At 41.7% G+C, this 107,944-nt stretch overlaps 2 protein-coding genes and 3 long non-coding RNA genes across 7 annotated transcripts; 3 read left to right on the top strand and 2 right to left on the bottom strand.

Moving 5' to 3' along the window:
- The first annotated feature begins 17,233 nt into the window (after positions 1–17,233).
- LOC117505051 lies at positions 17,234–23,244 on the top strand. Its single transcript, XR_004559012.1, has 2 exons — positions 17,234–17,503; positions 22,851–23,244. It is a non-coding gene; the product is annotated as an uncharacterized LOC117505051 (long non-coding RNA).
- Positions 23,245–30,883: 7,639 nt separating this feature from the next.
- LOC117505052 lies at positions 30,884–51,730 on the bottom strand. 2 transcript variants are annotated; one of them, XR_004559014.1, is made up of 3 exons: positions 51,720–51,730; positions 51,239–51,247; positions 30,884–31,114 (listed from the first exon to the last, which is right to left on the bottom strand). It is a non-coding gene; the product is annotated as an uncharacterized LOC117505052 (long non-coding RNA). The 2 variants fall into 2 exon arrangements; XR_004559013.1 differs by lacking the exon at positions 51,239–51,247 and adding an exon at positions 41,017–41,020.
- LOC117505045 (gastrula zinc finger protein XlCGF57.1-like) lies at positions 44,920–103,326 on the top strand. 2 transcript variants are annotated; one of them, XM_034164577.1, is made up of 4 exons: positions 44,920–45,020; positions 51,064–51,173; positions 51,258–51,441; positions 68,671–69,235. In XM_034164577.1, exons 2-4 carry the CDS (start codon positions 51,066–51,068, stop codon positions 69,207–69,209), a joined length of 831 nt encoding a protein of 276 aa, XP_034020468.1. In that variant the 5' UTR covers positions 44,920–45,020; positions 51,064–51,065; the 3' UTR covers positions 69,210–69,235. The 2 variants fall into 2 exon arrangements, with proteins under 2 accessions (XP_034020468.1, XP_034020467.1); XM_034164576.1 differs by lacking the exons at positions 44,920–45,020; positions 51,064–51,173; positions 51,258–51,441; positions 68,671–69,235 and adding exons at positions 93,301–93,560; positions 94,725–94,846; positions 94,932–95,127; positions 100,961–103,326.
- On the top strand, positions 69,203–70,217 carry LOC117505049 (gastrula zinc finger protein XlCGF8.2DB-like). Its single transcript, XM_034164581.1, has one exon. The coding sequence runs from the start codon at positions 69,233–69,235 to the stop codon at positions 70,016–70,018; it is 786 nt and encodes a 261-aa protein (XP_034020472.1). The 5' UTR covers positions 69,203–69,232; the 3' UTR covers positions 70,019–70,217.
- LOC117505054 lies at positions 85,204–92,087 on the bottom strand. The gene is made up of 3 exons (XR_004559016.1): positions 92,041–92,087; positions 86,864–86,867; positions 85,204–85,274 (listed from the first exon to the last, which is right to left on the bottom strand). It is a non-coding gene; the product is annotated as an uncharacterized LOC117505054 (long non-coding RNA).
- Positions 103,327–107,944: the final 4,618 nt, after the last annotated feature.

The following is a 107,944-nucleotide window of genomic DNA, read 5'->3' as shown; positions in this document are numbered from 1 at the left end:
AATATCAATAGACCATCTTTACTTTCCTGCTTAATCCTCATCTTCCTCTTCTCCGGTTTTTCCTCCTCTTCATCTGGTTTTTCTTCCTCGTCCTTCTTTGCCCATTTATATTTTGCTGTAGAGCTGATCTTTCTCAGCAGTTTCTTGTGGCTCAACACATACGTATGAAAGTCCTTGCAAGACATATTTTTGAAATTGTATTGCACAAATAGGATCCCTTTCAATGATTCAACAGAGCTGGTTCCTCTCCTTTGTCCACTGGCTCTGCATCAGTGAAAAAAACTCTCTCCACATTTGCATTGTGAGGAGGAAATGCAAAAACAAACTGTGCAATCTTCAGCAGTTCCGAGTAGCATCCAATGCTTTTGGCCTTCTCAAAGTATTTGGTCCACTTCTGGTGCACCTGCAGGCCCATGAATGCGTCATCATCACTACAGCTTTCTATGAATTTGTTCAGATTAGCAACTTGGTCAAAGCATTTAACATCATCAATTGGCACCCTCTTTTCTCCAAGGTACTTGATGCAGGCCTCCACATCATTCCACTTTGGTGGCTCACTCATGTCCATCAACATGAATGGTGAGAACTCTTCCATAGGTGTCATCCACTTCTCCAGATACTCCAAACATGAACTGTACATGCCGAACACATCAGCTATGAACTTGTCACAGCCCTCTTCAAGTCCTTCTCTGCCATTTTCGGCCAGCAGTCCCTTAACTTTGAGGGACATGAAACTGTTGTTCTTCCATTCAATAAGAATGTTGTGGATGCTGCTCAGTATTTTCTTAACCTCCATGATGGAGTTGTTCTCCCTTTCCATTTCTTGAATGTGATTGTGGAAGACGGACATGAGTGAGTGCATGTGCCACAAGTATATCTCACTAAATGGGTTTTCAAAAAAATCCCTTGATCATCATGGGTGGCTTTTCCTGAGATGAAAAGAATGCTTTTAAAGCAGGGAACATCTGCAGCATCCTGTCTATGCCTGGGAACAGAGAGAGCCACCTGGTCTTGCTGTGTGACAGCATCCTCCTGTATTCAACATCCACAAAATCACAGTACTCTTTGAGGGACTCTGTGCGCACAGTGCAAGTGTGGAAGTACTGGTAGATTTTAAAAATTATATTCTCAATGTCCACATCAAGTCTGTCTGCCCCGTGATGGACACAGTTGTTAAGAATATGCGCTGGGCAACCCACGCCAATCAATGTTTTGTAGCATTCTCTTCAAATTTGCAAATACATTATTTCCCCCTTTGTCACGCCGGGTTCCACCAAAATTAGTGTTGCAATTGTCGCCAGTAAATGCGATGCATTTGGAAGCCAAATTGTTTTTTGCCAATGTTTCCATTAGGTAATTGGCGATGGTGGTTGCAGTCTCGTTTGGTGTATCTTGCACTTGAATTAGTTTAACTGCATTTATATAGTGCTTTTCCATCTGCATCAGATGCTCAAAGCGCTTTACAATTATGCCTCACATTCACCCCGATGTCAGGGTGCTGCCATACATGGCGCTCACTACACACCGGGAGCAATAGGGGATTAAAGGCCTTGCCCAAGGGCCCTTAGTGATTTTCAAGTCAGGCGGGGATTTGAACCCATGATCTTCTGGACTCAAGCCCAACACCTTAACCACTAGACCATCACCTCCCCCGAGTTTACTCTGCACACCACCCTCCTTCCAATCAAAGTACTGAATAATTATGGGGAAGATTTTCACCGCACTGTGATTACTCCCATCAGTGCTTACACCACAAAATGGGATGTTTTTGAGTGCTTCGTGTGCCACTTCTACAGAATGACGTGCCAGAACACCGTCAACAATAGCCTCAGTCTTAGTTCGGGCACAACTAAACTTTTTGGCTGTGTCTGAACTGGGGAGGGTCTTTTTCAACAATGAACTTGTGCAGTCCATAGATCGATAACTGTTGTGATGTTTCACTGTGTGAAATGACCATGCAGCCTCCGCTGCATTCACTGCATCCTCGTTCCCTGGTTTGACAAAGTACTGTGTGATCGATCTAGCACTACTCTCGCCTCGGACAGCTGTTTTATGCTTCTCGGTGTCCAGGTGGCTTTTCAAATCCCTTGCACCTCCATTGGACACCGAGACATATGTGCCTGCTTTGCACACTGTGCACAAGGCTTCCCATTTGTCTTGACCCGGTCTGAAAGCGGGGAAACTCTTTTGTAAATCGTCGGTAAACATACACTTGCGCTTCGGCATGTTGCTTGCATACTGACAGTCACGCTGTCTACATTCTGATTAAGAACAGGGCTGCCCTCACTGACTTGGCTCAGGGATTACGTCACACGCAGCGCCGTGCGCAGTGCCCTAGTGCCTGTAAATTTAATGGGCCAATGAAGGTAATTTAAAAACCAGGACATTTCCTCACTTTTTAAAAAAAAACCCGGGACGCCCGGGACAGGACGTGAAATACAGACATGTCCTGGGAAATACGGACGTTTGGTCACCCTACATCAGCCACAGTGTTGAACTAAAGGTTACTTAAGGACTTCATTGTAATCGAAACTTAACTGCTTGCTTCCCCTTTTCGGTGAAAGGAACAAGCATGTTTACTGGAAACTGAACATCTGTGTCAGTAACTGCACTTGACTCACCGCAACCGAAACTGTTCTGCTTGTATTGTTGTTTGTGACTCTCAATAAAAGGGCAGCGCTCACAGAAGACTTCTGAGAAGCAGGGTTGTCTGTCTTAGGTTTGTACGCTCACTCTGAAGCTTCTCCCCTTTGCAGCAAAGCCTACTAAAAGTGATCTCTGACTGACGCTGTCTCTTTGTGTGACTGTGTGTGAGTGCTGAACATTTTCAGGTTACGGCTCGCACCACCAAGTGCCAGGTCTGGCCGGGCTCCAGACCTGACATTTGATGTAATCAAATTCATCTTCTTTTATTAAACAAAAGATATAAACTATAAACAGAACCATGAACAGAATCATCAGGATTCAAAAGACATTCAACAGTGAAATTTGATGTAATCAAATTCATCTTCTTTTATTAAACAAAAGCGATATAAACTATAAACAGAACCATGAACAGAATCATCAGGATTCAAAAGACATTCAACAGTGAAATTTGATGTAATCAAATTCATCTTCTTTTATTAAACAAAAGCTGTTGGGAAGGTGTCGTAGCACGGACCCACAACAGGGGGCGCAAATGAACGGACAATGAGTAAGCCAAAAGGTAACAATTTAATGTTGTGATATTACACAACGAAACGTGTCTTAATTTCACAGTCAATAAACACCAGGTGAAGTGTGGGCAGGCTCGAAGATAGAAGACGCCCGACGAGAGAGAAGCCGCGTCCCACACGGCCTCCACCACCAACGGCCTGAAGAACACCGGAGCCACCAAGTCCCGAGTCCCCAGGTGGCCTCTGTCTTCGACTGTCGACCCTGGTACTGCTGGCAGAAAGCAGAAATATGATGTGTGAGTGTGAGTCCGCACACTCAGTAATCTATAGTCCTGATACCGTTAGGAGGGAGCACCTCCACCTCCAAATCACACACACTCGTGCAGCTCCTGTTTGTCCCTCTTCTGGGTCTTCACAGGAATGCGACTGCACACAGAACAAAGTTAGACAGCGTATTAGTCAGCAGAGAAATTACCTTGGTTCTGGTAGTCGATTTCTCGGCGGGAAGGTGGAGTTGCAGTCCGGCTTTTATGGTAGTGATGATAACGAGTGACAGCTGGTGCAGAGGATGAGTGACAGCTGTCACTTCTTCTGGGTCTGGCGCCCTCTCGTGCTTGGAGCCCGCACTCCAAGCAGGGCGCCCTCTGGTGGTGGTGGGCCAGCAGTACCTCCTCTTCAGCAGCCCACACAACAAAAGCGATATAAACTATAAACAGAACGATGAACAGAATCAACAGGAGTCAAAAGATATTCAACAGAGAAATTTGATGTAATGAAATTCATCTTCTTTTATTAAACAAAAAATATATATAATCTATAAACAGAACCATGAACAGAATCATCAGGATTCAAAAGATATTCAACAGTGAAATTTGATGTCATCAAATTCATCTTTTTTTATTAAACAAGAGATATAAACTATAAACAGAACCATGAACAGAATCATCAGGATTCAAAAGATATTCAACAGTGAAATTTGATGTCATCAAATTCATCTTTTATAAACAAAAGAGATATAAACTATAAACAGAACCATGAACAGAATCATCAGGATTCAAAAGGCATTCAACAGTGAAATTTGATGTCATCAAATTCATCTTTTATAAACAAAAGAGATATAAACTATAAACAGAACCATGAACAGAATCAACGGGAGTCAAAAGATATTCAACAGAGAAATTTGATGTAATGAAATTCATCTTCTTTTATTAAACAAAAAATATATATAATCTATAAACAGAACCATGAACAGAATCATCAGGATTCAAAAGATATTCAACAGTGAAATTTGATGTCATCAAATTCATCTTTTTTTATTAAACAAGAGATATAAACTATAAACAGAACCATGAACAGAATCATCAGGATTCAAGATATTCAACAGTGAAATTTGATGTCATCAAATTCATCTTTTATAAACAAAAGAGATATAAACTATAAACAGAACCATGAACAGAATCATCAGGATTCAAAAGACATTCAACAGTGAAATTTGATGTCATCAAATTCATCTTTGATAAACAAAAGAGATATAAACTATAAACAGAACCATGAACAGAATCAACGGGAGTCAAAAGATATTCAACAGAGAAATTTGATGTAATGAAATTCATCTTCTTTTATTAAACAAAAGCGATATAAACTATAAACAGAACCATGAACAGAATCATCAGGATTCAAAAGACATTCAACAGTGAAATTTGATGTAATCAAATTCATCTTCTTTTATTAAACAAAAGCGATATAAACTATAAACAGAACCATGAACAGAATCAACAGGAGTCATAAGATATTCAACAGAGAAATTTGATGTAATGAAATTCATCTTCTTTTATTAAACAAAAAATATATATAATCTATAAACAGAACCATGAACAGAATCATCAGGATTCAAAAGATATTCAACAGTGAAATTTGATGTCATCAAATTAATCTTTTTTTATTAAACAAGAGATATAAACTATAAACAGAACCATGATCAGAATCATCAGGATTCAAAAGATATTCAACAGTGAAATTTGATGTCATCAAATTCATCTTTTATAAACAAAAGAGATATAAACTATAAACAGAACCATGAACAGAATCAACGGGAGTCAAAAGATATTCAACAGAGAAATTTGATGTAATGAAATTCATCTTCTTTTATTAAACAAAAGCGATATAAACTATAAACAGAACCATGAACAGAATCATCAGGATTCAAAAGACATTCAACAGTGAAATTTGATGTAATCAAATTCATCTTCTTTTATTAAACAAAAGCGATATAAACTATAAACAGAACCATGAATAGAATCAACAGGAGTCATAAGATATTCAACAGAGAAATTTGATGTAATGAAATTCATCTTCTTTTATTAAACAAAAAATATATATAATCTATAAACAGAACCATGAACAGAATCATCAGGATTCAAAAGATATTCAACAGTGAAATTTGATGTCATCAAATTCATCTTTTTTTATTAAACAAGAGATATAAACTATAAACAGAACCATGATCAGAATCATCAGGATTCAAAAGATATTCAACAGTGAAATTTGATGTCATCAAATTCATCTTTTATAAACAAAAGAGATATAAACTATAAACAGAACCATGAACAGAATCATCAGGATTCAAAAGACATTCAACAGTGAAATTTGATGTCATCAAATTCATCTTTTATAAACAAAAGAGATATAAACTATAAACAGAACCATGAACAGAATCAACGGGAGTCAAAAGATATTCAACAGAGAAATTTGATGTAATGAAATTCATCTTCTTTTATTAAACAAAAAATATATATAATCTATAAACAGAACCATGAACAGAATCATCAGGATTCAAAAGATATTCAACAGTGAAATTTGATGTCATCAAATTCATCTTTTATTAAACAAAAGAGATATAAACTATAAACAGAACCATGAACAGAATCATCAGGATTCAAAAGACATTCAACAGTGAAATTTGATGTCATCAAATTCATCTTTTATAAACAAAAGAGATATAAACTATAAACAGAACCATGAACAGAATCAACAGGAGTCAAAAGATATTCAACAGAGAAATTTGATGTAATGAAATTCATCATCTTTTATTAAACAAAAAATATATATAATCTATAAACAGAACCATGAACAGAATCATCAGGATTCAAAAGATATTCAACAGTGAAATTTGATGTCATCAAATTCATCTTTTATTAAACAAAAGAGATATAAACTATAAACAGAACCATGAACAGAATCATCAGGATTCAAAAGACATTCAACAGTGAAATTTGATGTCATCAAATTCATCTTTTATTAAACAAAAGAGATATAAACTATAAACAGAACCATGAACAGAATCATCAGGATTCAAAAGACATTCAACAGTGAAATTTGATGTCATCAAATTCATCTTTTATAAACAAGAGAGATATAAACTATAAACAGAACCATGAACAGAATCAACAGGAGTCAAAAGATATTCAACAGAGAAATTTGATGTAATGAAATTCATCTTCTTTTATTAAACAAAAAATATATATAATCTATAAACAGAACCATGAACAGAATCATCTGGATTCAAAAGACATTTAACAGTGAAATTTGATGTAATCAAATTCATCTTCTTTTATTAAACAAAAGAAATATAAAACTATAAACAGAACCATGAACAGAATCATCAGGATTCAAAACACATTCAACAGTGAAATTTGATGTAAACAAATTAATCTTTTATTAAACAAAAGAAATATAATGTATAAACAGAACCATGAACAGAATCATCAGGATTCAAAAGATATTCAACATTGAAATTTGATGTCATCAAATTCATCTTCTTTTATTAAAATAAATATAAACAGAACCACCAGGATTCAAAAATTCAATTTCCAAACAAATAGGAAAAAAGGCAAAAACAATAGACTTCCTATTGTTCAAGACACACTTTTTCTGGCCCACCCTGTAGTATCCAGAAAAACAAAGAACATGTATGTCACAGGTGGATAATTATAAACGCTGTAAAAACTTCACAGCAAAGACTGTGTAACCTATTGTTTACTGTGCGTCTTGCTGAGACTCTCATTCCTGCTAATACATTCAACAGTGAAATTTGATGTAATCAAATTCATCTTGAAGTGGTGGACATTGTGTGCTCACTGTTCGGCGCGTTAGTTCACCTTTCAGCACGTTTGTTCATCTTTCGGCACATGCGCATTGGCATGTTTTTTTTTTTTAAATATCAAAACAATTTTAATTTACAAAATGTTATAAGACACAGTTAACCGAATGAGTGTACCAATGAAATCCCCAGAAGGAATCAGGAAAACAACAGGCCATCCCGTGAATCAAAAGTACAACTGAACACTAATGGTAAATGCATTCTGAACAGTCAGGTGTGAACATTATGTTTGACTTCAGTTAATAGCAGATTGTTTATGCTTGCAAACTAAATTTTTGCACATGTAATTACTGTGGTGTTCTCAGTCTGTGTATATATTTTCACTTATTTCCCCTGTGACAGTAAGTAGATCATTTCCAGGTTCTGTTGTTGTTGTTGTGGTTCTGCTGCAATTTGAGTTTTATTGCTGTTCAAAACCCCATCCAACATCTGAGATAATCACTGTTTCAGTGAGATACTCTTCTTTGACCAAATTTTAATATTTATGAAGCTATATTGAAAAAAAACATTATGGGGGGATCCTTCTGACAGCTCTTTCACATTAAACTACTACATTGTTCAAAATACCTCTTATGCTACATTATTTTCAACATTCAACTTTAGCTGTAAAGAACAAATTACGAGAGTGCAGAGCCTTAAATGTCACACAGCTGTGTGCTTAATTATAAGCAGATCAATCAGTGTTTAAGATTGTAAATTAGGAAATGTCTGCACAAACACCAATACTGTCTCACCACATTAGAAACTGTATAACACACAGTTCGGTTTATATAAATTTCAACATTCCCAAGTTTGTTATTTTAGCTGCCTGTCACAAGATAACAGAGTTGACAGCAAGTAACATATCAGCTCATAGTGCAGACTTTCAGACGAATCACTTCCAAACCTAATACATTTTGCAGGAATCAAAACTTTTTTTACCTCTGCTAAGGTGGTAATATATTTTTACTGGTGTTTCGTGGTTGGACTGTTAACAGGATAATTTAAAAAAAGAGATTTTAATGGAATTTGGTGAGTACAGATACTCATCTTCAACCGCTCACTCCAATTAAGGGTCTGGGCTGAGAATTTACATACCAGGAGAAATATCCTACAAAATAAAATACTTGAAGCCTGACAACCGGCCCGACTATGATGGTGGACTCCATGTGCTTATTCCCCCCCCAACACTGCCATAACTAGTGAGTTGTTTTTTTTTTTTAATTGAACAAGGGAATTTTACACTACCCACTGCTCACAGCAATAGAAGTAGCTTGAATTCCAGCGTACAACATTTCTGTATCTGATACACAATGGGGGAAAACTATCAAACTTACACAAAGTAAATACTGGGGACCATAGGAGACCTGCAAGGGGTGGCACACAGATGGCGCGTCAATCACAGGGCCAGAGAACAGGATGAATGATTGGCCATAGCGTCCTTCAAATGTTGTCACACACTTACACTTGAGTAAAGGCACATCGTTCAAAATAGCTAAAAAGCAAGTAGGCTGTATAGAGAAAAAAAAAAAACGCAATTTGCAACACTAGGGCATTATCTTAAGTTGAGTCTTTCAATATACAATGCACAACTATTCCATATCAGCCTGTCACTCACTGTTACTCAGTGAAAAAGCATTGTAGACATTAATAGTTTTAAGGCCTATGGTTTTCAGAAGAGACAACTGAAAGTAGATATAATTCAAATTCTTTGTTGAACAATTGGAAGATTGGCTTTTGACTGGAGAATTTACATTTATGGATATAGAATTTTCCAAGAATAAGAATTATGTTAATGACAAATGCTTTTTTTCCATGATTTACATTACATTTAAACACACCAAATATAATATGTTTGTATTTCAAAACGGAAATCCCCATCTATTTTATTGCACAAAAATCTAGCACAATCTTGCCAAAACTTTTTTGTGTAGGTGCAGGACCAAAATAAGTGTGGAACCGTTTCAGGCTGATCAGAACAAAAGGAACAGTTAATGTCAATATCCTTTTTGAATTTAAGCACAAAATGTTTCACAGAATAAATTTTAAAGGAGATCGCTTTGATTTTATTTGTAAGCAAATATTTTGGGGGGAGTAACCAGATCTTTTCCCATGGAAGGTCAACAGTAAATTTATTCCAGTAAGAAATTACAGAAGGCTTTGTTGCCGTATCTATCTGAAACAATGCACGCATTGCTCTGTTGCCATTCCTGCAAGATGCAAAGCATATTTTCCCACAGTAAGTTTCACAAGGACTGACAACAGACACAATGGCTGCAGGAGAGACATTTCTGCATAACATCATCACTCCAGCTGTGATACCTTTAGTAATCTGATTAAATTCCTTTAAAGAGACAGAAAATGAAAATTTTCTAATGAGTTCTTGATTACTCAATAACTGTCCATTGGTAGTGATTAGTTGTGAAACTGAAAAGATATTTTTGTCAAACCAATTTTGTAGAAATAAACCTTTTCTGTTAGGCAGAATGTCTCCATTATTCCAGATGTAATAATGGTGAGGACAGAAGTTGTTTGTAGACCAGTTTCCATGACAACAATGCTTGTTTATGGTATTCTGGGGTCATTCATTCAGGGTTATTTTGTTTATTTGGTAGTTGCAGACTAGCAAGAATGGGAGTCCACCAATTTGATTGAAAAAATATTTGGGTATAAAATTCCATAAAGATGAATCATTTTTGAGAAAGTATTTTAACCAATTGATTTTAAAGACAGAATTTAATGTGGAGAACTCTAAAAAGTTAAGATCCCCATTCTTACAATTATTAATAACAACAGATTTATGAATGTAATATGCACTTTTTTCCATAAAAAATTAAAAACAATTTGATTTTTAACATTTTAGAGTCCAAGGCAAGTGAAGAAGCAGCATATACTAATCTGGAGATTCCTTCAGCTTTGGACAGAAGGGCCTGACCTTTAAAAGACAAGTTTCTTTGCAGCCAGAGATGAAACTTGTTTTGGGCTTTCTTAATTCTTGGTTTAAAGTTTAGAAGGCATCTCTCTTGCTGAATTTTTGTTATGACCACACCTAAATAATTGACCTTATTTTTTACCTGTATATTATCAATTGATATTACATGTATATCACAACTTTTTAAGTAACACTCCTTCTGTGTCTTCAACAAAAAACTTTGCGATGAGAGGTTATGTCCATAAGTATCATTTATTTGTAGAGTTTGGATTGTAAAGTGTTCTTTTCTACATATCGTCCTCATTTTGGCCGCAGACCAACGATATGAGAGGAGCCTGTTTAGAAGCTAACAAGTTTGCTAACGATGGCATGGCATCGCAACACAGGGTAACATTATAAATGAGCCATGACGCTAGCTATCGATAGGTCATGTTAACCGTAGTTTTAGGTCCAGCTAGCCAGAACGGAGGAATAGACCATTACAAAGAATGATTGTGCAGGAAGTTTAGCTAAATTGTTGTATGGCTGGGGGGGCCTGGCTGCCTTTTTGTTTCTGTCTTTTGTCCTGTCTTTTGTTTTTCCTTCCAGGTGGCTTGCATTTGGGACTGAGTGGCTGTGTAGCTGAGTTTATCAGGACCTCACCCTGATCACCTGAGGCTGATCACCTGCGGCTCGTCAGGACTCACAGCTGTGGTGCATCTACATGGATTGGAACATGGTGGCATTTAAGACTGGAGTACACAGTGTGTATTTGCCAGAGACTCGACCTTGTGACCAGACGGGTGAGATCGTCGTCTCGGGAGCCATCTCATCATCAGTGGATGCAGAGAACGTCCAGGTTTGATGCATGGTCTGTGAAAGAGGAGGGGGTGAGGTCTCACGCTCGTCAGCACACTTCCTGAGGTACGTTAGATTTTGTGACTAACATTTATACAGTCAGTAAATGTGGTGTCCCTCACACCTTATTATATTGAGCTGTATGTTGGTCATTTAATCAGCTTCTTCTGCAGTGGAGTTTTGTGAACTGGGTGTTCCATGCCTGCAGGGTGGGAAGCTGATTAGTAATTAAGCCAGGAAGTGTTTGCTGTTTGTGCACCTTTGAGCGTTCTCTCTGTGTGTTGAGTGTGGACTCACATAATGATTCCTTCTTTCACAGACTCGGTTTGTCGCGGCCACCTGGGGGGTGTCGGCGGGGTCCTTGGGTCCGGGTTGGTTCTGGCTCCGGACCGTTGGCGCTGCTGGGAGCGCACCGCAAAACCACCACGCCAGACCGCGCACTTTTATATTTTTTCACAGCACTGTTATGTTCATTAAACTCTGTTATCCTTTGTACCGTGCTCTGCTTATTTTATACTGGGTCCTTCAAATGCTGGTCGGTTCTCCGGGCTGCGTCCGACACATAACATAAATGCTAAAAAAAACTAGGCATTGTGTTTTGGTGGTAACGTTAAATACATATCAGAAACGGATGTTGTTCGTCTAAACACCATTCAAAGTAAAGCTGTAAAGAACATCATGCATTTGTGTTTCTCATTTGTTGAACATGTTAGTCAATGCAGGAAGTTCAAATAGCAGTTAACAGGATGGTTAAAAAAAAATTAGTTAGGTTAATGTTCTCCATATCTTTCTTCCTTTTACTGTAATTGCATCCTTCAATATTGCCTAGTGGTCAGAAGCCGCATATACAAAGATGTACAGACCCAGGATGCACACTTCTCCACTGCCCTTTTTGTCCACCCTACAAGGGTGTCTACACCAGAGTGGAAACTCATATGCCGAGTCATTTAAAGATGGTGGTTAGTCACGGAGATATGTTTTAGACACACAAATAAATAGGCTTGTTGTTGTTTCCAGAGTGGAGAAATTCGTCTTTGGAAAGCCATGGGTCTGGCATGCGTACACATAAAATCAAAATCCACAATATAAACACTACTCACACCCACTCACAGACATGTACTATACGACGCTGTGTTGATCCGGGACATCGTCTGCCTACCAGAGAAATGGCAGAAGATGTGGACATAGCACTTTTTCGGCACATTCCACTGTTACAGGAGTTTTTGTCATGGAAAGAGGAGCGGAGGAATTCTCCACGGAGCTGCTAATGGCGCGGGACAAAAGCACCTCCGTGTTGGTCTCACAGGACATGTTGTAATATGCCCAGCTCTTGCACCATTCGGAAGATTCAGACGGCTTTCGGTGGCTTTTCAGTCGTGTGACTATCCGAGAAATTGTGGACGAGCTGGACATGCCACAACATGTCCTGTGAGGCTTCATCACGGCATTGCTTTTTGTTCTGCGCCATGCGGCTCCGTCCCGACGTGCAAATTCCTCTGCACGTCTGTCTCATTGTGCCGAAAAAGTGCTATGTCCACCTCTTCTGCCATTTCTCTGGTAGTCAGATGATGTCCCAGATCAACACAGCGTTCACTTTGGAAATGATCTGGTCGTTTCAGCCTGTCGATCGCGGCGCACCCTCAGCCATTGTGCGCCGTCTTTAAACCGGCTGTAACACTCCTTAATCTGTGTGATCCCCATAGAATCGTCCCTAAAAGCTGTCTTAATCTTCCGAATGGTTTCCACCTGGCTGTCTGTCACAGTTTCTGGACAAATTTGACGCAGCAAAGCTCCAAATCGTTCAGACATTTTCCTCGCAATGAAAATCCAACGAGGGGGGTGGACCACTGCTCACTCAAAGCCTGCTCACAGGCGAATGACGCAACCGACAGGCATGAAAAAAGTCACGCATGCGCACGAAGGTTCAAGCTTGGCTGATGCAAGCACACGATTCAAATCCATAAGGTTGTTGCAAAAAATAAAAAGGTCGGATACTTTTCTAACAGACCTTGTACTCAAGTCTGAATAATTTTAAAAAGCTCTTTAAGAAGTATTCAAGTAAAGCATCACAGAATTACAACTGTGGATTTTTTTTGTACACTGCCTCACTACCTCATGCATTGCACAAAGCCTACGACATATATTGCATCCTACCCTATATCATGTCCTTCCCTTAAATAACTCTGGACTGTCCCATCAGTATAGTAAGTAAATGCACACACACACAAATACACCCCTCCACCAACTGTGCATACCATTCTCCCAATCTATGTTCTACACAGTCCACAAAACTACATCACTTTGTCTGAAGATCATGAAGCACTTCAGCACGTCATCCTCTGCAATGCCATTCTGAGAATTTACAGGGTTCAAACCAAAGGCCACAAAGCCTGCCCCAGGCTCACCGTGTGCAGAATGTAGACGTGACGCCACAAACAATAAAAACAGCTGGCAGGTGATCTGAAGTGAGACGTGTGCAGTCATTTTGAAGAAGAAAAATCTAAAACAACACATGAGAAGACGGCACCCGATTATCAAAGAGGATATAAGACTGGATCGCCATTTACCATGCGAGTGTCTGGACAGTGATATGGGCATATATGCTGTTTTAAAATCGTTTAATAGCAACAGTGGGCCTATTCACGTCCAGAAAAAACATCTAGCTCGAACCACCAAATTAGGTGCGCAGTGGATGACTATTCAAAACTCAGAAGTAATGCAGTGGTTTTGTTAGGTAATGACTGGGCCCACATACAGTCACTGAAGTACTGTCCACCTGCTCTTCTCTCTAAAATCCATCCGAAGGAAGATGTCCTTAAAGAAATTGGGAGTAGCAAGTGCTCAAATATACATGGCACTGCCATTGTGCGATAGGAAAGCAAGCGTGCATCCACAAGTGCATTGCTAAGTGGCACCGATTTCAAATCATGAGGGAGCATTTTGCAAATGCCAATGATGACGCTGAGGAGCGTGATGTTGGAGAAGAGAAGCCTGCAACGGAACCCTGCCTGCCTGAATACAGGTATCCCCCACAAAGAGAAATCTTGACAATAACAGTGAAGTACATACACAGCCACAAAGATTCCTGCAGACTTGCCTGCACATTTTTGTGGTTTGTCAAGCGAGGCTGGACTTCTGACACATTTCATCCCAGAGGAAAAGTATTGCCCAGACTGTCCTGGCAATATTCCTCTCGGGAAACCCTTAATTATAACAACATCAGCAAAAATAATTACATTGAAGGGAGTCACTGAGGGTAAGTGTAATGTAAAATTAACATTGAATTGTATTATTTATTGTTCCAAGTTTTAGGTGATACTACTGCAATGATTTCTTCATGTAATACTGGTGTGACAACTTATTGCAAACAATGCACTTCATGTGGCATGGTGGTTCGCTACCAGGAATGGGAGGATGGTGTACACAATTTTGATGACAGAGTCATTCTTACTCTTCATTTTTGCAGTCATCTTCACAACTGCCTTCAGGTAACTGTTCAATTTTCAGCATATTAAATTGGACATTGCATGCATTTCATATAATTTGTTATTGAAAATCTCTTATTCCAGACAAACACAGCTCTCACAGCTCTAAGAACCAAAACCACTTACTTATGGAAGGAAACATTGTCTCCCTTGTTCCTCCGTTTGTGGCTTTGCCAACATGTGCAGCTTTCCGGCATATTCCACCTGTTTCTTGAACTTCTATGCACGCAAATCACTAACTTGCCCGGAAGTAAAATGGCGACCACGCCTCCTTACTGACAGGATTTACTTAATGGTTTTCAATATGTTTTTGTTCTTATTTTCAAAGTTCAATAAGTGGACTGATATGTTAAACATGGTGCGAATTTACTGAACAAGGCTCACAATATGCTAATCTGTTATGAAAGTGTAACACAAAGGTCAATTTTTAAAGTTACCTGTTTTTATTGCAAACTAGTTTGAAATTGTAGTACACATGTATTTATTTCATAAACCACAAAGCTCAAGCTAACTCATTAACTATTAACTTTAAAAATTTCACTTTTCCATTATGGAAAAGTGAAATTAATAAGAGTATGGACCCTTGCAGATGTTATCTTTGATGGACAATTCTCAGGTTGTTTTCAACTTGTTATATTTCTTAAGACGCGTATCTTTTATACAAATTGATGATGTATATCGGAGAATACATATTTCAAAGTAGAATGCCCATCTAAGTGTAAATGTTAGCTATAGTTTATGTGACTTTTAACCATCTATATCTCCCACTTCGTTTTGACAGACGGCGTAACATCCGCAAGGGTCATTTTTAATTTAATTTTTTTGTACTTAAAATTGACTCAAGGGCCTTTTATTTATTTTTAATTTCATGGATTTTCTATTGACTAATGCACAATGCAATTGCCTTGAGGTTGGTTTGAAAAAAATATAACCTGGTTGAAAAAGTGAGGTCCAATCGTGTTATAATATGTGATGAAAAAAAAGTGGATTTTCCAAACTTCTTTTCAATTTTTTTTTTATTTTATGAGCAACGAAATACACTCAAAGTATGCATACTATATATACATTAGTTACATTAGTGTTAACAATAACAAATATTTCTATTCAGCAATCCATATTTATTAAACACATTCATGAAGTACCTCAGGTGTAATATAACGGTTTAGCATATTGTGAGCCACAAGTAGTAGACTTTTTTTGTTTTGTATATTGTTCTGCAAGCCACTTTTAATTACAAATTCATCCACACATGCCTGAGTTTTCATTATCCTTCATTTGTTTGGCATTTTTTGTTGAAAATTTAGCAGGTGAACACTGGGTGTGTTTAAAACAATATTGTGGTGCTCTTAATTCATAATGTGAAGTAAAACAGAGCATGCCATGTAAAAGAAACAGTTTTATTTTTGCTTAATAAACTGTACTATGTAGTCAAGACTATTTATATTTAGTTTCTTTTGTCTGTGTTAGCATATTTGATATTGGAGTAATCCAGAAGTAATTGAAAGTAATCAAATTACATTACTTTAATATTATGGTACTTGGATTACGTTACTGATTACATTTTTCAACAGGTAACTAGTAACTGTATCGGCATACATTTTTAAAGTAACCCTCCAAACCCTGTATATATATATATATATATATATATATATATATATATATATATATATATATATATATATATTTATTTTTATTTTTTTTTAACAGGTCCATGCCATCCGCAATGTCTGCAAGGAGTGCAGAAGTGATTCTAAAGGTTCCAAAATGGAACTCCTCTTGCGTCTGAGGGAAGAAATGTCAAATTGAAACAAATACAACAAAGTTTTTCAGAAAGTTTGGGGTGCATCTGGTAAGTTAAAATAACTGGCTCAACACAAGTGTTTATCACCACAGCGCTAATCATTTGTACTGTCTAATGATATTTTTTAGCTGGACATCAGAGTCGTTTCTTTCTACCTCAGGCGGCTGGGCTGTTGTAATGTGCCTATGTGGACAAGTTGTGTCGCAAAGTAAAGTTGTGTGAAATGCAGTAGTCTAAGTAGGCTATACGGTGGTAATGCTATAGTTTTTGTTATGATTGCAGTTTTTTGGTATCCAAATAATTAATACACCACCACACCAATTTTATTTATATAGCGCCAAATCACAACAAACAGTTGCCCCAAGGCGCTTTATATTGTAAGGCAAGGCCATACAATAATTACGTAAAAACCCCAATGGTCAAAACGACCCCCTGTGAGCAAGCACTTGGCGACAGTGGGAAGGAAAAACTCCCTTTTAACAGGAAGAAACCTCCAGCAGAACCAGGCTCAGGGAGGGGCAGTCTTCTGCTGGGACTGGTTGGGGCTGAGGGACAGAACCAAGAAAAAGACATGCTGTGGAGGGGAGCAGAGATCAATCACTAATGATTAAATGCAGAGTGGTGCATACAGAGCAAAAATAGACTAATAGACTACTGTTGTCAAAACTGCAGTTTTGATAATAAGGTACAACAGATTTTTTTTTTTTTTTTGCGGATATTAAGCTATTTGACAAGTACAACAGACAACCCTTATTTTGAAATTACATTACACAAATTACATTACAACCCTTATTTTGAAATATCTCTTAGACCGGACGTTAACGTGTAAGAAGGGGGTGTTCTCGTTTAGCAGTAAAAACGCCCATGTATGGGCTGCAGATCGATCTGAGAACAACTTTTTGTGCAGGAATTCATCAAGCATGTCGGCCGCGGGCGCGTAATAACACAATACCTAGAAAGTGGACAGTTGTTTGGCCATAACGAGAACGTCCACTTTTAGCTTACCATAAACTAAGCTAGTGGCGCTCGTGAGAGTGTGCTTCGCCCCCACACGGTGGGCAACATCCACGTTTTGGGCTATCTGGACCTTGAACTGTGGTACAACCTGCTGACAAACGATGATTTTCTCACGCACGTACTCCTGATCCGACCTCGGTAAGTTGATAAGGCTCAAGTTCATTCTTCTTAAATGTGACTACTGTTCTTAGCGCTGTCCTCAAACGGTGCTCTATGTGAGCGACCTCCTTCAACACAGCCACTTTGTTGTTTGCTACAATCAAGTCAGTAACTGCACTTTCAATTTTGACCTCAGTTAGAGCTTTTACAGCTTCAAATTGAGCGTGCGTCTGGTTTATCAAAGAAGGCCTCACCTCCAGCTCATGCGCCTTGTTTTTCATAGCCGGTGATTTAGACGGTGTGACCGGGAGCGCTGCAAACTCTTCTTCAAAACTTCAGAGCGTAGTCGTGTTCAGCCCCAGTTAGCTTCACGGTGCTAGCCGCTTCGTACCACCTCGTGTGGAAAACTTCCTCTGATCCAGCGTCGGCTCATTTGGACCCAAATTTGATTGAAAAGCAAGTTTTAAGAAAGTCCATCTTTAAGTTATATATCGACCTGTTGGCGCTCTACTCACTTTTAATTTGCCATAAGCTAAGCTAGTGGCGCTCGTGACAGTGAGCTACGTTTGGCTCAAGCCGCTATTTTTGCCCGCCACGCCACTCCGTGTGCTTTCTGGGGCCATACTAAAATACGAAATGGAGCAGAGTGAACCAGCCTGACAACAAATAATTACTTTTATTTAATTCAGTGATGTCCAAACTATTCCAGAAAGGGCTGAGAAGGTGCAGGTTTTCTTTGCAGCCGATTTCACTGATGAACTCATCCCACCTGTTCAAAGTAGAGATGGGCCGATCGATCCTAATATCGATACCAACGCTGGTATTGCCATTGAACGATCCTCGTGTAAAAAGATCGATACTCAAGCTTTTTTTCTCTTCCGCACACACTGACTGCTGCGCACGCAGATTCATCAAAGTCTACTCTCTGTCTGTAAGAGCAGCGCTGCGCCGTGTCACACAACACAGAGCAGCGCACCCTGTATTGTGGTTTTTCAGCCCTCTACCTCAGGAGATTTTGTTTTAAGTTGAGTAATTTTTTTTAAACAAATGTTGATTGTGATAATAAAGTATTTTGTTGTCACGTACAGTGTTTGGCGAAATTCTATCCTAGGTCTTTTGGATCCTTTGGATCTATGAAGCTTAAATATGAAAAAGTATCGGCATCGATATCAGTGATACTGGGCTTGTATTTACTTGGTATCAGATCAATACCAAAATTCTCGGTATCGCCCACCTCTAGTTCAAAGGGATGTTAATCAGTGACTCGCTGGTTACTATGTGCGTTGCTATGTGCGCACGCATCAAGGACCCGGATGTCCGACCGTACCTATTGATCACTTTGCCCAGTTCTAGATCACGACACTCTGTGTCACTTTGGGGTCATTCCTGGCATCTGGCTGGAGCCCTTCTAATGCAGAATGATACACACTGTGCCGGAGAATGTGTTTTGAACACAAAATGATATAAATTATACTTATTAAATGAGAATTTACTTCATTTCGAAAGGCACTGTTATACGTTTTTAGGAGCAAAAAATGAAGTGTTTTGAAATACCTTCAAACCTGCATTATTTGGTCCATATGTGGTCAGTAAAAAGTTGCTAAATTGAAATACTTTTGAGACTCCACATTATTTATGAAAAAAGCATAAATGTGCTGTGTTGCAAGAGCTCTCATAACAAAAGATCAACTTATTTCTGTATAGTACTACACTGTATATAACTGGAAACGGCGTGTATCCACCAGTCAACCTTCATGAACAAAATAATGCTTCTTTGAAAGGGTTATTAGCTCACTTCATGTTTATATATATTGTTAGAGATGGAGAGCAAAGGAGGGTTTTAAATGTGTGGAGGTGAAATTTCTCCTGAATTTAAAAAGTAAAAGCCCCCACATTCATGCCCATTTGTGATGTTGAGATGACCCCCAAAGTACACATGGCTCACAAGTACTGACACGAGGCTACTGCTTCAGTGATCCACAACCGGCAAATTTTCGCATCAGAGATAAATACGTGCAGCAATTAAACAGCAAGACATAACACACTGACATTGTCTACCCATGTAAGTAAGTATTTTCCCACTCTAGAACCAATGACACTGAATGGCTAATTCACATTTGCTACATCTTAAAGATCGTCATTTTCGCACTGGCACAAATGAGTGAGTCAGAAAACGCCCGCACACCACAGAGACCAGATGTTTTGATTCTTCTGCTGATCACAAACAAGGATGGCTGGATCCAGTCGAGCTTGTGGTCGTTTGTAGACAAAACATCCGTCTTTACATTTGTACCAAGTATTAGCTTATTCACAGTGATTACGAGAAACAGCGGCACAAATACTACAGCAGTGATCCGGAACCGGCAATGATCCAGAACTGGACAAGTGACTGTAGTAGGGGCAGGTGCGCTATCTGGCATTCGAGAGATGAAGCTTCAGTTAATGAGTCAGTCTGCTCCATTTTGTTACGTTTTACCCCCATTTCATCCCATTTATCTTAAAAAAAAAAGTAATAAAGTACTTAATTGAATCATATTTGGTGTCAATCTGCTCCATTTCACTACGTTAAACCTCCGTTTCGTTATTATCAGTCCCCATTTCGCTCAGTCGCTTAAAATAATTACATAAAAGTAATTAATTGAATCATATTTAATCATATTTGGAGTCAGTCTGCTCCATCCGTCTTTACATTTGTACCAAGTATTAGCTTATTCACAGTGATTACGAGAAACAGCGGCGCAAATACTACAGCAGTGATCCGGAACCGGCAATGATCCAGAACTGGACAAGTGACTGTAGTAGGGGCAGGTGCGCTATCTGGCATTCGAGAGATGAAGCTTCAGTTAATGAGTCAGTCTGCTCCATTTTGTTACGTTTTACCCCCATTTCATCCCATTTATCTTAAAAAAAAAAGTAATAAAGTACTTAATTGAATCATATTTGGTGTCAATCTGCTCCATTTCACTACGTTAAACCTCCGTTTTGTTATTATCAGTCCCCATTTCGCTCAGTCGCTTAAAATAATTACATAAAAGTAATTAATTGAATCATATTTAATCATATTTGGAGTCAGTCTGCTCCATTTCGTTACGTTTTACCCCCATTTCATCCCATTTATCTTAAAAAAAAAAAGTAATAAAGTACTTAATTGAATCATATTTGGTGTCAATCTGCTCCATTTCACTACGTTAAACCTCCGTTTCATTATTATCAGTCCCCATTTCGCTCAGTCGCTTAAAATAATTACATAAAAGTAATTAATTGAATCATATTTAATCATATTTGGAGTCAGTCTGTGCCATTTTGTTACGTTTTGCCCTGTTTTGTTATTATCAGTCCCCATTTTGCTCATTCGCTGAAAAATAATTAAAGTAATTAATTGAATCCTATTTGGAGTTACTCTGGGTCAGTCTGCTCCATTTTGTCCATTTTGTATTTTAGCATAGTATATGTTTACTGCTTTGTGCGACGGTCTGCTCTGTGTAAGCCTGATCCCGTCAGATCTTAGAAGCTAAGCAGTGCAGGATCTGGTTAGGACTTGGATGGGCGACCTCTTCGGAACACCAGCGGCTGTGTTTGTTTCTCCGGGTAAAACTGGAGTTGCGTCAAGAAGGGCGTCCGGCGTAAAACTGGTGCCAAATACTGATGCGGATCTGGCTGTATCCGCTGTGGTGACCCCGAATAATACGGGAGCAGCTGAATGGACAACAACATTTGCTTACTGCTCTGTGAGTTTTTAAGAGAAATCTGTTGGCGGCGACACGAAACACGCTTGAAAAGTACAGAAGACTTTGGGAATTCATACAATATGAAGACGAGAAGATACAAGCTACTAAAGAGACGAAGCATGACGGTAAGCTAATTGTTAGCTTCCTAAGTAGCTCGTACATAAGTAATAACTGCAGGCTGTGGCTATTAAGTATTAAAATTGTGGCTGTCAAAATAAAGCGTTAATTTAGATTAATTAATTGTAGCACCTATCACGCCTTTAGTCACACTTTGCTCTGTTTTGTTTTGATGTCAGTGACTTGGTCTGTAAATAAAGACTCATTTCTGAGAGCAATAACTTAGTTAGATGTCTGTACTTTTTATACCAAAGTAACTTGTTTTGATAACTTATTGTTAAATCTCTAATGTGGGAGTTTGCGCGTTTACTGACGCTCACGCACAAAATGTTGGTTCAGTTTTAATGACCGTGAATTAACGTCACACTCGAACGTTTGATTTATTTTTTTCATCCAGATTTTAATGTTCAATGGACAGATTTAAATATGAAATCTAATAAGATAATTATTCAAGGAGTCATATTGTGCAGAATCAACCTCCAAACTCCCACAATCCTGTTTTTATAATTATTCTATATAATATAGCCTTTTCTTGTCATTGTACACATTATACAATTAAATTTGTCTGCATTTAACCCATCCAAATTACAGTTAAATTGTTCTCCTGATTTAAGATCACAGCTGTGTGATTACATGACAGCTTGTTTAATACCTCCTTGAGGTGTAACAGAAATAACCCAGATCCTTTTTTTTTTTTACCAGATTATTAAATGCTCCAAACACACACAGATCTGAGTTTTTTTAATATACCTGCAATTAAATGATTAATTTAGATTAACTAATCACAAACCCTGTAATCAATTACATTATGTTTTTAATAACCTGACAGCACTAATTAAAATGTGTGTGTGTGTGTGTGTGTGTGTGTGTTTTTAGATGGTTTTCTCAGAGTCACCGCTGCAAAAGCTCATGCGACGGAATGGGACACCTTTGTAATCATTTGCCTACACGTTATGGTTCACTGTGAATTTTGAATAAATAATTGTAATTTTTGCTAAAATGTCTCCACTTTGTGTAACATCAATTTGATTTGTAAAAGTTACCAAGGTTTACTGATTTAAATGAAATGCTAACACTTTGAAAAGTTGTTTAAGCATAATCCAGTATTAAAATAAGTTTTACATTTAATGGGGTCATAAATGTAAATTGAAGGAAACAGACAGTAAAACTGGTTGTTCAAAATATCCGAATAAATTACTTCTGGTTTGGTATAAGTCATTGAAGGAATATATATCCCAGCAACAGACATATGCGCGGATGGTTATAAACTTTTGTCAGGATGTTTAGTTTTGGTTCTGTTTCAAATGTTAAGGCATTGTGCCATTTTAGAAATGTGTTGTGAAACTTGGTTAACCGCGGGCTTACTGTTCCAGCAAATGTCACACTGTAGCTTTCAGCTACAAGAAAAGGTGTTGCACTATCACCTAGAAACGGGTCAACACCCTGGTCTCAACAAATTTGGTGCCCCGATGCGATTAAAAGAAGGTAATAGTTTAAACAAATTTGAAACATTATTTAATTAAATTTTGTCTTCTTCCCAGTTCCTGAGGAGACCTCTGATGGATCAACACGGAGAATCGACGGCGGTAATTCAGCCATGGGAAAAGACATTGGATCCTTCCAGACATCAAGGTAAGCACAAACCTTTTTAATAAAATTGTGCATATTGGACATTCTAAAAAAACTGATGTCTGAAAGTGAGGCAAATGTGTCAGCATTAAAATAGAATGAGTGGGGTGACAAATTAAGAGAAGTTTAAGGATATAATAAGGAAAACCAGGGAGTAGTGAGTTCTGTTTACAAGTTCCACGGTGGTCTGGGACCACATCGCAAAGGCGGTATACTCCTAAAAACAGGAATAGTCAGTTTTGTTTAGACGTTGCACAGTGGTCTGGGACCGTAAGGTTTAAAAGTAAATCTTATATTCCTATTTAACGGTAAATAAAGACCAGGTCAAAGAGAAATAAAAAGTACAGCAATAAGGAATAGTGAGGGTATTTTGGCAAAATATCACACAGCGGCCCGGGGCCGTAAAGTCTGGGACTTCAACTCCTTCAGGTTAGAGCCTCCCAAATTGGAGAGGAAGATTAAGAATCTGCTCCATTAGGTTGTAAATACATGGTACATAAATATACATTGAGTAAGACTGTATATATACCTATCAAAGTACGCAGACAGACAACAAAATTGTGTAATTTACCGAAAATATTGATAATTTAGTGGTTTTACATTGTTTTCATTTCTCTGATTTTGATTGTCAAGAGTGGTTCCTTCCTGTCTGGTAAAGCCCCGGAATAAACTGAAGAGTTCCAGAGAATAAAAGGTTCAGACAAAATTGCCTGTCTGGATAGATAGTTTTGGTGTCAAACAGGAGTGGTGTTTAAAACTGGTTGGAGATACTACGATCTGTTCGCCAGGCCCTAAAAAGCTTGGAAGAAGGTAACAGAAGGATCTTTGTCCGGGGCATTGCGACCAATAAACTCCTTGTTTCACACGTGTTTGATTTTTGTTTAGTTGAACATGGCTGACCCCAGGTCATTTATTGATTTATGGAATGTGTTTACTTCCTTCTATATGAAGGGAGTGCCACAAACGGAACACAAAAAAGAACTTGAAGACATTAAAAAAGAAATGCATAAATCTGATAAATGGCCTAAAGATGGTGGTGCCTTTCTTAGAAGAGCAATAGCTGATTGGATAGACATGACAGGAGCAGACCCTGAGGCAGACGATAATCCTGGGAACCAGATGCTGTTTCGTCAAGCGGTAATGGCTGGTCTCCCTTTGTGGGTAAAAGATAAAATGGCAGAAACACCTGAAAATGCTACTATGGACATGGCACTCTGGAAAACACACATTGTTCATTTCCTGCAATTATATGAAAACAGGCAAAAAGATGAGGGAGATGAGGACACTAAAATGGAACTTAGACTGCTAAAAATGCAGCTGAAGGAGGTTGAGCAAAAATTAAATGAGCACGAAAACAAACAGGGTGCTAAGTCAAAGATGGACATGAATATGGTCCAAGAACCATGGGGATGTCCCTACCCCCCAGGTCTGGGTCCATACCCACAGCCACCTCCGTGGCCCGGCCAGCAGACCAGCTATGCCCCACCTACTGGACAACAGTATGGTCGAGGCAGAGGACAAATGATGCGTGGGGGTCCAGGAGGTAGAGGAAGGGAATGCAGGTTTGGTCCCAGGAGACCACCCAAACTGCCTCATGGAGCTTGCTATACTTGTGGTCAACTTGGACATTGGGCAAGGAACTGCCCACTGAAGCAAAGGGGACAGAGTGATCAACAGAGGCAACAACAGCCAACACCACTGCCTGCTTCCAGTCAGTTCTGCCTCCAGGGAGGGGGTGACCAGATACACTGATGAGGCCCAGAGAATCCTAGGCAGGGAGGAATGGCCACTCCCCTGCTCTCGATGACTGTGGATACTGTTACGATGCCATTAATGGTGGACACTGGTGCTGCTTAATCAACCATCAATTCTAAAGATGCTGCTTTTCATGTGTCATCTGAAACTGTTCCAGTTGTATTTTCTGGAAACAAAGAGTCGTTACCACTCACTGTACCCTTACCCACCATCCTGGGGGACCAGCGGTTCATGCATAAATTCCTGGTTGTGCCAAACTGTCCAGTGAAACTGTTGGGAAGAGACATTCTGTCAAAATGTGGAGCTGAAGTTTGCTGCCTCCCGGTGGGGACAAATGTCAGGTTCCCTTCTGGTAAACAACCGGTGTGTCAACCCACAGCTGCCAGCCTAAGACAACAGCGGGTAGTGCTTCAGCCTGATTCTTCTCCAACAGCCCCTACAGAACATGCTGAGATATATTGGGGATTGCCCGATCCTGAACCACAAGAGAAAGGGGGACTGCTGTCACTGTTCCTGCAATGGAAACCTTGGATCCATTCCCTGCAACCCTATTCTTCTCCTCCAGATCCTTTTCACGTGACCCTAAATTATACATGACAATCCCATTTCATGTATGATTATGCTTTTTCTGAGCACATAGAGGGGGTACATTGGCATATATCATCCCCTGGTCTCTGATTGGACCTGAAGGGGTTGTGGCAGTGGTGGACCTGACAGAGGGTCAAAAACAGTGGTTTGCATTGTCTGATAAATCACATCCTCATGTCTCCCTGGCCCTGCACCCTGGACATCAAGCGAAGGAATTAGGTCCTATGATGAAGCATTTGCTGGCAGCCACAGACTGGCAACAATCACACTACCTCAAATTCTCTTCTCTCCCTCCCAGAAAGCTTACAAAATTCCACATTGTACTTGCGATGTAATGCTGGAAAAACATTTTTTAAAGACATCGTAGGGCTGAACAAACTGATCATGAAGACACACCTCGTCTTTTGAATTCTCTGCACCATAGTTTATGGTTGGGTAGTCCAACAGATATAGGACGGTGTCCAGTCCCACCTGTCGAGTTTGAAATTTAACCTGGAGACCCTATATGGTCCCCACAGTGTCCTATGTCACAAGCACTCAATGATGGTATTATAGCCACTATTATGGGCCTACTAGGATCAGGAGTATTGGAGCCTTGCTCCTCACCTATATTACCTGTTCCAAAACCAAATTCGGATAAGTATCGGCTGGTTCATGATCTGAGAAAAATTAATGCTATCATCCGCACTACCTGTTTGTCCGTGCCAAATCCATATACTGCATTGAGTTTGACTCCACAGCACAAATTTTTCACTGTGGTTGATTTGCAAAAATGCATTTTTCTGCATCCCATTGGCTGAACACCTACATGACATCTTTGCTTTCACTTGTAATGGGAGACAGTACAGGTATACTTCTTTGCCACAGGGTTTTGTCCTCTCACCTGGTCTGTTCAATCATAACTGAGATCTGAACCTCTACTGGGAGGATCAGCAGGGACATTTTTCACCGATGGATGTTTTCGACATCCTACGGAGGGTCTGAAGGCTGGATGGACTGTAGTGGAGTTACTGGGAACTCCTGACCTAGGAGGAGATTATATAGTAATGGCTACAGGGAAAATCACGCATCACCCATCAGCACAAAAAGTGGAATTAGTGGCTGTGAGAGAAGCACTAGTTAAAGCAAAGGGTCAAAAAGCAAACATCTATACAGACTCAGCATATGCACACGGGGTAGTGCATTATGAATTGCCAAAATGGTATAGGCCAATTTTTTTTTTTTTTTTTTTTTTTTGACATCCTCTGGACAACCTGTAAACATTATGATGAGGTAACAGCCATTGCTGAAGCCCTAATGGGACCAGTGGAAATTGCGGTAATGAAATGTAAAGGACACAGTAGAAATCAACAGCGAGTAATCCATGCACGAAATGAAGCAGCAGATCAGGCAGCTAAACAAGCAGCAGCATATCAGGGAGAGCTTATGATGTCCCTAATGGAAGAAAAACAACTTGGACTTGTGTACTTTGACTAGAGCTAACCTGGAGACTCTACAAGACAAGGCAGGACCCTATGAACATAATGTGGAATGCCCATGGAGCATATGAGAAGGACGGCTTGTGGAGACCAGGTGAAGGTAGGCTAGTACTGCCCGTTGGTCTCTCACAAATAGTCATCCAGTAGGTCCACGGATTATCACGTTTCTAAACAGCAGATGCTGAAAAATTTGACAGTGGTGGCATGCATATCTAAAGGAAATGGTAAAAGAACATGTGGACACATGTTATGTGTCGGACGCAGCTCGGAGAACCGACCAGCGTTTGAAGGACCCAGTATGAAATAAGCAGAGCACGGTTCAAAGGCTAACTGAATTTAATACATAACAGTGATAATAACAAAAAGGTGCGGCCTGGCGTGGTGCGCTCCCAGCAGCGCTAACGGTCCGGAGCCAGAAGCTGTTTCGGACCCAAGGACCCCGCCGACACCCCCCAGGTGGCCGCAATAACCGAGTCTGTGAAAGAAGGAACCATTATGTGAGTCCACACTCTACACACAGAACACTTAAAGGTGTACAAACAGCAAACACTTCCTGGCTTGATTACTGATCAGCTTCCCAACCTGCAGGCATGGAACATCCACTTCACAAAACTCCACCGCAGTGGAAGCTGATACATGACTAACAAACAGCTCAATACAATAAGGTGTGAGGGACACCACATTTACTGACTGTATAACTGTTAGTCACAAAATCTAACGTACCTCAGGAAGTGTGCTGACGAGCGTGAGACCTCACCCCCTCCTCTTTCACAGACTGTGCATCAAACCTGGACGTTCTCAGCATCCGCTGTTGATGAGATGGCTCCCAAGACGACGATCTCACCCGTCTGGTCACAAGGTCGAGTCTCTGGCAAATACACACTGTGCACTCCAGTCTTAAATGCCAACATGCTCCAATCCATCCAGATGCACCTCAGCTGTGAGTCCTGACGAGTCGCAGGTGATCAGGGTGAGGTCCTGACAGCCTCAGCAACACAGCCACTCAGTCCCAAATGCACGCCACCTGGGAGGAAACCAAAAGACAAACAAACCGGCAGCCAGGCCCCCCCAGCCATATAACAGACACATGTGAGACATGTTTGATGTTTAACACCCGCCAGTCAATGAACCCCGACCATGGGCATCTACCCTGTGCCCATATCGCCATTTCCAGAACTGGTGATTGATTATACAGATATGGGACCAGAAAACCGAGTAAATGGATTCAGGTATCTATAGATAGTAATAGATGCCTATACAAAATGGGTAAATGCAATACCCACTAAAAAAGAAGATGCAGCTAGTGTGTGTAAATTCTTGATAAATCTGTTTATTCCTAGGCATGGATTTCCACAAAGAATAAGGTCTGATAAAGGGACCCATTTCAGGAATTTACATTTACAGTCAGAGAAAGCGTTGAGAGTAAAGCATTGTTTTGGTTCAGTTTATCATCCCTAATCTCAGGGACTTGTGGAAAGGACCAACAGAACATTGAAAAAGAAATTGGCAAGAATCTGTTCTGATTCCAAACTAGGGTTGGGTATCGAGAACCGACTCTTTTCGGGTATTATTAAGAAATGATTCGATCCACCAACATCAGTAGTCTTTTTGCTAATGATTCCCTTATCGATCCTTCAGAGTGGCCGTTGAAAATTATAATTTCTTTACATTGATTACAGACCCTGCAGCGGCTCTGTAATCAACCACTTGTATAGTGCGACCCCACTTTGAAGCATGAACCAGTGAAGCAGTGCTTCAATCTGCTGCTTCATTGGTTCTTTGATTCGCTGCTCTTCAGAAGCGGCAAGTCCGCTTCTTAGCCCCTTTTAAAGCCATTAAAATATGTCGATCGTGAGTCACTTTTGTGTGGATTAAAGTCACTAACTGGGATGCTTGTCTTGTTACAGTCAAGAAATGAGAATCCTCCTCTGTTCTGTTGGCACAGCTCCAAACACTCTGCTGCTCTCTGCTAAGACAGAGTCCAGTTGGAATTAATAACTTCAGAGTGAATTGCCTCTTTAAATGAATGACACCTCTTTCCAAACATTGTAATACAAACTACAATCGACTAAAACATTTTGTTTTTGTTTTGTTGTTTTTTTTTTTCCTGCCAAAATGAGACGTCCTGCATTCTTTATGAATTACATCCTGATGTGCAGCACAGCAGCTGCAAGAGCTCAGCTCAGATGTATGGAAAGACATTCATGCCAATAATGTACAACCCCTGGCAAAAATTATGGAATCACCGGCCTCGGAGGATGTTCATTCAGTTGTTTAATTTTGTAGAAAAAAAGCAGATCACAGACATGACACAAAACTAAAGTCATTTCAAATGGCAACTTTCTGGCTTTAAGAAACACTATAAGAAATCAAGAAAAAAAGATTGTGGCAGTCAGTAACGGTTACTTTTTTAGACCAAGCAGAGGAAAAAAATATGGACTCACTCAATTCTGAGGAATAAATTATGGAATCACCCTGTAAATTTTCATCCCCAAAACTAACACCTGCATCAAATCACATCTGCTTGTTAGTCTGCATCTAAAAAGGAGTGATCACACCTTGGAGAGCTGTTGCACCAAATGGACTGACATGAATCATGGCTCCAACACGAGAGATGTCAGTTGAAACAAAGGAGAGGATTATCAAACTCTTAAAAGAGGGTAAATCATCACGCAATGTTGCAAAAGATGTTGGTTGTTCACAGTCAGCTGTGTCTAAACTCTGGACCAAATACAAACAACATGGGAAGGTTGTTAAAGGCAAACATACTGGTAGACCAAGGAAGACATCAAAGCGTCAAGACAGAAAACTTAAAGAAATATGTCTCAAAAATTGAAAATGCACAACAAAACAAATGAGGAACGAATGGGAGGAAACTGGAGTTAACGTCTGTGACCGAACTGTAAGAAACCGCCTAAAGGAAATGGGATTTACATATAGAAAAGCTAAACGAAAGCCATCATTAACTCCTAAACAGAAAAAACAAGGTTACAATGGGCTAAAGAAAAGCAATCGTGGACTGTGGATGACTGGATGAAAGTCATATTCAGCGATGAATCTCGAATCTGCATTGGGCAAGGTGATGATGCTGGAACTTTTGTTTGGTGCCGTTCCAATGAGATTTATAAAGATGACTGCCTGAAGACAACATGTAAATTTCCACAGTCATTGATGATATGGGGCTGCATGTCATGTAAAGGCACTGGGTAGATGGCTGTCATTACATCATCAATAAATGCACAAGTTTACATTGATATTTTGGACACTTTTTTGATGTTTAAGGATGATGAAATCATTTTTCAAGAAGATAATGCATCTTGCCATAGAGCAAAAACTGTGAAAACATTCCTTGCAAAAAGACACATAGGGTCAATTTCATGACATAGGGTTAATATAGATAAGATAGTTAATAGATGTGATTTGATGCAGGTGTTAGTTTTGGGGATGGAAATTTACAGGGTGATTCCATAATTTATTCCTCAGAATTGAGTGAGTCCATATTTTTTTCCTCTGCTTGGTCTAAAAAAGTAACCGTTACTGACTGCCACAATCTTTTTTTCTTGATTTCTTATAGTGTTTCTTGAAGCCAGAAAGTTGCCATTTGAAATGACTTTAGTTTTGTGTCATGTCTGTGATCTGCTTTTTTTTCTACAAAATTAAACAACAGAATGAACATCCTCCGAGGCCGGTGATTCCATAATTTTTGCCAGGGGTTGTATGAAAAGAAGTGCTTTTGACAAAAACTATAGATTTTGTTTATTTCGCAGGGAGGTGATGGTCTAGTGGTTAAGGCATTGGGCTCGAGACCAGAAGATCCTCAGTTCATATTGCAGCCTGACTGGAAAATCACTATGGGCCCTTGGGCAAGGTCTTTACTCCCTTATTGCTCCCAGTGTGTAGTGAGCGCCTTGTATGGCAACACCCTCACATCGGGGTGACTGTGAGGCATTATTTGTAAAGCGCTTTAAGCGTCTGATGCAGATGGAAAAGTGCTATATAAATGCGGTTTATTTACCATTTCTATTTATGTCCAGAGATCAAGGATCCAACATGTCGAGTTTATTTATGTCCAGAGTTTAAGGATTCAGTGACCAATTTCATATTTATTTACTTTAAGGTTCAATAAAATGTTGCTGACATAGAAAACCTGTAAAGTCTACTTTTAGTACACAAAAAATTCACGAGGTATCGATAAGAGAATCGATAAGGAATCGGATTGATAAGCAGAATCGATAATTGTATCTGCCAATTAAAATCTTATCCTGTCCCAATTCCAAACTGACCTGGGTAGAAGCTTTGCCCATTGCCTTGATGGCTAGCAGGGCATCTGTAAATAGTAGTACTGGATTTACTCCCTACGAGTTATGTACAGGGAGACTTTTTCTGGCTCCTGGGACTGTAGGACTAAGGGGGACACCCCTGGATCTAAGCAAAATTGATCCAGGAATGTATTACGCTTTGCTAACTGCATTGGTAGCATCGCTATCTTCACCGATAGAGGAGCAAGCAGCAGACTCTCCACAGGGACCTGTGGGAAAACCAGTAACTCCTGGAGAGTGGGTGTGGTTGAAAGTCATCAATCGAAAGTGGACTGAACCACGGTGCGCAGGACCTTTTTAAGTTGGTCAAAGCAAACTCACTCTCCATCCAGGTGGAGACTAAGCAAGGGACTTGGTACCATTTGTCCTAGTGTGCCCCTGTTCGGGAACCCTCAAGGATGATGCAGGAGACAAAAGAATTTAGGTCAAAAAAGTAAAGGTAGTGAAAAGGAGTAAAAGTTTTCATTTCTTCCATAACCTTTGGTGTAAGGAAGTAGCATCCCTCGCTTGAGTTTGTTGTGAGGATGCTTGCAGGTCTTTATGGTTGTTTGCTGGCTGAGCTAATTATTTCTTTTTTTTTATTTGCTGTTGTATTCCCTGCATTAAGATGCTTTGCAGCAAAATGATTGCAGCGACCTTGTCAGGGTTAGATATTCAACAGATGCCACTTACAGAGGCAGGGGAGCAGGAACAGCTGCTCCTGAAATGGAAGATGATGAGAATGAAGGGGCTACTTGCGTGTTGAGGCCTTGCTTGCTAACCATGCTTTGTTATATTTCTTTCCAGGTGTTGACCTCTGGTAACAGAGGTCAAAAGGGGGAATTGAAGGAATATACAAGTATATCCTAAATGTGCTTAATTATGCATTAACCATTTGTGCTCTTTCCCATTTTTGTTATGTTTTATCTTGATCATTTACTCATTTATTAAGAGCTTGTTGCTGTGCAGATTATGAAGCAACAGACATATGCCCAGGTGGTTAGAAACTGTTGTCACGATGTTTAGTTTAGGTTCTGTTTCAGTTAGTTTATTGTGCCATTTTAGAAATGTGTTGTGAATCTGGTAGTCTCCCGCAGACATACTGAGAATTGCAGATGTTCTAGTAAGAGTCACCCTGTAGAAAAGGTGTTGCACTATCAGCTAGAAACGGGTCAAACAGCTCCTTATTAGGTAAAAACCCTGGAGTCAGATGGAGACAGCGCATGTCAAGCAAGAAGACAGCACAGCGCAGTGGGCAGGACTAAGCCCCGAAGCAGATGGGAGAAGACCAATCAAGATGAGGACAATGCCTAAGCATAGCATGACTTGTCTAGACTAGGTGGAGTGGATTCTTATTATAAAAATGGGATCCAGGGAAAGATAGTTTGTCTCTTCTGCTGATGACCTACTAAGGCTATGTCAGGGATAAGCAGCTGAAAGGACCCGCAGAATTCTGTACTTATCCTACTCGTTCCGTTATATTTAAATTCTGCTTAATAAATCTCTGTGTAGAGGTCTATCTACCAGGGCAATTGTGTGTAATTTTAAATACCTGGTCAAATCCTTCTTTCAATCACACGGGACAAGGTAACGGGGCGAGGCGAAATCGGGAGACACCCCAGTCCCAACATCATCAAGCAGAATTGTACACCACAGTACAATAGTTTGTGGGAAAATGTTACATCTCATTAAACCCTAACCCTTGTATAACCAGAATTCCTTGATGTAATGGTGCTATCACTGAAGTGTCTAAAGCTTTTTGTTTGTTAAATACCATTTGCTAAAATCTCAGTTTTGACATAATTCCAGAGTCTTTGTAAAGATTCAGCCTGATGTAGTGTCTTCTGGAGTGGCAAATCACAAATTAAAAATTCTTAGAAATGAACCATCATTGCACCAAAACATCAATGACAAAATGTTTTTTACTGTTGACTCGGCCTGAAATGACAAATTATGATACAATCACATAAGTCAAATTCTTTACTGCAGCTAAAAGAAGAGCAAATACAAAAAAAAAAAAAATCTGTAACACAAACTATTCAAAATTTCCATGTGTCTATAGTCCTGGGGTGGGGGCGCAGGTCACACGCCCTGGTCACGCATAGTGTGCACAAGCTCGCCCAGCACGCCAAGGAATGCCTGATTAAATGCAGCTTCCACCTCCGTTGCTTCATCGAGGACCAGTTGGATGTGTTGATCACACTGGGCCCAGTTCAGCTTCAGCCTCAACATCACTCAGGATGGAGAGATTCTCCTGCTGGAACAGGCTCCTTTTTCTCTTGCCTGGCCAATAATGAAGGTAGAAATGGGAAGTGATTAACAAAAGCAAGTTTAAAAAAATTATATATACACAAACATACAGAGTGACACAGTAATGGCACTAAATTAGTCAGATGTACATGTTTGTTGTCTTGCTGACTAGGTGTTTTTCTGTCCGAAGTTAACACTTTAAAGTGGAGCATGGAGTTGGCTAGCTCCCTAGTTAGCAATCAGCTAGCTCACTGTCAATATACATGACAACGATGTTACTTTAACACAAGTTTAGACTCAAAATCTTTGTTTGTTAAAGTGTACTTCCCACCAATGGGTTAAATAACAAACGGTGCTTTCAAGCAGACTACAGACTATAACGCAACGCTATAACACCACTGTGAGTATTTAAAAATGGCGGGTTTGATTCTCGTCTTGGACGGCGTGCTCATGACTCGTCCAGTGATGACATTATCTGACTAATCAGTGGCCGACAGCCTGTTGACATCACATTTTAGTATCAGCTGGGCTCGCTTGGAACCACTCCTGAGCAGGTGCCAAAAAAAACAAAACACCAGGTACCAGGTACTAACCCCAATGGAAAAGCAAAAAAAGAGTAGAGTCGAGCCGAGTAGTGCTACTTTTGTGTAGAGGAAAAGGGCCTAATGTTTGTGTCGCGTATAAAACAACGTCACTGCAGTTTGCTCTGATGACCCCGCCCGCATTGAGGAGGTTCTATTTGTAGTGGAAAAAGCCGCACCTGGAACCAAACCGAGTAGAGCTAGTTCTGTGTAGTGGAAAAGGGCCTAATTGGGCCCACTGATCTCTGTATAATACTCGATCGCTCATTGGCCAATGTTTTTTAACCAAACTGGCTGCCATATTACCACTCTGATGTCCTGCTCCTGAACGCTCTTTTCTATTGATCTTTAATGAGGCGCACGCAACTTTATTCTTTGTAATTTTGTTTTAAAAATACCTTCATGTGTAGCTCTGCGCAAATCGCCAGATCAAAGGCTGTGGATGAACATTTCACCTGTGAGTATGATTGAAATGAGAAGTAATAATACAATAACATGCAGTTGTCATGCAGTATGCATTTTCAGAGGCCCAACGTCCATGCCCAGATATTTTGGGTGACTGGGCATGGACGTTGGGCCTCTGAAAATGCATACTGCATGACAACTGCATGTTATTTGCATTATTATCACTTACTGAGATACACAACACGTGGAATCACATTAACAATATTTAATGTCATTTCAAAACGCACGACACCCAGCAAATGTGTACATAACTCACTTTACCTTTTGTCGTGTTGGCTGGTAACACGCTGCTCTCCAAATTCGCCAGGGCGTCCTCATCAAGCTGGCTGTTTTGGCTGCTGTTCATTGTCGGACTATCCATGAGAAAATCATCCGGAATATCCATATTGGGACCAACACACACTTCTCACTTTTTCATGTTATCATCTGTGGACAGTTCTTGGGTTGCGCATGATGTGACGTCATCACTTTATGCACAGCGGGCGGGTATGGACAGGTAGCATAAATGTAAATCTATGCTACTATCCCAGCAACGCCTCAGTAAGTGATAATAATGAGCAATAATTTTAAGCGTTCTATCCCTTATTCCAGCATATAGGCAAAAATAATAATATGTGGCTTATTAACTCAGCATGTAGCTACATGTGTTTTGTGTTGGACAAACTATTTTAAGACATTTATTAGGTCTACTTGTGCATAGTTTTGGAGCTTTAGGCGTTGTTGCTACGAGCTTTATTACTTATACAACCCCTGGCAAAAATTATGGAATCACCGGCCTCGGAGGATGTTCATTCAGTTGTTTAATTTTGTAGAAAAAAAGCAGATCACAGACATGACACAAAACTAAAGTCATTTCAAATGGCAACTTTCTGGCTTTAAGAAACACTATAAGAAATCAAGAAAAAAAGATTGTGGCAGTCAGTAACGGTTACTTTTTTAGACCAAGCAGAGGAAAAAAATATGGAATCACTCAATTCTGAGGAAAAAATTATGGAATCACCCTGTAAATTTTCATCCCCCAAATTAACACCTGCATCAAATCAGATCTGCTCATTGACATTGACCCTATGCCATGACATTGACCCTATGTGTCTTTTTGCAAGGAATGTTTTTGCAGTTTTTGCTCTATGGCAAGATGCATTATCATCTTGAAAAATGATTTCATCATCCCCAAACATCCTTTCAATTGTCCAAAATATCAACATAAACTTGTGCATTTATTGATGATGTAATGACAGCCATCTCCCCAGTGCCTTTACCTGACATGCAGCCCCATATCATCAATGACTGTGGAAATTTACATGTTCTCTTCAGGCAGTCATCTTTATAAATCTCATTGGAAAGGCACCAAACAAAAGTTCCAGCATCATCACCTTGCCAAATGCAGATTTGAGATTCATCACTGAATATGACTTTCATCCAGTCATCCACAGTCCACAATTGCTTTTCCTTAGCCCACTGTAACCTTGTTTTTTTCTGTTTAGGTGTTAATGATGCCTTTCGTTTAGCTTTTCTGTATGTAAATCCCATTTCCTTTAGGCGGTTTCTTACAGTTCGGTCACAGACGTTGACTCCAGTTTCCTCCCATTCGTTCCTCATTTGTTTTGGTGTACATTTTTCAATTTTTGAGACATATTGCTTTAAGTTTTCTGTCTTGACGCTTTGATGTCTTCCTTGGTCTACCAGTATGTTTGCCTTTAACAACCTTGCCATGTTGTTTGTATTTGGTCCAGAGTTTAGACACAGCTGACTGGGAACAACCAACATCTTTTGCAACATTGTGTGATGATTTACTCTCTTTTAAGAGTTTGATAATCCTCTCCTTTGTTTCAATTGACATCTCTCGTGTTGGAGCCATGATTCATGTCAGTCCACTTGGTGCAACAGCTCTCCAAGGTGTGTTCACTCCTTTTTAGATGCAGACTAACGAGCAGATCTGATATGATGCAGGTGTTAGTTTTGGGGATGAAAATTTACAGGGTGATTCCATAATTTTTTCCTCAGAATTGAGTGATTCCATATTTTTTTCCTCTGCTTGGTCTAAAAAAGTAACCGTTACTGACTGCCACAATCTTTTTTCTTGATTTCTTATAGTGTTTCTTAAAGCCAGAAAGTTGCCATTTGAAATGACTTTAGTTTTGTGTCATGTCTGTGATCTGCTTTTTTTCTACAAAATTAAACAACTGAATGAACATCCTCTGAGGCCGGTGATTCCATAATTTTTGCCAGGGGTTGTATTAGGCTGAAGTTCATAGAGCTGTGTGTAATAAATATTGTCATTGCAGGAAAACTAACTCTCCTGTAGCTAGTGAAGATATATTATGGTTATGATCATACTTGCTTGTGCTAAGGCTAGGTGTTTATTTTCATGATATGCTGTTTGAACTAATATTTTTTTATGTTTTTCCTCATTTTTCTATGTACCCATTGTTGAAGTGCTGTAACTTGATGTGACCTTTATGGCTGTTGCCATGCGGTTGCTATGCTGTTGCTAAGTAGATACGCTGAAAGAACAGTTTGTGTCACTGTATGTTTTTGTTACAGGAATGTGAAACTCAGGCGCGGGAGAGTAGATTAGAGAATTGTTGCTTTCAGTTAGCAAGGTCAGATAAAACCGCGAGTCATGTGAATATCTGCACACGTAACTTTTTTCTTAGGTAATGCCGGAGAGAGATGGGAAGACGGCGCTTGTCAATAAGATAGAAGACAAATCCAATCAGACAATAGGACAACGTCTAAGATAGTCACACAATGTCAGTTTAGGGAGGAATCAAGAATTGTACAAAAGAAAGGTAGAGGCAATAAGCGAGGCTCTTTACTGGGCTATAGATTTACTCTGTCAGGCCTGTATTGAACCAAGCAGAACTTCTATTACAATTTGACTCAGGCTGTTAATTAAAACTGTGATGAGGTCAAACTGAGCAATGGTCTCTTGTCATTAAACAAACGCTCAGGGGCGACCAAGATAAATTGATATTTACATGTTGATGTTTTGGGTTCACAGTTGTGTGATACTGTGGTAAAAAGGTCCACTCCAACACTAGTTAAGTGGTGTTTTATTCTTTTAGTGCGACTATTTAAAAATATACACTATTTCTGTACTATCCATCATGACTTTTGTTATCCATCCATTTATGTTCATGAAATGGTACCAACACACACACACACATATATATATATATATATAGGGTGTCCCAAAAAATACACATTTAAAACACTCGTTTGACCCTTAAATGCTACAAAAGTAATCACTTATGTTTCTTTTTTACTTGCAGAGACCCTGAAGTTTATGTTGATGCCTGACAAAATGTTGGGACACCCGAGATATATATATATATATATACGAGGGCTGGTTTTCAGTGAAAATTTTAACAGCTGATGAGAGATTTTGAGGTGATTCTGTTATGTGTCGACGCGGGTTGAGGAGCGGACCTGCGTCAGACAGGACCCAGCGCTAAAAATAACCAGAGAGCGGTTCCAAACAGAAACTATTTATTATTCACCTGTGCTTAAAAGTGTAAAAACATAAAAACAACGTCCCTCTGGTGGAGTGATCCGCGGCTCGCTCTCCAGCGCCCGCAAGGATTAAAGCCGGCGCTCCTGGACTTCCTACCACCGCCAAGCACCCCCCAGGTGGACACGACAAACTGATTCTCTGTGAAGCAAAGAGAAGGTGAGGTAAGGCAACAGATACAACTATATCTTCCAATAAACACACGCTATCAGCAACACACTCAGGTCAGTGTCCTTTTTTTTACTTTATGCAAATGAGCAGCTTCTCACAACAAGTGGAGGATCACTTATCCTTCACGCCACAGCAGTGAGAAGCAAACTGCACAATTCTTTTTACAATTCCAGTATACTGTGCAACAAAACACCAAGCCACTATCAACAACTACTCAAACACTCAATTACCTTTCGTGTGTGCTGACAGCATGTTTCCTCACCCCTCCCCGCTTCATGGGCTCGATGTGTCAAAACCCAGGCGCGGTCCTCAGCGTCTCACAAACGAACGTCACAAGGTCGAGTTCCCGGCAGCTCTGCTTGAATCACACATGACTTAAATGCAGAACGCCATCCAATTATCTGCTTCAGCTGCAAGTCGTCCAGGTTGCACGTGAGCACCACTCACAGGTGCTTTCCATGATGTTAATGAGGGTGAAGACTCTTCAGCCAGCACCTTCTTCACAGACAAATCAGCCCTCATGCCACCTGGAGAGCAAAGAAAAGAAAAGAACACCAAAACATCCAGCCACGCCCCCCCCAACACACAACATGATTCTGTCGCTTTAAGGACTTTTCACGGTGCGAGACGTAGCTCAGCGCTCTCAGGCGTCGTCGTCAGCCTGTTTCAAGCTTAAAACCTCCACATTTCAGGCTTTATTGATCCAGGACGTCGTGAGAGAACAGAGAAGTTTCAGAAGAAGTCGGTTTCAGCATTTTATCCGGATATTCCACTGTTAAAGGAGATTTTTTAATGAAAGATGTGCAGGCGGATTGCAGCGTCGGCTCGCAGCCGCCGCGACGCTCTGCCACAGGAAAAACACCTCTGTTGGAAGCCTTAAGGACAAGTTGGAACATCTCCAGCTGATAAACAATTTCTCATATACTCACTCCACTGAAAGCCATCAAAAGCCGCCTGGATTTTACAAAAAGTTATCAACACGGAGGTGTTTTTCCTGTGCCGCCGCGCCGCGCCGGCTGCGTCCCGACGCGCGGACCCGTCCGCACGTCTTTCATTAAAAAAATCTCCTTTAACAGTGGAATATCCGGATAAAATGCTGAAACCGACTTCTTCTGAAACTTCTCTGTTCTCTCACGACGTCCTGGATCAATAGAGCCTGAAATGTGGAGGTTTTAAGCTTGAAACAGGCTGATGACGCTGCCTGAGAGCGCTGCACGACGTCTCGCACCGTGAAAAGTCCTTAAAGCGACAGAATCACCTCAAAATCTCTCATCAGCTGTTAAAATTTTCACTGAAAACCAGCTTAATTTTTCTAACCATGTCCACTTCGATGTGTCTCACAGGTTTAGAAAAAATTTTGATCAAACAAAGCGCCAGTCTCTCAGCAACTTCTCAGACAAAGGAATTCCGACGAGGGGCTGGACGACTCCTCCCACAAGGAGTGCTCACAGGCGAATGACGTCACCGACAGGCATGGAAAAACTCACGCATGCGCACGAGGGTGCAAGCATGTCTGACGTAAAAACATATGAATGAAATCCATATAGTTTTTGAAAAAAATAAAAAGGACCTATACTTTACGGACAGCCCTCATATATATATATATATATATATATATATATATATATATATATATATATATATATACAAGGTCTATTAGATAAGAAACCGACACTTTTATTTTTTTTAACTATATGGATTGGAATGACGTGCGATTACACCAATCATGCTTGAGCCCTCGTGAGCATGCGTGAGTTTTTTCACGCGTGTCGGTGACGTCATTTCCCTGTGGGCAGGCCTTGAGTGAGATGTGGTTCAGCTCTCTCAGCTGAATTCCTTTGTTTCACACGCTGCTCGAGACGGCGCGCGTTGCTTTATCAAAATTTTTTCTGGACCTGTGAGGAATATCCGAGTGGACACTATTCGAGAAATTTAGCTGGTTTTCGGTGAAAAGTTTAACGGCTGATGAGAGATTATGGGGTGTTTCTGTCGCTGTAAGGACTTCCCACGGAGCAAGACGTCGCGCAGCGCTTCCAGGCGCCATCGTCGGCCTGTTTCGACCTGAAAACATCCTAATTTAAGGCTTAATTCACCCAGGACGTCGTGAGAGAACAGAGAAGATTCAGAAGAGGCTGGCATGAGGACTTTATGCGGACATTCCACTGTTTAAGGACATTTTTTAATGAAAGACGTGCGCGCAAATTCGCCGAGTCGTTTCCGTGACGACTCGGCAAATCTGTGTGCGCCGCGACAGGAAAAACACCTCCGTGTTGAAAACCATTTGTAAAATTCAGGCGGCTTTTGATGGCTTTCAACAAGTGAGTAACTGAGAAATTGTTTAACAGTTGGACATGTTCCAACTTGCCCGTTAAGGTTTCCAACGGAGGTGTTTTTCCTGTCGCGACCCCCCGCGGTCGGGTCCGGCCCGACATGCAACTCTGCCCGCACGTTCTTTCATTACAAAATGTCCGTTAACAATGGAATGTCCGAATAAACTCCTCATGCCGACTTCTTCTGAAAGTTCTCTGTTCTCTGACGACTTACTGGGTCAACAGAGCCTGAAATGTGGAAGTTTTCAACTTGAAACGGTGAGACGCTGCCGCCTCGAAGCGCAGATCGCCGTCAGGCGCCATGGGCTGTCCTTAAAGCGACACTACCAGACCAAAATCTCTCATCAGCCGTTAAAATTTTTACCGAAAACCAGCTAAATTTATCGAATGGTGTCCACTCAGTTGTGCCTTACAGTTTTTGAAAAACATTTTATCAAACAAAACAGCAGTCTCTGAGCCATTCCTAAACAATGAAAAAATCGACGAGAGGGTGGGCGACTCCTCACTCAAAGACTGCCCACAGGCGAATGACGTAACTGACAGGCGTGAAAAAACTCTTGCATGTCCACGAGGGTTCAAGCATGTCTGATGTAATCACACGTGATACAATTCTATATGGTTTTTGAAAAAAATAATAAGGTCGGATACTTTTCTAACAGACCTCGTGTGTGTGTGTGTATATATATATATATACACTCAACAAAAATATAAACGCAACACTTTTGGTTTTGCTCCCATTTTGTATGAGATGAACTCAAAGATCTAAAACTTTTTCCACATACACAATATCACCATTTCCCTCAAATATTGTTCACAAACCAGTCTAAATCTGTGATAGTGAGCACATCTCCTTTGCTGAGATAATCCATCCCACCTCACAGGTGTGCCATATCAAGATGCTGATTAGACACCATGATTAGTGCACAGGTGTGCCTTAGACTGCCCACAATAAAAGGCCACTCTGAAAGGTGCAGTTTTATCACACAGCACAATGCCACAGATGTCGCAAGATTTGAGGGAGCGTGCAATTGGCATGCTGACAGCAGGAATGTCAACCAGAGCCGTTGCTCGTGTATTGAATGTTCATTTCTCTACCATAAGCCGTCTCCAAAGGCGTTTCAGAGAATTTGGCAGTACATCCAACCAGCCTCACAACCGCAGACCACGTGTAACCACACCAGCCCAGGACCTCCACATCCAGCATGTTCACCTCCAAGATCATCTGAGACCAGCCACTCGGACAGCTGCTGAAACAATCGGTTTGCATAACCAAAGAATTTCTGCACAAACTGTCAGAAACTGTCTCAGGGAAGCTCATCTGCATGCTCGTCGTCCTCATCTGGGTCTCGACCTGACTCCAGTTCGTCGTCGTAACCGATTTGAGTGGGCAAATGCTCACATTCGCTGCCGTTTGGCACGTTGGAGAGGTGTTCTCTTCACGGATGATGCGAAGGAGATGTGTTGCACTGCATGAGGCAAATGGTGGTCACACCAGATACTGACTGGTTTCCCCCCCCCCCAGTAAAACAAAACTGCACCTTTCAGAGTGGCCTTTTATTGTGGGCAGTCTAAGGCACACCTGTGCACTAATCATGGTGTCTAATCAGCATCTTGATATGGCACACCTGTGAGGTGGGATGGATTATCTCAGCAAAGGAGAAGTGCTCACTATCACAGATTTAGACTGGTTTGTGAACAATATTTGAGGGAAATGGTGATATTGTGTATGTGGAAAAAGTTTTAGATCTTTGAGTTAATCTCATGCAAAATGGGAGCAAAACCAAAAGTGTTGCGTTTATATTTTTGTTGAGTATATATATATAAGCTTGCTGATGATTCCACAAGACTTTGATAAACTTTGTTTAAAGAATGATCATTTTTAGTAGTGAGTATTTGCCCCAGTGAGATATCAGTAAGTGAGAATATGTGACCGCATGACCTTTGTGGCGGGACCTTCATCCCGCTACAAATAGAAGGGAAGAAAGTGTAAAAGTAATAAAAGAAAGAAAGAAAATATCAAATAAAAATCAAAAAGTTAATCACGGCAGGCATAGATTAGGAGGGATCACTCTTACGTTATCCGAAAAACAAACATAAGTCAATGAGAGAATCACCTCAGTTTTTACTTGAAATTGCTGACGTTCGAATTAGCTGTTTGTATTGCGGTCCGCATAAGTTGGGAGTGGCAAAATGGCCGCCAGTTTGCTTCAGCGGAATTTCCTAAATGACCAATAGGAGAGCAGCGCTGCAATTCCCTCTTCTAAACGACCAATAGGAGAGCAGCGCTCGCGCCACATCAACGTGAGGCTGACGCATAGGCTGACCTCAGCGTCATGGCCGCCAACCAATCAAGGCCGGTTGTCGGGCTAGGAACGAGGTTTCGCATATGATTGATTGATTGATTGATTGATTGATTGATTGATTGATTGATTGATTGATTGATTGATTGATTGATTGATTGATTGATTGATTTATTTATTTATTTATTTGAGACAGGCAGAAAGTTACACAAATTTTACAATATACCCAAGACTAGAGGGAAAACAAAATAAGAAATTTGAAAAATCAGCAGTGATCTTAATAGCAGGTTTGCCCTTTTGTTTTGTTTTTTTAAAGATGAGGGGGAAAAAATTTAACTCCTTTGTGACAGCCAAAGGAGGGTTTTCTTTTCTTCAACTTAGGACTGTGGATATGGTATTTACACATAAGTAAAATAACATTTACCATGTCTGAGATTGAGGGGCTTAAAATATCCATACAGAAGAGAGTACTAATAGTATCAAAAGGAGGAATATAATTCATTTTTAGCTACAAATACGAATTTTAATATTGACCAAAAATCTTTGAGACACAGGACAGAATACAAGATTGAATCTTTTTTGAGAAAAGCAACAGTTGGATAAAGCTGATTTTTGAAAAGGGTCTCCTTCACTTAATATAATTGAAATATGCTTTGTTCAAAGCAGGATGCGCCAAAAACTCCGGAAACTTAGTACATATCTCTGTGGTACAATCTTGAATTCAGGATCATTTCTTATCACACAGCTTATGTAATCATGAATCACTAATTTTGATAATATAGCCTCAACATTTGCATATCTTAGGGTGTTTTGAATGAATTAAATTAATGATGATGGTATTGCTTCATAAACCTTTCTAAATTCACAGTAACTACAAGCAAGTTTACATTTGTAAAGAAAAGATGCATAATCTAATAGGTCTTTGTTAGAATCCAATAAATCATTAACAAACAATATTTTTTCAACCCAGTCAATCTTAAGATTTTACAAATGCTTTTACGGTTTCACCTGTTCACAGTTTAGGCCTTTTTTTTTTTTACGTGTGACATCAACTTGCTGGCTTCACCTGTCATTCAAAATAATAAACTCGCACTGTTGTTCGTTTGTGCCGTAAAGATTTTTGTTTGTGCTGTTAAAGCTTTTGAGTAATTCAAAAATACATTTTCTGACCTGTGATTTTCTGAGCGCAAACTAGTCTCTATCATTTGTGCCGGGTTTTTGCTGTTCAAATAATTCACTTAATAATTCACTGTTAGTCTGTTTAGACCTCCATGTGCGACCTACCCGCGTTGTGGGTTAAGCAGATGACACGCAACGGTCTCCGGTAATGGGGTTGCCTGCAGCCTCTCATGGGCATCCCCCTGCCGTGCTGCCCTCCTGAGAGCACCGTGAGCCACCTCGGTGGCCACACACAAAAGACCAACACCTTTTGGCAACTACCTCAGATGAGACGAGACGACCCGCTGAATTTAAGCATATTAATAATTAGACAATTTACCACCTGTTTTGGGCTACATTCCCAAGCAACCCGACTCCGGGAAGACCTGACCCTGGCGTAACGGGGGCCATTACCATCCTCACACCTTCTATGGGTTGAGCCTCAATTGGCGGCCTTTCGTGCGCCACATTTCTTGTGCAATCTTCCCTCTTCACTCACTACTACTGAGGGAATCCTGGTATTCCCTCAGTAGTGAAGAGGGAAGAACCCATCATCAAATCCCCGTCTCGTCTGATCTGTTGGTTTTGTTGTGCATTGCCTCAGAGGGGGCTCGCAGTGCTCTCAGGAGGGCAGTGCGGTAGGGCCAGGGGGGTGCGGGAGGCTGCAGGCAACCCCGCTGCCGGAGACTGTCGCACGTCGAGTGCTTAACCCAGGACGTGGGCAAGCGGCACATGGAGGTCTAAAAAGTAGGCTGTAGGCTAAGTCTTAACCAAATTATTTGAACAGCACAAAGCTGACACAAACGATAGAGACCAGTTTTGGAGTGATTTGGACGTGGGGGGGTGAGAGTCAGAAATGCATTTTTGATTTACGCAAAAGCTTTAACAGCACATACGAAAGTATTTACATTACAAACCAGCACAAATGAACAACAGTGCTATTTTAATGTTTTCAATGAGGGAGGGGAGCAGCTTCACGCGGGTTAATAATAATAATAATAATAATCATCATCCAGTCATTTTAATCTACTATTCCCACTCCAGTCAACAGGTGGCAGTAATCCACTTTAATAGCAAATGTCCTCCCAAAAAACAATACAGAACGAATGGATGTGCATTCCTGTTAGCTTCCGACGCGATAGCTAGTTAGCTGGATACTGAAAACTTTCCTCGGAACAAATTAAACTCCACCCTGTAAGTCTCTAATATGTTTCTTAAATAGCCCAAGAGCCACAAAACGGACAATAATTCAGAATAAGAGGAAAAGAGAAAGTTAGCGCAAAACGTCGGACAGCCGAGAAGATCGTTTTAAACAGCGGCTAACTGCTGCTAATGAGGAAAAAAAACTCAGCACCGAGAAGAAACTAGTGATTTAAAAGAAGAGAAGAAACAAGTCAAAGTGCTGAATGCTGTTTTTAAGGCTAAAGTTCTCTGATACAGAGTAGGTTTGTTCACTAAACTTTATTTTGAGCGTTATTACACAGTCGTCTCGTCATGTCAGAAAAAAAATAATACATCAAGGATAATTCAGCTGTTTTGAGTATAAATAAAGACACATGAAAAACCCACTTAGATTTTGTTAATCATAGGTGGCGTCCTGACTCGATCAACATCCAGCACCTTTCAAAAATCAAAGCACTGTATATTGTAGCTACATCACGATGTGTGCAGGCCTCTCAAGCAGTGGTAGTACAACATTTAATAAGTTTACATATGTACAGAAATAACAGCAATAAACAGGCTACAATAATAACCAACAATTGTGCAAATAATGCTGTGCAAATGGCATTTGTGCAATGTGGGGGCAGGCAGTTTGAGTAGTGAGTGAAGTCACCCCACTGTGAACTCGCCCCAGGTGAAGTCACCCCACTCCAGTAACACAATATTTAAATTTGAAATGTACATGTAATAAATTATTTATACACACCAGTGGCATAATACACTGTTCTTACTCAGGTTCTTTAAGTGAGATGATGTTTTAAGGCATGGGAATGTAATTATCAGGTAAAAAGCCCATTGATGGGAGAAGCAGGGAGCACTGCCCAGTTCGATAAATCACACTGGCAGGTCCCTAACTTTAAACTAGTCATTCTTTAATAAAGTTAATATTACGAAGTAGCTAAGGATACGGACATCCGTATCTTCTGCAGGAGTGCTAAAGGTACGGACAGAGGTTCACTGAAGATACGGACAATGTACAAGTTTTGAAGCCTTGCTGGACCTTTAGCCGCATATGGTAAGGGTATGGACATATTTGCGCATTCTGATTGGTCGGTAAGACACCCTCCGTATCTTTAGAAGGGTCTCTGTAGATACGGGTCTGTACCCATAGCCACGGCCTTAATATTAACTTTGGGGTCACCTGGGGTGAATTCAACTGGACTGGGGTGACTTTACCTGGGGTGAGTTTGCAGTGGGATGACTTCACTCACTACCGGTGAAGTCACCTCACTCAAGGTGAACTCACCCCAGTGTGTGCTTCTTATGTTTCAGTCATTTCTGTCACCCCACTTCATTTAAGGTGAGGTTACCTAATGTCGCCTAAGTGTGTGTTTCTTATATTTCTGTCACAGGACTGGAATTTTTTCCCTGATTGCAGGTACTGTTATAGTTAGCTATGATACATGTAAAAGTACCAAGTGATTGGCATTGTGTTGAACACCTATAATCCAAGTCATGTAAATTACTGGTGTATTTGTCACAATAGTTAATTATTACTCATCACAATTGGTACAAGATATATTGTGAACAATTTGACAGTTTTTGGTACCAAGATGTTGTTTTTGTACAACAATCGTATGAAAGCAGTGTCAAAAAGCAGCTTTTTACCTGACAATTACATTCCCCTACCTTAAAACATCATCTCCCTCACAAAAGTTGAGTAAGAGCAGTGTATTATGCCACTGGTGTGTATAAATAATTTATAATAATTTATGAAATATGAAGGAGTGGGGGGTGACTTCACTGTGAACCAAGCGTCATCAAATTGTCACTGGAATTTGCAAACCTGAGGTTCCTTGTGTAAACTCCGGTTTGCAAGCTATTAAAAAAGATGAATAAATGAATGAATATCAACTCAGGTAACCTAAAGATTTTAAAATTGTAAAAGATTTGAAATAGTAAATGGGCAGCCTTTAAATAGTGCTTTCCCCTCTAATATGCACACAAATTTGTCATGATGACGTTTGTCATATTTGGAATAAATTAATACTTTTGATTGCTCAATAAATACCCATCAATAATTAAAATATATAATACTACAATAAAAACCTAAGCCTAAACCGTCATCGTACAAACTGGATATTCACACTCATTCACCAGACAAAAACAAAAGTTCCAGTGCTTTTGTATAGTTTTCCATGTAATAAACACTGTATATGTCAGGATTCGTGGATGTGTAGCACAGATGGTGGAGGACACAAATGCAGACCCACAGGCAGAGATGGTGGAATAATCAAAAAGCTTTATCTGTTAGCAAGGCAGTGGTTCAGTACACAAGTTGGCAGGCAGCAATGCAGAGGTAACAGGCAGGCATTGGGCTGAGGCGCAGTCAAAAAATAAGCAGTGTTCAAAAACACGGTGAGGCAGAGTATCCGGGCAGAGACAAAAGCAGAGTCCAGTAAACAGGCAGGATCATGCACGGTAAGGCCTGTGGGTAAAGCAAACCGCTCAAAAACAAGACTATGGCGTGAAACAGAGTAAAAGCGCTGGGATGAGGGCAGAAGCACAAGGCATAGAGAACAATGAACTAGCAGTGGAGAACATGAAAGACAGGGTTTCAATACAGTTGGGGTAATCAGGATATGATAAGAGTTAGGTATGGTGAAGGTGAGGACGAGACAAAGATGAGGCCAGCAGGTGCAAGAGAGTGCAGGAAAATGAAACTAAGCAAACAGAAGCAGAGTGAAGGCTGGTGCAAGAGTGCAGTAAAATAAAACAAAGCAGACAGAAGTAGAGAATTCAGTGAAGCAGAGTGTTCAGTGACAGAAACTAGAAAATAAAATGAGATCAAAAAAGCTCAAGAAGAAAATAAAAGACGAAGACTAAAGTAGAACGGAACTACATGTGGCAACAGTATTATCAACAGACAGTACAATCAGTGACTAAAAAGGAAAAGAAAAGCAGAACAACAAAGTAAATAAAGGCCAGTGTCAAAACTAAAACAGCACTCACCATGAGGCTAAAGAAAACAACCAAACAGAAAATCACAGGGCAGGATCACAGAAGGGGGCAAAATCATAACAGTATATATACTGGATTTTGTCTAACAAATTTTTGCTGACTTCCAACAAACACCTTGCATGTACCAGACAGAGCAGTCTGGGCATGCCCAGTCGCAACAGAGGTACGAAATGAAGTTCAGCACTAACACTTGCCGAGTCTAAGAAGGTGGGTATTGTATTTCCTTGATTAAAAGCCCGGGCATTAATTTTTTTCAAACCATGCTCAGACCCAGCATCTAAATGAGGTAGGGTATAATTCAAGGCTGTCAATTATTAGATTATTAACGTGAACTCTATGCAAATGACGTGCTGTCTCACAGGGTTTCCTGCTACATTGTTTATTTCATTGTTTATTACATTTATTATTATTGTGTGGGTTTCCTCTGAGTACTCCGGTTTCCTCCCACAATAAAAAAAAAACATGCTTATTTAGGGTCTGCTCCTTTCTCTGCCCCTGACCAAGGCAGAGTCTCTACATCTGAAGTTGGTCCCCGGGTGCCAGACTGTGGCTGCCCACTGCTCCTAGTGGTTGGATTGTGTCTAACTGTAACTTAGATTGGTTAAATGCAGAGGACAAATTTCATTGTATGTATATGTAAAATGACAATAAAGGCTCTATTCTATTCTATTCTGTTAACAAAATGCTGCTTGCTATCTGCACTGTAATATGGTTTCACACATATGAATTCCTTTTCTCTCAAAAATTCTTGAAAGGGTAGTTGTAAAACAGCTAACTGATCATCTGCAGAGGAATGGTCTATTTGAAGAGTTTCAGTCAGGTTTTAGAATTCATCATAGTACAGAAACAGCATTAGTGAAGGTTACAAATGATCTTCTTATGGCCTCGGACAGTGGACTCATCTCTGTGCTTGTTCTGTTAGACCTCAGTGCTGCTTTTGATACTATTGACCATAAAATTTTATTACAGAGATTAGAGCATGCCATAGGTATTAAAGGCACTGCGCTGCGGTGGTTTGAATCATATTTGTCTAATAGATTACAATTTGTTCATGTAAATGGGGAATCTTCTTCACAGACTAAAGTTAATTATGGAGTTCCACAAGGTTCTGTGCTAGGACCAATTTTATTCACTTTATATATGCTTCCCTTAGGCAGTATTATTAGACGGTATTGCTTAAATTTTCATTGTTACGCAGATGATACCCAGCTTTATCTATCCATGAAGCCAGAGGACACACACCAATTAGCTAAACTGCAGGATTGTCTTACAGACATAAAGACATGGATGACCTCTAATTTCCTGCTTTTAAACTCAGATAAAACTGAAGTTATTGTACTTGGCCCCACAAATCTTAGAAACATGGTGTCTAACCAGATCCTTACTCTGGATGGCATTACCCTGACCTCTAGTAATACTGTGAGAAATCTTGGAGTCATTTTTGATCAGGATATGTCATTCAAAGCGCATATTAAACAAATATGTAGGACTGCTTTTTTTGCATTTACGCAATATCTCTAAAATCAGAAAGGTCTTGTCTCAGAGTGATGCTGAAAAACTAATTCATGCATTTATTTCCTCTAGGCTGGACTACTGTAATTCATTATTATCAGGTTGTCCTAAAAGTTCCCTAAAAAGCCTTCAGTTAATTCAAAATGCTGCAGCTAGAGTACTGACGGGGACTAGAAGGAGAGAGCATATCTCACCCATATTGGCCTCTCTTCATTGGCTTCCTGTTAATTCTAGAATAGAATTTAAAATTCTTCTTCTTACTTATAAGGTTTTGAATAATCAGGTCCCATCTTATCTTAGGGACCTCGTAGTACCATATCACCCCAATAGAGCGCTTCGCTCTCAGACTGCAGGCTTACTTGTAGTTCCTAGGGTTTGTAAGAGTAGAATGGGAGGCAGAGCCTTCAGCTTTCAGGCTCCTCTCCTGTGGAACCAGCTCCCAATTCAGATCAGGGAGACAGACACCCTCTCTACTTTTAAGATTAGGCTTAAAACTTTCCTTTTTGCTAAAGCTTATAGTTAGGGCTGGATCAGGTGACCCTGAACCATCCCTTAGTTATGCTGCTATAGACGTAGACTGCTGGGGGGTTCCCATGATGCACTGTTTCTTTCTCTTTTTGCTCTGTATGCACCACTCTGCATTTAATCATTAGTGATCGATCTCTGCTCCCCTCCACAGCATGTCTTTTTCCTGGTTCTCTCCCTCAGCCCCAACCAGTCCCAGCAGAAGACTGCCCCTCCCTGAGCCTGGTTCTGCTGGAGGTTTCTTCCTGTTAAAAGGGAGTTTTTCCTTCCCACTGTAGCCAAGTGCTTGCTCACAGGGGGTCGTTTTGACCGTTGGGGTTTTACATAATTATTGTATGGCCTTGCCTTACAATATAAAGCGCCTTGGGGCAACTGTTTGTTGTGATTTGGCGCTATATAAAAAAATTGATTGATTGATTGATATACCTGGCTGTGGCGAACAAAAGAACCGCTTTAGATCAGAGCCGTCTGTGTAAATCTGTGGGGGATCTTCTCATGATCCACATCAGCCATCTGCCGTCTGATTCCTGGATGGGATATCTACATCCAGGAATTAATCTAGAGATGACTATGTGTGGGCTTGTTTAACATCGGAATGTCACTGCACGCTGAAAAACACATGATCCTTGACAGATTGATTAGCCTGGTCCGATGCCTGGGAAATCTCAAGAGGATCAGGATCTGAGGACCTTCTGCAGCCTTCATCTTCCTTCACAGAAAATGGGTCACAAGCCATCACAATCTGCACCCAAGCCACTGTTGAGGAATTCTTGTTTCACCAGAGCCCCGTTAGCCATCTTGTGTTGAGGGTTTTGGTTGTGCTTCGTGGCTACAGTTGCGGCCACGGGGCAACCAAAGGTCCCCACCATATTTCACCCCAACAGGCAATCCCCTACTTGAGCCATTACCCAGGTGTCATGACGCAGACAAGGGATTGGACTTTGACAGAAAAGGAGTATATTAAAAAGGATTATTAACCGACTGTGATAATTTTATCTATTTAAATTCTTCTTTGCAGACATGCAGCAGGTTTTAATGGATAAAGAAGATGTTCTTCTTGAGCAACAGGAAGAGAATCAGAATCCAGACCAGCCTCCAGATGTTAAAGAGGAACAGGAGGAACTCTGGGTAAGTCACGAGGGAAAGCAGCTTCGTGGGCTTGAGGAGGCTGATGTCACTAAATTCCCTTTCACTGTTTTTTTCTCTGTGAAGAGTGAAGATGAAGACAAACCACAGTCATCACAGCTTCATCAAAGCTATGGAGGTGAGAGCATAGAAGTGGAGCTTCTTGACAGCAGCTCAAGTGATGACGGGATACTGAAAATAGAAGTTAATGAAGAGTACTGTGGAGGATTACATCTGGCCAGAAACTCAGATTTACGACCACGTACTGATGGTAAGATTTTTGACACTGAAACTGATGACACACAGAGATGAATGAATCTAAATCGGCTGTACAATTTGTTTTTTAAATATCACCTCTCTCAAATTGCAAAACACATATGTTGGCTCTCAGAAACACAAAAAAATTGAAGAAGAAAAAAATATATATTTTTTTAAAATAATTACAGAAATATTTTATTGTATGAAAATAAACTGTGCAGTCTATGAACTTGTTTTCATTATGGGGTCACCACAGCAGATCCAAAGTGGGCCTGCACGTTGACTTGGCACAAGTTTTACGTCGATGACCTTCCTGATGCAACTCCACATTACATGGAGAAATGTGGCAGGGGTGGTGTTTGAACCAGGAACCAAGCGCACTAACCACTTGGCCACCACCCCTGAGCATTATTTATTGATGCATTACAAAATGTATTTTGAAAAATTTTGATCACTTCAAGTAAAGTGATGGTGCTGTATCGATATGTATCATAATTTATGTGATGTATCAAGTTTCACTTTGCATATCAGTTTTTTTTTTTTTTTATCATTTTGGAATACAGCTGTAATTCTGGATTATGGAGAAAGTGTGCATGTGGGGGGGTCTGAGGTAAAATTAGAGGACCTGAGGGGTGCGGGGCTATTTCTGTTACATATGTCACAGAGGTGTTAAACACAAAGTCTGCGTAAATCAGGAGAATATCTGTGAAAACACTCAGAGCTGTGGAGCTGTTGTTGAACATTAAATATCAAAAACATAAAACGTAAAAGACAGATAAAAAGTGATTTGGCACAATATGACCTCTTTGATAATTATCGTAATGGATAAATCTGCTCACTGAGCATTAAAATGTGGATGAACAACATCATGAATCAAGCATTTTGAAACTGTTTTAAACCTGTACGTGCTCCATGTAGCTGTTAATTAACAATTCTAATCCAATTACTTTTTTCCCACAAACCTGATTGGTTAATCATGTGAGAAATCTCAGACCGTATAATTTCGGGGTAATGGTGGCAAAATATTTGCCCGTTTCACATGTGGATGTATTACTCCGCGCTCTGACTGGTGTTGTGACGTGATGTCATTCCTGTCGAATGTCATTACTGTCCTCCACACATCTATGCATGCGCAATATTGTCGGGACGCCGAACTGTCAATTTATGCGATGAGAAGCACAATTCAACAGAACACGGGCTGTGCGCGCCGGTAGCTGTTAGCGCTGTAGATGAGCGCGCGAGAAGGTCGCGTACCGACGCCGCTGCCAAAATGGGTGAATTTGAGCTAATATACGAAAGTATTGTTGTGGATTCTGATTAGGCATGGACCGGTATGAGATTTGGATGGTATAACCGTGGGCAAAATACTGCGGTTTCACGGTATTATGTATAGCTTTGCATATGAAGCGCGCGTGATTCAGGCGCACTAACTGACACGATGTCTACCGCTGTGAGCACTGTACCACTGATTAATTTAGAGAAAATACCAAAATAATCGTTTTTGGTTTGAAGGGCTATTCCGCGGAAAATAAAACGAAAAAGCCGACTTGGTCCTTTTAGACCTTCGCCTCCTTCAGCCATGATGCAGAGCTAGCTAATGTTAGCTGCCTGTTTGTAAACAGAGATAGAGGTGCACGCCAGGGGGAAGGGCGGCAGAGGCTGCCTCCGCGCTGCCTGTCGAGAATTCTCATAACCTGTTCATACCGTAGGGACGGTATAACGGAAAATTTTAGTGGTTTTGATACTGCGGCTTTTTCATACCGTGGTATACCGTGAAACCGGTTATCGGCCCATGTCTAATTCTGATACAGAATTACCATTTCACATTTGATGGACTCCGCACCCTGACTGCTGTTGGAGTGACGCTGCCTCACGGTAAGCCTCGTCGACCGAATTACCTACAGAAAAATAAACCGTGCACACGATGGAATTGGATTAAAACTCCTTTTAGCTCAGTTTGCGAGTGTATATCAAGCATGAACTTCCGCAAATCATCAGTACAATAGGGTTATTCCCTAATTGTTATAACCTGATCAGCGTTTTGTGCGTGACAGTTAGTAAACGCACAAAACCCTCACATTTGAAATGTGACGATGGCTGTTATTAAAGAAAGTTACTTTGGCATGTAAAGTATTTTAAGAGGTGTTTCACTTCTGTGTGGTGCTGAGCAGGAGAAAACATCAACAAGGCTCTTTTTGTCCTCACGTCAGAGAACAACAAAAAGTTAATCCGTGCACTGTGGATGAGCTATTTTTCCTTGGTTCTGTTAACAACAAAAAAAAAAGTTCTGGTCTGGCGCTGTTGTTTAAACAGTGCAAAAAAGTGTTCAATGGCACGCCCATCCAAACCAGGTGCTGCTCTCAAAAACATTTAAAAGACATGTTGCACCGAAATCATAACAATTTAAATTTAGGCTGTTAGTGACCATCTGATGATCCACTGGGATTACTTTGTGCACTTCTGTGACTGGTTTCAAGTTTATCAGTTTGAACATTAAATATCTTGTCTTTGTGGTGTATTAGTTGAATATAGGTTGAAGAGGATTTGCAAATCATTATATTCTGCTTTTATTTACATTTTACACAACGTCCCAACTTCATTGGAATTGGGGGTGTAAACTCCACACGATCAAAGAAACCCTCATGCACACATGCACGTTCGCATGCATGCACGATCGCTGGCTGCAGCTCTGCCTTCAGTTCTCTCACGATTGTGGCATGTTAAATAAAGTCCATTAACTCCTGGAAATAATGTATTCTGACTTTTTCCAATGTAACAGATCCATCTCCATGTCCAGGCAGTCTGTTAAAAACAGCATCATGGAGATGTCCTGTGTCCATGGACACAGCTTTAGTATCCACACAAATGGCATGTCACCACATTTTAGGTTCCAAAATCTGACACTCTGAAAAAGTTAAGAGTTTTGGGGTGAAGTGTGTTGTCTCCTGTTTATAAGTAAATCTGAGCCATCACTTTTGAACGAAAGCTCAGAAGCTATTGTGTAGCGGTATAGTGTCCAGCAACAGGGGTGTCTTTACTTGTGGACTTTTGTGACTTCAGTTCAGTCCCTGCTAACTTTCATGCTATGATCATGGAAAAATTTGCATGTTATTTTTGGGTCATCACGTTTATCCATGGTTGCAAATCCTTCACCCACAATGTTTGCAAACTCCAGCAAAACAGTCTAATCTTGGAAGTCTAGCCATTTGGTCTTGGATATTAAACGGACAGCAGAACACAGGGCTTCAACTGAATCCTGAGGAAAATTGCAGCAAGTCTGGTCAGAGTACAGACCTTCTGTTCTACAGAAATATCATGTCTCTTCTTACAAGAACATGATCAATCTCCTGAGCTGCACCCCTGGTATTAGAATGCCACATCCAGTGGTGCTGCTCTGAATGAAGAAACCAAAATCAAGCAATCATGACCCCTGATATTTTGCAGAATTAAGGAACACTGATCCATTTTAAACACGAAGACTAATAGAGTCATCATTACCCCCTGTGGTCACGTCAAATAATCAGTGTCTAGTGGAGAGTACCCTCTGAGGTAGTCATAAATCAATGAGTGAAAATATGACAATAAACAATATTATTGCCAGTGTCATTATAAAATGATTTTATGCTGCTGATATAATGGCAGTAAAGCCTAAAAATGCAGGTGCATGCTTTCAAAGAGCACTAAACCTTTCATTTTGAAGAGTATTCAACACAGGAGTTGAAATTTGGGGAAAAAAAATTAAATATTCTGAATTACTGACTCATATTTGAGAAGGGTGGTCTGGGCTAATGGCCCCTCTGTGTTTGATGTAATGGTCCATTTTCTCTGTATGATGGGCCCTTCTCAAACATCAGTGGGCCTATGCAAAGCAGATCAAAGAGGAAAGTAAGTGGGACTTTTACGTCCATAAGTATTTGGACAATCCCTATGTCTGTGGATGTGTGCTTTAGAGTGGCTTGATTACTGTTGCTAGGCAAAAGGCCAGTCAAAAATAGCCTTTGTCAAAATCATGAATAGCAAAAATAACAATAATAAAAAAGAGAGAGAAATGGAGTAAACCTGAAATAAGTTTGTAACTTCAAATTATTTTTCAAAATTATGTCTATATTGCGGGCTGTGGCCTCAACTTTACCTAAATTCTTGTTCTTTTAGTGAAGCTTAGGGCTAGTGGCTGGCGATCACCTTAGTATTTCCTGTTTTTCTTGTTTAATGCTGACAAATTATACTGTACGAGGTCTGTGAGAAAAGTATTGGACCTTTTTATTTTTTTCAAAAACCATATGGATTTGAATCACATGTGATTGCATCAGACAAGCTTGAACCTTCGTGCGCATGCGTGAGTTTTTTCATGTCTGTCGGTTGTGTCATTCGCTTGTGAGCAGTGGTGCACCCCTCTCGCCGGATTTTTATTGCGAATAAATGTCTGAACGATTTGGAGCTTTGCTGCATCAATTTTTTTCCAGAAACTGTGAGAGACCTCCAGGTGGACACAGATTAAGGAGTGTTATTGCCGCTTTAAGGACGGCCCACAACTGCTGAGAGCGCGGTGCGCTCCCAGCACCGATCGACATGCTCAAACAACCAGATCATTTCCAAAGTGAAGGCTTTGTTGATCCGGGACCTCGTCTGACTTTCACAAAAAGGCAGGAGACGTGGACATCAGTACTTTTTCGGCACATTCCACTGTTACAGGAGTTTTTTTCATGGAAAGAAAAGCAGAGGGACGCGCCACGGAGCCGTTCATTACGCGGGACAAAACCACCATAGAGCCGCATGGCGCAAAGCAACGCCGTGATGAAGCCTTCCAGGACATGTTGGGGCATGTCCAGCTCATGCACAATCACAATCGGATAATCACACGACTGAAAAGCAACCGGAATCCATCTGAAATCCACCTGAAAGCCATCCTGTGAGACCAACACGGAGGTGGTTTTGTGCCGCGTAATGAACGGCTCCGTGGCGCATCCCTCCGCTTTTCTTTCCATGAAAAAAACTCCTGTAACAGTGGAATGTGCCGAAAAAGTACTGATGTCCACATCTCCTGCCTTTTTGTGAAAGTCAGACGAGGTCCCGGATCAACAAAGCCTTCACTTTGGAAATGATCTGATTGTTTGAGCATGTCGATCAGCGCTGGGCGCGCACCGCGCTCTCAGCAGTTGTGCGCCGTCCTTAAAGCGGCAGTAGCACTCCTTAATCTGTATAATCCCCATAAAATCTTCCCTGAAAGCCATATTAATTTTCCAAACGGTGTCCACCTGGAGGTCTCTCACAGTTTCTGGAAAAAAATTGATGCAGCAAAGCTCCAAATCGTTCAGACATTTATTCGCAATAAAAATCCAACAAGAGGGGTGGACCACTGCTCACACAAAGCCTGCTCACAGGCGAATGACGCAACCGACAGGCGTGAAAAAATTCACGCATGCGCACGAAGGTTCAAGCTTGTCTGATGCAATCACACGTGATTCAAATCCATATGGTTTTTGAAAAAAATAAAAAGGTCCGATACTTTTCTCACAGACCTCGTATTTCTTGTCTTTCTGATGCCTGACTGTGTTTTTTTCTCTCTATCTAAGGTGCAGCTCCATCCAGAGATGGTTGTGGTAGTTGTGCTGGAGATCCTCCTGTTCTGTGCACCAACAGTATTTCCTGTGTATTCGTTTTGTGAATTGTTCTGTAATTTGTGTCTGTAGCATGGTCCAAGCAGAGGGTCACCCCTTTGAGTCTGGTCTGCTTGAGGTTTCTTCCTCAGAGGGAGTTTTTCCCTTACCACTGCCGCTCTGGAGGTTAGTAAGGTTAGACCTTACTTGTGTGAAGCACCTTGAGGCAACTCTGTTGTGATTTGGTGCTATGTAAATGAAAAATGAAAATGAAAATATTGTCTGGTGAGAGGGTCGCAGTAATAACATTATTTATAACCCTTTTGGGATCAATATATTAGTCCGAGCATAGGTCCTAATTTATTCATATAAGTGGTCCTACCAATATGATGCTTGGAAAAAGTCGGGAACGCTTGTTATTTTCTGTAGCTGTGGACTACCTGGCACCTCAGCTGTGCATATGCATCGAGCACAGCACTCAGTTTAGCGGGCCCAAGATTGTACAGGGCAGAGACGAGGGACACTTCATCCTCAACTCCTTTAATTTTTGAAAGATGTCGTCTGCGTTTGGATCCAGAAGTGTACCAAACCAGCTCTCTCCAGTGTAGACTAGTCGGAAAATCTCAAAATGTGCATAATAAAAAAGTTCTTGGCATGGCATATTAAAAGTCGGCATACAGGCTTTCTTACATAATTTGGATGTGCTGAATCCATTTCTGGTGTATGCCAAGCTGTATTTTTTACCCAAGAGCCTCAAAATGCAAACAATTCAAAATGGCCACCACTAAAAGGTAAAACCTCACTGCATGGGCAAATATTTGAATATTTGAGCCGTTTAGTTCTGCTAATGGGTTTTCACTCATGGCCTTTCATTCTAAACATGTTGTATTCTTCTGTCGTTAAGCCTAATTTGCATAAATCTAATATGGCTGCCAGAAATATTAATTTTGTCATATACCTGATCTCTATAGGCTTGTCTTGTCTTTATCTGGCATATCTCAAATGTTTAGAACCCTCAATAAGACTTTAGTCAGCTCTGCAAAAAATTCATTAGCATAAATCCAAGATGGCTGCTCTATAATAGTTTTTACATATATTACAATATGAAAGTCAGCAACCGATATGATCGTAGACTGACTATCATGACCACTGCTGATGGACATTTTATAACATTTATATCAAGATATCATTGTCAAATTTGTGTATTATAGATGGTCATCTTGGATTTATGCAACATCAGACTGTCTGTGCAGTGCTTTATATTGTCTAATAAACAATTCTTTTTCCAGGATCATGTCATAATGAAATATGGAGACAGCCTACAGCCTCAAACGAGAGAGACCAGTAGATCTTAAAAAATGTATAATTTGCCAAGAAGTAAAAAAAGAAAAACTATTATTTGCTACAGACCATGGAATTATATCACTCAAAGAAGCAGCTCATTCTAGAAATAAACTCAGAGACACTAAAAACAGATGTGCCATTGATAGACTTCAGTCGTTGCTTGCTTCTCCTTCAACCAAGTCACTAGTATATCATAAGACATGTTACTCCTCATTTACAAGCAAGTCACATATATCAAGGCTCTCTAAACCAGATGAGCCATCAACTTGTAATCAGAGTGACGATGACGAACCTGGACCTAGCAGTAGACCTCCATCTCGACTGAGAAGCTCCATTAAGGCTGTAAATTGGGATGCCTGCATATTTTGCCAAGATGTAGGTTTTAAAAGGAAAGCTTTCCTCAGTGACCACCTTCAAAATGAGTGAAAGTATATTGGAATCCTCAAAGTATCACCCTACTTTGTGCGTAAGGCTTGCAAGTGTAAATAACCTCATTGCTTCTGAGGACAAATACCATGTACACTGCTATGTTAAATTCACAAGAGACATCACAAAGGCAAACGAACAATCAACACAGACAGACATAGCAATGCACTGGTTGGTAGCTGAACTGCAGGAGGCAGCAGAAAAAGGACATGTTTTAGAGTTGTCTGAAGTATGGAAGAGGTACTGTTCCCTAGAAAAAGCTGAAATTGAGATTCCTGCCTCCTATATAAGTAGGAGGGCATCATTTAAAGAGAAACTGGTCCCAAAGATCAAGGATTACTACATCTGCATTAGTATCATGAAGAAACAAACTCTGCTTGTACCTGTCAAGTTTGAACATTTGCCATTATACAACCTTGTGTCTCAAGAACAGATTGATGATGACACACCAGTGTGCACCTATCAGCCTACCAATGATGGTTTTCTAGAAATGGTGCGCGTAGCTTTAAAGCTGAGATCTGACATTATGGCACAGACAGCGTACAAAGTGAAGATGAAATGATAGACAGTGTACCCGAAAGTTGGATTTATGCAAATTAGAGTTCACTACAGAAGAATACAACATCTTTAAAATGAAAGGCCATGTGTAAAAACCCATTTGCAGAACTTTAAAGGGCTCAAATATTCAAATATTTGCCCATGCAGTGAGGTTTTAGCTTTTAGTGGCGGCCATTTTGATTTTTTGCATTTTGAGGCTCTTGGGTGCAAAATACAGCTTGGCATACAACAGAAATGGATTCAGCACACCCAAATTGTGTAAGAAAGCCTGTATGCTGACTTTTAACATGCCATGCCATGTGGTGTTAGAATTCTCCAAAATCCGACTAGTCTAGTGGAGCATGAGGATGTTTTAACAGTCTTCTGGATTCTGAGATTCATCATTGTGGAATCAGACAATTAAAAAAAATAATTTTATTCATTTTGGATGATTTTATTAAGTGTTAAATGGTAGTTAGTTATGTGGAGGAATCAACTCTGTCAGGCCGTCATGGAAATCAGATTGTTCCTCCGGATACTAGTGTGATGGTGGAAGATATACTGTTTACCGTAAGGCTACAGATCAAATGTTGTTATTTTTTTGCAGGAATAAATCAATGCTGGTGGCTGTTAATGAGCATATACATGTTAGTGATGTCAAAGACACAGATACTTTCAGAGGTTTCACTGCTGTTAATCATCTCGCTTCTGTCAGACGTCCACGTTATCAGTCGGACACATCGATTTCTATTTAATCACTAGATGGAGGATCAGGGAGATCCACTCATTCGCTGGCTGTTGCCAGAGTGCCGCTACCTTGGTTAGCGTCTAACAACCAGGCATAAATAGAACTCGACGTGCATGATCTATGTTTTCAAGAGAGTTTCACAATAAATCTGCATTTTCTGTGCTATTACTGTGGTGTTACATTTATTCAAACTCTGTCCCACAATTGTACAGCCAACATTTGTCAAAATGAATACAGAGGAGGATCAGACTATTTATATAATAGACTTGAATGAATTTGTTTTGTCCCAGTCCAGATATTGTGAAGAGTTTACCTGGAGTTATGAATTTTGTTTATACTATTCCGACTACTTAAGTCATTATTTTTATCAAGATAGAAAATAACACCATCAGTTTGTCAAGGAGAAACATATTTAAACACACTGTGTCTGCCAACAACACAAGATAATCTGATCCTTAATTAATTTCATTATGAAGTTAAGTTAAAGATGGGAATAAATTATTCAGGGGTGAAAGTAACGAGCTTCGTGCGTTCGCATCATATTAAAGATATTAATATTAGAGACTGCTCTTAACCCACATGCGGTGCCGCTTTTATGAGAGAGAGAAATTTTTGCTTCTCCATGAGCCTCCCATCATGTTGCTGATAAAGGGTTTAAAGTGAGCTGCTTTAGATGTACCCTTACAACTGTCCAGCGTTGCACAGAAGAACTGAACAAGTTGTAAAGTCTTTGCAACACACCAAAGAAGGAGATGGACAGCACTGAGGACTTGACAGTATCTGCCATAGCCACATTAAGTGTTTTTGACTACTGCATGGAATGCACAATGCTTTCTTATTCAATTGCAAAATTCTTGGCTGAACGCCCTGTTTTTGGTCCATCTTATTGCTGCTGTTGTCATAGGATTGACCACGGCAATCAGAAATATGCTCAGGGTATTTCTGCAGCTGGTCAAGCAGGACTTTACCAGATGTGTCCTCAAAAGATATTCTGTAATAGACACAGATGGTTTGTAATTGGCAATTCCCAAAACAATGGAAAGCTGTTCCTCATGGCTGATATCAGGAGTGCAATCCATAATAACAGTAATACTTTGCTCTGTGTACTCTTCTCACAATCTCTTCACGTACCTTGTCTCCAATTAGTGCAATTATTTAATTTTGAATGGCGCATGACAAGTTTCTTCAAGTAAAACAAACACATGCGTCAATAAGTGCAGCTGCGTGGAGAAACAGTTTCTTTCCTTTAATCTTATCATCAAAGGTCAGCACATCCCGTTCTTGCAGGCTCTTCTGTTGCACTTATCATCTGTTCTGCATCATAAATTCACAACAGTCAAAACTGACCTCAGCATACTATCTTCACTCCCAGTTCAGACTGACCTCAGCATACTTAAGACAAAGTTGAATAACAAGTACATTATCAGGGTTATTTTAAAGACAGACAGGTACAAAGCAGCACAATAACATTTTCATCAGAAAGAAGACAAAGGTACAAATGTTTAACAGTGATAATATATAAAATCTTTAACAGCAACCACTCTCCTTATGACACCTTTCAAGTGCTCAGTCTCGATCTGTATCGAGTCCTACTGTCTTTTATCTATAGTTGCTTTGGTTTGCATTCTCCTCTGCAGTTCATGCCAGTTTGTTGTATTTTCAAGATGCCCCTTTGAGTATTACTGTTCTTTTAAGTGAGTATCTAGGTTCCTCCATGTACGGAAGCCACAGTTGCTTAAGGCGTTGTCATGCTTCCCAAAAACAGCGCAAGGAAAACACAACACTGAGTCTGTGCTCATGGAATATATTAGCCATGATCAATGAATTTTCTCACCATTTTTCATGGTTCTTCTGTAATTCTCTTGTGAATCTTCGTGGTGGATTTTCAGAATTTTGGGGGAATTTGATATCTGTGATTTGCGTGGGTCCTTTTCTAACAATTTGACAGTGCACACTATCAGTTAGGACTCTTGGCCACTCTGCAGGGTCATCAGCTATATTTACAGAGCGTGTGGTACTTTGTGCTGTAGAGGTGCTGAGAAATGGTGTAGACTCATGTTGTGTGAAAGCCATGGGACCACTGGATTAGGGCTGCCACAAACGACTATTTTGATAGTCGACTAGTCAGTGATTATTTTTGCGATTAGTTGACTAGTCAGATCATACATAATTTCCTAAATTAAGGCCTGCAGCATTTTTCAAGAAACGTCGGGATGAAAACAAGAACATTTCCAAATCAGTGACTATTTCTTAGACTTCATTTACAGCAATCGTTCAGAAATACAAACAGTGTGGTACTTTATAGTAAATCTGTGTCAGGTAGGCAGTTCTCAAAAACTGAATGTCCATGCTGGAAGGAGAAAAGTGAGGGAAGCCACCAAGCAACAACTCTGGAAGAACTTTTGACTGTTGTGAGTGGAGAAACTGGGAATAGTGCAACATTTTTATTTTTGTCTTCATTTTACTTATAGTCCCAACTTTTTCTGATTTGTGGTTGTTTCTGCTGCATTTCTGAAATTACAGAACTGCTATAAAGAAAAGTGTGAACATTTTATTGTGTTTTAAAACTTTGTGGAGCAAATGTAAACACCAAACTCATATAAAGAAGGAAAAAAAATACACAGATGTGCAGGAAAACCTTGATATAAACTGAACAGAACAATGCAGGCTGATTTGACTCCCACTATTTTTTGTAGAAATTAACCAGAATAAAATAAGAGGTAACTCACTTTGAAATAATTAAAACATATAGCTGCAGCTTAGAATAACTTTTAAAAATAACAAAAATCAGCAGCTTGTATTTTTATTCTGACTCCAGTTCATTTTAGTGTGATGAAGTCATTTTTAAAAGTCGTTTTTTTTCTCCTCATCAGTCACGTTTTGTGCTTGAACACTACATTAAGCTTAAGATTGAACAAATAAATACCTTTGGAAAATAACAGCTGTTAAATTTCAGAGTTCTCACCTGCTTTTTGTGATCTGTGCCTCTGAACATCAGCTTCTCCACAGCAGGGTTTTTTTAACCCGTGAATGCGTAATTTTTCCTCAGTTCATTTATATATTCTCATTTTTTAAGGATGTTTTAAGGATATTTGACGGTTTATTTCATCTCACGATCTCATAAATTCAGTATACGATGCGCACATGGTGTGAACAGGACGGTGCCATCAGAAAAACACAGGTAGAAAAAGAGCAGAGAAAAGTAAAGGCAGTTCCACTTTTGTTTTTTAGTTTTTTTTACATGTTCACTCTGGTTAAAATCCTCTCTCTCTGCTCTGCACTCGCTGTGTCACGTGCACTGATGGTTCTCAGCAGAATGTAATGTCTCATGCCTCCGTTTGCCATCTAAAGCGAGTTGACTCTGCACACACACACGCCCGCACACACACCGCCTCCTGCGCATTTTAAACGGCTTTGAACAAGACGGCCACTGTTTTAATCGGCCGTCTTGTTCAAATTTGAACGTCCAAATGACGGCAGGACGGCTCACTGCGTAAAACTATGAATTGAGAGAAAAACAAAGACTTAAATAAAATAAACGACTCATCGACTAATAAATTAGTTGTCGACGGTTTCATTAATCGACGCTGTCGTGACTAGTCGACTAGTTGTGGCAGCCCTACACTGGATGCAGTCTCTCCCATGTTTTCTTCTTCATGAATGCGAGGTGAAGTTGATGGTGCAGCTGGGAAAATAATTGAGTCTACGTAGCTCATATTTTTCATGTACAGAGTGCATCACATCGACATTAGGATGGCCCCATATTCAAAAATCTGAAATGTCCAGTGAAATGTAGAGCGAAAATATATATGCCCATTTTATAACAATGGTAGCATATTGAAAGACGTCACTATTAACAGCTCAGTGAGAGAAAGTCACTTTACCTTCATCAGTGGAGGCATCTTTAGGAAGAGGGCTTACAAATTTAAGTAAAGCACCTTAAAGGAGAAAGAAAAGATAGGGTGAAAGTTAGTGTTACCATATTTATTTTTTATTTTGATATTTAGAAGGAATCCAGTTGCTTTCACAACTACCAATGCTTAAAAACACCCCAAGCTAATTCTGTTTCCTACACAGACTTACTACTTGTAGTTTAACATAGCAGATTTAAGCATTCTGCTGTTTGAGAATTAGACAGACAGACGCACCTGATGCTTAAAAGACAGTGAACAGCTGTTGTGTATACAGTGGCTTGCAAAAGTATTCAGCCCCTTGGTATTTCACACATTTTAATTTGTTTATGGCGTTTCAAATACAAAAAGTAAATCAGGCTTCTCAATATAAAAATTTCTGCAATTATCTTCCTTAGACTCAGACTGAAAACAGTCTCTACAACTTGATAGAAATTAATCAAAAATATAAAAGCCAAGATGATGGGTTGCATAAGTAATGGGCCGCGTTGGGATAATACCTGTAAATAATCAGTTTAATTGCCAGTTTTCTTCAGACAAGTTGGGGGATGGATACATGAACATTTCCAAATCACTGAATATGTCTTGAACTTAATTTACATGTTATGAAGAAATACAAACAGTATGGCACTCTATGGTAAATCTGTGTGGAGTAGAAAGTTCTCAAAAACTGAGTGACTGTGCAAGAAGGAGAAGAGTGAGGAAAGCCACCAAGACACCCACATAACCTAGAAGAACTTTTAGGCTTCTGTGGCTGGCTGTGATTGGATAAATTGAGCACAGTGCAAATTCTACGTTTTGTATCTCCAGTTATACAGCTTCATGATGAAGTGATATAGAGAAGGGTCTTCTTTCACGAAAACATCGAATCTAGGCTTGCATCTCAGATGTCCCTTCTGGCAGATTGTAGTTGAACTTTCAGGTCTTCTTTTTAAGAAAACCCTCCTCTGTACCACTTCATCATAACCGGGGACACAAAATGCAAAACATGCACTGTGCACATTCTCCAGTCACTACCACAGAACCCTAAAACTTCTGTGTCATACTGTTTGTATTTCTTCATAACTGATGTAGATAAAGTCCAAGACATATTCAGTGACTTGAAAATGTTCATGTATCCATCCCCTGACTTGTCTGAAGAAAACTGGCAATAAAGCTGATTATTTACAGGTATTATGCCAAAAAGGGTATTTTTAATTAGTTGTAGAGAAGTTGTAGAGATTTACTTTCAGTTTGAGTTTAAGGAAGATAATTTTAGAAATGTTTATATTGAGAAGCCTGGTTTACTTTTTATATTTGAAATGCCATAAACAAATTAAAATGTGTGAAATACCAAGGGGCTGAATACTTTTGCAAACAACTGTAGATACTACTAGACATAAATCTTTCAGTTTGGTGATATGATGCACGGAATTATTGTAGGTTATTCCTAACTCCTATTTGGTATAGATTATCACGGTAGAATAGCTAGCATAGCAGAGAAGCTATGCCACCTGCATTAAAACCAAAGTTGTGAATGTTAGGCTGTTGCAGAGTCATGTCATGATTATGACATGTTGTCATTAAATATGATAAACAGTCAATCTGGAACAGATCTTCTTTTTCCTTATCCTGTTAATAGCATATTACAGTGTGTAGCCATATTATCAGCCCCTTTGAAAAAAAAGTTGCACTGACTGTTCTATTTCATTACTCTTGACTGCCAGGCAGGTAGCTAACATGAACATTATATTTTGTTGCTAGCCTACCTGAATTTATATAAGACACATAGGCCTGATTTATCCAATTAAATGATTCCTTTCTCTCTTTTCTGGCTTCCTGAGAGATAGCTCTGGTTCATGATTGCTGAAGTTTTATTTTTTACCAGCTGCTGGAATCACAGACCTGGCTGGCTAGTTACTGTCAGCAACTAGTGGGAGGGGCCTCCTTGAGGGGGATTCTGGTAACAGTGTCGTTGCACTTTCCTGCATTGACTGTCACAGAATTTAAAGGGGCGCTCACACAGTTTGTTGTTCCATAAAATTCATAATCAGTGGTTGTCTGGGGGCCCCAGGCCAGTTCCAAGCTCAAGGCAGTTGGTTGGTTTGCTTGCCTTGTTGCAAGGAGCCTGCCTCAGAGTGCAAAGAAATAGATGACGTTTTTGAACAAGGTTAACTTCACTTACTTTTTTTGCACAGTAAAAGTCTTTTAAGTCATAAAAAAGGTAAATGAACTCCATTTCTATGGTGCTTTTCATCTGGAACTGATACACAAAAACTTTACAGTGATTCCTCTCATTCACCGATTTCTCTCTCACACACAAACACACACACACACACACACACTGCTATGTCAGCGTGCTCCCATGCCAACTTCGGGATTAAGGAACTTTGGTGATATTTGTGTGGTATTTGTGAATGTAATGCTGTATTGCAGTGGTTGATGAAGATTTTCTAAAGTAATAGCCATGTGGTTATGTCAGCTATTGATGAATGTCTGTTGTTGATGCATTGCTGTCTGAGGGATCAAAAATCATGGGGGTTACGTTTTGGCTTGCGCCTTTGTCCTTTATGCACTGAAGTTCCTCCAGATTCCTTGAATCATTTGATGATATTACGGACTGCAGAGAGAGAAATGTGCAAATCCCTTTCAAGCTTTCTTTGAGGAACATTGTTTTTAAACATCTATATATTCAAAGCCAAGTGGCCTCTGTGTACGTGTATGTGGGCGTATGTGTGTATGGCTTCAGTCACAGAGAAACTGGGGAGACCTGACATTTGCTGTTTGGTATGCTTATGTATTTTGGGTCAAGAATGAACGACACAAAAGGGATAGTTGATTGGCCTAATATTTTTGTAGAAATTATGACTATTAGGTAACAACAGTGAACACTGGACATTGATAATTATATTCTGGACTCACACGCCATTCCACCAGAGGGCGGTAAATCAACTATATATTAAAAGCCAAGTGTACGTGTATGCATGCATGCATGCGTATGGCTTTGATCACGGAAATACTGGGGAGAGCTGACACGTGTAATTTGGTTTGCTTATGTATTTTGGGTCAAGGATGAACGCCACCAAAGTAGACCGTTGATAGGGCTAATATTTTTGGAGAAATTGTGGATATTATATAACAAACGTGAACAATGGAAATTGATCATTACATTCTGGACTCAAACGACATTCCAAATCATAATTTATTATCACCATTGAAAGATGTCAGGTACCTATTTTGTAAACACGACCCAATCTAGAGCCCATGGATCCCCACAGGCAATGCACTAGTTTCAGTAATTTTCCCATGCATTTTTTAACATATGACAGATCCTCTACACATCTCAAAGATCTAGTCTCAAACTTTCTTTCTTTCTTTTTTATTCTTTCTTCCTGTCTCTCTCACCTCACCTCACCACTAGCCCCAAATTGTTTATGCTCCAACTGAGTATGGAATGTGTTTCTCTGAGTGGACTGATTTAATGCAGATGAAGTGTCTTCAGAAACGAGCAGTAGTCAGAGAATGTGACAGGTACTCAGACTGCACTCTGCTGTGATTACTCATTTCAGTTCTGTGGGGTTGTGTCGTATTAAGGGAAAAATTGTACTGAAGTTAAGCCTCTGTCACGCGGCACTAATGAAGGACACCAAAGCCAAAAAGAAACAAGAAATCTGGACTCACGCTGACTTTCGGAGACATCATTTAACCGTCGTCCAGCGTCGTTTCTGTAGCTGGCGCTTTCTCAGAATTTTCAAACTGTTGAAAAATGTGAACGAATTCTGAGGACAACCTCAATTCATCCGTATTCTGTTTTGCTTTCTGTCTTGATGGTTCCTCATCGTTTGCATAGTTCCCGTACCGTCAGCGTTCCTTTTGATTGTCCTCCAACTTTGTCCAACCCCCCAAGTCCGACGTCTTGCACGATATCCTTGATGATATCTGAACGAATCAATAGCTAAAGATCCAATGAGCTGAACGTGACTCGTCCATGTGTGGGACGAAAAGCAACGTTTTCATACAGAAACAATAGCGATAGCGGCAAGAATGTTTTATCAACTACTTTAACTATTTATGCACGTTTGCATGCTGTCTCTGGGTCCAACGTGCATGTGCACGCACACGTTCAAACCTGTTGTCAAGACAACGCAACTGCTGGTGGCTGTGGAGAACACATACTTGCTGCAAAAATGATCACAGCGTCAAGGTCGCCATTTGCTTTGTTTTTCATTTGTTAGTTTCGGTTTTGTTTTGGTCTTTTATGCGCTCTGCACTCGCAAGCTTTTCGGTGATGGGAGACGTGCCGACTCATTCGTCCACTTTTTCTCACTGATTTGTGGCTTTGTGACTTTTTTCCTTCATTCAGCAAACGTCGTGTGCCGTGTGACCGGGCCTTTAGATTTAATAGCACTTATCGTGGTTAAGGTTGTAGAGTGTCGTGCCCTCTACAATAGAAACCAGTCCTCCATTTCCAAATGTGTTGCACTGGATCACAGCTGATCCGTACGGCCAACCCTTAACGGTTTGCACACAGGTGAATTGCATAACACCTGTTCCTCACAACAAACAGTTGTGAGGAACATACAATCAGTTCCGTCAGTGTAATAAATCACTGTAGTCAGGTCACACTCATCACTCTGCAGCTTTGTCTTTATTTTATGAATGCTGTTTTAAATGTTACCAATTTAATTGATTCTTTGCAGATGTGCAGCAGTCATCGGTTAAAGACGAAATTATCCCCGAGCAACAGGAGTGGAATCTGAGTGCTGACGAGGAGGACTTTAAAGAGGAACAAGAAGAATTCTGGATCAAGCATCAGGGACAGCAGCCTCACGAGCTGGAGGTGACTGATGTCCCTCTAAAGAATGAAAATGATGATGAAAAACCGCAGACATCACAGGGTCAACAAAGTCACAGTGATGACAGCACAGAGACAGAGTCTGTAGCCAGCAGCTCAAGTGTCAGAATACTGACAGCACAAGCTGATGGAGAGGACGATGGAGGACTAGAACCAGCCAGCAACTCAGGTCGATGTAGTCATTTACAACCAGACACCAATGTTAGGAGTTCAGACAGTTCTGAAACAGAGACTGATGATAGTCATGATCGGAAACAAACCACCGACCTTTGTTCAAGTTTAACAGTCAGACACATGATAATGTTTCCGGTAGTCATAGCAGATGCAAAGTTACTAAGAGGAAATCAAATTCCTCTCGGCGTGGTAAAGCATGTGGTCATTTGAAGTATTCAAAACAACACACAGGAATGCAAAAAAGTGGAAAACCATTTTGCTGTCCTGAGTGTGGTGTAAGATTTGAACAGAAAAGCCAGCTAAAGATGCACAGGAAAATTCATAAAGGAAAGAAACCACTTGGCTGTTTTGAGTGTTACAAAAGATTTGGTCGAAAGAGCAATCTGATTGATCATGTGAGAATTCATACAGGAGAGAAACCATTTGTGTGTTCTGAATGTGGTAAACAATTTAGACAGAAGGGCAATCTGGTCACACATATGAAAACTCATACGGGACAGAAACCATTTGGCTGTTCTGATTGTGGTCGAGTATTTGGACATAAGGCCAGTTTGCTCAGACACATGAGAATTCATACGGGAGAGAAACCATTTGCATGTCCTGAGTGTGGGAAAACATTTAGAGAGAAGGGTAATATGATCACACACATGAGAACGCACACAGGACAAAAACCATTTGGGTGTTCTGCATGTGGCAGAGGATTTGGGCATAAGGGCAGTCTGATGAAACACAGAAGAATTCATACAGGAGAGAAAACATTTGGCTGTTCTGAATGTGGTAAAAGATTTGGACAAAAGAATAATTTGAACAGACACATGAGAATTCACACAGGAGAGAAAACATTTGTGTGTCCTGAATGCGGTAAAAGATTTGGACAAAAGAACAGTCTGATTAGTCACAGGAGAATTCATACAGGAGAAAAACCATTTGTATGTTCTGAGTGTGGTAAAAGTTTTAGAGAGAAAGGCGAGCTGAACAGGCACATGAAAAAACATACAGGAGCGAAAATCTTTTGCTAAAAGATGTTTTACTGCTTCGCTTACTCAAAGCATGAGAAGTGGGGCAGGGGAAAAAAGGCAGTATTTGAGGAGCGGATAAAAGAAGTGGATTTACCAACGAAAAAGAAAGAAGCCACCACAACTGCAAAACTACAATTGATTGCCTGTCAAATCACAAAATATTTGACAGCAGAAGAAATACAAAGAATAAAGGAAGAAGCCCAAAAAGAGCGATACAATTTGGCTCTTAATCTACATATGTAACACCACCACACACGACTATGGTGTGCCTTAGTGTATACAAGGTCTGTCAATAAAGTATAGGTCCTTTTTATTTTTTTCAAAAACTATATGGATTTCATTCATATGTTTTTACGTCAGACATGCTTGAACCCTCGTGCGCATGCGTGAGTTTTTCCACGCCTGTCGGTGACGTCATTCGCCTGTGAGCACTCCTTGTGGGAGGAGTCGTCCAGCCCCTCGTCGGAATTCCTTTGTCTGAGAAGTTGCTGAGAGACTGGCGCTTTTTCAAGCTGAAAACCTCCACATTTCAGGCTCTATTGATCCAGGACGTCGTGAGAGAACAGAGAAGTTTCAGAAGAAGTCGGTTTCAGCATTTTATCCGGATATTCCACTGTTAAAGGAGATTTTTTTTAATGAAAGACGTGCGGACGGATTCCGCCACAGGAAAAACACCTCCGTTGGAAGCCTTAAGGACAAGTTGGAACATGTCCAGCTGTTAATCAATTTCTCATATACTCACTCCACTGAAAGCCATCAAAAGCCGCCTGGATTTTACAAATGGTTATCAACACGGAGGTGTCCCGACGCGCAGACCCATCCGCACGTCTTTCATTAAAAAAATCTCCTTTAACAGTGGAATATCCGGATAAAATGCTGAAACCGACTTCTTCTGAAACTTCTCTGTTCTCTCACGACGTCCTGGATCAATAGAGCCTGAAATGTGGAGGTTTTCAGCTTGAAACAGGCTGACGACGGCGCCTCGGAGCGCTGCACGACGTCTCACACCATGGGAAGTCCTTAAAGCGACAGTATCACCTCAAAATCTCTCATCAGCCGTTAAAATTTTCACCGAAAACCAGCTTAATTTTTCGAACCGTGTCCACTTCGATGTGTCTCACAGGTTTAGAAAACATTTTGATCAAACAAAGCGCCAGTCTCTCAGCAACTTCTCAGACAAAGGAATTCCGACGAGGGGCTGGACGACTCCTCCCACAAGGAGTGCTCACAGGCGAATGACATCACCGACAGGCGTGGAAAAACTCACGCATGCGCACGAGGGTTCAAGCATGTCTGACGTAAAAACATATGAATGAAATCCATATAGTTTTTGAAAAAAATAAAAAGGACCTATACTTTATTGACAGCCCTCGTATGTTGTCATCTTTTCCATGTTAATAATTCATACAAGATGTAGAGTTTTTGTCTGAATGTAATAAAAGTTTTGTACAAAACATCAATGGGGTTTTTCTTTTATAAAGGCAGTTTTTTCCTCTCTCACTTTCTTTTGGCTTCTATTTAGCTTCGGGTCACCATAGCAGATCAGGTATCGATCCACGTGTGTGTTGGTGCCCTTACTCATGCAACTTTTGCCAGACATAAAATGGAATTCTTAAAAGAATGTACTTCAGGCCATGTGTACAGATGGTTTTAAGAGCAAGTCAAGCCTTACGTGATGTTGAAAAGAAAAATAAGGTGAGAATTTAAAACAAAACAGCCAATGCCATTCAATTATTAAAATATTTCTCTTCATGCAAATGCAGTTACAGTAATATGTAAAATGTGTGATGGCCATTCTGCACCACCCTGGCCAGGCCATTTCAAACAAAAAGTAATTCAGGCTTCTGTATATTAAAATTTCTAAAATTGACCTCCTTAAACTCGAAAGCAAATTGGTACAACTTTATATAAATTAAATGAAAATATCAAAGTCAAGTTGATTGGTTGCATAAGTAATGGCCCCCTCTGGTAGAATACACACAAATCAGCGGTTTTATTCACAGTTTTCTTTAGACAAGTCGGGATGAATACATGAACGTTTTCAAGTCACTGAATATATCTTAGACCTTATTTACATGGTAGGGGGAATCTGTTGAGAAGATGGGTCCAACCACTGAACCATGAGATCCTCCAGTGGAGAATACAATACATACAGTACAAATAATAAATGTAAATAAACTGACAATAGAGAGATTTGAAACAACACAGAAAAAATAGAAACCTTCAGGGTCTGCTCTCTCAACCAATCAATTTTGATTAGGCAATCTTTTGGTTTTATGATGTTTTGTTTCATATAAATTAACTGTGGTTAAGTCCACAATTTTGGATATACGAATTTTAATTTATTGTTGAATTTATTGTTATCATAGTAATTAATTTTGGAAAGTTCACTGCCAGGATAGCAGTAAATAGTTAAAACAAATATTCAAGTCAAAGAGATGAACAAATTCCAGTCAGACTCCAGTAAATTCTGTGAAAGCAGCAGCTGCTCATGTTGGAATAAACAGCAGACATGGACACTACCTGATATCAAAGTCAATAAACTGCAGAACGTGTTCTGTCAAAAAAGATTTGGGTTTTGGTGTCTCATAAAGTAATTGGACAAACCTGTGTCATGATTTGACTGCATCCAGGGCGAGCTGGTGTTAGTTTTCTATCCCGACGCCAGCCAACAGGTGGCAGTAATCCACCTTCCTCCTGCCAGGAGCAAAAAGAAGATCGGTTTCTTGTTAGCTACCGAAGTTTAGCTGGAAAATTTGAAAACTCTCAGAAATAGATTCAACTTCACTTTGTAAACCTCTAACATGTTTCTGAAATCGCTTTTGAGCCACAAAAATGACAACGAACTGGATATTCGTGATTTTCGTGGAGCATGTTTTTGACTGTCAAAAAATCTTCCACGAATGTCATGAACCACCATTTCGCCTCATGTCGTGGAGGTCGCAACTGAGCGTGTTGATCAGTCTTGATTCGTGGTGATCCTTAGTAGAGCGTGACAGTGTTCTCTGACATGCACACAATTAAACCCTACTGCACGGCATCCAGTTTCATTGCTGCAGTATGCTGAAGAAGGACGGTGACGCCAAGTTGGCTAAAAGTCTAGTTCCAGTGCTCCTCAGCGCACTCCTGCAGGTGTTCCACCTGCTGCTGTTGTTCCTGATATTTGGGAAAATGAGCGAGATGAGAGCCATGTGAAGCCACACTTCTAGCTCTCAGTCTCCTCCACCTCTCTGTGCCATGGACTGGCACAGAGCCCAACTAAGCATGCAGTCACAAAGTTCATCTGCTATGGCTGATGAGGAAAAACTGGAGTGATCTGAATTGTTCAGCAATTGACAGTTGGATATGGGTGTGTGTGGAGACAATTCACCTCATTCACAATGTAACAGAACTTAACGATGCGCTGTTACGTGCAATACCACGCAACAACGCGGAACATCATTTTTGACCGTGCGTAATGGTTCCTGATAATTCTCTAGCAACATGTGCCCTTAATTGTAACACGTGGTAAGAGGTTGCAGCAGTTCCTGATGCCTCTGCCCCGAATCATCACATTCGTGATCAGCGACCAAGAATATACGAGGTCTGTGATGAAAAAAGCGGTCCTTTTTATTTTTTTTCAAAAAATAAATGGATTTGATTCATATGTTTTTACGAACCCTCGTGCGCATGCGTGAGTTTTTTCACGCGTGTCGGTGACGTCATTCGCCTGTGGGCAGGCCTTGAGTGAGGAGTGCTCCACCCCGTCCGTCGGAATCTCTTTGAATAGCCGCTGCAGACGGCGCGCGTTGCTTTATCAACATTTTTTCTGGACTTGTGAGGGATATCCAAGTGGACACTATTGGAGAAATTAAGCTGGTTTTTGGTGAAAAGTTAACGGCTGATGAGAGATTATGGGGTGTTTCTGTCGCTGTAAGGACTTCCCACGGAGCGGGACGTCGCGCAGCGCTTCCAGGCGCCATCGTTGGCCTGTTTCGACCTGAAAACATCCTAATTTAAGGCTTAATTCACCCAGGACGTCGTGAGAGAACAGAGAAGATTCAGAAGAGGCCGGCATTGTTGTGGCTGGCGTGCCTGGCTGGCTTTTGTTGGTCTTCTGTTTCTGTCTTTTGGTTTTCCTTCCAGGTGGTGCGCATTTGGGACTGAGTGGCTGTGTGGCTGAGTTACCAGGACCTTACCCTGATCACCTGAGGCTGATCAGGTGCGGCTTGTCAGGACTCACAGCTGTGGTGCATCTACACGGATTGGAACATGGTGGCATTTAAGTCTGGAGTACACAGTGTGTATTTGCCAGAGACTCGACCTTGTGACCAGACGGGTGAGATCGTCGTCTCGAGAGCCATCTCATCATCAGTGGATGCAGAGAACGTCCAGGTTTGATGCATGGTCTGTGAAAGAGGAGAGGGTGAGGTCTCACGCTCATCAGCACACTTCCTGAGGTACGTCAGGTTTTGTGACTAACATTTGTACAGTCAGTAAATGTGGTGTCCCTCACACCTTATTATATTGAGCTGTTATGTTAGTCATTTTAATCAGCTTCCACTGCAGTGAGTTTGTGAACAGGGTGTTCCATGCCTGCAGGGTGGGAAGCTGATTAGTAATTAAGCCAGGAAGTGTTTGCTGTTTGTACACCTTTGAGCGGTCTCTCTGTGTGTGGAGTGTGGACTCACATGATGATTTCTTCATTCACAGACTCGGTTTGTCGCGGCCACCTGGGGGGTGTCGGCGGGGTCCTTGGGTCCGAACTGGTTCTGGCTCCGGACCATTAGTGCTGCTGGGAGCGTACCGTAATCCACCACGCCAGACCGCGCACTCTTTTGTTATATTTATCACATCACTGTTATGTTTATTAAACTCTGTTATCCTTTGTACCGTGCTCTGCTTATTTTATACTGGGTCCTTCAAACGCTGGTCGGTTCTCCGGGCTGCGTCCGACACATAACAGGCATGAGGACTTTATGCGGACATTCCACTGTTTAAGGACATTTTTTAATGAAAGACATGCGCGCAAATTCGCAGTCGTTTCTGTGACGACTCGGCAAATCTGTGCGTGCCGCGACAGGAAAAACACCTCCGTGTTGAAAACCATTTGTAAAATTCAGGCGGTTTTTGATGGCTTTCAACAAGTGAGTAACTGAGAAATTGTTTAACAGCTTGGGCATGTTCCAACTTGCCCGTTAAGGTTTCCAACGGAGGTGTTTTTCCTGTCGCGACCCCCCCGCAGTCGGGTCCGGCCCGACATGCGACTCTGCCCGCACGTTCTTTCATTACAAAATGTCCGTTAACAATGGAATGTCCGAATAAACTCCTCATGCCGACTTCTTCTGAAATTTCTCTGTTCTCTGACGACTTACTGGGTCAACAGAGCCTGAAATGTGGAAGTTTTCAACTTGAAACGGCAAGACGCTGCCGCCTCGAAGCGCAGATCGCCGTCAGGCACCGTGGGCCGTCCTTACGGCGACACTACCAGACCAAAATCTCTCATCAGCTATTTATTTATTTATCGAATGGTGTCCACTCAGTTGTGCCTTACAGTTTTGAAAAAATTTTGATCAAACAAAGCAGCAGTCTCTGAGCCATTCCTAAACAATGAAAAAAACGACGAGAGGGTGGGCGACTCCTCACTCAAAGACTGCCCACAGGCGAATGACGTAACCGACAGGCGTGAAAAAACTCTCGCATGCCCACGAGGGTTCAAGCATGTCTGATGTAATCACACGTGATTCAAATCCATATGGTTTTTGAAAAAAAAAATAAGGTCCGTTACTTTTATCACAGACCTCATATACTTCGTGGCATTCGTGCCATTGTTATGTGTAAACACAACATAAAGTTTGGTATCTCAACTGGAACAAACGTAACTGATGACTGATGAATCTTCAATAACAACATGGTTTGACAAAGGAGTGAGAGCTGGTTTCAGTTTAGGTTGTGGATGCCGTTATAATCACCATAACTATATAGTAAGTTAGTGGTGCAGTTTAGCTAAAATTTCCATAAAAAATGGTTCATTTTGTGATAAAAGCATGGAATCTGGCACACATATTCTAAATTAACTGTTTATTTTCAGATATGGAGCCATCCTGGAGTTGGCCTCTGAGCTACAGGGGTAAATAAAGAATTACAAAGGGGTCAAAATTTAAAAATGCTCCAATCATGTTGAAAATTATACCACATTATTTGTCTGATTATAACGATTCCAAAAAGGTATAGTTTGGACTATCTATGACTGAATGTTCTGGAGTTATGGGGTAAAAACGGAAAACAATGATGACAAAGATATGTTTCAGTTTGTACAGGGGTCATAAGTTAAAGTTACTCCAATTTGAGTAAAAAGTGATGCTCTGGGAGCTTTTCTCTGAGGCACTGCTACTCTCATGCCAAAGACTTGCTGCTTGTTAACACACTTTTGATGGTTCCACTGTAGAAGGTGGTGAGGACTGATGGACTGAAGTGAGCCTTTTTCATTCGCCTCAAAAAATGCAAATGTTGTGGTCGGCTTTTTTAATGAGGAAGGAAGTACGCAGGGACCAGGTTAGGTCATCGTTCACATGACATCAGCCAAACTGTTTTATGATGGTCTTTGGAGGTTCCTTCTGCACCACTGTTTGACGTGTGAAATAAATGGTTACTTAGGGAGACTCCATTGAGGAGGATGACTTAATTTGTGACGTAACATCAGTTATGACACTTTGGTCATCTGGAGCATTTTGTCTGGTCATGTTCCACAGTGCGGACAACTCAGTGTTGAGGACTCCAGTAACTGGAAATGGCAAAAGACATGCCCAAGTATCACTTAAATGGCTACTTTTTACAGGTAATGATGGAGTGGTGGCTTTGCTGGTTTGTTAACAACCAGAATCCAACACATTCCTTACTGTTGTGGAAGCCGCAACATAAAGCAGCAACACCTACTCCCAGACCTTAATTTAATTCTGTAGTATGATAACATGCTGCAGTCGCGTTACTCACATGCTTTATCTTTATGATAACGAATGTTGTTCTTCATTTTATTCTTTTAAATTCTTCCATGCAGACATGCAGCAGCTGTTGGTGAGTAAAGAAGAAGTTCTCCCTGAGCAGCAGGAATGCAATCAGAGTTTGTACCAGAAGGGCTCAGGACCTCCAACCATTAAAGAGGAACAGGAGGGAAAGCAGCTTCATGGACTGGGGGAGGCTGATATCACTCAGGACTTGTTCAGATTGCCAACCAAAATCCTTCCTTCATTCATTTTCTGCTGGTTTTCCAGGTCTTGGTTGCGGTGGCAGTAGACCAAGCAGCGACTCCCACACTTCCCTATCCTTGGCTACATCCTCTAACTCTTCCTGGGGGATCCAGAGGTGTTCCCAAGCCAGCTAAGAACTATAATCCCTCCAGCGTGTCCTGGGTCTTCCTGGGCATCCTACCATTTGGACGTACCTGGAAGACCTCCCTAGGGAGAAGACCTGGGGGTTTCCTCAGTAGATGCCAGAACCACATCAGATGGCTACTTTCAGTGTGAAGAAGCAGTGGCTCAACGCCAAGTCCTTTCTACATAGTCGAGGTTCTCACCCTGTCCCAGAGAGTAAGCCCAGATACCCAACATAGGAATCTCATTTTCACACCTTGTTCTTTCAATCATTACCCATAGTTCATGATCATAGTTGAGGATAGGAGCGTAAATTGACTGGTAAATCGAGAGTCTCGCCTTTTGGCTCAGCTATTTCCTCACAACTATGGTCTGCCTTGATGTTGGCAGGAACTCAGCGGTCTCAACATGGGAGGCCTTGAACATGGACCACACCACTTCCATGTCCCTGACCTCGCTTGAGATGTGGGGGGAGGTTTCTGTGGACATGTGAATTGAAGGCCTTTCAGGCAGGTTCTTCCACCAAATGTTCTAGCACAAATCTGATTTTTATTACAACCAGATTGGCTTCAGATTTTATTTATTTTTGATCATCTGAATGACAAAGAACCCACAAGTCTGTCTCACATTCGCTGAAACTATAGTCCACATCAGTCAGAGCTCTGTGTGAGTAACAGAGTGCAAAGGTCATGGTCTTGTTGTGTGGGCCGCTGAAGAGGAGGTACTGCTGGCCCGCCACCACCAGAGGGCGCCGCCGCCTCACAGGAGCAGCCAAGGTGACAGCTGTCACCCATCACCTGAGACAGCTGACAGCAATCATCAGTCGGGTATATCAGCAGGACGGCATCTCCACCTCATTGCCGAGATATCGTTTCTACCAGAGAGGTGACGTATCAAAGCCTACTGAGTACACAGTATTGACTGAGCTAGTTATTGGTTACTGTTCCAACGAGAGGTGGAGGTACCTTTCCTGCCGTTCGGAGTTCTGGGTGCAAACGCGCCCCCATCTAACTGTTCTTTTTCCCTCGCCAGCAGTACCAGGTCCGACACGCGGAGGCAGTGGCCACCTGGGAGTTCGGGACTTGGCGGCTCCAGTATACCCGGGGACCTGTGGCGGAGGAAGCCGTGTGGTTCCGGTCTTACCTTGGAGAGGCGTCTCCTATCTTCGAGCCTGCCCACACGACACCTTTGTGTATTGACTTTTGTCCAATTCTGTAATTGGTTGTATTCGTTGTGCACATTCACAACAGTAAAGCGTTGTTATTTTGACTTACTCCATTGTCCGTTCATTTGCGCCCCCTGTTGTGGCTCCATGTTCCTACACTTTCCCAACAGGATATCTCGGCCAGCGTCATGGATCCCGAGGGGCGTCAACCGGCTGTTGAACGGCCAATGGAAGAACAAGGCGCACAGGCGTCCGCAGGAGGGGTAATCGGTGAGTTGCAGCGGATCCTCACCGCTTTCACGACTCGGTTGGACTTGATGGCCGAGCAGAACGCCCTCCTGAACCGCAGGGTGGAGGCTCTCGCCGCGCAGGTGGAAGCGCGCCCTCCGGGCGCCGCTGCGGCTCTCCCTCCCGTAGACCCTGTGCGTGACAGCGACGTTCCACTGGTTGTCCAACGACCCCCCCCCACCATCCCCTGAAGCATACATAAGCCCCCTGGAGCCGTACGGAGGCTGTGTGGAGACGTGCGCGGATTTCCTTATGCAGTGTTCGCTCGTCTTCGCACAGCGTCCCGTCATGTACGCGACCGACGCTAGCAAAGTAGCTTATGTGATAAATCTGCTTCGTGGTGAGGCACGCGCTTGGGCTACAGCGCTCTGGGAGCAAAGTTCACGGCTCCTTCTGACATATGATGGGTTTGTAAGGGAGCTCAGAACAGTGTTCGATCACCCTAATAGAGGAGAGACCGCTTCAGCCGTGCTGCTGTCAATGAGACAGGGGCGCCGGAGCGCAGCTGCCTATGCAGTCGACTTCCGCATCGCGGCTGCGAGGTCCGGCTGGAATAACACTGCCCTCCGCGCCGCCTTCGTAAACGGACTGTCATTGGTCCTCAAGGAGCACCTGGTGGCTAAGGACGAACCGCAGGATTTGGATGGGCTTATCGATCTTGTCATACGATTAGACAATCGGTTAAATGAGCGCCGTCGGGAACGAGACGAAGGGCGTGGCCAGGCACACGTCGTCCCTCTCCCTTCCGGTTCCAACCGCGTTCCGCCCTCCCCACGCTCCACGGCCCCTGCGCTCCGTGCGATCACAGCTCCCCCTGCTGACGAAGCTATGGACACGAGTAGGGCAACATTTAGGGCACCGGCCACACAGAGGAGGCTGGCCCGCGGAGCGTGTTTTGTTTGTGGCTCGATTGAGCATCAGGTACGAGACTGCCCCAAGCGGTTAAACACCAACGCCCGCCCCTAGACACTGGGCTAGGGGGGGGGGCGAGACGTGCACGTGGGACACACCCACATCGCCACACGACTCCCAGTTACAATCCTTTATGAGGATTTAACCCTGAAGGCCCCAGCACTGGTGGACACGGGCTCAGAAGGGAATTTGCTTGATAGCAAATGGGCCAGGGAGATAGGGTTCCCTCTGGTGGCACTTACCTCGCCTGTGCAGGTTCGGGCACTAGATGGCTCCCTACTCCCTCCAATCACTCACAAGACACCACCAGTAACTCTGGTGGTGTCGGGGAATCACCGGGAGGAGATCGAGTTTTTTGTAACTCCGGCCACCTCCCGTGTGATTTTAGGTTTTCCCTGGATGTTGAAACACAATCCCCGGATCGATTGGCCGTCCGGGGTAGTGGTCCAGTGGAGTGAGACCTGCCATCGGGTATGTTTAGGTTCCTCGGTTCCTCCCGGTTCCCAGGCCAGGGAGGGGGTCAGAGCCCCGCCCAATCTAGGGACGGTGCCGGTGCAGTACCATGACCTTGCGGAGGTGTTCAGCAAGGATCTGGCACTCACCCTTCCCCCGCACCGCCCGTATGATTGTGCCATTGATTTGGTTCCAGGCGTTGAGTTCCCGTCCAGCAGGCTGTACAACCTCTCACGACCTGAACGCGAATCAATGGAGACCTACATCCGGGACTCTTTGGCTGCCGGGTTGATCCGGAATTCCACCTCCCCGATGGGTGCGGGTTTCTTTTTTGTGGGGAGAAAGGATGGCGGATTACGTCCATGCATTGATTACAGGGGGCTGAACGAAATCACGGTTCGTAACTGATACCCCTTACCCTTGTTGGATTCGGTGTTCACGCCCCTGCATGGAGCCAAGATATTCACCAAGCTTGATCTTAGGAATGCGTATCACCTGGTTCGGATCCGGAAGGGAGACGAGTGGAAGACGGCATTTAACACCCCGTTGGGTCATTTTGAGTACCTGGTCATGCCGTTCGGTCTTACAAATGCTCCCGCGACGTTCCAAGCATTGGTTAATGATGTCTTGCGGGACTTCCTGCACCGATTCGTCTTCGTATATCTAGACGACATACTCATCTTTTCTCCGGATCCTGAGACTCATGTCCGACATGTACGTCAGGTCCTGCAGCGGTTATTGGAGAACCGGCTGTTTGTTAAGGGCGAGAAGTGTGAGTTTCACCGCACCTCTTTGTCCTTCCTGGGGTTCATCATCTCCCCCAACTCCGTCGCTCCTGATCCGGCCAAGGTTGCAGCGGTGAGAGACTGGCCCCAACCCACAAGCCGTAGGAAGCTGCAACAGTTCCTCGGCTTTGCAAATTTCTACAGGAGGTTCATTAAGGGCTACAGCCAGGTTGTTAGCCCCCTGACAGCCCTGACCTCACCAAAAGTCCCCTTCACCTGGTCGGATCGTTGCGATGCCGCGTTCAAGGAGTTGAAACGGCGCTTCTCGTCTGCACCCGTTCTGGTGCAGCCCGATCCTAGTCGCCAGTTAGTGGTTGAAGTGGACGCCTCGGACTCAGGGATAGGAGCTGTGCTGTCCCAGAGTGGGAAGACCGATAAGGTTCTTCATCCGTGTGCCTATTTTTCCCGCAGGTTGACCCCGGCTGAACGGAACTATGACGTCGGCAACCGAGAACTCCTTGCGGTGAAAGAGGCTCTTGAAGAGTGGAGACACCTGTTGGAGGGAAAGTCCGTGCCATTCACGGTTTTCACTGACCACCGGAACCTGGAATATATCAGGACCGCCAAGCGGCTGAATCCCAGGCAAGCCCGCTGGTCACTGTTCTTCGGCTGTTTTGACTTCCGCATCACCTACCGGCCCGGGACCAAGAACCAGAAGTCGGATGCCTTGTCCCGGGTACACGAAGACGAGGTCAAGGCGGAGTTGTCGGATCCACCTGAACCCATCATCCCGGAGTCCACTATCGTGGCCACCCTCACCTGGGACGTAGAGAGAACCGTCCGGGAGGCCCTGGCACGAAGCCCGGACCCCGGGGCTGGGCCCAAGAACAGACTTTACGTCCCACCAGAGGCTAGGGCTGCAGTCCTGGACTTCTGTCACGGCTCCAAGCTCTCCTGTCACCCAGGGGTGCGAAGAACCGTGGCAGTTGTCCGGCAGCGCTTCTGGTGGGCGTCCCTGGAGGCCGACGTCCGGGATTATATCCAGGCCTGCACCACCTGTGCCAGGGGCAAGGCCGACCATCGCAAGGCTCCGGGACTGCTACAGCCGCTGCCCGTGCCTCATCGCCCCTGGTCCCACATCGGCCTGGATTTTGTCACGGGCCTCCCGCCGTCCCAGGGAAACACCGTGATCCTCACGATAGTGGACCGATTCTCCAAGGCGGCCCACTTCGTGGCCCTCCCGAAGCTCCCAACGGCCCAGGAGACAGCGGACCTCCTGGTCCACCACGTCGTCCGCCTGCATGGGATACCATCAGACATCGTCTCCGATCGCGGTCCCCAGTTCTCCTCGCATGTCTGGAGGAGCTTTTGCCGGGAACTGGGGGCCACGGTCAGTCTCTCGTCCGGGTATCACCCCCAGACCAACGGGCAAGCAGAGCGGGCCAATCAAGAAATGGAGCAAACACTGCGTTGTGTTACAGCCGCGCACCCGGCGGCCTGGAGTACTCATCTGGCCTGGATCGAGTACGCCCACAACAGTCAAGTGTCATCAGCCACCGGCCTCTCCCCCTTTGAGGTGTGTTTGGGGTATCAGCCCCCGTTGTTCCCGGTGGTTGAGGGAGAGGTCGGTGTGCCCTCGGTCCAGGCCCACCTGCGGAAGTGCCGTCGGGTGTGGCGTGCCGCCCGTTCTGCTTTGCTGAAGGCCCGGATGAGGGCGAAGACCCATGCAGACCGGCGGCGGTCCCCGGCCCCTACGTATCGCCCCGGGCAGGAAGTGTGGTTGTCCACCAAGGACATTCCACTGCAAGTGGCCTCCCCAAAACTCCAAGACAGGTACATCGGTCCGTTTAAAATTCTCAAGGTCATCAATCCCGCCGCAGTGAGGCTTCAGCTTCCAGCCTCACTGCGGATCCATCCAGTGTTCCATGTGTCAAGGATCAAGCCCCATCACACCTCGCCCCTCTGTACACCCGGTCCGGCGCCACCTCCTGCCCGGATCATCGATGGCGAGCCGGCTTGGACAGTGCGCCGGTTGTTGGACGTCCGACGGATGGGCCGGGGCTTTCAATATCTGGTGGACTGGGAGGGGTACGGCCCTGAAGAACGCTCCTGGGTGAAGAGGAGCTTCATCCTGGACCCGGCCCTCCTGGCCGATTTCTACCGTCGCCACCCGGACAAGCCCGGTCGGGCGCCAGGAGGCGCCCGTTGAGGGGGGGGTCCTGTTGTGTGGGCCGCTGAAGAGGAGGTACTGCTGGCCCGCCACCACCAGAGGGCGCCGCCGCCTCACAGGAGCAGCCAAGGTGACAGCTGTCACCCATCACCTGAGACAGCTGACAGCAATCATCAGTCGGGTATATCAGCAGGACGGCATCTCCACCTCATTGCCGAGATATCGTTTCTACCAGAGAGGTGACGTATCAAAGCCTACTGAGTACACAGTATTGACTGAGCTAGTTATTGGTTACTGTTCCAACGAGAGGTGGAGGTACCTTTCCTGCCGTTCGGAGTTCTGGGTGCAAACGCGCCCCCATCTAACTGTTCTTTTTCCCTCGCCAGCAGTACCAGGTCCGACACGCGGAGGCAGTGGCCACCTGGGAGTTCGGGACTTGGCGGCTCCAGTATACCCGGGGACCTGTGGCGGAGGAAGCCGTGTGGTTCCGGTCTTACCTTGGAGAGGCGTCTCCTATCTTCGAGCCTGCCCACACGACACCTTTGTGTATTGACTTTTGTCCAATTCTGTAATTGGTTGTATTCGTTGTGCACATTCACAACAGTAAAGCGTTGTTATTTTGACTTACTCCATTGTCCGTTCATTTGCGCCCCCTGTTGTGGGTCCGTGTTCCTACACTTTCCCAACAGGTCTCTACGTATGTGTGACTGCATTAGAAAAGCAACTGATGTGGAACACAGTTAAATGTGGATTGTCAGACAGACACACAGATCGTATGTGATCACTTGCTATACATAATGTGGACAGTCAATCAGTGACATCAGATTTGAATCTAAATTTGCAGTAAAACTGGATTGGAGTGACAGGCTGAACAAAGCCTTAGTTCTCTTTCACTTTTTTCTCCTGAAGAGTGAAGATGAAGAAAAACCACAGTCATCACAGCTTCATCAAAGCCAAAGAGATGAGAACACAGAAGTGAAGCTTCTTTCCACCAACTCAGCCGAACACAGAACAGTGAAAACAGAAGCTCATAGAGACGACTATGGAGGATCAGAACCAGCCAACAACTCAGGTCCACACAGACACTTAAAACCATGTTGATGGTAAGTGTGAAATGTGGGATTGACTCATAATTTACATTGTCCAACCTAAAATAACTTTCTTTTTTTTCATCGGTGAATGTTTAAATATGTAATGTGGTCAAATTAGGGTCAAACCAAAATATCTGATCACTACTGTGGCTGGTATGTTGGGCCAAGACAAAAGTACAGAACTTTACCATATGACAGGGACCACTCTGGCATGCCAGGAGCCACACGATTGACTGCATGCAACTCGATGGAAAGGGGTCCAGGGTGCAGAGCCCCAGGAAAAACAAGGAGAACCAGGACAGTAGAAGGACCCAGGGGGCAGGAAGGGCACACACCAGGGCCACTGGAGCAGCCCAACAAACCGCCAGGAGAACAGCCAAGCCGGAACCCCGACATACTCCCCACACGCTGAACCCCACCATGGAGGCACAGGAAACAAGCCCATACACATTTCTTATTAGTATGTCCAATTAGTATGTCAGCAAGTGCCACAGAACTTATTAACCTGGGTAACATCCAAACTGGGGTTGTGTGTATCTGTGTGTGGACTGTACTTTACTTACTCTAATTAATGCCCCGGGGGTGTAAATTTTCAAGGAGTGTGGCGTTTATTGACAGTTGCTTGTGTACACGTACATGCATGCATGCTGTACAGTACAATCTTACAGTGCGTGTACATACTTTTGTACTGCATGCAAGAGAAGCAGTGCAAACCTGAAACAAACATTTTTCTGCTGAGCAAAAAGTAACACTGTCGCTGTTTTTAATAACTCCATTCACATTTAATCGGTAAGATGCTCTCACTTGTAAAACAAACAGAGCGTAGCGCAATTTTCACCAGTATAACTCAGATTATACCAGTATAATATATATACTATATTATAATATATAATATTATAATATAATATATAAATATATAATATAATATATAAATATATAATATATAGTAATATATATATACTAGTATAACTCAGATTATCGTAAGCTTGTATTCAGACTTGTCGGATCTCTAACCATAAGAAGCAGGTCCACAATTTATTCATCAACCTCCATCAAAGCCATTCAAAGATGTCAATCGTAACTCACCTTTCTGCTGGTTAAAGCTGTGAGCCGGTGTCACAGACCGAGCGGTCCCCCCCTCAAAATCGGTCCGCCCTGCCTTCACTGCACATGCGTCATCAGCTGCGGTTCACCGATTATCACCCCGCTTCTGCTTCAAACTGTGCTCCAGTCATCATCTGTCTCAGCGACACATATCTGAAGCTTTTGTACAACAATCATTCATTCATTCATTCATCTTCTACCGCCTAGTCCAATTAAGGGTCGTGGAGGGCTGGAGCCTATCCCAGCAGTCATAGAGCGTGAGGCGGGGTACACCCAGGACAGGACGGCAGTCTGTCGCAGGGCCACAAACAGACAAACAAACACAGACACACCCACACACACACCTACGGACAATTTAGAGATTCCAATCCACCTAACCCGCATGTCTTTGGATGTGGGAGGAAACCCACGCAAACACGGGGAGAACATGCAAACTCCACACAGAAAGGCCACGGGTGTTGTGTAAGCCGCCAGAAGAGGAGGTACTGCTGGCCCACCACCAGAGGGCGCCCTGCCTAAGTGCGGGCTTCAGGCACGAGAGGGCGCTGCCGCCACGGACACAGCCGGGGGTGACAGCTGTCACTCATTATCTCTTGACAGCTGTCACCCATCTACACTTCATCATCCCACTCCATAAAGACCGGACGTCATCTCCACCTCGTTGCCGAGATATCGTCTACCTTAGGAGGTAACCTTCTCAGCCTGCATATCCAGATAAGTGGTTACTCAGACACTGCACGAGTATGTGTTAGAGGTGGAGGTGGAATTCCCACCGTTGTTGTTACTGGATGTTCACACACCCACATCTGATTGTCTCTGCTCCTCGCCAGCAGTACCAGATCCGACACGCGGAGACAGTGGCCACCTGGGGTGTTCGGGATTTGGCGGCTCCAGTATTCTCCAGGTTCGGTGGCAGAGGAAATCGTGTGGTTCCGGTTCTTCTCAGGACAGACGTCCTCTATCCTCGAGCCTGCCCACACGTCACCTTTGCTAATTGACTATTGTACATATTCTGTAATCTGCTGTGTTTTGTTGTGCTTTTCACAACAGTAAAGTGTTCATATTTGACTCTTTCATTGTCCGTTCATTTACGCCCCCTGTTGTGGGTCCGTGTCACTACACTTTCACAACAACGGGAATTTAACCCACGACCTTCTCACTGTGAGGCAACAGTGCTAACCACTAAGCCACCGTGCTGCCTACAACAATAATTTCCACATAAATTCAGCATTATTTCATCATAAAATACAGAGGAAGTGATCAGAGCGCCGCAGCTACACGAGCTACTAGCTGTCATTTCAAAGTGTCATTGAATATGACAATGTTTCTGCTTAAAACTGACTTTAGAATGATTTAAGAGGTTTTACCTCGTCATAATCCCATTAATCCATTTGATCGCTTTGGGTGTAAAGACTGTCTCAGACGAGCTGTTGAGCTCCAAAATGGCGCATGCACGGGTGAGGTAGGGCGGACCAATTTTTAAGGGGGATTGTTCAGTCAGATCTGTTTGTGACTGGAGTGCTGGATATGTGGCTGCTCCTCTCCTTCCTCACGCCTCATTTTTGTGCAGAACCTGGTGCTAAATCACTTGCCTGGTGCTAAATATTGTGATGGTGTATTGATTTATGAAATGTAAAACAAACTCAGTTCCGTCAGTGCAATGTTAATTTAGTCAGGTCACACTCACTACTGTGCAGCTTTATCTATGTTTTAATGAATGATGTTCTAAATCTTATCCATTTCACTGCTTTGTTGCAGACATGCAGGAGTTGTTGCTGATTGAAGACATTCTCCCTGAACAGCAGAAATGGAATCTGAGTGTTGACCGGGAAGACATTAAAGAGGAACAAGAAAAACTCTGGGTCATTCAGCAGGGGCAGCAGCTTCACCAGCTGGAGGAGGCTGATATCACTGAGGCCCCTTTCACTGTTGTCCTTGTGAAGAGTGAAAATGATGATGAAAAATCATGGACATCACAGATTCATAAAAGTCAAAATGATGACAGCAGAGAGGCCGAGCCTGTAGCCAGCTGCTCAAGTGTACACAGAATGCTGAAAGCACAAGCAGACGTAGAGGACTATGGAAGACTACAACCAGCCAGCAACTCCGGTCCACATAGTCATTTCCAACCAGATAACAATAGCATGAGTTCAGACATTTCTGAAACTGACAATGACAACAGTAGTGATTGAGATGAGACCAGAGAATTCAGTTCAGATTTTAACTGTTTGGAAAACAAGAATGTCTCCGTTAGTCCCAGCACTTGCAACATTACTAAGGATAAACATAATTACTCTGAATATGGAAAAGTATGTAGTCACATGAACTATTCAGAGCAATCCAAGGGAAGGCAAGCAAGTAAGAAACGATTTAGTTATCCTATCTGGGGTAAAAAGTGGAGACAAAGGAATACTCGGAACATACAAATGAGAATTTATACAGAAGAGAAACCATTCAGGTGTTCTGAGTGTTTTAAAGCATTTGGATACAAGGAAAGTCTGAGCGTACATATGCGAATTCATACAGGAGAGGTGTTCAGGTGTTCTGAGTGTGGCAAAAGATCTGGACAAAGGGGCACTCAGTCAGACACATGAGAACTCTGATTGCACACATAGGAATTCACACAGTGCAGAAACTGTTAAACTGTTCTGAGTGTGGTAAGAGATTTGGACAAAAGGGTGATCTGAACATGCACATGAGAATTCATGGTTGGAGTTCCTACTGGACACGAGCCTCGAGTGTCCTCGGTCCCACTGTGAAGGGGTTTGCCAGGAGAGATCTTGGTATGAGGATGTTTCAAAAGAAACAAACCCCAGCTAAAACCTCCACAAAGTGCCTAGGCACCAGGGCGTATGAAGAAAATGGTGCAACTTCTCCCAGTGCTGTGGGGAGACATCTCTTCTGTAGCAGCACTCAGCTGGCTCATCCATCAGATCAGCGGTGTCATCCACCAGATAGTTCTGATCCTGGACCCCAGCAACAACACCATCAAAGGGCTAAAAGAATCCAGTGAAACTGCATCATTGTAAATTGGTCCATTGGGGAGAAGAAAAAGATCTCTCACTGCTTCCCCTACTCAAACATGAGAAGTGGGGCAGGAGATTAAAGGCAGTATTTGAGGAGAGGAAAGGTCACCATGTTGAAGAGAGCCCTCAGATACAAAGTCAGTAATGTTAAGGGTGCAGCTTTAGACCCCGTGTCTGGGGCCCACTGCACTCTAGTAGAAGGAAATTCAAGGCAAATGAAAAAAAAAAAAGACAACAAACATAAACTGTTAGAGTCTTACCTCTGTAAATCCACAGTAAATATAAGCAGTGTGGTACTCTGTACAGGGTTTATGTGTGCTTGAAATCCTTGAAAATGCTTGAACTTTAATGTTGTGTTTTCAAGGTTTGAAAAATGAAGTTTGAAATTGTAACCATTTCTTTCACAAAAAAAAGCTATCCAATTGAATTGTTTGTTTATTAGTTCAGTGTGCTCCATAATGGCTGTGGCTCGTGGAATAAAGCTGCCAGCTGTTACAGCCATCATCTAAAATAATAATAAAATTTGTTGTGATTTTGTGTATGAGAGAGTGACATTGTGCTCCAGCGTAGAAATTTCACGGCTGCCATTTTCCCTTACTCCAGCCATAAAGCCCTTAAAAATTATTGTACACTGGTGTTCTTGCTAGTTTTATGTTATTTTGTCTGTCACAAGAATGACCTCACATTATTTGAAGCAATGCTTGTGCCTTAAAGCGCTTCAACGCTTTGGGAAGAATAGTTACAAAACCAATTATCAGTTGTTAAGGCTACATATCAAAGTAACATTTGGTAATTAACTGTGTTAGCAGATGTTTGTGTTGTGGCTGGGGTGCCTGGCGTGCCTGGCTGGCTTTTGTTTGTCTTCTGTTTTCTGTCTTTTGTTTTTCCTTCCAGGTAGCATGCGTTCAAGACTGAGTGGCTGTGTGGCTGAGTTATCAGGACCTCACCCTGATCACCTGAAGCTTGTCATGTGCAGCTCGTCAGGACTCACAGCTGTGGTGCATCTTTATGGATTGGGGCATGGTTGCATTTAAGTCTGGAGTACACAGTGTGTATTTGCCAGAGACTCGACCTTGTGACCAGACGGGTGAGATCGTCGTCTAGAGAGCCATCTCATCATCATGGATGCAGAGACTGTACCAGGTTTGATGCCATGGTCTGTGAAAGAGGAGGGGGTGAGGTCTCACGCTCGTCAGCACACTTCCTGAGGTACTTTAGGTTTTGTGACTAACATGAGTACAGTCAGTAAATGTGGTGTCCCTCACACCTTATTATATTGAGCTGTTATGTTAGTCGTTTAATCATCTTCCACTGCAGTGGAGAATTGAACTGGGTGTTCCATGCCTGCAGGGTGGGAAGCTGATTGGTGATTAAGCCAGGAAGTGTTTGCTGTTTATGTACACCTTTGAGTGGTCTCTCTGTGTGTGGAGTGTGGACTCACATGATGATTTCTTCATTCACAGACTCGGTTTGTCGCGGCCACCTGGGGGGTGTCGGCGGGGTCCTTGGGTCCGAACTGTTCTGGCTCCGGACCGTTTGTGCTGCTGGGAGCGCACCGTTATTCCACCTCGCCAGACCGTGCACTCATTTGTTATTATTTAGCACTCACTGTTATGTTATTAAATTCTGTTATCCTTTGTACCGTGCTCTGCTTATTTTATACTGGGTCCTACTTCAAACGCTGGTCGGTTCTCCGCCCGCGTCCGACACATAACAGTTTGTCCTTTAAACTGAGCAGAACCGTGGTGGTTTTTCTAGAGCAGTTGTGGCGGAAAGCCCTTTTTGGAATGAAGTCTCACAGGCCAAATTTGCTAAACTTTCAGTTATCCCTGCCACACCAAGGGGACAATTCATGTAAAATTTTGACAAATTCATGGAAGAACATGTCTGTCTGATTAAAAATAACATATTGGCCCATATCAATATTTGGCTGGAGTCATAAATAACCCACTCATTCATTTGAAGGGCCCATGAGTTCTCAATAGGGTTTAAGTCAAGTGAGGAAGGGGGTTATGTCATTATTCTGTCATCTGTGAGATCTTTGCTAGCTTGCCAAGTGGTGGAGTACTTCGATGCTTGTGATAGAGCACTGTCCTGCATAAAAATCAAGGCCACATTGAATTATGTGTAATTATTCCTGTACTGCTGCTTGAAGAAAGTATCTTCCAACAACCAGGGGGTTTTAAAGCTTTCTATCTTTAAATGTCTAGATATCTATCTTCAACCCAAAAAAGGTACAGCTAGCTCATCCTCAATAATAGCGGCACATATCAGTGCCCCTCCGAGTATGGGTAAGAGGTGGTGTGTGTCCATTAGTGATCCAGCCGCGGGCCCATCCATCTAGTCCCTCAAGAGTCACTCATTTCTTGTTTCCTTAAAATATTTGAAAAATCTGTCTTCAGATATTTACTGTCCCAATCTTAACATTTCAACACATGATTCTTGTTCAGTGGTGGTTGTGTTTCAACCTTCCTTACCTTTGCCATGTCTCTGAGCACTGAACGCCTTGTATTTCTGGACACTCCATGTAGGTTCCTGCTCTGGAATATGGTGGCACTGGAGGATAATTGATTCCTGGCAGCGTCACGTTTAATTCTACTCAAGCCTTTTGAAGTTAATTTGCTTCTTCTCCAGGTTTCTTGCAACCCTGTTGACTATTTGCACCAAAATGTTTGATTGTTCAGTGATCACTCAATGGCTTTGCTATTTCAAGAGTGCTGCATCCTTCTGAAAGGCATTTCACAATTTTTGATGTTTTGTTTTTTTTTGTTTTTTTTTAGCAAGTACAGCTCACAAGCTGAACACTCTGAAAATTCTTTGTAATATTTACATTTCTTAAGTTTTAAAGCCACAAAGGCCAATAATAAGTCGGAAGAGGAGCAAAAGACATGTTAGTGCAAGAAAAGTCCAACTGCTGAGCAGGTTGGATGTTGGGACCATAGAAATAAATAATGATGAGGGGACATCATCATTCACTGAAGGAGCCAGTAAGTGTAACTCAGGGCACCATATTGGGAGAGACATTGAATGACATCACATGATGTAAACACAACAAATCTACATGTTTGTTGTTTACAACAAAAAAGTTGCAGACATGTTTGGGAGGAGGAACTTTCTATGAATTGTTGCTATTTAAAATGTTGATGTTTTAATGTGTTAATAGGATAAAATTTTACATAAATTTTATTGGGGGCGACACGCTTGGCTTAATAGTTAGCACTGTTGCTTCATGGCAAGAGGGACCTGGGATCACGTCCCAACTGGTCCTTTCTGTGTGGAGTTTGCATGTTCTCCCCGCGCTCGTATGGGTTCAGTCCAAGAGTTTGTCTATATGTCACCCTTTGATAAACTGGCATCCTGTCCAGTATGTACCCTGTCTCTCGCACTATGATTGCTGGGAAAGGGTCCGCGTAACCATTGATGAGAGTAAGCGGGTATAGAAAATGAATAAATGATTTCATTGGAAATGAACAACAGTTGGCTCTAAGTTACTCTGGTGTCACTTCTGTTGGTCACAGTTAGTGCTGGGTTGAAAAGACAGATTTTCAAATCGACTCTCATTATAACCGCCACAGATCGATTAATACATTCCACAAGAGATTATATATATATATATATATATATATATATATATATATATATATATATATATATATATATATATATATATATATATCTCGATTTAGAAGCAGTGGGCCCACAACCTCTGTCAAAACCATTTAAAGATATCAATTGTAACTACCAGGACTCTTGTCTGTTGCTGTGGTCAAGAAAAGACAATCGTCTGCTGTTTCACATAGTTTTTTCCCCCCGTTCCTCATAACATGCTTTTTCCATGGGACAGCGCACGAAGGTTCTATGGTGTGGACTGTGGGAGAACTTTTCTCCCCAGCGCTCGCTACGCGGCTATGGGAAAAGTTATCCTGCAGGAGAAAAAAGTTCTCCTGCCTATCTTGCAACGCTCATTGCGCGGCACGCTACAAGAGAACTGTTCCCATAGCTGTGTTCTCCTGCTGCAGGAGAACATTTCCCCACAGCTATGGAAAAAGTTCTTTTGGGAAAAGAAGGGGACTGGGGCATTTGCCTCCAGAAAATTTTGTGGACCCGCTGCTTCAGATTTAGAAGCAGCGGGTCCACAATCAATGTAGCAAAATGATCATTTTCCCACTACACACCTTCAGAAACAGCGTAACGGCCCAATTGCAGCATAATTTTTTTTCAGGCAGCTGGAGAGAACCTTGATAAACTCTGTGTGTGTGTGTGTGTGTGTGTGTGTGTGTGTGTGTGTGTGTGTGTGTGTGTGTGTGTGTGTGTGTGTGTGTGTGTGTGTGTGTGTGTGTGTGTGTGTGTGTGTGTGTGTGTGTGTGTGTGTGTGTGTGTATATATATACAAGTATATATATATATATATATATATTTTTTTTTTTTTTTTTTTTTTTAATGAATCTTTGGATGTATGAAGTGAGCTGTGTTAAAATGAGAATTGTTTTTAAATCGGTGAATCAGTCTTATCAACGCAGCATTAAACTGCCTTGCACCTGTATTCAGTCACTTACATCTGTGTGTCACTTTACAATTCCTCTCCCAAAATGGCGGACGAAAATATTGCCTCAATGACCTTGATGTCCCCTCTACTTATTACTGATCTTTGGGATCCACACTGCTCAACGTTATAGCTAATATATATATAGCTCGCCGGACTACTTTCGCCTTGAGAAGATGCTGCTGGATGAGTGTGAGTATTGACTGACGATCATTTAGGTGTAAAAACACACGAGATACACAAGTTCTTGTACCAAATATGCTCCTGTTTTTGTTACCCATGAAAACGCACTGCCATCGCAGGTCTGGTAACTACTTTTTGCGCAAGAATTCATCAAGCACGTCGGCCGCGGACGCGTACTAACACAGAATACCCAGAAAATATATCGTTGTTCGGCCAAAATGAGAACGACCTCTGTTGGCTTGTCATAAGATCGACCCGGAAAGACTACATCTGTTTCCTGTTAGCTTAAGCTACAGCTAACTAGCTGGGTACGTTGAATATTCTCTCGGGAACCGATCAAACATCAGTCTACACTCGTAATATGTTTCAGCCACAACAGTCAATAAAGCGGAAGAAGCACGAAGTTAGAGTAAAGTCTGCGACAGCTGAGAAGGTTGTTAGCACAGCGGCTAACTGACGCTAGTCACTGGAGAAAGAAAAAAGTCAAAGTGATGGATGCTGCTTTCAAACCAGAAGTTTTCTGAAACGGAGCAGGTTTGTCCACGAAACTTTATTTTACACTACGCCACATCAGACCTGTGTTGGAGTTATTTTAGACTCAGCACTATTATGTCAGAACAAATAAGCCTCAGACTATTTCATAATGAATAAATCAAGTTTATTGTTTCATTTCTACTGAGTTTTTACAAAACCGCAGTTGGAGCCCACTTCAGGTTTGTTCATAAAGAGTGGCGTCCGGACTCAATCCAAAATATAACAGCTACTTGGTGGTGGCATGAAGATGTCCAGGAATTTAGTTTTAATAAATACCTGTAGAAATATTTATGTCATACATAATATGACATTTTTGATTGCATAATCACACACATGGGAGGACCATCTACATCATGAATGGATGTCTATAAAAACCTGACTGTAAACTGTGTTCGGGGTGTCTTTCCTGAACGAGTTCTTGCGTGACCATGGGACGGTGAGAACCCCGGATCTGGTGTGATTGATTTCACATGAAATAAACAAACTGTTCTTTTTGTAATAACAGAATTTCGTTGATCCAGGACAGACCCAAAGAAGCCAGGATCTAACAAAACATGAGGAGAAAGAAGTTGAAAAAAGTTTTGGGTTAAATTCAAATTTGAGTGATCAAAAAGTTGTTCCAAACATCACATACTTTCAAGGAAATCTGCACCAAATCTCTGACTGAGGCAACATGCTCAGCATCCAAAGAGAGATGAATTCCCTCATTTGTGGACAACTGTCAACCACATCTGATGAACAAGAGCAATCTGAGATTTCTGATGTTCACCGGTCTGGAGCTAGATCACCTCCAAAATTCAGTGGAGTCTTCCGTGCCCTAATATGTGTCTGTGGTGCAAATTTGGTGAGAATCTGTGAAGTAGTTTTGACGTAATCCTTAAAAGCCTATATAAAGTGAAATCTTGATCCAGGAGCCGGATCACCTCCAAACTTTAAAGGAGTCTTCCACCACAAAAAAAACTTTTATTCAAGTGCATGAACTAAATACATACTCATGACATCTGACTACATCTAATTTAGCTTGTGAAAAGCCACATCTAACAGGACTTTGACCTTGAACATTTTTTTCCAGGCAAAATTTTGTGGAATTGGAATCTAGTGTTGGTGGAGCTTTGTGCTTGACGAGCGCTATGCTCTGGTATTCATTTTAATTCTTCCTTGCAGAGATGCAGCAGCTGTTAGTGAGTAATGAAGACATTGTCCCTGAGCAGAAGAAATGGAATCCAAGCCTGGACCAAAAAGACTCAGAGCTTCCAAACATTAAAGAGGAACAGGAGGAAGTCTGGGTAAGTCTGCAGGGAAAGCAGCTTCATGGTTTGACGGAGGAAAACTGATCTCACTAAGTTCCCTTTCACTGTTTTCTCTGTGAAGAGTGAAGATGAAGAAAAACCACAGTCATCACAGCTTCTTCAAAGCCGAAGAGATGAGAACACAGAAGTGGAGTTTCTTGTCAGCAACTTGATTGAACGCAGAACACTGAAAAAGGAGGCTCATGGAGATGATTGTGGAGGATCAGAACCAGCCGGCAACTTGGGTCCATGCAGGAATTTACAACCTGATACTGATGGTAAGAGAGAAATGTGGGACTGACGAGGGTTGTGGGATAAATAATGTTGATGATATTGCAATTGTTGTTTTAGTGATGTGCAATCTGATGTTATCAAGTATTTAAATGACTTTACTTTGAAAGTCCACACATTCACTGATGTGTCACCAGCTTCAAAACTTCTCAATAAATCCTCACAGCAGACATCTAGCTCCTAAATCCAAGTGATATTCTTAATGCGATTTGCCCCACGTGATATTTGTCAGAGCTGCAGTCATGTCCGCTGCTGTGCTCCGCCTCAAACATGTGGTTAACTGGTGCCCCGCTGGCCACATGAGGCCTGGCCTCCTTTTATGTTGATCTGCTTTTCCAGAGTGTTAAGCTTTGAAGAAAATAGGTTGACTACAGATTTAATTCCACTTGGAAGGCAGTGAAAGACGGATACAGATTTACCAAAAAGACCTTATCCAATCATGAGGCATCCGGTTAAATATCGCTAGGTGCGTGTTTGCTGTATCCGGCAAAATAGAACTTGCCAAGACTGTATTTCATGATAAATAAATCAAGTTTAGTTTATTTAATTTCTCCTGAGTCTTTACAAAGCCGCAATTGAGCCCACTTCAAGTTTGTTTATAAAGAGTGGCATCCCAAATCAATCCAAAATATAACAGCTATTTGGTGGTGGCATGAAGATGTCCAGGAATGTAGTGTTAATAAATACCTTTAGAAATACGTATGTCATACATGATCACGTATGATTTGATTACGTAACCACACACATGGGAGGACCATCAACATTGTATATAAACCTTACTGTAAACTGTGTTCGGGGTCTCTTTCCTGAACAAGTTCCTGCGTGACCTTGGGACGGTGAGAACCCCAGATCTGGTATGATTGACTTCACATGAAATAAACAAACTGTTCTTTTTGTAATAACAGAATCTCGTTGATCCAGGACAGACCCAAAGAAGCTGGGATCTAACAAAACATGAGGAGAAAGAGGTTGGAAAAAAGTTTTGGGTTAAATTAAATTAATTTGTCAATCACAATTTATGTACATAAAATGCTACTTCTCTTAGTCCTTGATGTTTTTTTTTGAACAAAACACAGAAAACAAACAGAATGTTTGTTTTCTTGCAAGCTGAACAGCTGACAAAATTTAGTTTCTACTGAAGTCCGAGCATTTTAATGTAGGTTTATTTTTGTAACGTTGCAGAATTGCAGCTTATTTTAATGAAAAGAACAAATTTATGTGGAGCGAATTTCATGGCGAATATAGTCTTTTCCTTCAAAAGCCATCATGCAGACAAGCATGTGCATGTGTGGGGTTTTGAGATGACATGTGACGTGACCCACTTGCTTGATGTGCATTCACGGGGCGTGCACGCTAACATCCGTAAGATGTTTCATAAATCACTTGTGGCATTTTCTGTTTTGAAGAACAGTGTTTTTAGATTTAGAAGTGTGTTTTTCTCACTAACCTTTCCAAAATATATGCGAAATATGTCATTTTTTTACAGAAATAAGCTGTTTCGGAGTATTTTCCACTATCTTGGTTTTACCAGATTTTTACCAGATTTACCTCACGTGATAAACCAAAGATCATTTTCAGGAGTGATATCTTATTAGTTGGCCCGTTTGAATAGCCCCCTAACTGCTCCAATTGCATTTTTGCATTTTTTGAACTTGAAAATTTTTCTCTGTTATACAGTTAATCAATATGAGGACAAAGCTTCAGCTTTTAGCTCATACCTTTTTTGTTAAGGGTCCAAAAAAGAACATTTTATTCATTAAAAAAAAATATATATATTATCGATTATCTGCATTTTTTTCATCCAAATCAATCAATCAATCAATTTTTTTATATAGCGCCAAATCACAACAAACAGTTGCCCCAAGGCGCTTTATATTGTAAGGCAAGGCCATACAATAATTATGTAAAACCCCAACGGTCAAAACGACCCCCTGTGAGCAAGCACTTGGCTACAGTGGGAAGGAAAAACTCCCTTTTAACAGGAAGAAACCTCCAGCAGAACCAGGCTCAGGGAGGGGCAGTGCTGGGACTGGTTGGGGCTGAGGGAGAGAACCAGGAAAAAGACATGCTGTGGAGGGGAGCAGAGATCGATCACTAATGATTAAATGCAGAGTGGTGCATACAGAGCAAAAAGAGAAAGAAACAGTGCATCATGGGAACCCCCCAGCAGTCTACGTCTATAGCAGCATAACTAAGGGATGGTTCAGGGTCACCTGATCCAGCCCTAACTATAAGCTTTAGCAAAAAGGAAAGTTTTAAGCCTAATCTTAAAAGTAGAGAGGGTGTCTGTCTCCCTGATCTGAATTGGGAGCTGGTTCCACAGGAGAGGAGCCTGAAAGCTGAAGGCTCTACCTCCCATTCTACTCTTAAAAACCCTAGGAACTACAAGTAAGCCTGCAGTCTGAGAGCGAAGCGCTCTATTGGGGTGATATGGTACTACGAGGTCCCTAAGATAAGATGGGACCTGATTATTCAAAACCTTATAAGTAAGAAGAAGAATTTTAAATTCTATTCTAGAATTAACAGGAAGCCAATGAAGAGAGGCCAATATGGGTGAGATATGCTCTCTCCTTCTAGTCCCCGTCAGTACTCTAGCTGCAGCATTTTGAATTAACTGAAGGCTTTTTAGGGAACTTTTAGGACAACCTGATAATAATGAATTACAGTAGTCCAGCCTAGAGGAAATAATGCATGAATTAGTTTTTCAGCATCACTCTGAGACAAGACCTTTCTGATTTTAGAGATATTGCGTAAATGCAAAAAAGCAGTCCTACATATTTGTTTAATATGCACTTTGAATGACATATCCTGATCAAAAATGACTCCAAGATTTCTCACAGTATTACTAGAGGTCAGGGTAATGCCATCCACAGTAAGGATCTGGTTAGACACCATGTTTCTAAGATTTATGGGGCCAAGTACAATAACTTCAGTTTTATCTGAGTTTAAAAGCAGGAAATTAGAGGTCATCCATGTCTTTATGTCTGTAAGACAATCCTGCAGTTTAGCTAATTGGTGTGTGTCCTCTGGCTTCATGGATAGATAAAGCTGGGTATCATCTGCGTAACAATGAAAATTTAAGCAATACCGTCTAATAATACTGCCTAAGGGAAGCATGTATAAAGTGAATAAAATTGGTCCTAGCACAGAACCTTGTGGAACTCCATAATTAACTTTAGTCTGTGAAGAAGATTCCCCATTTACATGAACAAATTGTAATCTATTAGACAAATATGATTCAAACCACCGCAGCGCCGTGCCTTTAATATCATTATCGGCATCGGCCTAAAAAAATCCATATCGGTCGGGCTCTAGACAAGAATCCGTGGAATTGGCGCTGGGTTGAATTTAAAGTTTGTCGTCATGAACACAAATAAAAGAAAAGGGAAAAGCTCACTGCATCTTGTGCCCTCAAGAAACATGGTAAGAATTTTTCATCTCTGGAAAATAAATATTGCGCTGTTCAAACAGGATGTCAGACAAGATTAGGTAACTTTTTTAAATTAATGTAGACTTTCTTTCATTGGGGAAAAAAAAAGACATTGTGGCTTTGAGTGGATTTACTGGAATTTACATGAGGATATAAGTGACTTTTTTACTATAAGGTATGTTATTGATATTTTACAATGATTTTCAAAATATTCTACAGGCTTTAGCCGTGGTTTTTGAAATGCTGTAACGGTCTTTTCAGTCTTCATGAGTTTAATGTAGTTTAATTGTTCTGAGTTGATGCATAATTTGGTTTACAATTAAGAGGGAAGTCATTCCAGGTCCTACTTCCATGTTATACTGTTATTTCAACATTATCATTGACAGTTCAAATGAAAGGTTGAAAATCTAGGATCATTTAAATATGCACTTCTTTCGAGATTTTTTCTTCCAGGAGATGCTGAAAATGTATCATTAGATACAAAATTCATTTGGTTCCTGCTGCCTCGCGGGCCCCCCAGACCCTCTGCAAATTTTCCTCGGATTTCACAATTATCATTTCACAGCCATGTTATCAGTGATGTCTGTTATTAGAAATAAGCACGTTGTCTCATGGTATTCAAGCTCCTTGATATTTTTACACAAAAGTTGTATATTTTGACAGAGAAACCTTTCCTGTACACATTAGTATTTTTTGTTGTCAGATGTGTGTGATTTTAAAATATATTTGATAAAGCACTAATCCCCTGCCCTTGGAGTACACCAGCATATAAATGGGTTTAGCAGAAGGGCACAGTTTTTACAGCCAGTAAAAGATGAAACTCTGAATATAACCAGCTCTATAATAATAATAATAATAATAATACATTTGCTGTGAAATTTACCATTTACCAATATTGTTAGTATTTTCCAAAGTATGGCACTTTATCTTATCTACAGTATCTATTTAATGCAATTCAAATTCCAGTGTAATTTATAGTCTGAAAAATCTGCATGTTTAACATTTGTGGCCTCAAGGAACAGTCCAGGCCACAGTTTCACACATATACACACTAATTATTCAGATTCATTCACAGTTTTCCAGTTTAGTGGGCTCAGGGTCTCATCACTGCTTTTTGCAGATGATGTGGTCCTGTTGGCTTCATCAGCCTGTGACCTCCAGCACTCACTGGATCGGTTCGCAGCCGAGTGTGAAGCAGCTGGGATGAGGATCAGCACCTCTACATCTGAGGCCATAGTTCTAGGAAACCAATGGATTGCCTACCGGGTAGAGAATGCAGTCTTGCCCCAAGTGAAGGAGTTCAGGTAGCTCGTGTCTTGTTCACAAGTGAGGAGACAATGGAGCGTGAGATTGTCTGGAGAATTGGCACAGCTGGGGTGATATTGGATTCGCTCTACCATACCAGCCACCCTCCTATGTTCCTTAGGAAGGTGACTGGTGTCTGCCTTAGAGATAGGGTGAGAAGCTTGGTCATCTGTGGGGAGCTCAGAGTAGAGCCGCTGCTCCTCTGCATTGAAAGGAGCCAGCTGAGGTGTTTCGGACAACTGGTAAGGATGATCCCTGGGCTCCTACCTAGGTAGGTGTTCCAAGCACCTCCATCTGGGAGAAGACACCGGGGAAGACCCAGGATTAGGTGGAGGCCTGGGAATGCCTCTGGATCCCCCAGTCAGCAGTGGTTAATGTGGCCCGTGAAAGGGAAGTCAAGGGTCCCCTGTTGGAGCTGTTGCCCCCGTGACCCAATCCTGGATAAGCGGTTGAAGATGAGTGAGATTCATTCACAGTCAGTGATAAATATCAGTTTCAGAGCTAATTAGAGTTGGAGTAGTGCGGAAATGAAGTAATGATTCATACATGCACAGAAATAGACCTGCGAAGTCAGGCATGAAAATGCTCGCACTTTACTGATTTTTGGTTGCATGTTTGACCACAAGAGTCACAGTCTAGCATTTTCTGTACACTTGGTCAGGATGACAGAAAAGCATCTCCCAAAGAAACACAGAGGGAGATGATACAAACATATTCAGAATTGTCTCGTCTTCTGCAACATCAATATATCAGACTGAGAAAAAAGCAGTTTGACACGATGATTGTTGGCACTAATTCACCTCAAAGGGAAAACACGGTTTTGAGACAGAAGAACCTAACTGTAGGAGCAATGAACAAAAAGTGGTAGCAACCTGAGTATTTGACTGGAATTCACACTGGACACAGCTGTGATATAATATAATTTCTGTCCAATTGTGTCTTGTCAAGGTAGAAATTGTACCTGACTGGACAAATGATTGGACAAATCACCCAAATTGAGATAAATCACCACTCTGCAGCTTTCTTTAATCTAGGTTTTTTTTTTCTGAATGTCCCAACATTTTTATTAATTTGATTCTTTGCAGACATGCAGCAGTTACAAATTAAAGAAGAAATTCTCCCTGAACAGCAGCAATGGAATCTGAGTGTTGACCAGGAGGATGTTAGAGTTGAAAAAGAGAAACTCTGGATCAGTCAGCATGGACAGCAGCTTCACCAACTAGAGAAGACTGATGTTACCAAGTTCCCTTTCACTGTTGTCCTTGTGAAGCCTGAAAATGATGATGAAAAACCACAGTCGTCACAGGTTCATCAAAGCCAAAGTGATGACAGCACAGATGCCAAACCTGTTGGCAGCTGCTTAACTGCACATAGAACACTGACAGCACAAGCTGAGGAAGACTATGGAGGACAACAACCAGTCAGCAACTCGGGTCCAAAAAGTTGTTTACATCCAGCTCCTAATGGCAGAAGTTCAGACAGTTCTGAAACTGACGACAGTTGTGAATGGAAACAGACCAGTGAAGACAGTCAGGAAAAAAGCTGTTTGTCTGTTAGTTGTAGTGGGTGCAATGTTACTAAGAAACAGTTTCATTTATTTGAATGTGGAAAAGTATGTGGTCATATGAACTCTCCAAAGCAACACACAGGAATGCAACCAAGTGAAAAACCTCTAAGTTGTACTGAATGTGGTAAAAGATTTGGACGGAAGAGCAAGTTGATTGCACACATGAGAATTCATACAGGAGAGAAACCCTTTGACTGTTCTGAGTGTGGCAAAAGATTCAGTGTTAAGGGCAATCTGGTTTCACATATGAGAAGTCATTCAGGAGAAAAACCATTCGTCTGTTCTGAATGTGGTAAAAAATTTAAGCAAAATCGCAATCTCATTGAACACATGGCAGTTCATACAGAGGCCAAACCATGTGTCTGTTCTGAATGTGGTAAAGGATTTGGACAGAACAGCATTTTGAGGAGACACATGAGAATTCATAAAGAGGCAAAAACATTTGTCTGTTCCGAATGTGGTAAAGGATTTGGACAGAACAGCATTCTGATTACACACATGAGAATTCATACAGGAGAGAAACCCTTTGACTGTTCTGACTGTGGGCAAAGATTTAGACAGAAAAGCAATCTGATTGCACACATGAGAGTTCATACACAACAGAAACCATTTGGCTGTTCAGAGTGTGATAAAAGATTTGGAAAGAAGAGCGATGTGAAAAGGCACATGAGAACTCATACAGGAGAGAAACCATTTGACTGTTCTGTGTGTGGTAAAAGATTTGGACAGAAGGCAACTCAGGTCACACACATGAAAATTCATACAGGGCAGAAACCATTTGGTTGTTCTGAGTGTGGTAAAAAGTTTGGGTGGAAAGTCAGTCTTATTGCACACATGAAAAGTCATAAGGAAACTACACCAATGTAATTTGGACCATTGAGGAGAAAAAAAAAAGATCTTTCACTGCTTTCCTTATTCAGGGTATGAGAAGTGGAGCAGGAGGTCAAATACAGTATTTGAGGAGAGTATAAAAGATCAGCAATTAAGGGAATGGTCACCATCTTGAAGAGAGCCCTTGGATACAATGCCATCAGTGTTTAGGGTGCCACTGTAGACCGTGGATTTGGGGCCCATTGCATTCTATTAAAAAGAAATCCAAGAGAAATGGGGGAAAAAACAATTAAAAAAATAGAAGTGGCTTAAAAATGGAGAACTTTGTTCAACAAATTATTAAAAAAAAAAAGGCAGGGATTTCATGATAATCAAAGCAAATTCTGTCATGCAGCTGTTGAGAGTGTAGACCATCTAATATCAGCATGCCAGACCTTCTTGGCAGAGAGATGTTATACGTCCTGACACAAGATCTGTAAAAGTCTACACTGAAAAGTATGAAGGAACTGGAAGGGGAAGTAAAAGAGCATCTGGTAGCATGAGTCAGCTCCAGTCTCATCCAGTGGAAAAGTAACTTATCTTCTGTGACAAAGAGGTCAGAGCAAGAAAACATATCAGAGGTGCAATAAAACCTGATATTATAATCTGGAACAAGCAAGAGAAAACAGCCAAAACTATCTGTAAAACACCCAATGACTATGGCCTCAGTGGAACTGAAAGGGGAGGATCACAAAATACCAAAACCTTAAAAATACCCTACAAACAACATGGTCATTGAAAGAAATAGATACAATACCAGTTGTGGGGCAGCCTGGCTTATGAAGAAGAACCTGAAGAAATACCTTGAGGCAATCCTTGGTCACTAAAGGGCCCATGAGGTGCAGTTGTCAGCAATTAAGGGAACAGTCGACAACTATAGACCCCGGGTTTGAGGCCCATTGCACTCTATTAAAAAGAAATACAGAAATGGTTGGGGGGCGGCATTTGGCCCTTAGAGCTGCATAGCAACTCCACTATACACCAAGTTTTAATGCATCTGTTTGTGTGTTATCAGATTTGCGCAAACAGTAATATATATATATATATATATAGTGGTGGGCACAGTTCCACTAACTGCTAATTCGCAATGCTAGCTCTTTCATTAGTGGATTAGCTTTTCAGCTAACTTTGAAAACCATCAGCGGACCAATTAGCTTCCGCAAAATTTTGTTCCGCTGACTTTCAGTCTGCTAACATTTTTTTTTTTTTGGTAAAGAGAAGAAAGCTTTACAGTCAAAAACATTTGTAAACCCTAATCATACATGTTATTTCCCATCTGTTGTATCTGCAAAAAGGAGCTGTAAGGAGCTGTGCACAAACATTTAAGTAGTTAGTCCAGATGATGAAGTTGGATGGAGGTTATGTGATCACCTGTGTTTGTTTGTTTGTTGGTTAGCTGACAGTCTTACGGGGACAGTTCTGCATCTGTCATCATAAAATTTGGACATAGGGTTCAGATAATCCTAGAATACAGTGAGTTAATTTTTCAAGATCAGCTCAAGTTTCAAGGCCACGTAAAAAATGAAAATCGCATAATCAGCCATAACTTCGTAACTAGTCACTATAGAAATTTCCAATTTGGCTCGTATTGTTCCACTTAGGGAGATGCTTTCTGATTGACCTTGGCCTTCAACCTTGACCTTTTGAAGGTCAATGTCAAAGTTGACCCAAAAAATTGATATTCTGCATTTAAATCTGATGCATGGATGGTGTATTGGGTCCTAGAATACAGTGAGTTCACTTTTCAAGGTCACGGTTCAAATTTCAAGGTCAAGATCACATAAAACATATAAAATGCATAATCAATTTAGAACGGACTTGGAATTCAACCATCCTGAAGTGTCGTTTTAAACTAACAGTTTACATCATGTGTCATGCTTAGTTAATGTTACAGGGTAACATTTGTCACGTCATAGAATCAAATCAATTTTATTTATATAGCGCCAAATCACAACAGTTTCCCCAGGGTGCTTTATATTGTAAGGCAAAAGCCATACAATAATGACAGAATCCAATGGACATTGACCTTGTTTGACCTTTACTTTGCAGACCAAGCATTCAACACTGTCAAAACTATTCCATTCATTAATCCTATTAACTCAACCAATAATTTGCATCACTTTTTTACCAAAATTAGAGCAACTCTTTACCTTTTGACCCAGGTACAAACTGCAATTGACCTTTGGAGCATGCTTTCAGTCTATGTTCATGTGTGAGTCAGTTTCTGTCTTTGTGTAGAAGATAAGGAGGAAGCTGAATGTTCACCAAGGACATAGAGATTCGTCTGGAGGAAAACAATGGGGCACTTTGTCCTTCAGAGGCTGATAAACCTGCCTAGTTTGTGGCTGAGCAGTGAAAAACACTTTTACAGTCTCACATGAACAATCCAGATCCCAATTATGAATATTCCCCAGTCTCTGAAGTCTTCCACTGCAAGATGCACATTTGCTCCAAGCTGTCATTCAATTTGCATCTGAGTTCAAGGGTTGCCCAACTCATTAATCATGACAGACAAGTGAGGGATCGTGGTTTTGGCGGCAGCCTTCTTGCCAATTTTCCGGTAGGTCAGGGCAGCACATAAGCCAATAAGTACCAGCCCTCCTACTAACCAAATATAAATAAATCCTTGATGTCCTCCACAGAGAATGGTGCAAAGCATGTGATTGACCACGTCTCCCAAGTGTCTAGAACATAGCCCACAGGGTAGGTTCCATCTGGGCACGCAGGGTCCCCCGGCCCTGAGTGTCTTGTAGAAAAAATGGTGTCAGTAGCGTTGAGAGACCAGATGATCAATTCCATGGTTATTACAAATGCAATTCGAAGAATTCACAGTCTGGTGAAGTAGGGACTTTGAAAGTTGGAGCAGAGATAGAGGAGGAGATGCAACCACCCTCACCGGAGTCCCAAGCAATTGTATCACCATTTGAAGGATTGTGTCAGTTATCTTCTGCACTAATAAGCCAACAGAGCATGAACCAGCTGCTGTCTGTTAGCTTAAACGTGTATATAAGGCAACCCGAATTAAAGGAAAAATGCTGATTTTAACAACCTGGACCTCATTTCTGGCATAAAATACGGTCGTTTACTCGCCAATATAAGTTTGGTGTCATTATTAGTCTATAGTTCAAACAACGTGTTCAGTTCAAATCTGAGGTAAACATTTGTCTTCTACTAAGGTGGATTAGAACTTTTTCTGGTACACAGCACAAACTACTGGACAGGAGGAACCTAGCAGTCAGTGTGACTCAGTGATTTGAAAATGCAGGTCTTTCAACCAGACGTGTGGTGCCGTGACATGGCAATCATCTGTGTCAAATCAGATTTCAGGGGAGTCCAGTGAAACCCCAGCCTCTGCTCTAGCTCCACCTATGCCAGGAAGTGTTCAACATTCCTGTTTCACTGTGACTGCGAATTTGGCACTTCCTGTTTGAGTGTGAGCTTGCCACTGAGTTCCTGTGAGATTCTATGGGATCTCGTCTGTCAATCCAGGAAGTGTTTGACATTTGAACATTTCCTGTTTTACTGTGGATTTGAATTTTGCCACTTCCTGTTTAGGATGCCCTGTACCATGAGTAAGCTCTGCGACGCTTCGCTCATATTAATCATTAACATTGAAATGTCCTCCTTTGAGGGAGGGTGTGTTCCAACTACAGGGGGATCACACTCCTCAGCCTCCCCGGAAAGGTCTATTCCAGATTACTGGAGAGGAGAATTCGGCCGATAGTCGAACCTCGAATTCAGGAGGAGCAGTGTGGTTTTCGTCCTGGTCGCGGCACACTGGATCAGCTCTACACCCTCCATTGGGTGCTCGAGGGTTCATGGGAGTTTGCCCAATCAGTCCACGTGTTTTTTGGCTCTGGAGAAGGCGTTCGACTGCGTCCGAAAGAACAAAATCGCGAGTACAAGCAGCCGAGATGAGTTTCCTCTGCAGGGTGGCTGGGTGCTCCCTTAGAGATAGGGTGAGGAGCTCGGGAGGAGCTCAGAGTCGAGCTGCTGCTTCTCTACGTCGAAAGGAGCCAGCTGAGGTGACTCGGGCATCTTTTTTGGATGCCCCCTGGACGCCTCGCTGGAAAGATGTTCCGGGCACATCCCATCAGGAGGAGGCACCGGGAAAGACCCAGGACATGCTTGAGGGACTATGTCTCGCAGCTGGCTTGGGAACGCGTGGTTCCCCTGGAGGAGCTGGGGGAGGTGTGTGTGGATCGGAAGGTCTGGGCGGCTTTGCTTGAGCTGCTGACCCCGCTACGTGGCCTTGGATGAAGCTAAAGAAAATGAATGGTGGCTGTCCTCCTTATTGGGACCAAGGTATGTCACTCATCATTAGTAAAGACAATATTAATTGGAATGATATTTAATTAAGTTATTTGGGGTACCATCTGTTTTACGCACAGAAATGTTTGTTTAAACCTTAATCAGTCTCTGATCTGAACGTCATAAGTTCTCCGATACAGTTAACTAAAACTGTTTCACTGAACACAATAAAAACCACTGACTTAATATTTACATATTTATTTACAAATACACAGGTATAAAATGATGGACAATTTTGATAATATCAACAATGATTAAATAGTTTTATTATAAAGAAAATTTGTTACTCATGAGATGTTGAGCGATAAAGCAGTGAAAGGACAAAGTTTAAGGAATTAAGTGAATAAATCTGATTGGAATTTATTTTAGAAGTTTTGGCCTCTATTTGTTGTTATTATTATTATGATTATTATTAAGAAAGTTACCAAATGAATAAGTATGATGAAAACCACTTTGCATCTCTTTTGACAACAAAGCCCCGATGAACATTTTCACTTTGCTGGTCCGTTGAAGAGGTGGTTCTGAAGCCCGGTCCACTCCGATTGTTTGACGGGCCTTTAAGTTTAGCTTTGTGAGACTAAAGTCCGCCCATTGTAAACACACACGATTGCCTTTTATAAAAATCACTCAGTTTCCTTTGTGCTTTGTTTTTACGAGATGGTGCTCCTGAGCAAGTGACATCAACAGTGACATCAGAGCACATGTATATAGCACCAAATCACAACAAACAGTTGCCCCAAGGCGTGTGGTGGAAATTACAATTACAAGGCCAATAGTGCCCGTAGTTAAAGAATCACCCAAAGAAGCACACTGTATGAGTGATGTGAGGCATCACTTGTTCTCTTGTGCAGACAAAGTTCTGAAAAGAAACAACCATCTATTTTTAAATAAAATATCTTTAACGAGAATGACTGCTTTCTGTCAGAGATGTGAGTCCTTTGAAGTCCACAATACCTCAACACTTTAAATCAAGGCGTTGAACCGGTACATGGAACAAAAACAAAAAACAAACTATTGGTATTTAACTAGGAGCCAAAATGACAAAAGAAACTTTACATTTTTTTTATTTTCCAGAGCAAAACAGTTTATTTAAAATAATGGTAACCAGTTAATACCTTTATTTATTTAATTCTTTAAAAGTGTTCCATTTACAATGACCCAGTGAAGATGTCAGACTCGATTAATGCTCCAGTAATGGTCCACACCCAAGCAGTTGGTGGTGGTAATGCACTGTGTTGGTTTGCAAACCGCCTATGAACTCGTCAGAAGAAGAAAACTCGGTGAGGTTCACTTCTGGCTTTAGTTGTTGTTGGTGGGACAA

Source organism: Thalassophryne amazonica, chromosome 23 (assembly GCF_902500255.1).
Source record: "Thalassophryne amazonica chromosome 23, fThaAma1.1, whole genome shotgun sequence".
NCBI lineage: Eukaryota > Metazoa > Chordata > Actinopteri > Batrachoidiformes > Batrachoididae > Thalassophryne > Thalassophryne amazonica.
Note: the sequence above shows the minus strand (reverse complement) of the source record. Positions and strands in the feature narration are given on the sequence as shown.

Bases quoted from the DNA above. Each gene is read 5' to 3' on its own strand.
- LOC117505045 (XM_034164576.1), top strand. From the start codon at position 94,727: ATGCAGCAGCTGTTAGTGAGTAATGAAGACATTGTCCCTGAGCAGAAG. The intron at 94,847-94,931 runs GTAAGTCTGCAG...TTCTCTGTGAAG, and splicing joins AGGAACAGGAGGAAGTCTGG to AGTGAAGATGAAGAAAAACC. The intron at 95,128-100,960 runs GTAAGAGAGAAA...GATTCTTTGCAG, and splicing joins TTTACAACCTGATACTGATG to ACATGCAGCAGTTACAAATT.
- LOC117505049 (XM_034164581.1), top strand. From the start codon at position 69,233: ATGCAAAAAAGTGGAAAACCATTTTGCTGTCCTGAGTGTGGTGTAAGA.